Raw genomic sequence first — 144179 nt, forward strand, 5'->3', positions numbered from 1 at the left:
ACAACTCAGAGCAGAGGCAGAGTGAGAGAATATTTGCACTAGTTCACAAGCTTTTCAAAAATGCTAAAGGCAGCTTGAAGAATTCTTCAGTTATATTCTAAAATGTCGGCATAAAAAGCAAAAACTTGTGGCTCCTTGCAGGAGTCATGGTTGCAATGTGCTACAAGTAACTTTTTTGACGTGATAAAGTCTTATAAATCGATGAACCATGGCAGCCACCACGAAAAAGTGATGCCATTTCCTCCGGCAAAAATTTCAATTCAAAATTAAAAATAAACTATTAGAGATACAAAAATTTTCTGTAGCTTATTTGAAAGATAATAATCTAAAGTCAAATTCATTTGAAGGATTTTAAAAAATTCCATCTTTCAATAGGGTAAATAGGGGTAAAACAAAATTTCAAAAAATTGGCTATTTTCTAAACGCGACAAACGCAAGACTAACAATAGTATTGAAAAAAATTCTAAAAAATTTCAAAACCAAGCTATTAATAGTTTCCTAAAACTAAAACATGAGGTTACCTTTGACAAAGTAGTGATTATAGGTAGGGGAATTTTTTTTTTGACAATGTAAAAAACGTCATTCGAAAGATCATAAAAAAAAAGTTAGGGTTCTGATACGGATTTTTTTTTAAGTCTCTTCGAAATACGAATTTTTGAAAAACACCTACTTATTTTGGGTGAGTTTTTATTTTTTTAAATTTTTTGTAGCATTCAAAAATCTCAAACTTATAGAACATGTAGTCTATGACTGTGCGCATACATGTGCAAAAAATTGGTTTTTCAAAATAGTTTTTGACCGAATAACGGGGAAAACAAGATTTTTTGTCACAAGTTTTTTTGACCTTTTTTAACCGTTTTTTATTTTTATCTTTTTTTCTTCAACAGAAAAATAAATAAAATTTATATTGTAGATGGATAATAGAAAGGGCTATACCTGTGCAAGTTTTATTATTCAACAGGTTCTATCTTTTGATCTAAAGCAAATACAAATTTTATTTATTGAGCATCCTGATGAAGATGATGTTACCTTTCATTTGGTATATCACACATAACTGTACATTCACTACAAGCTACACAATTTTAAATTAAAAAACTTGCGAAATACCTCAAAACACCTGTGGAGATCTGTTGATCATGAACAGCCACCAGTGTGGGAAGTATCGTAATCTCAGTTTGGAATTTTGACATGGTTGGCTTTAAAAAAGTCAAACTTTTTTTCAAGGCATCGCATAAATAAGATTCACATATGAAAGGTGAAACTAAAAACTTTTACATGATAGAAAATTTTTTATAGGTTGTCTAAAAAAAATTTATACAATAGCGTGAGAACATAAAATTATATGTTTTTTTTTTTTGCTTTTTTGATGAAAATTGATCGAGTTCAAAAAATTCTAGCTCCTTTTGTAGATGCCTAATAGACATATATTTTGAGCTGAAGCAATAAGCTTTCAGGTGGTATAAAATTTATTATAGGTTGTTATATCAAAAAAATTAATTTTTGGGTAATGGAAATGATTTTTTCACTTTTTTCATAAGAAATGATTGTTTTTAATAAATTATTTTAATACTTTTTGGGCATTGTAAAAATTTAAAAATGGTTTTATTATTTAGAAGAAATATTTGGCTTTTTAATAGTATAATTTTTTTTAAAGCTTTTAAAATAAAAAAAAATATTATAATGAGAAAAGAAAAAAGGTAATTTTTTTTAGCTCTTTCTTGTAAATTATGATTGTTTGAAATAAATAAACGCTTCTATTGACTCATTTTAAAAGCATACAACCTGTTTTCTTACGACGTTATTACGTAAAATCATCGTCCGTAAACCGGCCTTACAGACAACCTCTTTTTTGAAAAATCCTCAAAACCCTAGTACATCCCCATTACTCTTACCTGAATCTCATATACCAGCAACACAAAATACAAATAAAAAACTAAACTAAATCCTAACTACAACAATATCATTGAATAAAACCACTAACAGAAAAAAAATATAGTCCGCAATCCCCTAAAATCCTTTTTTATCTTCCGTTTAGAGAAAGACTACAGAGAAAGAGAGAAAAAGATCTTAATCGGAATGAATTGTCTGTCTGTTGACAGAAGAATTTCAAACAATAATAACCCACCCTTAAAAATAAAGGGAAAGCTAACTTTCATTAACTTCTTCCGGCATTTTGGATGTGTTTTGTCATTTTGTAGACAGACTTATTGTTTTATTTTGACAGCCAGCCAAGAGAGTGGATAAAAACTTGAATGGACTTTTATATCCATTTTCTAACCGACAACAAAAAAAAAAAAACATTTTATCCCTGCTGTGTTTTGTGTATTGTGTGTGGATGTGGATGCCTGGAAGTCCAATTCGGATGCGATTATAATCGGGTTGACAAATGTTGTCAAGTTGGCGTCTAGTTGATTGAAATCTGATTGAATGGCAATTCGTTGGTTGACTTTTTGGAAGAAATGGTAGTTGATACAGTCTTGATTGCAAATTTAAACCTAGTAGGGTTTCGGTTGTATCCTTTGGAAAGTCAAGGGACACTAGAGTTGACTTCTACTGTATATGGGCTTTCATTGTCAATATTCTGTTAACGTTATTATCCTGCATTTTTAAGTTAAAAGGGAAGTTTCAAAATCAACTTAGGGCAACGCAAACACTCTTAGTGAAATAATGACAACTAAAGGCTCGGGCATATTACAGAAAAAAAAATTTAGACCATGGTGAAATTCTGAACGTCAACCGCCTGGTTATACAAGGCACAGTTGTGAACAAAAAAGTAAGTTAAACATAAACTTTTGGACAGAAAGATTTGATCTTTTTTTAAGCGGTTTTTTATATGAAAAACTTTTAACATTTCGACACCACGAGGATTAAATAATTTCTTTCTCTAAGAAAAACAGCAAAATTGAAAAAAAAAATACCTTATTCACTACAAAGTCTTAAACATACACATCATAATAAGGCAGCCGCTTTGGTATCTTGTCAACTTAAAGTGGTTTTCAGTGTAGGTTATAATTTTATGACAGTCCGCAAAAAGTAAACAAACACCAGAAAAAAGAAAACAAAAAATTAACACACCCCAGGACAGTCTATCAACACACAACTTTATGACCAAAGCCTCTTAAGGTTTTTTTTTTTTTTGATAACAAAAAGCAAACCATATTTTGTGGACCAAGAAAAAAAAATTTGCATTTTTATTCTAAAAGGGAAATGGATTCTTTGAAAGTTAGGCCCTGTGTTGACGATTGACAATCGTCTTATCTTTTTTTGGAAGTTTTCGTGTTTCTCGTATAAAAATGGGAAGAAAAAAAAAATGTTGTTTGTTTTCGTCAAAAAACAGTTTATAACTTTAACAATGGGTGACAATGGCTGTGGCAATCACATGCATATATATTTTACTTTTCTGTTAAAATTACTTATGGAAATCTGAATGAAGTTTGAAGTTAAGGCAATATTTGTTAATTAAATTGAAAAGTTAACTTAAATTTCATAAAGGAAATTATTTCGAACGTTTAACTGAAAATTATATCGACAACATCTTATCAAAATGTTTGTAGCCGCGGAGGGATTGAATAAGCAACCTAACTTACAGTAGATTTTCTAATTTAGCGTCTAAGCCGACAAACATTTTTACAAACCCAGCAAATCTGTTGTTGCTTATTCTGTATATGAAGATTTTTCTCTAAACTATCCCCCGTATTTGTAAGTAACCAAGTAATTTGAACTAACTTTAACTCTAGCTTATGAACTTGGTGTTAAAACACATATCTAAGTTCTTTGTTTTCAATTAAAATATTTAGTATAAATCGATTACACAATACACAGGCAGCATCTTTGCAAGTATTAAAAAGACACACAAAACAACCTTTGAAAAAAAAAACTTTAAAACATGCTGAAACTGCAAAATTTCAGTTGAAACTGCTTAGCATCAAGCAAAACTGATGAAGCTGACATTTAAAACTTAATCCGAAATTAATAAATGTTAGCTGAACTCGAAAGTTTTAGTGGATGTTATTAGATCGTAACTCAAACTAGTACCTTTCTGCATACTATTACACAGTACTTGAAGTAAAGAAACTGGTTACTCAACCAAATCAGCTAAATTTCACCTAAAACTTAAAACTGCTTAAGATATTGAACTTTAGAGGAAATTGGTAAATATCTGTAAAAAGTAGTAGATTTCGGTGGAAAATGGAAGATTTCGACAAAAACTGGTAACTATTAGCAGAAACTTATAGCTTTCAGCAGAAAATGGTAAATATCAACAGAAACTTGTAGATTTCAACAAGAAACTGGTAAACGTCATCCGAAACTGGTAAAGTTACAGAAACTGAAACAAGTTGATTTCAGCAAAAAGTTAAAGAAACTTGTAGACTCGCAGAAAAAACTGGTAAATACACAGAGAAAAATATGACCCGCTAAAAACTAACAGATTGCCATATTGTTTTACCGTCCATACATTTCATAAGGAAATCTTATTAAAATCAACGATTAATAAGGTTTTTTTAAGGAGATTTCTTATTATTTTTATAGAGAAAATCTTATTAAAATTTGACTGAAAAGTTGATTTTTTTTTGCAACTTAGCACCAGAACAAAAATCGCGATCAATATTTTCATGGCAGGTTGGTTCAGGTGGTAAGGTGGGCGACCAATGATTTGAAGTCTCCAGTTCGATTCCCAGCCTGGTCATGGTTTTTTTTATTTTTTTGCAGATTTTAAAACAATAAGGAAAACCCGATTGTTTTAATAAGGTTTCCTTCTTGGATGAAAACCATAGAGAAATCTTATTGTTTTTGTTCTATTTTATGTGGTCTATTTTTCTCTGTGTAGGACACTGAAAAATATCAGCAGAAACTTGTAGATTTCATTAGAAAATAGAAGATATGTGCAGTGTGCAGATGGCAGCATATATTTTCAAGAAACTGGTAAATTTTCTACAAAACTGGTAGATTCCACCAGTATCTGATAACTATCAATAGAAACTAGTAAATATCTAATATCTAAAAATTAGGTTAAAAAAGAGGTTGTCTGTAAAGCCGGTTTAAGGACGATGATTTTACGTGATAACGTCGTAAGAAAACAGGTTGTGTGCTTTTAAAATGAGTTAATTGAAGCGTTTATTTATTTCAAACAATCATAATTTACAAGAAAAAGCTTAAAAAAATACCTTTTTTCTTTTCTCATTATATTAATTTTTTTATTTTAAAAGCTTACAAAAAAAATTATACCATTTAAAAGCCAAATATTTCTTCTAAATAATAAAACCATTTTTAAATTTTACAATGCGCAAAAAGTATTAAAATAATTTATTAAAAACAATCATTTCTTATGAAAAAAGTGAAAAAATCATTTCCATCACCCAAAAATTCATTTTTTTTTTGATATAACAACCTATAATAAATTTTATACCACTTGAAAGCTTATTGTTTCAGCTCATAATATATATATCTATCATGTCTATAAGGCTTCCCAAAAAGATCTAGAATTTTTTGAACTCGATCAATTTTCATCAAAAAAAGCAAAAAAAACATAGAATTTTATGTTCTCACGCTATTGAATCAATTTTTTTTAGACAACCTATAAACAATTTTGTATCATGTAAAAGCTTATAATTTCACCTTTCATATGACTTTTCAATCTTATTTCTGCGAAACCTATAAAAAAGTACCTAAGAATTTTTTAAAGCCAACCATGTCGAAATTCCAAACTGAGATTACGGTACTTCCCACACTGGTGGCTGTTCATAATCAACAAATCTCCACAGGTGTTTTGAGGTATTTCGCAAGTTTTTTAATTTAACATTGTGTAGCTTGTAGTGCATGTACAGTTATGTGTGATATACCAAATGAAAGGTAACATCATCAGGATGCTCGATAAAGTTAAATCAAATTTGTATTTACTTTAGATCAAAAGATAGAACCTGTTGAATAATAAAACTTTATTTTACTGTTATCTCAAAATTGTGACTACAAAATTGATTGAAATGCACAGATATAGTCCTATTTTTTCTGTTGAAGAAAAAAAAGATTAAAATAAAAAAACGGTTAAAAAGGTAAAAAAAACTTGGGTCAAAAAAACTTGTTTTTCCCGTTATTCGGTCAAAAACCATTTGGAAATACCAATTTTTTGCACATGTATGCGCACAGTCATAGACTACATGTTCTATAAGCTTGAGATTTTTTAAATGGTACAAAAAATTTAAAAAAATAAGAAACTCACTTAAAAATACCCCAAAATAAGTAGGTGTTCTTCAAAAATTCATTTTTCAAAACGCAGAGACTTAAAAAAAATCAGTATCAGACCCCAAACTTTTTTTTTATTATCTTTCGAATGACGTTTTTCAAATTGTCAAAAAAATTCCCCTACGTATAATCACTACTTTGTCAAAGGTCTACCTCATGTTTTAGTTTTAGAAAACTATTAATAGCTTGGTTTTTAAATTTTTTAGATATTTCTCGACTGAAAAGGTAAAGTATCTTATGTCAATTTTGATGATTTTTCAGGAGAGCAAAAACAAACTTCAAAGCTGCCTCCCAAAAATTCTTTCAAGTGTAGACTTAATTGTATAAAACATTTAGATGTCAAATTTTATGATCTTTTTTTTTAAATTTATTTCAAAAAGATATTTTTAATATTTTTTCCGTTATAAGGAAAATTGTGACTTAAGATAATTTGGTTTTTTTTTAAATTTTATTTTATAATAATTTCCAAAATCTTAAGTTGAGATAAGATATTTTGCCTCGTGTTTTCAAAGGACGTTTTCAATTCTTATGTCCATTTAAGATGATTCGCGTGTGCAAAAGTGGAAAAAAAGCGACTTAAGATGATATTTTCTGTTTTTTATTTGAAAAACTTAAAGCCCTTAAAATTAAATAATCACATTTCTTGTTGAGATAAACTTTAAATAATGAAAACAAAAAACAAAAAAAAAACTAAATAAAATTAATAGAAATTAAATACTTAAACCAAATTATAAATTCATTAGAAAAAAACAAAGAATATAAAAAAAACTGAAACAAAAAACTTAATTTGATTTCATATAGCATTGTTAACGTGGTCTTAAAATTAAGAAAAAAATAATATTTAATGCAAAAATTAGGTCCCGTATTCTGATTCATCCGGTTCCTCTGATTCATCTGATATGTCTGGGTGAACATCTGGTTGATCATCGGAACGCAGGTTAAGATAAAAGTCGTGAAAATTAGAATTAATTAAGTCGAGCATATCAAGAAGATCTTTTTTTTGCAGAGCTTATTTGAGGAGGTTCATCGTATGCAATTTTAACCATACTTGTAGTTACTTTGTTCATTCCTTTTTTTTAATGTTCAAGATTTTAAAATCCTCGGATTTATCTAAACTAGTCTTATAATCTATTTGGCCAAACGTTTTTGTGTATCTAAGCCATCTTATGGAGCTCCATTTAAAAGCTTCTCAGAGATTGTTTTTTTTTGCGCCACATAAATTTTTCTTTTAAGACCGCTGAAAAATTTAAGAACATCGATTGTTTCATTTCTAGGACTTTGAAAGTGTTTTTTAAAGTTTAAGTAAATTTGAAACAAGAAAGATTTTCTTGTAATTTTAAATTAATTTAACAATAAGTATGTACATACCTTTTTTTGTTGTATGTCTTTAATTTGTTATAGTTAATTAGTCAATCCTGGTATAAAAAACACTATTTCAAACACTAAATGAAAAAAACTGAGTTATTAACTCGCTTCACTAAAATAAAAACGTGCGCACAAATGAAAATTCAAACTACGCAGAAAAACATCTTATGTTCTTGTTCTTACGAGAATTTTTGTTGGTTTGCAAACGGTAAAATATCCTATGACTACTTAGGGAGAGAAAAATTTCAGTTTGAAATTCAAAAAATCATCTTATGCTGACATAAGATGATTTGCCTTTTCACACTTTTTTTCGATTTTTTCAAAGTATTTTATCTTATGTCAACTTATGGATGAATTTTGTTTTTGCTTGCACGCGTGAAAATATCTTAAGTTAACATAAGATAATTTAAGATTTCACTATAATGAAAAAGTCTTAACCCAATATAATCTTAAGTCTACACAACACAAAATCTTATGTGGACTTAAGATATTTTACCGCGTGTAGAGATGTGTCTTTTGAACATAAGATGAAATTGTTTTTGTGCATAAAAAAGCAAGGGAGTGAGATAGAAAGATGCTGATAAGACAGAACTGTAGGCCTTTAGAATGGCAATGAGGTTCAACAAAAAAACGGGAAACATCTTAAGTCGACTTAAGATACTTTACCTTTTCAGTCGAGATTTGTATCTATAATTTCAATTAAAAATTAAAAATAAACTATATAGATTCTATATAGTTTATTTTTAATTTTTAATTGAAATTTTTGCCGCACTGCGAAAGTGCGAGAGTGGAACGGGAGGAAATGGAGTCACTTTTTTGTGGTGGCTGCCATGGTTAATCGATTTATAAGACGTTATCACGTCAAAAAAAAAAAACAACTATGCATAAAATTTTTGAAAATTCTTTGTTTTATATGTATAAATTCAATGTCATACTTTGTTTTGAAGTCAAAACCATTTAAGGAAAAGTTATTGCTATTTTTTGTTATTGTTAAATTTCTTAAGAAAATCTCTTAGGAATTTTTGAGAAGCTTTTATATACTTTTAGGCTGTATCAAAATATTAGGAACCACCATTAGAATCTGGTCTCAGTAAGCCGAATGTTACCCCTTTTCTTATGAGCATTCAGATGACTGCTTCTAAAATTTTGCCTAATCGGCCATTAAAATGTTACGGAGACTCTTGTTTCCAGCTTATCTCTTTGGAGAATCAATTTATTTTCTTAAAACTAAGTAAGACTCATCATAAAGTTGATATTGTTAAAGTTTCACGAAAAAACTAATTAAACGTAACCAAATTATTCCCATTTAAAGACAGTAACGGGGAACACGCGTACTCGTACGAGATAAATTGGATAACAAGTCTCATAATTTCCTGAAAGTTACTATGGAAGGGCCGTAATTTCGAAGTGAGTTAGTGTACTGATACGTCTTGTGCTCAAATAAAGTGCCACCAATCACAAAACGATTAGCGTTACAAAAAATCTTCGAATCGGTCACCGTTGTCATAGCAACTGCCAACATCATGTTTTCCCATAACATTCACGAGCCCTTAAAATTCTTGTCTCCTCTTAATATCATACTGATGTCCCCGCGTGCTGTAATGTTATTGGTCGTACTTTTCCAACTCTAAAAGGCATCCTTCTTTACGTCAGTAGCGAGCTCCGTTAGGGCGTTACAGTGTATGATAATCCTCATTCATTATTGCATCAGTTACAGAGAATGTTTTTTTTCTCCAAATTCAACCTTATTTAGTAAAAAAGGGATATATGAATAAATATCCTGAGGATCAACGCGAGGTGATCTGCAAATTGAGACCTCAGATTTGAAACTTTAAATTTATTCCAAACTTGAGTGAATTTTTGATTATTTTTTTTAACGTCACTCAAAACTTTTCTTTCGTTTCCCTGTTTTTTAAGTACAGCTACCATAAAAGCATTAACTTTTATTTTGTCCTAGAGAATATTGATTTTTAATAAACTCTTTGGAACTCGTAAAAAGTAGTCATACGTCACTCTGTTTTCCGAAATGTCCGTAAATTTCTTAAAATCAATATCAAGCTTTTCATTCGACTGTATACATTACAGAACTCACTTCTCACAACTGCCAGCAATCCAATGACGAAAAGCTAGTTCTTTTGAAATATCAAAAAGGTACTAGAACAATCCAATTGCTGTGTTTTCATTTACATTTTCAATATTTCCAAGAAACTGTTTGTTTGACTTTCAAATCAACTGAAACTGAAATTCAACCTGGTTTCGAGAATTGATTCCTTGTAAACTTGCAACCTGAGTTAATTCCTTAGAACTACCACCTTTCTTTTTGCATAGCTGCTGGAATTTTTATTACATTTCGTCCAATATCCTGGATCTGGATCCCTAAATAGAAAACTGAAAGACACTTGTATTGTCAATTATTGAAACAAAAAATTGACAAAGGTTTTCCATAGATACAAACTCAAAAAAGTGATTCTTTGAATGGAAATTGAAATAAAGTTAAATGACCGCAAGTGGCGAACTAACAACCAAAAATTTCTTTTGAAATTTTCTATTTCCATTCAAACAATTATTATTCTTTTCCTTTTTTCGAAATGAGACCGAATACTTTTTTTTTAATAGTTTTATTTTTCTTTAATATTTTTTCACGAATATTCAAACGAACCAAAAAAAAAATGAAAATGACCAACTTCTAACAAAGGACTTTTATTATAACGTTTCGGAATAAAACACTGTGAATGGTGAATGTTTGATTCATAAAATGCATGCACTGTAGCAACAGTCCAGGCAAAAACGACCAGAGTTGTAATAATGAAAGTTTTCCTTTTCTTCCGTTTTTTTTTTTCATTCTTCTGCGGGTATAAACTGCACACCCCGATTCCTCTGATTTCTGATTCATACAGAGTTCTACTCTGGTAAAGTATCTTCTATAGTTATATGCGAAAAGTTGGAAAAAAGAAAATTGAAACTATGCGGGAGCTTATTAAGAACTAAACGGGGAATAGTAGTTATAGTTGGCTGGGTGGCAAAAGCCGGTCGGTGATGGTGAGAATATTACTCATGGGTGTATTTTTAATTAAAGAATCAAAGAGCAATGACTTATGGATTGAGATTAGTTTCCGATTGAAATGAGTATAGCAAAAGGATATACCTACAAAGCTCAGATTTTTTCAATTAAAAAGGCTACTCGCCGCCGTATCGTTTCAAGCTTTATGAGTTTTTAATAAAAGTCCGACAAAGCGATTATAATATTTTGCAGACGGGGGAAGTAATATTGAGAAATTATTATTATTAGATTAAAAACTGAGAATGGTTTTCTGATTTTTATCCAGAGATTAAAAATAGTAAAATGAAAGAAGTTTGATAATTTTAAAGTTTAGGTAGGAATTTTCAAAAACGGTTAAGGAAAACAATTATATTTGATTAAAAGAATTAATGTGCGTACGTTAGGGTGCTTCTTAAAAATCAATTTTCGAAATTTTAATGGGACACCCTTTCATTTTGTTCTTCCTGCCTTAAATATAAATTGGGTAAAATTTGGTCCAGTTTAAATACGTTCTAGGGGTCGCTACCACAATTCAAAGTTTTGAAAAATACACCAAATTTTGTTTTTTTTTTTCTCGGAAAATTTTAAAATTTGTAATTAGAATTAATTACTTTTAATACAGTAAAATAAGGAGAAAAAAGGGGTAAATCTCGGAATGAATGTTAGTAGAAATTTTTTTTGCTCAATATCTTCCTTTTGCCATTCTATAACATAACTCAAAAGTCTAGAAAAATCTCATGTCCGCTTGTCGCGATTTCAAGGTCAAATCGCGAAATGGAGATTTTTAAAATTAGCAAAAATAGGCTATGGTATTATATACACATATGATACATGATTTCAAGGTATTTTTTAATGCTGATTCCAAAAAATCTAAAATCAAGACAATCTGACGTCTCTGGAAAAAGTTATACCTGTTTTTCATCTGTCAACTCATATTATTATAACAGTTGCAAACTTACTGCCGAAAAACCCTTAAAAGTTATGGTAGATGAACCAAATTTTGCATGAAGATTTAAGAATCCATCATTATTAAAAATCAAAACAATCCATTACAAAAAATATATATACCTACGAAATAATGGTATTTTTTGATGGAGGGGCAAATTTTAGGATATGCACCAAAGAAGATTCTTGTTCATCTTAGGAATAAGTGCAAATAGGATAATTTTTTCATTTTAATCTTTGTTTGGATATTCTTTAACTACCCTCAAAAATCTAAAAAAAATCTCATGTCCGCAAGTCCTAATTTTCTTGGTTTGAAGATAAGGTGCAGATTTGAAAAAATTTAAAAACTACTCTTCAGATATTTGTGTCAGATCAACATGAATAAGGTACATTACTTTTCAGGGATGGTTATATTGATTTGTTTGTGGGTTTTGTTGGAATCAGCGTTAAAAAATACCTTGAAATGATATGGGTTATGTTGGTATCTATGTTGGAATCTAAAATTTTCTTATTATTTTTTTTAAATCTGCACCTAACTTAGTTTAACCTGGAAAATAAGAACTTGCGGTCATGAGATTTTTTTAGATTTTTGACATAAGTTATAGAATATCCAAACAAAGATAAAAACAAAAAAATTAGCCTATTAGCACTAATTCCAAGATTGTACCAGGATGTTTTTTAGTGCACATCCCAAAATTTCCCCTTTTCTCAAAAAATACCATTTTGTCATAGATATAAATGTTTTTTTACATTGCATTGTTTTGATTCTTAATGATAATGGATATGAAAACCCTCATGCAAAATATGATTCCGCTACCATTACTTTTAAGGGTTTTTCGGTAGTAAGTTAGCAACTGTTATAATAATATGGATTGAAAGATGAAAAACAGGTATAACTTTTTTCAGAGACGTCAGATTGCCTTGATTTTAGATTTTTTGGAATCAGCATTAAAAAATACCTTGAAATCATGTATCATATGTGTAATACCATAGCCTATTTTTGCTAATTTTGAAAATCTCCATTTCGCGATTTGACCTTGAAATCGCGACAAGCGGACATGAGATTTTTCTAGACTTTTGAGTTATGTTATAGAATGGCAAAAGGAAGATATTGAGCAAAAAAAATTTCTACTAACATTCATTCCGAGGTTAAATCCTTATTTGACTGGATTATTTATATTAAATCTTTAACTGTTTTGAAAGAAATTTTGATAAAAATACAGCGGAATAAAAATAAAGTTTAATTTTGAATATTTTTGAATTTGACATTTTTTTTTGTGTTATTCTGTAGAATAGCTAACTGAGTGATCTTTCTTAATTGAAAAATTCAATGATTTTATCTGATTTCTTATGAGCCTAATATCTTTGTTCGACAGACAGTTAACTGACTGTTTATTAGAAGATTGAAAAATCGGGTCTTAAGCGTACTTTGTATTGTAACAAAAAAAAATGTTGTTGAAATTGATCTTTTTTTTTTACTTAAATCTTTAGTGAATGGTAGCGACCCCTAAATTTTAATATTAAAATCGGAAAAAAATACCATATACTATGCTTATATGGTAGAACATATTGCAGGGGTGTCCCATTAAAAAATCGAAAAAAAGATTTTTTCGACCATATAAGAAGCACCCTAGCGTACGTACATATTAGGGTGTGTCACTTTTGTATGGGGAAAAAAAGTACTCTAATTTTCAAATGTAGGTAATAGTGGTCAAAAGTTGTATTAGGATCTGAGATTTAATAATATGTAAAACAAAATTATAATATCGTTCGTCTTTGGCTCGCTCAAATCGGTTGAAGTGCTTAAGCAAAAAACGATTTTATATATAGGTAAAAAAAACGGTATTATATGAAAAAATGATTTTTTTTCCTTCACTTATTATTTCGCAGCAGTTTTTTCTTTTAATTATCTTTCACGTGAAAGCCTAAAAATATTTAATATATTTTTTTTTTGTATCCAAACGGTGCACACTGGGGCAAAACGATTGAATTCATGGCATCAAATCAGTCGGTACAGCTAGTAACTTGAAATTTTACATGTAGGCCCATAAGACTCTTGCAAAGTGATGTCATGTCAAATTATTGCCACGCCCCCTTAAACGCCCACTTTTTAGCTCATCATTTTTGAATTGATGAACAATTTCTCCTATTTATCAACACGAAAGTATATTAAAAGGCTAAAAAGGCGTAAGAGGATATTTTTTTTGGGTTCATAGGGTAAAACTATACAATACGCCCCACTTTTTTTGAATCTTTAATAAAACTTAAAAAAAATAAATTGCACGACTGGGGTCGCACGTACTTGCTCTTATGCTTAAAGTAACTATAATGTTAAAGCTTTTTATTCAAGAAATTTAAAATTCGATATTTTGAAGAAATTTCATAAGTAGTATAAAAAAATTAAATCTGTTTTTATAATTAATAAAACTCCGTTTTAAAATATCTTAAAAAAAAAAAAAAACAAATATGCCATTTTATTTCTCGTATAAAAAGGTATTTTTAGAAAAAAAATTTTGAAAATTGTAGGAGCCGTTTTTTAAAAAAATAATTTTTTATATATAAAATTTTTTTAACATTTTTCAAAAAAAAAGTTGGTATGCCATTTTGAAGAAATAATTAATTTACACATAAAAACTAAATTTAAAAATTTTTCATTGATCCGTTTTCAAAAAATTGATTTTTCAAAAAAAAATTTTGAAATATTTTTTAAAAAACCAAAAATGCGTTTTTTGAAAATTTTCTAAAATTTTAATATTATCTTTACTAACACACTTTTGTATAAAAATTTTCATTTAAATCGGGTTAATTTGTACGAGATATTCAGAAACGAAAAAAACCGTTCTATGACAGGTACCGTTAATAACGGTACAAAAAATATTTTTTTTATTTAAAAAGTTGGCCCTTATGTGTAGTATTACACACAAAAATTTTAATCAAAATCGTTAGAGCCGTTTTTGAAAAAAATTAACTTTTCTATTTCCGTTATATGGCAGGTACCGTTAGTTTTGGTCATAAAAAAAAAATTTCAATTTCCCCTCTAGGGAATCACCAAAAACTGCTAACTACCAAGTTTGAAGAAAATCACTTCACTCGTTTAGGCTGCAGCTCTAGATAGAGACAGACGGACAGACAGACAGACAGACAGACAGACAGACAGACAGACAGACAGACAGACAGACAGACAGACAGACAGACAGACAGACAGACAGACAGACAGAATTGCCGGACCCATTTTTTTGGCATTCTCTATCATCGTAATGCCATGTAAAATTGTTATCTCGAGTTCGATTTTTTTTACGAATCCTAAACTTGCCCTATAGTACCTATATCGTAAGTAAAAATAAAGGAAATTAATAGTTTTTTTTTGGTAAATATAAAAAGTATAGTCTTTCTTACTTTTGGCATATTCATATGTACTAAAATATGTGAGCATAATATGCTATATATTATATTATATATAAATCGTTTAAAAAAAGTTCAAGTGGGGCGTTTTGTAACTCATTTGCTGGGTAAAACGCCCCACACCAGTGACAAAACGCCCCTAAGGAAAAAGTAGGTACAAATGTATTAAATTAGAAAAATTAAATTATTTGATTTTGGAATATAGAATTTTGGGATGCTTTGCGGCCGCAAATTTTGCAATCTTTGGTATACATGGTAAAAAAAAACTCGTGCAACGCCATATTACAAGATTATGCGCTGAAAACTAAACTTCTTTAAAAACGGTACTGTAATAATTTTCGTTTTTGACCATAATGGCCGCAGTGCCGTCCTTTTGTAATTTAATGCAATTCTTAAGCATATAGCAAATAAAAAAAAAATGTTGATGAGTATTTTACTTCATAATTTACTGCGTATTACACTTACTGTACTGGGGCGTTTTGTAAATTTCGAAGTGCAATACGCGCATGCAAAAATATAGCAATCCAAACTGATTTCAAGGAATTGTCAAAAAAAGACTAAGAAACCCAATTTTTGAACTTTCTAAATATATATATCAATTTGATATGGTCTTTATACTTTTTGAAAAAATGAAATTTTGTCTGCGCTCTCCGCAATATGTTTTGGTGCCAAATTTTTTGTTTTGCAGTTTTTTTCTTTTCAGGGCACACAGAATACTATAACTCAATAACACAATTGACGAGCAACTTAAATTAGTTTGAACAGTTTTCGTTTTGTTTGCTTAACAACACCTGTGTGCGTACGAGAATGGTGGGGCGTTTTGTAAACTGGGGCGTATTGTATAGTTTTTACCCTATAACTACTTCTTACCTACACTCTTTAATGCATTCTTCATAAATACCTACCTATAGAAAAAATAAATTTCTTAAAAACGATGTGGCACAATTAAAAAAAAAAAACATATTTTTCAAAAACCTCTAAAAATCCAAATTTCTTCGTTTTCTTCCTATATTTTGAGCGGGCCAAAGATATTAATTAAAATGAAAATTGTAAACGCAGGATTAAATTTTGATAAGCAATGCAACATTTAAAATCTATTACATTTGAAAATTCCATACTTTTGCATTTTGACACACCCTAATACACATACATACACACCCCTAACGTTTCTGGTATGGTAGAACCATAAAAGCACTGTTGGAAGGAATTTGACTGAAGAAACTCTTGCCATAATGAAATTCTTCTACTCCTTAAAACTGCTTTTGGCATCGAGTCCCCCATTATTATGTCAAAATTTCCGTGATTTTCATGAAATTTTTCGTTTATATTTTTTCTATAAAAGATTTAGTTGGCTTTCAAGGCATTCTGGTAAAATGAAATTCTGATACCCTGCTTGAAATAAACAAGTTCCAATTTTTAGTGGCTTAATGCAATTGTAATGTGATATCTTAACAATCTTTAGCTTTTTAAACAGCTATTTAGTTATTGCATTACATCGTTCATTGTGACAAAAAATAAGAGTTTATTTTTAATAATTTATAAGCTGAGATAAGCTGTCTGTGATGAGTTGTCTCATGATAATCTGTCCCGTGATAACATCTTAACCCCTTTACGAGTTATATAGGTAGTTATTTTGTGTTGATGACTTAACGACGAATGTATACCTAGTATCAATTTCCTTAGTTTGAACCTACTAATCTTCAGAGTTTGGTTTTCATACTTCAATAGCCCCGAATTGACTATGTTAATCATAGTTCACATAGGTAATAAAAGCTAAGCGAGTTTTTGTCAGATGTCAAATTTCCTATACCATTCAATTCTAAATGCCTGGTTATAACGTCTATTAAAAAGAAGCAAATTTGCAAAACTTCATTCAAATACCCTCAATGCTCCATATTATAGTCTGTTATTGCAACAATCATTGCTTAATTAAAAGCAATATCAGAATCAAATACCATTTAGCATGTTTCTTAGCACTGTAATTCCCATGTTTTCTCAACAATTACTGTCGTCATCATGTATACAATTTGTGTTAAACCAGTGTTTTCATTCAACTTCAACCTCATTTCTCCACTTTCTCCACAAAGCCACACAAAGCATACAAAATTGTGTACCAAAAAATGTACACAATTTCCCACCCTAAAACACAAATGATGAGGAGCCAAAGGCGTCAAAAGGGATATAGACTCCTTCTCCGCGATGATTATACACCCCTTTAACATAGATTCCAACAAAAACCAACGTAGTCTCTTCGTCGTCCTCGTCGCTTATGTTTAAATTAGCTTTTGTGGCGTATTGTATACACTACTTTGCTTTGGGGTTGTTCCCAAAGCTAATCCTTTACATCTTTAGCCAAAAAAGACCCCCCCAATTCCCTCTCAACCCACCATCACCAAACACCGCGTGTCGCCACCAAGGAAAGCAAGTCTATTAATTTGAATTTGGTTTTCCCTAATTCGTTTATCTTTGCGGGTTTGTTTTTGAAGAAGAAAATATCTTTTGCTATCAACACTTTAGAAAGAACATTTTAATCATTAAAACCACACGTTCATTATTCCTTACAGAGATTTTTGTTCATAAAATAAGGAGATATAATAATTTTATTCGTTCTCGTGTGATATCTCGTTAAGTACATAGGTATCTTTTAATATTTTGTAATGGAATGTAATCCTTGTGAACATGGATTGTGTATTGCGTTATATGACAAAGATAAGCTTTTTGCACATAAATATATTCCACCCGCAAGCTGCCAATAAACAATATTCAATTAAAATTACACACGAAAAATGTGTTGCCAAATGTCAATTATTAAAAAGGATTGTTGTTATTTGATAGACAAAATAAAATGAGAACCAGGGACGTACCATTGTACACTGAGGGAAAAAATAAATTGAAGTTGAAACGTTGTTCATTCAAAGTTAAAGTACTTTGATTTATGTGACTTTAAGATACGAAACCATCAAAAATTATTCTATTTTCCACGTTGATTTTAAAATGTTCATCTTCAACGCAAAATCATTCCGAAAAATAGTTAAATCAATGTGGTTTTCATTGATTTTACGTTGTTTTATGGTGGATTTTCCCTCAGTGTAAGAGTAAAATGATCAGATTAAAAAAAAACAAAAAGAATTTTTTGGGAATAAGTCGGATGAAAGGGTGTTTTTTCTTTTTTATTATGTGCACAAAATTGTTGATAGGCAACCCTTGTATAAAAAAAAAGGATCCTAAAAACGCCTTCGTTGAAATTTGACTGCATACCTGCCTTGCTGTAAGCTTCACAGCATTGAAAGCTGAGTGGGAGTCCAGCACTAAAACCAATAATTCAATATCTAAAGATGACAATTTAAAAGATTTTACCTCAATCTGTAACACCAAACAATCCAAACACAAGAAACTACCAAAGAACATTAACAACAAAGTTCCACTAAAAAACTTTTATTAAATTCTCTCCCAAATTTATGTTAGGCGTGACTGGATACTTCCAGTGACCAAAACTTACAAGTGGATACTTATAAACTAAACGCCCTTTATAAATAAAATGCACGACTGGGGTCGCACGAACTTGCTCTTAGAGTTAAAGTTGCTTAAATTTTTAAGACTTTTTATATAGAAATTTGGAAAAAAAAAATAAAATTCGTTTAAGAAAAAAAATAAAATAAAATCTGAAATCAAATTGCCCTCCAAAACAAGTATGCAGTTTTGATTGATATATTAACATGCAATTTTAGAAAAAAAAATTTCAAAATCGTTAGAGCCGTTTTTTAAAAAACTAATTTTTTATAAATAATTTTTTGGAAAAAAAGTTTAAAAATAGAGTTGGTATGCCATTTTATAGAAATCACTAATCAACATCTAAAAACAAAATTTCAAAAAAATTCAATGTCCCGTTTTCGAAAATTTGATTTTTCAAAAAAAAATTTTCAAAATTTTTTTAAAAATCCAAAAATTATTTTTTTCAAAATTTTATTTTTGGCTTATATTTAGATTATATAAATGCTTCTTCACAAAAAGTTTCGTTAAAATCGAAAAAGCAGTTTTGGAGATAATCAGATTTGAAAAAAACGGTTCTATGGCAGGTACCGTTAATAATGATTTTCAAAAAAAAATTTTTTCATTGAAAGATAAACCTTAGCTTAAAACTAATATTTGAATTTTTTAAACAAAATCGTTAGAGCCGTTTTCGAGAAATTTCAATTTTACTAAAATCGGTATATGACAAGTACCGTTATTTTTGGTCCAAAAAAATTAATTCCAAAAACCCCTCTGGAGAGTCGCCAAATAACGCTACATACCAAGTTTGACATCAATCGGCCCATCCGTTTAGGCTGTAGCTCCTTATACAGACAGACAGACAGACAGACTGACAGACTGACAGACTGACAGACTGACAGACAGACAGACAGACAGACGGACTTCCGGGACCCACTTTTTTGGCATTGTCTAGCATCGTAATGTCATGGAAAAATGTTATCTCAACTTTTTTTTTTGTACGAATGCATAACTTGATATACAGGGTGTCCCAAAAGTAATGGTTCAAACGAAATATGCTGATAGGCCAACTTTAGGGCTCTCAGAATTTGGTAACTTGTTCATCCCAAATCTTTACGGTTTTCGATTTAATGCAGTTTTTGTTAACTTTCGATAAATCCCGACTTTGCAACGGTATTTTGCTTCCTCCGCTCATAATTGATTTTTGTTTTTTACAATTCTTTCACTAACACATTGCCTAATAATAAGATATAATTAATTAATCAAAATATTTTTTATTTCATTCGCCATTTTGCTGCAAATGAATTAACAGTTCCATGTTTTATGAAAACTCAATTTCTCACATTTATTTCAGAGCAACACCCTGAAAAAAATTTGTATGGTGTGACCCTGGTTTATTATTTTGAAAAATTGTCGTGTTATTGCAGATTTCAAAAATGTATAAAAGTTTCCAAAGATGAAATTAGAACGAAAGATATTACAATTTGAATGCAAAAAAACAGAGGTTTTCAGAGCAAAATAACAAACAAAAATCGAGGCTTTTATTCAAAAAGAAATAAACAAACAACAGTCGACAAAATTTGTTTATTTTTCTTTGTTATTTTTCTCTGATAGACCCTGTTTTGTTGCTTTTAAATTGTTATATCTTTAGTTCTAACTTTAACTTTGGAAACTTTTATACATTTTTGAAAACTGCAATAACACGGCAATTTTTCAAAATAATAAACCATGGTCACACCATACAAATTTTTTTCAGGGTGTTGCTCTGAAATAAATGTCAGAAATTGAGTTTTCATAAAACATGGAACTGTTAATTCATTTGCAGCAAAATGGCGAATGAAATGAAAAATATTTGGATTAATTAATTATTTCTTATTATTAGGCAATGTTTTAGTGAAAGAATTGTAAAAAACAAAAATCAATTATGAGCGGAGGAAGCAAAATACCGTTGCAAAGTCGGGATTTATCGAAAGTTAACAAAAACTGCATTAAATCGAAAACCGTAAAGATTTGGGATGAACAAGTTACCAAATTCTGAGAGCCCTAAAGTTGGCCTATCAGCATATTTCGTTTGAACCATTACTTTTGGGACACCCTGTATAGTACCTATATCGCAAGTAAAAAAGTGTTTTATGTAAAATTTATAAAAAAATATTATTAGTTTAATTTTATAAGAAATTAAGTAAAAACTTACATAAGTAATATTCTTAAACTGTTTATAAAATTACAAATACCTACATCTTTTCAAAATATATGACTATTAAATTAAATTTCTTGTATGACAAAGAATTTTTTAAAAACAAATTTTAATTTTTAAGTAATTTTTTTTTTTAAGTTCTTTCTATGAAATGTTGTGATTTATAAACGGTGCATGATACAAGAAAACTTTGTAGGACAATTTTGTGTAAAATAACCTCAGCTAACATTTTGTGGAACATAATTTTTGTCTTAAACCTTCTGTTTTTAAATGGAAAAATGTGACCTTTGAACCGTTATAAAGGGACTAGCGGATAGAGAAAACTTCAGGACCTTTCACAGATTGTAAACTACCCTAATAATAAAATGTATACCAAAATTTGGCATGTTACAATTTTTTTCCTCTCTATTCTTACTGGATTAAAATAAATCAACAGAGAAGTGAGTTGTTTCCTTTTAACTTTTTTGATTGAAAAATAGGCTTTTTTTAAATTAAATTAGTCAAAAATCCAAAAATTAACTTTTTGCCCAAAATCATTTAAAATAGGTAGGTAAAATACATAACAAAGACATTTTTAAACAAGTTTTGTTAAAATCCAAATATTTTTGTAAAAGATAAAAATAAAAAAAATAAAAAATCGTATTTTCGAATTTTTCTCAATATTATTGAGGTAGTAGGTATAAAAAACTGGTTTGAGTAAAAGCTGTAGACATTTTTAGTATCCACAACTTTTTTTTCATTTTTTTTTTTGCGATAGGAGGTCTAGTTTTGATAGAAAACGTAAAAAAAACACAATTTTTGACACCCATCCCACTTTTTCGCCCACCCACCCCCTTTCTCCCAATTTGTTTGTGGGAAATTTATTTTTCCCTTTCACATACCATTTATCCTAAATTTTCCCTTCACCTTTATGCTGCTTACCTATTATTATTACTATTTTTTTTTTTTTTTTCAAAAACTATTGGCACTGGTCTAGAGTCAGTACACAGAGAAAAATATGACCACCTAGAAACTAACAGATTGCCATATTGTTTTACTGCCCATATGTTTTATGAGGAAATCTTATTAAAAGCAACGATTAAAGGCTTGGCCACACCGGAGGGTATGCGGTATAGCGGTAACGATATTTGTACTAAAAAAATTCCACACCTGAACGTTGATGTGTCAGTTTGGAATTTTTTTCATACAAGTACCCTCACCGCTACCCGTACCGCTACAGCATACCCTCCAGTGTGGCCAAGCCTTAATATGGTTTTTTTTATAAAGATTTCTTATTATTCTTATAGAGAAAATCTTATTAAAATTTGAGTGAAAAGTTCATTTTTTTTTTGCAACTTGGCACTAGAACAAAAATCGCGATCGATATTTTCATAGCGGGTTGGTTCAGGTGGTAAGGTGGGCGACTAATGATTTGAAGTCTCCAGTTCGATTCCCGGCCTGGTCGTCGTTTTTTTTTTTAAACCCTACAAGTGCAGAGTTTAAAACAATAAGGAAAACCCGATTGTTTTAATAAGGTTTCCTTCTTGGATGAAACTATAGAGAAATCTTATTGTTTTTGTTCTATTTTATGTGGTCTTTTTTTCTCTGTGTAGCCCACGCCACGGTTTAAATCTGTTGAACGATTTATCTTTTGCACCAGAGGGCTAGGGTTCGAGCCCCAACTTCGAGTGTCAACTCCACCTTCTATTTAACATTTTTCTAATTTCTGGGTTCCCCTTGTACTTGTAAATAAAAAAAATACATTTAAATTTTTATAGAAAAATTATTTTTTTTAAAATCGGATGTACTCAAAAATTTATTTATCATCATTTCTTAAAAGTAATTTATGAAGACTTTTCTTTTTTTTTATTTTATTTTATTAAAAAATGTTAGTTTCAAGTGAGTTTAAAATATTTTATTTAAAACTTTATAAATTAAGAGAAAACAAATGGGATCCTTTGCTTTAAACTTATGTAAATCAATTTAAAAATTTGTTTTCGTCATTTACTTAACTTTCTTTTGTATAATAAAAAACAACCGATTTCCGTTTATGTAACTTTTATTTACCAACAAATTTAGAACCCCTTTGGCTTCTTTGAAGATACGCTTCTGCTAAAAAAAAAACAGTCTGTCACAATGTTTTTTTTCGTGTTAATTTTACAAAAGGCACCGCAAGCTTATTTAATTCTTTCTTCTTTCCTTTTCCCATTTTACGAAACATTCAAGAAAAAACAATAAAATGATAAATAATTGAGCAATGCTTTTCATACATACAAGATACAACAACATGCGACATGTGTGCTTTGTGTGAGTTTTATTGTTTCGTGTCGCCATCATTGATCGTTATATATTTTTCGTATTTAATTTAACATTAAAGTCGCAAAGAAAAAGAGATAAAATGAGAATGGGGATACACAAAGAAGATGGGTTTTATTTTTGGCATAGAGAATATCTATACCATCCAATTTTGGTTTATGGTCTATATAGATACTTTCTATGTCATAGACATCTGGTCTTGTGTGTGTATGGTCCCGCCAAACGAGGATAACAGGTTGTAGAAGAAAAAATGAAGAAAAAAAAAAACGAGATAATCCGGTGGAATTTCATGTGGGATTATGTGACACATTGACTTGAAAAAAAAAAAAGTATAAAGGATTCCCAAAAGAAGAACACGATGTGATGGCGAAAAATCCTTAATATTTTATACTAAGTCCCATGTATTGATATCAGCTTAAACTTCTACATGTGCTGAGTCGAAAGTTATTTTTTTTTCTTCTTTTTGGTATTTGGCTTAAGCAAATTAGAGCAAATCGTTTAATAGGGTTTTACTTTCGGTCGATTTGGCTTGAATTTCAATGACTTGGGAGGTTTAGATACAATTTTCTTTTTATAATGTAGTCACTGAGGCACTAATCTCAGAGTAGGCCAGTTGTTTGCATTCCATATTGGCAAATTTAAAATATGGGTCACTATGGCGTATGTGTAATATTTTTTTTTTTTTCAAAAGTAAAAATTTTAATTTTTTCTCCTCAACTATTTTCAATAAAACTATTCCAACCGTCATTGGAACTACTCACTGAGATAAAGTTTTCCCAACAATTATTACAACAAATTGGTACAAAGTTATGCTCCAATAACAGTACTAATTTGTTGTTAAATTATATATCTATCTACTCTCGCCTCAAGCCAAATACAAATTGTGGTCAAAACCAATTCCAATACACACCTAATCATTACGCAACCTCCAGGTAAAATATTCAGTCATCCAATCGTCGGTCGTCCGTCATTGCAAACAATACACACAATTCAAATAGTAATATAATTTTATCACACTCCAACTCAATTAAATAGTCCTTTGTATGCCTGGTACACATGCAGAACGGAGGTATGTAAATTTCCCGCAAGGGTCTCATCACAACAGGCGGCATCCGGAAGGATAATGCTTCATCACCGAATCCACTTGTTAAACAAACATCAACAATCACTTCAATTAATGCACCGTGAGAAATAATGCATTGTACTTACAAATACACATACAAATACATATAAACTGAATCCGGTAAAACCCATAAACCCAACTTATACACACACATACAAACAAACTCATTCATACCCACAACCGAGGACCTCAAACAACATCGCATTGTTCCTTTGTGTATATATATGTAAAATGGTTTTCATTTCCATTTCCGATGCTTTATGACGAAGCAGCAGCTTCCTCAAATATTTTCCTTGTTTTTTTTTTATTTTTTTTTATATCAGCAGATATTCACTCCAACTTTTATATTTAACTGAGAGAGAGGATAATAATGGTCCAGGATAGTTCGTTTCGTGGGGAACAACTTTGTATGAACATTTTTGAGGTTACGTTTATAAAGTCCCCTGCGTAGAGAGCATCAGATGGATGGGGCTGCTTTTTTGTTCATAGAGCTCAGTTTTTCGGTGGAAAATTTTATGCTTTTTGGGTATTAATAATATTTGTAGTATTTTCAGCAGAAGTTGCATTCTTTAAAGCTGCCAATTCTCTGCTAGTCTTTTGGTCGTTTGTCCCAAATATAGGAAAATAAAATAAACAAAAAAAAACACCGTTCGAGAATGTATGGGCAATTCGGTTTTTTTTTACTTTGGAATCTGGTTTATGTTGGGGAACAAAAACGAACTGTGCCATAGTTTTACCCAAGGGGGTAATTTGAATGGTCGCGGATGTGAGTGTCTGCTCGTATCAATGGAAGTTTTTTTTTTTTTTTGTATATCTGTCACCCTAACTGAAAAGTACTGTGTGTTATGGTTTCACTTTGTAATTAATAAAAAAAATACACAATTTTTTCAATAACTATTATAAATCAGACAAAAAAAAAGGATATAGATGACAAGGGAACTGGGCTATAAATTACAATTTCATTGGACAAACAATGCGGGACATGGCATAGTGGTCAACAGAGTTTTGGCAATGATGATTTGTGTGATGGTTTAACTGTCCCAATGGGAGAAGGATACTTAGAGTTAATGCGTGCTCTGGTTATAAATATATGTATGTATCTAGGCTTTATAGCTAATGAATTGTGGCATCATGATTAACAGGTTTAGGCTACATTAGAGAAGAGAGCTCAAAAAATAGAGAAAGTAAAAGAATACCCTTAAAATATTGGTTGAATGATTTTTTTTTCGAGAAATTGAGGTTTTTAAAGTGTTCCTTTTTAAAAAGGCCAATATTTTAGGGATTCTTTTCTTATAAAAAATTAATTTTAATAGCATCTTTTACAGTATATTATTATTATAATTGATAAAAATGATAAAACAAAAAGCGGTTTAGTTAATTATGGTTCTTTTTGTAAAGAAAAAACGTCTTCTTAAACTAATTGACACCAACTCCATTGATTGATTTTGTTTGAACTCAAAGTCAAAGCATAACCTTGAACTATTATCAGAATGTGTGGCTGCCTATTCTACCTATTCATTGATTCATTTAATTTTAACAACATTGATATGTCAACTAATATCTCAAAGTATTTCGTTTATTAAATTTCAATATATTGCAATCACTTTGATAAATTGTATGTTTTCTTTATGTATAAATTTATATTTCACATGAATGATTTCCATAAAAGCCAAAACAAATGAAGCATTTATAAATCAGTGAGATGCAAATCATGAGCCATGAAAAGCAGAGTGATTTTTTTCCTTTTTAAATTTTTCTTTCAAAATTAATTGCAAAATTATGATGCAAGTGCTATTTTGCTCCAAAACTTAATTATTTTGATTATTAAAAAGCTGGGGTTTACCTGAATTCTTAGAGTTTTTATTTTTTTTTAGAAATAACAAGTTAAATCCATTCTTTAAATAAATCACATTGTAAAAAATATGAAACTAGAAAAATATTCTTATATAATATTTTGTTTAAATTATTTTGGGCTATTATTTCGTAATAAAGCATTTCATAGTCTGTGCACATAAAAAAAATCTAAAATAGTTCATTATTTTTCCCTTTAGAGGGCGCTAAAATCAATTTCATGCAACGTCACATAGCCTATAACCAGCGGCAACGCTAGATGCTTTTAATGACCACTCATTTGTCAAAGTATAATAAGTAGCTTTGAAGCTGTAATGCCACAACTGAAAAAAATTCTGTTAAAGAGTTTGACCGTTTGAAACAAAGGAGTTTGTAAGATTTTTGTGTTTCTATTAAGCTTTAAATGTGACAGTCAACATTCATTTTCATTTTTAAAGGGATAGCGGTAATTTAACCGTTATTTGTTTAATGGTTCGTAAATATCATATTTTTGATTTTTTTTTTTCAAAATTACGACAGTTTTCAAAAGAAACTATGTTCTTATTTCTAAAACTGCTGTTTTATTTCCAGAGATTTCGAAGTTTCAAGGTAGGTAAAAAATTCGTATACAATTTGTTTCTAAATAAGTAGTATAGTGGAGTAACTAAAGCTCAAAAATTGGCAATATTAGGGAACCCGGCCGAACAGCTTAGATTTTGATGATCTTTTTTTTCAAACGTCGGTAATTAAAAATACTTTAAAGTCTATAGATTAAAAATTGCCCGTGTTGCCGTTTTGATTTTTTAAATTTTGTTGAAGATTTTTGTGAACAACAAATTTTTTTTTTCAAAAATTTTTCTTAAATTTCATAAATTAATTGATGCCAAAAGATTGTCTAGAAAATTCAAGGAAAAAAATATATGGAAGTGAGGGACAATCTTTCATCGTTCAAGCGATAGATGCAATTTTCTTATTAATTGACTTCAAACACAAAAAAAATATTTGAAGACAACGGCAACACCTACAATATTTAAATGTACATTTTTAAAAAGCTAGAGGCTTAGTCATATTTGTAAAATTAAAATTAAGTTAATTGAATTAAGGAATTTTGAAAGAATGGTAACTCAACTCAGATTTTTGAAAAAAAAAAAAAATTATTGAAAAAATTTTAACATGTGGTTTTTAAAACTTTTTCGTAATATAAAATGCATTTTATTTTTCAATTTTTTTTGGCCACATTTATTATGATTTGAAACTATAAAAGAAAATGTCAATAATGTATTACGGTTTATGAAAAATATTAAAAAGTATTTCATTTTCGAAGAACTTTTTTGAATAGAAGTTTTGGAAAAAAATTTAACTTAGTTTTTTTTTTTAAAGTTCAACTTCTAAATATAAAATTATTTTTTATTAATTTAATAACCCTTACTGTTGAAAGTTAAATAGCAAAAATTTAAAGTTCTTATTTACCAAAGTCTTTGAGAAAATCAATTATTTCAATGCAAAAATTCAGTTTTTATCAAAAAAAACCCATTGAAATTGAAGTAATTTTTAATTTTTTTTTTTTTAACTGTAATATATATTACCTTTTCCTCTCTATTTTTTTAAAATAAAATCATATTTTATTAGAAAAAGTTTGGAAAAAAGTCATTAAAATTTTTTTTTTTAAACATTTTTTTTTAAATTCTGAGTTTGAGGACCATTTTTTCAAAAACTCTTCATTAAATTTAGTGGATTTAAATTTAAGAGATTAGAATGACCTTCTGGTTTTTTAAAAATGTATTTTAAAATATTGTAGGTGTTGCCGTTGTTTTCAAAATATTTTTTTTTGTGTTTGAAGTCAGATTGTGAGAAAATTGCATTTATCGCTTAAACGATGGAAGATTGTCCCTTACTTCTTTATACTTTTTTTCCTTAAGTTACCTAGAGAATGTTTTGCTATCATTTGTTTTATGAAATTTAAGCAAAATGATCATTTTTAGCAAAAAAAAAACAAAACCGACTTCCATGGATCAAAACTGGGTTTTATGGTTTTTAAAATAGTTCCTATGGCTAAAAGTGAAATGGGACCACACTGCAGCTACCAGCTTTCCAATACAAAAAGAATTATCAAAATTGGTTCACTCAGTCCAAAGTTAAAAAAAAAAAACAGACGAATTGAATACCTCCTCCTTTTTGGAAGTCGGTAAAAAATGGTTTTGTTCAAAAAAAATTTAATTTTTATTTTAAAAAACAATACGGCAACATCGGCAATTTTTAATCTATAGACTTTTAAGTATTTTTAATAACCTACGTTTGAAAACAAAAATCGTCAAAATCAGAGCTGTTCGGCCGGGTTCCCTAATAATTTGCTTTAGTTACTCTACTAGTAATTAAAGATGAATCTTAACAATAACTATTAAAAACTTTCTGAAAACAAGAACAATGAAGCTTTAAAATTATATTCACGTATTTACAATAAGATGATATTTTCACGTATGTGCTCTCAAAAAGTATTTGACCCTTACATTTTTACGACTAGTGTATATTGTATATCCACTTAATCCAGTCAAACACATTACCTCACTTTTTGCTATTCCATAGTAAGGTAAGAAATACTAAACTGCAACACTCGCGTGTCTAGGGTAATCAATTGAGCTGCAATCGAACATTATCTTAAAGTACACTGAATAAATATATTATTTGTTAAATATTATTCTTTAGTATGTATTATTAAAAGGTACTATCGCAATCTCCAACTCTTCTGTTTTGAGCACACCATTCTAATTGCAACTTTAATCAGTACCTTAAAGTCTGTACTCAAGGTTATAACAGTCTTTAACGTGGATTTAAAAATCTGTACTCATTAGTTTTGTAATCAGTACATTTAAATCTGTACTCAGAACATACATTTACGCACTGAGTACAGATACGTTTGTATTAAATACTGAGTACCTACATAGAAAATATATTTCTCTTATATACACACATCCATCATTTAAACAATAAACGCGCTGAGATGAACACTTAGGTACAGTATAAATGTGCTGGTTTTCATTACATGTCTAAATTATTATTTATTTACCTATGGATATTGGATATATTATGTTAAGTGAGTTCTTAAATAATTTACTGTATACTTTACTGAAATTTTCTTTTCTCCAAATTTTGCAAGATAAAAATAACTAAGATAAGTTGCAGTTTCTAATTATACTGGCAAATAATTGTACAAAGAAATGTACAGAAAAGCATAAAGTAATTTATTTATGAACAAACTATAAAATTAGGTATCCAAAAACCAAAAAATAATTTAGACTTTGTGCACGAATATAATGTTTATTTTAACAATTGTACAGGTAGTTTATGTACTCACTACTCAGTATGAACTGTAAATATTCATTAAAAACTTAATGTCCATATACCTTATAGAAACTTTCATATATGTACTTGGTACATACTCAGTATACACTCTTGAAGAGTTTTTTTTATATTCCTTGGAAAAAGTTCGTATAAGATAAATATAATTTCGTACCTCTGAGTTATCAGTACATTGCACTAACCATCGTGTAATGCGGTATTAAAAGACAAAATTTTGTGGAACACTACCAAAAACATTTGCTTCGAAAATTGTTTTACATCCAGTAAAATTATTTTTGTTTGCATACCTAATTCTTTTAGTCTCGCTTTTATATCATTATATCATTCCAATGCATAAGTCCAATAATAAGTTAACGTACCTACTTCTCCAAGAAAAAAATTGAGTACTTCGTCCCTTCTAATTGCAAATTGCATCCAATCGGCTGCACAAAGAGTGGTTATAAGTTGAAATGAGCTTACTTTCTTTGGTTTTTTCGCAAAAATAAAACTTCATCCTTTGTCGGTAGAATCCTTTTTCCACAAGAAATACCTACCTTTACATAAAATTCTACCATAGAACGATTAGTGGCTACTATTTGCATATAAAACTGCTTCGTCTCCTGCTTCAACTTGAACTTTTTCTATTTTGCTTTATCCTACTCTAACGCAAAATTAATTTCTTTGCTTCTTTCTTAAGCTCATTTAATTTATTGCCTCCGTAGATCAAAACAGAAGAAAAACTTTTCAAACCATTTTTTTTTTTCTACTTTATCTCAACACAGTATCCTCATCACACAAAATCTATAAGTATACAAAAGGACGACGACGTTTTGATGAAGAAAATTTAGGTTTTTGTTTGTATATTTGCTTTAACAAACACTGACAGCTAACTTCAATTTATTGCTTCCGTCCGCGTGGGTACACATCAACATTTACAAGCAAAATGCCTCAATCTTGATTATCGCACTTATACTTTCTTGCCTACCTCACCTATGCTGGTAAAACATTGTGTTCGTCTCATTTCTTGTCAACACAAATACAGCCAATCAACAAATAAATATCACCTAGAAGTCCTCCTTATTTGCCGTCGTCGTCGTCCTGTCCTTCAGCAGGCCTCAAACTTCTACTTATTGCTCGGTGCTCGGCCAGTGACACCTTTGAACCTTAAAGGTTAGGCAATCAATGTCAATGATATTGTTGTGCCGTTATAATGTTTTTGTCATCATATATAGCCATGTCGGTTGGTTGGTTGGTTGGTTAGTCTGACTCTCTGTGAAATGACTTGGCTTACTTTACTATGAACATAACAACAGGCAGCCAGGCAGACACAATCACTCTTGAGGCTAATATGTGAAATGAAAGGAACATAAATGGTATTTTGTTGTTTTTGATGTTGTTCGTAATGTCCTGGCTCCTAGATTCTATAATACGTGTTCGAAATATGTCTTCATTTGTTATTTTGAGTTTAACTTTGGATGGGGAGACATTATAAATGCTTGTTTTTTCTGGCTCATTGACATTGGAAAATACCAATTTATTGACAATGTCAGAGAAGTCCTGGTCAGGATGGGGGGGAGAAAAGGTGTTTAAGGTAATAGAGAGTGGTGAAGAGGCTTATTATAATGAATATGTTGTTTTCGTTGAGATGTTGATGGACAATCAAATTCTTGAACTTTACTTAAAGTTATAATTTTATTTAAAAGTATTTAGAAATTGACCTGGCAACATTGGTACATACAGCATTGTAGAGCAAAAGTCACGATAACCAATCAAAGTTGTAAAAATATAAATTGAAAATAAAATGCATTTGAAATTAAAAAAAAAAATTATTGCAAATAACAAAATTTTGCATTAATAATCATTTTTATCAAAAAAACAAAACCAACTTCCATGGATCAAAACAAGGTTTTATGTTTTTTCTAATAGTTCGTATGGCCAAAACTGAACGAAATTGAAATGGGACCACATTGCAGCCACCAGCTTTACAATACAAAAAGAATTACCAAAATTGGTTCAATTGGTCCAAAGTTATGAGGTAACAAACACAACGGTATCCCGATTTTCATAATCCTGGTTTTTAAATGCCTTATATTAAAATCTCGTTTTTTAAATACTGTTTTTTAACCCTTTCGAACCCAAGCTATGAAAATCAATATTAAAAAATGTTTTTTTCGGTATTATCGGGTCAAAAACATCACAACTAAGAAATATGAATAGCAAAAAGTTATTTTCCAAAATAATAAATAGCAAAACTAATGTGTTTTTCTCATGTTGCATGTAAGTAACCTGCACTGCCTATGACCAACAAAAAAAGTCGGTGAACTGAGAAAATAACTTTTTATGAAACTATAATGTATGCTAATAATTCTTCTGAGCAAAAAAACAAAACACTTTCTGCATTAACATTTTTTATATCTTTTTTTCAAAATTATGACCATATTATAAAAAAAAAAAATTTTCCAAAAAAAATGTGAATTTCAGTCCCTTTCTCGATAAAAAAAAATTAAAGGTATGATATTTGACTAACTTTTTGTAATAATCTGGTAACAAGGCATTATTATCTTTCAATTAAGCCATCGTTACCTAAAAAATTGTTTAATTTAATATTTTTTACGAATTTTTAAAAAAATGTTACATGAGAGTAACGCTGGGTCCGAAAGGGTTAAGAAATTGCTTTTTTAAAATCCCGCTTTTAAAATTCTGTTTTTTACCATCCCGTCTATTAAATTCCCGTTTTTATAACCCCGCTTTTGGAGAACACACAAGGTGTTGGTGTTGATTCCAAAATCGTTATAAAAACGGGAGTTTAATAAACTTGTAGGAACTTGCACATGAACATTCGACACTTAATCATAATTATAAATATTTCTCTTACTCAAACAACCAGTTTTTCCAAAAATCCAACGTAAAAAAGAGTTAGCCGTTATCTATTCACAAATATATGTCAGCTTTGAATAACAAATGGTTGAGACTATTAAATATTTTTTGTTTAATGTTCGACGATTTTCTTATAGTTTTTGCTATTTGACCTTACATTAGCCTTATTATTATAGTTGAAATAGCTTATTTTAGGTCCAACAAATATTTATCACATTTTCCGTAGATTTTTTTATTTCAATGCAATTTTTTTTTTATTTACCTACAAAAAAAAAATTATTTTAAAAAGCGGTCTTTCCAGAGACGGGATTTTGCTTAAACAGGATTAATTTAAGTGGGATTTCGAAATAACAGTACTTTAGAAACGGAATTTTAAACATTTCAGAACACGGGATATTGAAAATAGCTCCCATAAAAAACATTTTGCATGAAAAAAAATAATGAATGCAAATATTTTTTTTTAACATTCGTCGAATTTCTTACAATTTGTTTATAATATTGAACATTAGAAATAGTCAAATAGCCAAATTTAAAAAAAATTCGACGAATATCAAAAAAAAATTGATTTTTTTTTATGAAGGAAAATATTTTTATTTGCATTAAAAATTTTATTTTAATGTACAATTTTTTTATTTGCAATAAATTTCTTTTCAGTTGCTATACCTAAATATTTTTTCTTTAATCAAAGTGCGACTGGGTCGCACGAACTTGCACTTAGAGTTCAAGTTGCTTAAATTTTTAAGACTTTTTATGGAGACAGAAAAAAAAATAAAATTTGTTTTTTTAAAAAATAATATAAAATCTGAAATCAAATTGCCCCCCAAGCCAAGTATGCAGTTTTGATTGATATATTAAGATGCATTTTTATAAAAAAAATTTCAAAATCGTTAGAACCGTTTTTTAAAAACTAATTTTTTGGAAAAAAAAGTTTTAAAATAAAATTGGTATGCCATTTTGTAGAAATCACTGATCAACATTTAAATACAAAATTTCAAAAAAATTTAATATCCCGTTTTCGAAAATTTGATTTTTCAAAAAAATTCAAAATTTTTTTAAAAATCCAAAAATTATTTTTTTTTCAAAATTTTATTTTTGGCTTATATTCAAATTATATTAATGGGTTTTCACAAAAAGTTTCGTTGAAATCGAATAAGCAGTTTCGGAGATAATAGGATTTGAAAAAAAAAAAACGGTTCTATGGCAGGTACCGTTAATAATGATTTTCAAACAAAATTTTTTCATTAGAATATAGACCTTGTCTTAAAACTAAGATTTAAGACTTACTTGATATTATAGTACCTATATCGCAAGTAAAAATTACTTTTTACAACCCTCCTACTGATACGGTAAAGGTTAAAGAAGTATTTCTTATGCCATACCGCAGTTTAAATTCAGCATTTTTTGAGCCCCAAGCAGGTTGGGCCTGCTTGTGTTGATATTTGTTAGGGAGAGCCAAATGCCAACCAGCAGCTGTGTCATTACATCCTTAGTTGGGATTGGGATTTCCCAGTGATTTCTATTTTTGTTTGTTCAAACGACTTTGATGGCTCCCTCCTCCTCACAATGAGTGTGCACAACTAAGTTTTTGGGGTCAATTATTCCTCCGACTTTAGTCAGCTATACACAGTTCTATTTCAGTATTTATGACGAGGCTACGAATACAAATTTGTATATTTTAAAAATCGGGTCACTGTGGCGTATACGTATTATTTTTCTTTTTTTATTTGACAAGCAAACAAATTAAAAAAGATGATATTTATCGTTGAAAATAACGTTTTATTGGCTATATAAATATATTTTAGATAAGAAATTTAAAAATTTACATGATTCAAGGGAATATTTGAGGCCCTCAAAGAAGAATATAGGCTTTAAATTCTTGATACTTTGAAATTTGAGGTTTCTCTAAGCCTCGTTTGGGTTTTTGACAATGTTGGATTTGATTCTCGAGATCTTATTCTTAAGATATACATTTTTTCCACTAAAAACTACCTTGTTTAAAATTGTTTTCAGTAGATTTAAAAGTAAAGGTAGTTAAGAGGAACTAACCTATTTTATAAGCCAAGATATTGTCAACATTGCTTTAAAAATAAGCCAAATCCGCAATTACATTAAAGAAACTGTAGGTTTGAAGCTGTCAAAATTTTTTTCAAGCAATTTAAATTAATTTATGTAAAATAGTTTAAGATTTAAAGAAGGATACAATTTCCTCTAGCAACACATTTTATATTGTTTTAAAGGTGTTAAGCATTTTATTTGAAGCTTCCTGCACCAATTTATCAATAATTCCTCCTTTTTATTTTCTATTGACTAACAACAAAAAAAAAGTTGAACCTAATTCAAAAATCACATGGGGCCAAACAAGTAAACTTCAATCAAAGTAAATTAAATCAATATCCTTCGTCAAATATTACAACATGAAATTACCTGCTTTTTTTTCTCGCACCAGTACCAGAGTAAGCCAGTAATAGCAACAGCACCTAGCACAAGAAACGAACAAACACACATGAACATTGAAAACAGCATGTGTTTATGAAAAAGAATTTTCACTCAATCGAGTGGAAAATCCACGTTCTTTTACTCTCAGTGAAAGAACATTATGAAGAATGAACGTACACCTTTTCCACCTACGTTATATTATGAAGACGATGCCAGGACGAGGTGCTGCTAGCAACAACACAACATTATAAGCCCTTAATAGACCTTGAAAAAAAAGTAAACGAACTCCTTGAGAAAATATTTATCCTTGTAAAAAAAAAAAAAATAAAAACCGATGACGAGACACAGTGTGAGTGTAAGTTGACTTTGCTTTCTTATTTTTCACCGGCATCAGAGAGTGTTTGGTGTCGTACACGCGTGTGTTTACATTTTTTTTACTTCTTTCAAAAAAAGTACCTAGATGTACTCCGATTTCCGGCTTCATGTATAAATTTAAACCATCCAGTAGAAGGGAGGTTTTATATATAAGGAAAGACGAAAAAAACACAACCTTGCAAATTCAATAACCTAAAAGGTACAACAGTAATTGGCTTTATCGAATTTCTTATTAAAAGGAAACACACACCCGATTTCCGTATAAAGTCAATTTTTAAAGAATGAAATCACACTTGACTTGAATGTTGTTTTAAAGTAATAAAAATGATAAAAGAAGAAAATATCATGTAACGGAACGAGGAAATGGATGGTTAGAAATTCGAAGAAAGTTTCAACAAATTGAGTAAAGATTTAGAAAAAAATGTTTATCGAGATTTTGAAAGGATTGTCAATCGAATAAAAGTGTTTGATTGAAAAAAATATTTATAGAACTTGTTGACTTTTAACCCTTATTGACTAAAAATAAATTATTTCTGGTTCCCATTTGAATCGGGCTGAATAAGAGTGGTGTCATTTAAAAAATACAAATTTTCTTAAAAAATTTTGATCTAGTGTTTCAGTGCAACATTTCATTTATATGAGCTTGTACTATAATTAACCCCTACCTTGCCAATTAATCTATTATCAAGGACAGCAAAATCCAACAGAAAACAAAATTTTGTAAATTGACAATGTGAAACTAATGGCTTAATTACATTTTCTGTCAGTTTTTGTCACTTTATTGAATAAAAATGTCGAAATGTTTAAAAAAAAAAACTTAGTTTTTATAAATAATTTTTTTGAAAAACAAAAAAAAATATCAAAATAAAGTTGGTATTACATTTTGTAAATTACCTTAAACTGAAATTTCAAAAAAAATTCAATGTCCAGTTTTCGAAAATACGATTTTTCAAAAAAAATTTTTTATTTTTTTTATAAATCCAAACAAATTTTTTTTTTTCAAAATTTTATTTCAGACTTGACTGAGGATACAACAAAGTGACACCCTGAATTGATCAACTTTTTCCATTGCTAATTGACCTGAGACAAATAATTGTCTTACTATGCCTGGGGAGCCCGCAACCAATAGATTTTAGCTATAAGGGCCTTAAGTCAATAAATCCGAAATTTTATAATGAAAAACGAACAAAAAACAATAATGTAGATCCCAAAGTTAAATCAACGACAAAAACAAAATTAATACGAAGGAAGAAAATGGTATCTAGGAAAAAATAATTCTCTTGAAATCTTAAAAAATCAAAGAATATGATGTAACAGAACCTTTCGTTTTTATGAACTGCTTGCGCACATATAATTTTATTGTTTTGCATTGAAATAAAATAATTTTCTTGCCTTGAGGCCCTTACAGCTAGAATCCTTTGGCGGCGCTGCGGGCACCCCTGACACCAAAAATAAAAGTAGTTTCGGTTTTTTTTAATTTCTCGAAAAACACAATATATTTTTGCATACAGTTTTCTGTTTTTGTTTAAGAAAAAATAAAAAAAAAGCATCGAATTTTAAAAGCAAAATTAGTACTTAATTACATAAAATTATGAATTCCAATTTTTTTTTTTTTTATTTTGAGAATTAATTTTTCAAAAACTGTGGAATAAAAAGGCTTTTATTGAAATCATATAAAAATACGAGGTTCTTAGCTTTACAAAAAAGTTTAGTACGTTATTGTAGGTGTGACCGCTGCTTTTAAATATTTTTTTCCAAATTAAGTCATTTTTTTTTTTTATTAATAGAACAACCACTCATATACCAATTAACATACACGCTGTAGCTTTGGTGTTTGGTACAACTCTTTCATTCATTATAATAATTTGATGGTAAATGTTGCATTTTTTTTTCATTTTGGCAATAGACATAAATATTACGTATACACCACAGTGACTTCTTCTTCTTCCTTTTTCTCGGCGCTGTTATGATCTCGATGTCGAGGGGATCATAACTATCCCACGTAACTGCTTCACACTAGTGATCCGCCTGTGGGGTTCGCCGGGTTGACCTCAGAAATCGGCGGCAAGCCTCCCGGTTTTGTATTGTTCCATTTCTAAGGCCAACTGAATGCTGGTGGTTTTGCATTTGCTTGTACCAGGAGTTTTTAGGCCTACCTTTCTTTCTATTTCGTGTTGGAACGTTGTATGATATTGCTTTTTTGACGGGGTTCTCAGGATCTCTCCTTTGAACATGGCAATAGCAACTGAGTCGGTCGTGACCACAGTGACTCATTTCAATAATAAAGTGTGGTTCGGTAGGATTGTGCAAAAAAGCTCTTTTGTCTCAGTAACGAGGGATAATTTTCCAATAAATTGAATTATAAAAAAAATATTAAAAATCAACAGTTAGACTCACAGTGTTTTACCATATTATGTTTTTGCAAAGCCAGAAACTTCTTCTTTTATTTTGCTTTTAAATAAAGGTGTTTAAGACCCGTTTGCTGAACCGAAACTTAAGCATTTAAGTTCTACATAAATACTTATGTGATAGTTTACGCAGAGGAAAAGAGCTTATGTTCAACATAAATTATTTTAGTTTCGTTTCAGCAAATGGCCCTAAGTAGTTGCTGATAAATTCAATTTCAAACTCAAAATTTTGAAAAAAAAAATTTTTTTTTATGTATTTAAGTACTAATAATTCAGTCAAAAACTTAAAACTAGAAGCAAAAGTGTTTTCAACAAATTTTATTTTATTCTTACGTGGCTGAAATTAACTTTGAATTAAGAAATCATAGACGGCGGTTGCACTAGATATAAAAAGAAAAATTCAGAGATTATTCAGAGGTTAAAACATAGAGCCGTTAGCATTGATCATAAAAAGGATAAATTCAAGGTTAATTCAATACTTTATTGTATCCTCATAAAATTCTGAAATCTTAAATAATAATGGACAATGGTTCATAAATTAGTTTACCTACAAGGCTACAAGTCCACCCACGAAAAAATTTCTTTACCTAAATTTCTTTGTTCATACTTATGTCACTTTTTAAACCTTATGTCGACGACGACGAGGCGTCTCAAAATGCACAACTTTAATGACAACATATCTGAACGAAAACATTGTTGTTGAAAATTTCTCATAATTTCTCATCAAGAATAACTCGACTCCACCACCTAAGAAAAACAAATATTATTTCGATGCTAACTATCATCTCTTTCTCGATTTAAAATGGCTTATAGCATGTATATAAGGACACGGCATACATAACTCTGTCACACTTTGCAATCTTTATCAAATTCCTTCGCTTGTTTAGTAAAATAGTACAGCTATAAAAAGAAAGCCCTGTGTTAAGTTTTAATTTTTTTAATATTAAAAGTAGTCCAGTAATTTTAGGTTTTATCTTGAAATCGCTCTATTGCAAAAACGGTTGATTTTACAGAAAAATGCATAAGGTAATATTTGTAAATAATTTTATTACGAACAATTTTTCCACAGACTACTATTGACCTTCGAGCAACAGGTCACGATATAAATGCAAATAACTGATTTTCGTGACCTTTTGGCCTCTATAACTTCTAACGCCGCGGCGCGCCGCCGGGACGATATCAATGTCGATTTTTCACATCTTCATTACAACGCCGTATCAAAGGTGTATACCAAAATTCAGCCCAATAGGAATTTTTCCACAGATTGGGGTTAAAAATGCCTAAAATTACTGGGCTTAAGTGGATTATTTTTTTCAACTTTATGAGTCTTCAAATATTAAAGCAACTTAGAGCTTACTTTTTTAGTTGATTCTGCTTTCAACAAGACTAAGGGATTTTTTCAAACTGAAACAACGATTATGGAGTATTAACTTTCAAATAAATAGTTTATTTGAAACTTTTAATGTAAGATGCTTAAATTTACCTTCTATAGAATTCGGATTACATTTTTAACTATAACAACTTCCCTAAAAACTCGTTCTACGCTCAAAATTTTTAAACTAGTACACACAATTTTCTTTTTCTTTAACTCCAATAAAATGAATTCCACTGCCTATAAACTTTATTTTAATGAGCTCTGTAGTGCTGTCCTAGTTTTCATATAAAATATATATATAAATAAATATATCCTTAAGTAGAAAAAGTCCTCTTCATCCATCGTCAAAAGTCCTCAATCTTTAAAAAATATTAATTTGAAGTAAAAAAATGCGTGCGTTCTTTCACTCTTGACATAAAAAAAAAAAAAAAAAAAATGCAAACAAATCTCCTTCCTTCCATCATTCTACCAACAAAAAAAAACCGTCTGTCAGCTGTCTCGATTGCTCTGTGTTGTGTTTACACTCGAAATTGTTTACCCACGTGTTGCTTTCAATATGAAAATGAGAGAGAGAGCGAGAGATAGTTCCTTATTCTACAACTTCTCTGAAATAATGTACTACCCCTGAATTTTTGTACTAAAATTCATTCCCTAGTTCTAAAAGTCATACTGATTCATAACAAAGTTCGTTTTTCACCAAAATAAACTTCGAAATGAATTTTCTTCAAACTTTTTGACCTGCGCAAAAAAACAAAGTCCTGAATTATTCCCACCAAAGTCCTCTTTCTCTGCTAGAATTCAACTAAGAGGTAAACAATTTGCAATGTTCCGTAAAATATCAGTAGTATTTCACTGTTGGTCGTGTACGGGCAAAGGATATACGCGGTCCCTGCAATTCATAGTGAAAACCTTCATTACTTATTCAGCCATATGAATTTGTGTTTTCATTAAGTGTTTTTTTTTTTTTGTATCTTAATTTTTTCAGTTAAGAGTGAATATTCTGAGTTTTCCCAAGAAATCATCAAGAAGAAAATAAGTCCATTTATCGATTTTGGTCCGAGCCATAATATCCTTTTTTAGTCATTCCTCATGGGTCGTTTTCAAAAAAAAAAAAAACCAACAGTGTATCCTTTTTTGTCTAACGCGGTCTTTTCGTAACGTCTGATACTTCAAGCCAGTGTCATTCACTTCGAATACTCTCGTGCATATCTCTCCACAAACCCACACACAAAAGAAAACTCTTTTAATGAATTTGAAGTTCACTCTATCGTTATTGTTTTCAACCCGAATGGCACTCCAAAGAACCATATCATCATCGCCGAGTCGCGTTTGATAACGTCACACTGTCACTAGTCTTTTTCTCAAAAGCAAAGTGGAATATAATTCCCCACGCTAGAATACCTCGTTGTGTGTATTTCAAAACACACAGTACCGTTATACGAGAGCATCATACAGCAACTATATAAAAAGAAAAAAAAAAAAATCAGAAAAAATATTGTTAAACCAACAACCGGATATCCTGTGAGTTGCATTTTGTGTTCAACAAAGATGCGCCTTTGCTGCTGTTTTGTTGCTAGTGTTGTTGTTGTTGTTGCATTGCACACCCTCTTGGGGATAATGGCAACAGCAGTAGTATTCCCCGATAGCAGTGGAGTGCATCATCATAGCACAGCAAGCAGCAAATGAAAAGTCAAAAGTGAGTGTACTGAACGCGAAAGCAAGCTTTTTGGGGTCACGTTACTCCAAAATTGAAAGTTGTCGAGTGTGTATATTTTTTTTTTTTTTTTTGAGCGCAAAAAAAAATAGATAACAAGTTGAAAAAGGAATTTCGGCTTCAAATTGCATGCAGATTTATAGAACGAGGTATATTATGAGCTTTAATTTATGCAAACAGCTTATATTCTAACATCGTCGTTGTCGGCAAAGTGAAAAAATTTTCAAGTCAAAATGTCCATAATATAGCTTGATTTCGTGATGAGAATTTATTAGTGAGTTTTTTACTTAGTACAAAATATATTAAGTAGAATCTCTATCGTCTGGGTTTTTTTTTTTTGAGATTTTGGTTTTTAATAAATAACACTGAAAGGATCCTTTGAATTTTAAATTGAAATTTAATTTTTTAAGTATGATACAATTTTGGGAAAACTTTTTTTAAAATTCTTGAAATTTGTCAACTTATCGACATTGATCAGAATATTAAACACAAAGTAGATTTTTCAATTAGGTTTTAAGCCTTTATTAGCCTATATTCCACACAGAACCGATTTTTTTTAAATATAATTGCAATGAAATGAAAATTAAGTTAAAGCAAATAAACTAAACTACCTTTTTTTTTTTGAAAAGTAAATTTTTCGAAAATAGAAGAACGAAGTTTTGAAATTCTGTTTTAAGATATTATTTACTAAACTGCCCACTATAAAAAGAGTAATTTTTAATATGGGGCCAAGAGAAAAGAAAATATTAGCTTAGAATAATAGCTTAATTATGAAAAAAATTGTTAAATACATTGGAGGTTATACATTGAAGTTTTTAAACTGTTTTAACTTTTATTTTTGGATTCTTAAATCGAAATCGAAACATTAATCAGGTGGCATTACGATGGTACACTGAGGGAAAAAATAAATTTAAGTTGAAAAGTCTTTGTTTCAAAAATGAACTACTTTGAATTATGTGACTTTAAGATACGAAACCATCAAAAATTAACATATTTTCCACGTTGATTTTAAAATTTTCATCTTCAACGCAAAATCATTCCGAATAACAGTAAAATCAATTTGGTTTTCATTGATTTAACGTTTTTTTATGGTGGCTTTTCCCTCAGTGTAGAGGATATAATTTTTTTATAAATTTTGTTCTTTCGCGTGTGTAAATAATATTCAAAATAAAAAAATATAGGTAATAAAATTTTTTTTGTTATACAAAAAACCGCGGAAGACCGTGTTTTAAATCTATTAGTTCTGTTTTTTACAAGAATGTCCAAAGCATCACTAATGGAATACCTAACTAAAGCTAAAAAAATTACAATATTAGGAAACTGTGTTAAATTTTATCCGATTTTTATGATTATTTTCTTCAATTGTCTGTGATTGAAAATACTTCAATTTTCCATTGTCTTTTGGAAAAGTAGTTGTTTTTCTTTTTATATTTAATTTCAGGCAATTCTTATTTCTGAAAATGTGAATTTCTTCCATTTTTTTAAATAAAATAGTGTAAATGATAGTCTAACTGACAAATCAGGGCTAAATTTTGTTAATTTTAAGAATAAAAAAAAAATTTGCAAGCTCTCCTGGGTACTGCAATTATCCAAATTTCGTATAATTATTTTTATTAAAAAAAGAAACAAAACCGACTTCCATGGATTGAAACAAGGTTTAATGATTTTTCTCATAGTTTCTGTGATCAGAGCTGAACGAAAATTAAAGTGCAGGCACCAGCTTTCCAATACAAAAAGAATTATCAAAATTGGTTCACAGTCCAAAGTTATGAGGTAACAAACATAACAAAAAAAAAATACAGACGAAATGAATAACTCCTCCTTTTTGGAAGTCGGTAAAAACTCGGTCAGAATACTTTCAATAAAATTCTACAAATGTGTTTTTAAAATTCGGTCTAGAACTTTTGGCCACTGATAAGAATCTTGAAAATGATTTTTTTTTTTTGCAAAAATTAAAAAAAATAGTATTTAGATTTCTCAAATATCTACATGTATTATGTAATTTTTAAAGTTTTCGTTTTTATACATCTTTCGTTTTAAACTTGAAAATTTTGAATTTTTGAAAATCTTTGGTCAAGGCTACCAAGTGTAAAATATTCCTAGATTGATTTCAAATATTTTTAAAGATTCTCAGAATGTGAAACGATTATCGTCTCTTCGATTGTCATTTTAAAGATTACGGAATGACCTATGACCCCCCTGGACAAATTTTTATTTATTTTTTTGGTATTCATCATGAGCAGATAACGTTTCTTGAACAATGTTTTAATTTTTTTTAATGTCAATCGACCCGCCTTTAACTATAATTAATACGAGTATTTTTTAAAAATTCAATATTTTCATTATTTATTAGTTATTTCGAATTTTACGGAGTAAAAAAATAAGTTAAAATAATTTAATTTTGTACATAAATGCAAAAATTCAAACAAAAAACTATCTAATATTTATTTTTAGGCACTTTCCTAAAATCCAAAAATAAAACCCTGCTCGTTTATGCAGGAAAATAATTTTTTTCTAAATTTCGTAGTTTTTACACAAATTTGCGTAATTATCTCAAGATCTAAAAGTAAACAAAAAATTATTTTCTCAAAAATAAATTTTTACAACCTTAACCTTGCCCATGTTTTTAAAACTTGTTGAAAATTGTCTGGATTATTAAAAAATATCAAATTGGAAATAAAACCAAATTTTTCTTTTTGGGGCATCTGTCTCAATGTGGTGGAAATTTAGTGTCAAATTTTGTTTGCGTCAAGTGGGACATAAGTTCCAAAAAAAGGACATAAATAAAAATAGGGTATTATGTCCTTGCTCACATTTAACATGCACGAATTAGTGATACTTTAAAATCTATTTTATAGCCAACAATTTGGAATTTTTGTTTACACTATTTGAATTTCTGACACTGTCCAGAATATAAATTCGAAAATATATAAGATATTTTTTTTACTACCAACAACTACGTTCATAGTAAACGAAGGGTCCAGGGAAAAAAACAGCACAAGTACATTCCAACTCATTTCGAGAAAAACGCATTTTAAAATTTTGTCCTCCATACAATTTGTTTATTTTTTCAGCAAGGCTTAAATTTGTTTTATAAAAGTAAGGATTCCATCAGATAGTGTTCAGTAAATACTACAAGACCTCTTCATTAGTTAATTTTTTGACAAAAAGTGGACATGTGCCGTTTTTTTCCTAGACCCTTAAAGTGGATTTTATATTTTGTATTTAAATATCGAGGATTGATATTTTTAAAATGAATACTTTTTTGACGAAAAAAGCATTCAAAATTTGTTAGTGCTTTAAATTTGTAACAACTGCTCTAAGACGTTTCGTAATTTTAAAAAATAACGAAAATCAAGTCTTTTTAGTTTTACTTTCTTAAAGGTGCTGATAATACTCTAAAGCATTGGCGAGTTCCTTTTTTGACGTGATAACGTCTTATAAATCGATAAACCATGGCAGCCACCACAAAAAACTGACGCCATTTTCTAACGTTACACTGTCACACTTTCGCAGTGCGGCAAAAAATTTAAATTAAAAATTAAAAATAAACTATTAGACAAAATTCTTCTATAGCTTACTTGAAAGATAATAACCTGAAGCTTAATCTAAATGAAGGATTTTTAAAAATTCCGTCATTTAATAGGGTAAACAGGGGTAAAACGGAAAGATGAAATTTGGGATAAAATCTAAACGCGTGGTCGTAGAGAGTTGATTCTTTTTGCCATAGATAGAGGAGACTGATTTAAGGATAACTGCACTTAAGAAAAAATTTTGGAACTCCGCTATAACGTTTTGTTTGAACGTTGTTCAGGTGTTGTGGGTAAAACAAAATGTTGATTATAGGTAGGGGACATTTTTTTTGACAATTCTAAAGGTGCCAGGTGAAAGATGAAGGAAAAAAAAATTAGGCGTCTGATACGGACACTCTGCGTTTCGAAATATGAATTTTTGAAAAATACCTACTTTTTTAGGGGTATTTTTGGGTAGTTTATGATTTTTAGCATGTAAAACAAATTGGAATCGTTAAAAGAGTTTTGACTGAATACGGAGAAAAATAAGTTTTTAAAAAACAGTTTTTTTTGCCGTTTTGAACCGATTTTCATCGTTTTTTATTTTTATCTTTTTTTTTAATAGAAAGAGGAATATTATATATGGAGTTATGATAGACCATGACTACGACTATATGTGAGCGAAGTTTCAATCATTTTCGTAAACACAATTTTGAGATAACGGTAATATAAAGTTTTAGAATTCAACAGGTTATAACTTTTGACCAAGAGCAGATAGAAATTTTATTAAACTTTTATGAGCACCCTGATACGATTACCTTTCATTTGGTATATCACACATAACGGTAGACTAACTACAAGCTACACAATGTTAAATCAAGAAACTTGCGAAAAACCTCAAAACACCAGTGCAGATCTGTTGCCCCCCGAACAGCCACCAGTGTAAGAAGTACTGTAATCTCAGTCTGGAAATTCGACATGGTTGACTTTAAAAAATTCTAAATGCTCTTGTAGGCAACTTTGAAATGAGATTGATATGTCATTTGAAAGGTGAAACAATAAGCTTTCACATGGTATAAAATTTTTTATAGGTTGTTGGGGAAAAAATTCATTTAATAGCATGAGAACATAAAAATAAATGTTTTTTTTTTGCTTTTTTTGATAAAATTTCATCGAGTTCAAAAAATTCTAACTCTTTTTGTAGATGTCTCATAGACTTGATCTATTTATTTATTTTTAGCTAAGACAATAATCTTACAGATGGTGAAAAAAATTTTATAGATTGTTAAAAAAAAAATGGATTTAATAGCGTGAGAAGATAAATTTACATGTTTTTTTTTGCTTTTTTTAATGAAATTTGATCGAGTTAAAAAAATTCTAGCTCTCTTTGTAGATGTCAAATAGACATGATCTATATATATATTTTGAGCTGAAGCAATAAGCGTTTAGGTGGTATAAAATTTATTATAGGTTGTTGTATCAAAAAAAGTGAGTTTTTGGGTGAAGTGATTTTTTCACTTTTTTCATAAGAAATGATTGTTTTCAATAAATTATTTTCATACTTTTTGCTCATTGTAAAAATTTAAAAATGGTTTTATTATTTATATTTGGCTTTTAACCGGTATAATTTTTTTTGTGAGCTTTTAAAATAAAAAACTTAATATAATGAGAAAAGAAAAAAGGTATTTTTTTTAGCTTTTTCTTGTAAATTATGATTGTTTGAAATAAATAAACGTTTCAATTGACTCATTTTAAACAAAAACACACAACCTTTTTTACGACGTTATCACGTAAAATCATCGTCCTTAAACAGACTTTACAGACAACCTCTTTTTTCAAAAAAATTACAAAACTTTCTCTTAAATGATAGTTTTTCTGAAAATTCTTTTATCTCATACAAAATGAATTATTATTTGAAAATTACTTCCTACAACGCAAAAATATTGATGTGTTTTAAAAGTCAATTTATTCAATGGATTAAAAAACGAAATGATTTCCTAAAACTATAAACACTTTATTTTCAAGGTATTTAAAATATCATTTTTCAAAAATATATGTAGGTCACCGAAAAAACTAAGAAATCTTCCTTATTAAAAGTTTAGCATTAAATTTCCACTGAAAAATAAAAAAAAAAAATTATCTACTGACTAATAGCTACCTGTCTTTTTCTCGCTTTAAAAAAATTATTTCAGCAAGACGGCAATTTAATTAAAATTTAATATCGAAACTACCATCAACAACGAGAGCTTTTTCCGCCTATGCGCCCGCCCAATGAATCCCCTCGATGATGATGATGATGGTAGTAAAAATGATTTTAATTAGGGTCTACGATGACAATTTTAAAGTCATTACTCGTCCTTGCTGATGATGGTTTTAACAGCAGCCAGCACCAGTAGCAGTGTGGCACAGTAGTAGAATTACCCAGGAAAAGCAGCAACAGTGAAGAGGCTTTACGCTTTACTCTCTCGTTGTTTTGCTTTAATTTTTTTATTTTTAATTTTTTTTGTGAATGGCTCGTTAATACTGTGAAAATAAGTGATTATTTGTTCCTGTTTGTCGGAATATAAACGGGCACTTAAAATGAATTTAAATGGCAAGGACCTCTGAATGAACTCGATTTTCTTTTGTTTTTATGGCTAAATTTAATGCCTTTTTATGCACAGAACATTGGATAGGCATGGGATCACCATTGTTGTTGTTGTTTTATACAAAAATATATATATTTTCCCCCCCTTTAATATTGTTCATCGACCCTTTGGTGGTACTTTCTGTTGTACTGTGACTGTAGTATATTGTATAATGATTTATTAAGAGTTACAGGGAATATTGTATTTATTTAATGGACACAAAAAAAAAAGAGGTAGGCCATAGCTTACAACATTATTTATATACGAGGCCAAGAAAAGGTCATAATATGAATACATAATTATCTCAGAAAAAGACTCTTTGCTCACGACTCGACTGAGCTTTGTGTATGTGATATGTCAAGGATATTATGCAATTTGTAAATAGGATTTTGATTGCGATGGCATGCGAAGCTAAAAATGTTTACACATAACATTCATTTGTGTTGTCTGTTGTTGTTATTAACTTTTATAGGATTTAATAATTGAAAATGAAATTTTAATGATGCGTGTATTGTTATATGGTTGTGTTAATGGTTATATTTTAATCAGATACAAAAGAAAGGATTAAATAGTTTTTTTTTTACTGTAATGAGTGTGGTAATGTTTTAAAATGTTTTAATCTCTTAAGCAAATCTTAACCAATTATTATCAATTTATTTGAGGTTTAATTTAATGATAATAGCCAGGCAAGTTTTTGGGTACTGATGATGGGCTCATAGAGAATAATATAATAATCGTTGTTTTAATTTGGAAAATCAATAATCGAAGTATTATTTTGTTTGAAAAAAATCATAGTTTTTGTGATCAAGATAGAGATTCTGAAAACTCAAGTTTTTTTTAAATAAGTGGCACAAAGCCCAGTTTTGAATCACATCGAAAACGTATGGGCTTTCTTTTTGGAAAAAGGAAAATGGCTCAGTATCTGATTCTCTAAAGAGAGTTAAAAGCAGGTTACGACATTAAAGTGATTTTCTTAAAACTAAGAAATAAAGAGTTTTTGTCGGTTCCTTATAGACGTGAAATTGAAATTTATTTTGGGAACAAATATAAACTCTTAACTGATTTGAATGAAAAACGTTCAAGTAATCGTATTGATAACACTGGTCGGCAAAAAAAACAAAAAAAAAGTCGGGAGCAAGAACTCTGTAAGATGATTTTAATTAACTTGAGTGTGATGAATTCAAAACTGTTTACAGATTTATTCCATCAGGTCTAGTTTTTGAGCTCTGCTCATCACAATTTTAGCTATAAAGTCCGAAAAACTAATTTTAAATGAATTGTTTTTTGACCTTTGATCTAAAAATATAATTTTTCCGTAATATTTTGTTATTTTTTTATCCGAATCAGGAGTCGAAAACTGTAATTTACGGAAAATCTGCTTCAAAAACCAAAAATTACTTCAACCACCAATATTGAGATATTATATATTTCTATATACCAAATATCTTTAAGAAAAAAATAATTTTGAAAAAAAAAATAAACATATTTAAGACGATAAAATATGGCTTTTGAAGATTGCATAAGTAGTTTTGTAAAAAAAAAATTAACGGTGATGAAATTTTTTGGTACATTTGGCGTTGACCAAATGTACCAAAAAACGCGTTTTAGACCTGTTAATATTCAAATATTTCGAAAACTTGACGTGCCAGTGAAATTTTGACTTCGGATTCGGAATCAGCTAGAAAAGCAAGGTTTTTGGTTCAAGCTCCATTTTCGTTGCCGACCAGTGTAATCTAAGAAAAACTTTTAAACAAAAATTTGGATAAAAAAAAATGAAAATAATTTTTTTGAAATAAAGTTTTTGGAAGTTTTGTTTTTAAGTGTCGATTAATATTTTCTATTTGAGTTCAACGTTAAAAACTTTTATTCTTTTATGAAAATTAAAATAACAGGACACGTTTTAAAATAATAAACTAATTAAAATAAGTTTTAAAATTTTAAAATAAAAGTGGGAATTTAGGTTTTATTAAAACTTCGTACTGTTATTTAATTTGTAGCAAAAAAATCTCCGAAATAAGAAATGTTAAGAAAAAATTTATCTTTTGTAAAAAAAAAACGGACTGTGAAGAAAATTACCAATTCAAAGTAGGTTTTTTTTTTTAATTTCACATGAACTGGATTTTATCAAAAACCAGTAGGATTTGGGATAAACAAAGTAATCCACCAAGTTCTGACAGCCTTTAAGTTGGGCTTTCAGCATATTTCTTTTGAAACACCCTGTATATAAAAATGCTTTGATATTATGGAAATTAAATGTAATTCTTAATTTGGAGGTCAAAACCGGGAGCAGATATCAAACTCTGACTTCCACATTTTTGTTTTGCAATACTTTGCACATTTAAAATTAAAAATTCTTTCTTAAATTTATTAATTAAAAAAAAACATGAATAGTAAAAATTGTCAAATTACCTAAGATAAAAATAAAATCTCATTTTTTTTAATAAATTTTGATGATGATTTTATAAAATTCTGCAAGAATGGTTTGTCAAATTTTAATCATTTATTTTTTCCGACATAAGAAAATATAGGTGTTTGGTTAGATTAGGGAATGTGTGCACTGCATTAAGCTGATGCGTACACGGAGGCATATTTGCCCAGTATACCTATGTTCCCCATGTTTAAAATTTTGACCTGAGCTAGATCGTGGAGTTCTCCCACGAACCTCTTTCCGAAGCCCGTCTAATTGTCTGTTTTTGGAATCAATTTTTTTGAACCGAAAATGCCTTTCGTGAATGTTCGAAATTTTAAAAAACTTGTAGGAGCGCTCTAAAAACACGATCTATATTTCAGAGAAAACAGTTGTTTTTTTTTATTCAAAAACCGCACAAATGAGCAATATTTTTTACTATGAACTTTCTATTAAGCTAATGAACCAATAGTAGTTTCCAACAAGGCTTTTGTCTCATAATATATACTTTGTGCTCTAAACGCCAATTCCCACAATTTTGTTTACTTTTTTTCAAAAAAAAATTGTTCGAGGTTATCAAAACCAACATAACTATGACGGAGATTTCCAATGAAGTGAAAAGTCCTTGCGTCTGTTCATCAATCTGTACACATTTCCTGTGCCTATATGGGTGGACATTCTTTCTTAAAATTTGGTAGGTACAGATGATTTTAATAGAGTTCTAAAAGTTGTATTTTTTGTATACCCCGCCTAAAATGTGTGTCTCCACGAAAAATTTTAAAACTTTCAATTTTCCCAACACAATAACCAGAGCAATTGCAATAAAACTGCATTTTTAGTTTTTCTCTAAAACTCAAATTTCTCACTGGAAATATTCAAAAAATAATTAATTCGCATATTTTGCGACATTTTACGCATTTTTAAGAATGATTGTTCACACTTTTGTCTGAAAACTGAGAATGTTCATTTTTTTCACTTTTTACTTGCGATATATGTAGGTACTATATATCAAGTTATGCATTCGTACAAAAAGAAAAAAAGTTGAGATAACATTTTTCCATGACATTACGATGGTAGAGAATGCCAAAAAAGTGGGCCCCAAAAGTCCGTCTGTCTGTCAGTCTGTCTATATAATTACCTACATCCTAAACGAATTAACTGATTAATGTCAAAATTGGCATGTAGCGTTATTTGGCGACTGCCCAGAGGAATTTTTGGAATAAATTTTTTTGGACCAAAAATAACGGTACTTGTCATATATCGATTTTAGTAAAATTAAAATATATCGAAAAAGGCTCCAACGATTTTGTTTAAAAAATTCAAGTGTTAGTTTGAAGCTAAGGTCTATCTTTTAATGAAAAATTTTTTTTTTTTTGAAAATCATTATTAACTGTACCTGTCATAGAACCGTTTTTTTAAAATCCGATTATCTCCGAAAATGCTCATTCGATTTCAACGAAACTTTTTGTGAAAAAGCATTTACATGATCTTAATATAAACCAAAAATAAAATTTGGAAAAAAAATAATTTTTGGATTTTTTTTTTTTGAAAAATCAAATTTTCGAAAACGGGATATTGAATTTTTTTGAAATTTTGTTTTTAGATGCTGATTAGTAATTTCTACAAAGTGGCATACCAATTTTATTTTAAAACTTGTTTTCCAAAAAATTATTTATAAAAAAATTTTAAAAAACGGCTCTAACGATTTTGAACATTTTTTATATCAATCAAAACTGCATGCTTGTTTTGGAGGGCAATTTGATTTCAGATTTTATTTTATTTTTTTTTTAAACGAATTTTATTTTTTTTTTCCAAATTTCTATATAAAATGTCTAAACAATTTAAGCAACTTTAACTCTAAGAGCAAGTTCGTGCGACCCAGTCGTGCATTTTATTTTTTTCAATGTAGATAGGTAACACTTATTAATTTATTATTTTCTTCCTAAAAACTTGGACGAAAAAAAAGCTTCTACGCATTTTGTAGACTACGCTGATACATTTCACAAAGCAGCTTACTTCATAAAATGCATTGCTACAAACTTGAGTATTCAAAAGTTTGCATAAAATATCTATCGAGTTTTTCTGTATTGGAATCCGAACCGTTTTCATTTTTGCATCCATCACATCTGCTTTAGACATCTGTTTTTGAATTGCATACTTATTTCAATGAGGAATAAAAACCGAATGACAATTTATACTTCTTAATCTCAATTAATAATATAATGACCCATGCATAAAAACACTATTCTCGAGTGCCACTTAAGTAGCATGTTTAAAAGAAAACACAAACTTTTTTTTCCTGCCATTTTAATGTTCAAAATAACTTTCAAACGAATAACTTTGAAAACTTTTTCTAAACGCTCCTACTGTTTTAATCGTAGGTACTTAAAGTATTCAAAAACCCTTTAACTGCAAATTAACCAAAAAAGTACAATCTTAGTTTTTTTTTTCAACAAATACATATGTGTTAAGAAAAAACATAAAGTTACTAAACATATCATTATTTTCTACCTAAACCAATCCATTTGATTTGTATTGTATATTTGTACATGTTTACATATCCGATATTCTATTACTTCTTGACATAACATAAATAACCACATGCAACAACATGATTAAGCCAATTAAACATCATGCTCCATAAAGCTGTAAGCATATTAAAACTTCTTATACCTCAAGAATATTTCCGATCAAAATAATTTGAATTCACAAAAAAAAAAAAAAAATATATTACTCATACGCCCCATTAAACCGTCAGCAACCTGAGAAAATAACATTCTCAAATATAATATGAAAACTTTTCAAATTGTCATATCTATCATTATGAAACCTATGAATCTCTTCTCAACACACAAGCCAAGGCAAGCCAAGGCAGCACGAGCATGAGAAGAAGTCTGAAATGTGAATTAGTTGAAGGAGAATATTATATCCGTACTAATGATTCTTGAGATAATTTCAAAACTCAGTAAACAAAACTTTGTCCTTGCAGATTGTGAAATGTCCCTTGTGTTCTTTATGTCCTATACGTACGTAACTGTATTTCCATTGGGCTCTGTGTACTGTGACTGAAAGTTTTAAATTAAGGTGAAAAGTATACGATTCAAATTCAAATGAAAATCCACACTGAATATTAATTCACATAGAAATGTTTCTATCTTTCTCTCTTATAGCTACTCTCTTTGTCGTACATTTTATTCTATACGGGTTGTATTTTTGATTGCTGTGTTTTTTCTTGTATTTTTTTTTTTTTTTGAAAAATATTTCTCAGATGAATATTAAAATCTGTATGTTTTGTATGCATTTTGTGGTCTTCAAAGACATGTCAATATAAAATGACATAATTTGAGGCTGAGTTGGTGGTCTTTTCTCTTTGCTTTGTGTTGTGGTGGTCGTTTGTGGTAATTGAAATAAAAAATGCACTTTTCAAAGCGAACAAAATTATTCTACTCATCGACATCATATCATCAACTACATTAAACAGTTTGAATTATTTATTGTGCATTTCAATGCAAAGTTAGTTGGTGGTAAATACATAAATAAATTTCGCTCATAAAACAAATCACCAGTTTCAATGATTAATAACATGCACTGTTCAGTAATTAAAAATGCAAATTGAAACAAAGATAATGTTTAATTCATGTGGGCTGGGGTTGTGGTTTTGTGATTTTGCATTGGAATTGGAATTATAGTATAAATGGTTAAGATGAGTTAAATGTTGTTTAGGAAAAATCGCATTCTATATCATCTTTTTAGAAGCAAATCATACAATCAATCAAGTCGAATTGTTTTTTTTTTTTTTTTTTAACGAAAAAAAAAAGCAGCAAACTTCGATAAAAGGAAGCGTTTGGAACATTATACACGACTTTGAGAAGCTCTTTTTTTAGAAACCAAAGGAATTTTTGGAAAAAGAAAATATTTTTCAATTTTTATATTTTGAATGTGAAACTGTGAATTTATTTAGTAAGTATATATTGCTAAGACACTGCGTACTTAAATTTTACTTATACTATTCCACTCTAAATATTGGCTGTCCGCTCTCGGCCTAAATAAGCTGTTGTTGTTATTTATAAAAAGCTCACAAACTTTAATCTCCCATAATATTAATTTGTTTTGTTTTTAATTTAAATGAATTTGTTGCTTTATTTTCTTTGAAAATTGGAACATTCCATTTTTCTTTGTTTTAAATTATTTTAAGAGAATGAATAAATTTTTAATAATCAAAAATAAAAATGCTACTCAGTAAAGCATTTTAAAAATTAAATAATGTCAAGTAATAAAAATCACTTGAAAATTTATTAAATTCTGAATTCTGAGGAAACCATATGAAACACTCTGTTAAAGTTAAAAAGGAGAAAAAAAATTTCTCTGTAAAAGAAAAGTTATTAGTGATTTTTTGCATTTTTATAGGGTCGCCAAGTACTCGGCTGTTTTTAAGAGTAGTTGATACCCGACATTAAAAAAAAAAAAAGAAGAGAGTACATATGAGCCTAAAATCCTGGATGTATTCAAACTTATAAAATTTTTCAGGACAAATTTTTCGGAAAAAAGCGGACTTAATCTGTTCTTACAAATTCAATTATCTTTGTCTTTTTTTAATTTTTGTAAAATGCTTTCCGTAACGGTTTTAACAAAAATCATTCAAATAGGTTGAATTTCTTGCGAGAAGTTCAGAAATAAAAAAAAGTCGGTTTTAATGAAAATAAAGTTAGTAAAACAGTTGAAAATATTGTTTTTATTTAAAAACGACTGCTTCGCACGTACCTACTTGCTCGTGGAGTTCAAAACACTTTTATGTAAGTTTACTTGTAGATTTAAAGAGCTACCTCTATATTAATATTAAAAAATTTTGTTGATGTTGGGGAAGAGTCGACATTTAGGACAAAATTTTGTTAAGTGAATATTTTTTGTTTTTTAATTTTTAAAAAAAAACTAAGTTTTATTGCAATTGCTTTGAATATTACATCTGCAAAGTTTAATCAAAATCTTTAGAGCCGTTTTCGAGTAATTTGGTATAAATTGAAAATTTCTATGGGAAGTACAGCTTTTAAGTGAGATATACAATAAAAAAACAAAAAACTTCAAACTTCAGAATTGTATTAAAAATCATCTGTACCAAAATTTTAAGAAAATCCGTACGCGGATTGTGGAAATGTGTACAAATAGATGTTTTGGACTTCTCCATCATCGTAATGTTGGTTTTGATTAAAATTTTTGTTTCAACACGAAACCAAGTAAAAAACGACGATATTTGTGACACTTTGAACAAAATTGGTCGCTCAATTTTATTTTTATAAGCATAAAGTTAATTTTATCTTTATTAATTTCGTAAAAACAAATAAACATCTTTGTCTTAAAATTTGCAGCTCTATAGAATTTTTAAAAAATGTCTTTAAAAATAAATAAACCTAAATGGACAATTATACATAGGTACATCTTGCTCTTATATCAAAAAGTCCTTAGAAAGTAAAAGCTTCAAGTAAAAATTCATAAAATATTAATTTTAATTTTATTTGAATGGAAATTTTAATAGATATAAAAAAAACTACACTTCTTTTTAAATAACAAAATAAAAAACTTCTTCTTGAACGGTTTTTACAACCAGAAGAGGTCGACCATTTAATTAGGTGTACGCACAACAAAGAATTTTTAAGTTTAAGTTATTAGTAAGTTTTTTGAGATTAAAAAAATTATGCCAAACAAATAAATAATCTATACCTACCTTAAAACAATATTGCGAAAAAACTCAGTGATCAGTAAAAAAAAATTGTGAAAAAATTGGTGAAATGTTAAACTTCTGAACTTTTTCTTTTCTTTTTTTTTTACCAAAACCTTACAGTTTTTTTTTATTGAAATCAGTCTTTTTTATAGTGGCCATTATAACAGGTATCAGAAATTTTGATTCTAAATATCAAGTTTGAATATCTTTCCTTAATACGGAGAGTAAAATAAATGGAATCCCGTATTAAATTAAGTGTATTTATGGATGTTTTTTCTTAAATACTTGCACATAATCAAACAAAGCATCTATCATCATGAAAAGATTCCTTTTAAGTTAAAGCAAACATTCCCAATTTTTGTTGAATTTTTTAATTTCAATGTGCACATACAATTAAAGAGAAAAGTCATTTTTATTTTTAATGGATGGACTCGGTATTTTTTTTTTTTAGGATTATCATATCTGCATATGTATATGAAGTTCATTTTAACAGAATTTCATTTCTTTAATTAGAAATCTTATCATTTTAAGTAGATGGATATAACCTTGAACCCTTAACAACCATGTTTGAATCAAATCGTTTCATTGATTTCGAATGTAATTTGAGACAAAGGTAGACAGATAGAATTGTGGGATTTATTATTTTCGTATTCTCTATCATCGTAATGTCATGTCTGATTGTTATATATCGATTTTGATTTCACTCTGTAAAAAAAAGTACATATTTAATAAATGCTTTTGGCTGTTTTTTTTTTTTTTTTGATAAAAAAAATCTAAATAGATTTTATGACTGTGTCTAAGGTATTACATCAAATTATGAACGTGCAAAAGGATAAGCCTCGAAATGAATGCTCATAGCAAACATTTTTTGCTCAAAATCTTGGTTTTGGCATTCTGTAACTTACCTAAAATTAAAAAATCATGTGTGCAATTCACACGTGGTAGAAGTGAAACCTTAAAAAATCATTTTTCTTGCAAAAAAAAAATAGAAAAAATTTACCTTTTTTTTATTCTATGACCCTTTAAATCCATGTTTTTTATATGACAGCCTATATAAATTTTATATCATCTGAAACCTTATTGTTTCAGCTCAAAATATTTACATCGACCATGTCTATACAACATCTACAAAAAGAGCTAAATTTTTTTGAACCAAATCACTTTTCAACAAAAAAGCAAAAAAATCAATCTTTTTTCTCTTCTAACACCATTAAATATATTTTTTTAAACTACAACCAATGATAAATTTTATATCATCTGAAAGCTTATTTCACCTTTTATATGACGTATCAATCCTATTTCCATCATGCCTACAAAAAAAATAAGATTTTTTTAAAGCCAACTATGTCGAAATTTAGAACTGAGATTACGGTACTTTCTATACTGACTAATAGCTGGTCATTGGCAACAGATATCCACAGGTGTTTTGAGGTATTTTGTAAGTTTTTCAATTTAAGATTGTGTAACTTGTAGAACACTTACCGTTAAGTGTGATATATGAAATGCAAGGTAATATAAACATCATGCGTATTAAAGTCAAATAAAATGTTTGTGTGCTCTAGATCAAAAGATATAACGTGTTTTGAAAAAGAACATCTTTATATAGTTATGTCAGGATATTGAATATGAAATTAATTGAAATTTTGCACAATTATAGGTTATTTAACTACCTATCTTCAGTATAAATTTCATTTATCTGTCTATTAAAACAAAAAGTTATAATCAATTGATTTTTCGTGTCGCTTTTTTGTTTCATCTTGTTTCAAATCACTAAAGAAGTTTTCACTTCAAAAATCACAGGTTAGTTGCAGATTTTAAAAATAAAAAAAAATAACACCTAGGTACTTTAAAGTTAGTAACATTTATTTAATTAAACGTTAAATTTATAAAATGTTCCTATATACGAATAGGTATTTAAGTAAAAGAATTTATTCAAATTACGCAATATTATTTTTTAATTGAACAATATCTATGCAAGTCAAGTAATGCAATATGATGCGATTATCACTAAGAATTTATTCCCCTTTGCATCTCAAATAGCATTCTCTAAATTCAATTCTACGAAAGGGGTTTAAAAAAAGGAACTAAAGACATTTTTGCATATTTCATATTGATTTGTATTTCTGTGTTCCTGTTTATTTATTTTTCTTTCTTTCTTTTTTTTTGTTTTCTTTTCAGCTTACCGCCTGCATAAAGACATTGTTCGAGCAGCATCAATCGATCGGAAAAACCACCATACATAACCTGCAAAGGAAAACCACAATGAAAATAAATATGAAATTGAATTTTTTTTAAAGAATAAAAAAAAACACAAAAAAAAAAACAACAGAAAAAAAAAGGAATCCCCTACGGCTCCTTTTACATACATATATAACTCTGCCCTTCCATCTGCTCCGCTCTGCCATCATTGTGATGCATCATCTTTGTTCGGGATTTTGACAGCTTGCAATCGAGACTTTTACGGAACATATCGAACATCACAGTTTTCAACCATTTTTTTTATATAGATAAATTTTTGAATCCGAATGCAAAGCCACGTTGAAAGAACGACAACGACGACAGCGGTAGCTTTATTGTGAGCCAAGCTGAGGGTGCAGCAGCTTTAACTGAAGCTAAAAAGACACAAACACAATTTCAAAGATAAGGACCGCCACGAAGAAACGGAAGAAGAAGAAAAAAAAGGAAGAAAAAACATGGAAGTTCTGCAAATACTGGGATTCTCCTTTCTTATTCTTATGCTGAGGACACAAGGTAAGTAAAAAAATGACATCCGTACCTGGTCATATATTTTTTTTTCTTTCTTTCGAATTCGCTTTTACTCTTTGAGAGAGATTAAAGGACGCTTATCCAATAGTGGTTTTCTCTCGTACAACTCCTCGGGCTGATTTATGTTTGCGAGTTGAATTTATGGGAATTTTAATTTAAAGAAATTTTCGGTGTTGGTTTTATGTTTTTTTTTTTTTTTCTAGTTTTCCATCCACTCGCTGAGCTGAGGGGCATAGCGTTTTTCGCATCGTGTAGTTGTCGTCTGTCTGGCTATAACGAAATTGGTAGTCTTCTGTTATCCTTCTCGTTTTTAACGAATAATTTGTCTGAAAGGACAACGACTGAAAAAAGGGTTTGTTTGGAGTTGTTGAAGTGCATTTTTAAAAGGATTCGAATTAAAAATTAAAAGGAAATAAAGAACACGACGATGTTGTTTGTTCTTGCTTTGGGGGAAAAAATGTGGTGGTCGTAATTTAAAATATTTACATTTTGGTGTTGACCCTAACAAAGTAAAAAACTCCAAATTAATAAGAGTATTGTGTCTTCATGAAAATTCGACAGATAAAAATATTTCGAGGCTTACCAACATTGTCTATCCATAATGCTCAAATCTGCTATCCATTGTTCAACGTGAGAATAATACAACTTATCATTTTGACACCTTCAAGTCTAATGAAAATATACATACCTACGTTACGTTACTATACAAAGAAAGGTTATAAGAGCATTTATTACACTTGAAGCAAAAAATTTAATCTACCTATCTTTTTACCTTGCCGTTGTATATTTGTATAAGTTGAGGTTTTTATGAGAAAAATAAATAAGATTTAATGTTTTACATGAGGTTAAAAATTCCAACACAAAACAACATTAAAATGATATGTTGTCCAAACAGCTGCATACCTTTGCCTTACTTATGCATATAGGAATAAATCAAGGACATTATAATTCATTTTAAATGTTCTTGTTGGTTGACAAGATAAGATACTTAAATTTTGGCGATTTTTTTTTTTTTTCTTTTTAGGAGTTTTAAGAGAAGCATCTTAATATGCTACAAATTTTTGTGTGTGAAATCTTAAAAAAAAAAAAAATTAAGTCTTTAAGGAATATATCTTATCTTACATTATTTTAATAAATGGAAAATTTAAGAAACCTTATAAATTTCTATTTCGAAGTATTTTTTAAGAATTTGTGGTGGTTCAGGTTTTTTTTTTTTTTATTTGGCATTTTTATTTTAGATGTAGGTAATGGCTATTAGTAGACAAAGTGGATTTTCAATTTTAGTCCCAAATTTTGGTGTCAAATGAAAGATCGCGTTGAGATTGTTAACTGATTGCAATATTTTAAAAATCTATTTTTGAAAATTCGAGTTATTTGAGTTTCGAGTTGCTACATATATTGCAAATTAAAGATTTTTAGATATGTATGTTTTCACGTAATAACTTATTATTTTTGTGAACTGAATTACATAAAATTATATCAATATCAAGTATTTTTTGTGGAATTTCTAGCCGGAAAAATCTAATTTTTGACGAATTTGCTAAATAAAACAGCTAATACATATGTATGTACATTAGGGTAGGTCAAAAAAAATCGAAATTAGTTTTTTTTCGATTTTGTACTCCAAAAACTCGACTGCTACACGGAGAAAAAATACGGCACACACCACCTTATTTCTGGTGTATTTAACTATAATGTAAGGTGAATATAGGGATGACTCCCCAATAAAATGAAATTTACCTTACTGTTCTAGTAAATTCTTAGCTTGTGATTAACTTTACGGTAAGGTTTTTTTTGTATGAATTTCTAACACAAATTACTAGAAGTAAGGTACTAATATCAAGAATTACTAGCATAAGTTACTAGAAATAAGGTACATATAAAATAAATTACAAGCATCAGTTGCCAGAAGTAAGGTACGTATAACATTACGATAAAGACGTTGAATCGAAATGCATAAGGTCAGTCAAATGGAACATAAAAAGATATTTGTCTTACGGTAAGAATAAAACACAAACATTTTTGAGATTATTTTACCTTACTGTAAGGTTGAAAATACTGTTTTTTAAAGTAAATTTAACTCTTGTGGGAGGTAAATAATTCATGATAAAATAAAGTCAATTTCATATTATTAATTATATTTTCCTGCAGAAAATTTTTGAAAAAAGTTGCATTTTAATTTCTAAAGTCTAGTACGAACATGTTAACGAAAAAATACCATCGGGTAAATATGTCAAGGTCAAAATAATAAAAATCCAAATGAAAAATTTAATAAAAAACATAAGAAAATAAGTTTTAAAACAAAAACCATGAAAATTAATTTAAGTTCAAGATTTCTTAAAATAGTGAGCCGGCTTAGCAACAAAATCGTGCACTTTGTGATAAAAGCATTAAATTTATATCATTGGTAGTACTCAATATAAGAGTTATTATGAGATGTTGGGCCACCTTGTATTCCATCCAGGAAAGTGGATACAAGAGCTTTTCTGTGTTGCACCCGCATTGTTGCATATCATAGTATAGCTAATGAAACCTTAATTTATTAATATAATACATGATTTCGAGGTAATTTTTAACCCCGGATCGAATAAAACCAATAGCCTGGACCGTCCTGTAAAAAGTTATTGCACTCTTTATAAATAGTAGTGTGGTCGTTATTTTCCAAAAATTGGAATTTCTATGCTCCCAAGGGCTTATATGGTTGGAAATAAATAAAAAAAAATATTCCCCAAGTTTCAAGTCTCTAAATTAATTTTAACCCGTGCCGAAAAGCGGTTGAAGTTTCTTATGGGAATAACATGGGGTTTTTGACCTTGTCCCATCAAATTTAAATTCCAGCCAAACTATTCGTTCTAAAAATCTGAATCTTGGCAGACTTCTACCTTATAGTTGTAGCAATCATGTGGATTTTTTTCAGATTTTTAACTATTATAGTTTCGGATATTGAGCTCGGTAAAGAAAACCATTTTTTTCAGACTTTTTTCATTAAAAAAAAAAAAAAAAAAAAAAAAAAAATGATAAATTCCTTATTCGTTTATGAGTAATTCCATGTGAAAAGAATATAGGAAAAATACCTATGTCATAAAATCTTGTATAACTGTAAGTGTTGCCGTTGATTTTTAATAATTTTTTTAGTGTTTTACGTCATATTTTAGAAAAATGCCCCTGTCGCCTAAACGAATTGAGATAGACCCCCTCTCCCATAGTAAAAAATTATTGTATTGAACTCTTCTACAAAATACCGTTATCAATTCTTGTCGCCTAAGTTATCGTACTCGTGCCGTTTTATGTAAAAATTTGAATCATCAAAACAAAAAATTGCAAAAAAACAACTTAAAAGTGAAAAAATCATTACGAAACTATTTTTATTGAAAAGATCATAATTTTTTACTTCAAAAATAGTTTTGAAAAAAAAAAAATTAAAAAATGTTTTTTTTGGAAAAAAAAATTAAATGTGTTTTTCACCTTTTTTGTCATAGATCAGCTTAAAATGAACTAATTTCATTTTTAATAACGGTTTTGGAAAGGTCTAAATATCACCCTACAAATGCAAAAAAAACATTAATTCAATTATGTATAAAGTCGCAAGAAATATGCAAAAAAGTAATTAAAGATCATGTTTTTTTTACTCTCAAAAATTGAGTGACTTAGGGAATTAATTCATTCTACTCACTTGCTAATTTTTTTGGGGGATTATTTATATACAGAAGTTCATATTTTGAGCTAAGAAACCGTTAAAAATGACACAACAAGATTTTATGACATACTTATTTTTCCTATATTCTTTTCACATGGAATTACTCATAAACGAATAAGGAATTTATCATTTTTTTTTTTTTTTTTTTTTTTTTTAATGAAAAAAGTCTGAAAAAATGGTTTTCTTTACCGAGCTCAATATCCGAAACTATAATAGTTAAAAATCTGAAAAAAATCCACATGATTGCTACAACTATAAGGTAAAAGTCTGCCAAGATTCAGATTTTTAGAACGAATAGTTTGGCTGGAATTTAAATTTGATGGGACAAGGTCAAAAACCCCATGTTATTCCCATAAGAAACTTCAACCGCTTTTCGGCACGGGTTAAAATTAATTTAGAGACTTGAAACTTGGGGAATATTTTTTTTTATTTATTTCCAACCATATAAGTCCTTGGGAGCATAGAAATTCCAATTTTTGGAAAATAGCGACCACCCTAATAAATAGTCATTTACTTAAAGAACAAGAGTCAAAATATTACCAAGTACTCCTTGAAAATAAGTGGTAAGCTGGTCAAATTTTGTATGTTTATACCATAGAAAAAAAAAATAAAACAAGCTCATCAAAATATTTCGGGTTGAAGGGTGTTTTTTTTAGCGGGAAAGAACACATTTCAAATGGTACCATTGCAACATATGGAAAGTTTTTGCATTTTTTTGAACCGCACATATATTTTATCCATAAACAGACTGAGTGAATAAAAAAAAAAATAATTTTTTAATACAAAAGAACTTAAATAAATAAAAACTTTTTTGGAGCTTTATCTATTTGTTCTTTTCTTAACCACAATAGCTCAGAAAAAGTTTTTACTTCATTTGAATTAATTTTGTATTAAAAAATTATTTTTTTTTTTAATTTGCTGTCTATTTTGTTTTTTATTTTTAATAACCTACTTTTAGTAATCTTTGTCATGAAAAAAGTTATTTTTTTAAGAAATAAACTGGGCTTTTATAATAAACGAACAAAATTAATACTCATTTACTTGTTTTTTTTTTTTTTAATAAAATGATATGGAAGTGAATAAAACAACTATAAAAAAACGAAGAAAATTGGCTTTGATGCAAAATTGCGGAGAAAAAAAAGTTTTGGAACAGACTTAAACTGTTATAAATTCTTGATTGGTTGTAAAAGAAATCTTTCAAATCAGACGTAGTTTGGCAAACATGACCCCAGTTAAGGAAAACAAAAAAAAAGCAAAAATCATAAGAACGGGGTGAAAACGAGAAAATTATCTCGTAATTCTTAAAACTCTTTCCTTTTTAGAATTTTTGCAAGCTTTAATGTGCAATGGTATTAACTTAATACAATTCTATGTAAATTTTTTTTTAATTTAATACCACTGCGCATTAAAGTTTGCAAAAATTCTAAAAAGGTGGTCAACACTAAGGATTTTTTAACGCTTACCTGATCTTTCATATTGGTCTGCAGCTCCAGTCTCCTGTTTTTTTTTTTTGTTTTTAGTTTTACAATTTTATTACGTTTTTAAAAGCAATTTATTTTTTTTTACAATTTTTGTTTTATTTGATATAATTTCAATTTTATAAAAATGAGAAATGATAGATTTTCGAATGAAATAAAATCACCAAAGACAAAGAGAAAGACAAAGAACTAACGGAATATTTTTATAACTGTTAATTTTGCGACGCCAAGCCATGGCAGTCACATCGCGTTGCTATGCAGTCGAATGACTATGTTTATATGGACGGATTGAAAGATCATTCAAACCGAGTCGATGTTCCGATCCACGCCGTATCTATATGATTATGCAAGATCGAAAAGTCGAATTCAAATAAAATAGCTGCGTTCCTTAAATTACTTAAATTGCTTTGAACTACTATTTCTCTATTGAAAAAGTATAGTTCAAAGCAGCTAGTAGATTTATTGTGTGGGAGTGTTTTAGATTTACCTTATGGTAAAGCAAAAACTCACTCATAGATTAGTAAAATTTGTTAGATTTTCACCGAAATCGTAAAAATATTTTTAACTAGAATCTTAAAGTAAGAACAATAATACATTTTTTCAGTTGGAAGTATATTTTACTTTACGTAAAGTAAATTTTGCTCTAGATAAAGTATATACTACTTTATTTTTGTCACTATAAATTTCTTGTTAAAATTACTTTACGGATCCAGAAAATACTCAAAACATAAGGTAAATTTAATTAGAAATCTAGTGCTTTTTACTTTAATAATCGTACTAGTCATATGGAGTAAAAATTACTAGATTCATTTTTCTCCGTGTAGACACCTCTAGAATATACACACCAAATATGAGCTTTTTATATTAATGGGAAGGTCCTCCGCTTCGCAATTTTCCATTTTTACATCAAGCTTCTACTAAAAAAAATCAGTTTTTTATATATTGACTTTTTAGCAAATTTTTTTTACATATTCTTGTAGAAAATTGAACGCTGTACAAAAAAGGCCTCGTATACTTTTTTCGTTTATCTAACCGTTTAGTAGATGTTTGAGGTCCAAAAATCTAGAAAATCTTTAAAAAATCGTTTTTTGTTCTTAATTTTGTTACAAATTGAAATATTATAATAATCAAACGCGCTTTTTTCTTTAATCTAACCATTCTAAAGATATTCGAGGTCAAAGCTAAAAAAAATTATAAAAACATTTTTTACTTTTAAAAATTGAAATTGAAAATTTATTATTTGTAAATTAGCAAGATGTATACTTGTAATGTAAATTTTAAAAAGTAAAAAACCTACTTAACGGTTAGATAATTGAAAAAAGTGTATAAGGCCTTTTTTTGTAGAGAGTTCAATTTTCTACAAGAATATGTAAAGAAATTTTCTAAAAAGTCTATTAATAAAAAGATAATTTTTTTTTTTGTAGAAGCTTGATGTAAAACTGGAAAACTGCGAAGCAGAGGACCTTCCCATTAATATAAAAAGCTCATATTTGGTGTGTATATTCTAGAGGTGTCTAGCAATCGATTTTTCGGAGTACAAAATCAAAAAAATCAATTTAGATTTTTTTGACCCACCCTAATGTACATTAGGGTGGTCCTTAGGAAAAAAAAAATTTGGGGACGACCCCTAGATTGGTTCCAAATCAGGAAAAAAAATGCCCTAATTTTTTCAAATTTTTATTCCTAACCCTTCCTGACACTATTTCATTAAGAAGTTTATACTTGTGAATGATCAAACATCCGCCATTTACCCAACACTGGACATAGAATATAGCCCCTGCTATAGTAACTTCTTATCAAAATAGGGCCTGGAAGGGTAAAAGGTACAAATATGAAAAAAAGGGTATTTTTTTTCTTAATTTGGAACCAATCTAGGTGGCGTCGCATTCAATTTTCGCAAAAGAGTAAAATAAGGACCACCATAATGTACTTTGTTTTGTATTTTAGGAATATGTTTATCATATGAATATTGAATATAAATAAAGGGTGTCCAACAGTCACTGCTACCTTACCTATGAAAATCATCTTTTCTTGATTCTTCGAATTTTGGTCGAACTTTTAAAGAAAACAAACATTTTAAAAACCGTTATTAACTATTACCTGTCAGTCGTTCAAAACTTAAAAAAAAAGAAAAAAACCTGCGTGCAGATAGAGGTACCTAGCGTACAACAGTTGTAGTACCTACATGCAATGAATACATGAGTAAAATATCATTTCGAATAACCTGAATTGAAATGAACTAAACATACATAATTTGAAACAAAAGAGCTGAGCAGCGAACTTTACATATTTTTTTTCTGTGGCAAAATTTATTTTATTGTTTACTATTTTGAATTTTACTTCAATATCCAAATTTGTATACGTTGTAGCTCGTTAAAAATTGTATTAATAAATTAAATCTTATAGCTCCGTATAAAATTGGAAAAGTTCGTTTTTTTTTTTTTATATTTTAATGATACTATATTTTTAATAGTCAATACCCTTACCTACATAGTTGCTGAAAACAAGGAACAAATTTCACACAATTCCTTTTTTACATCCATTAAAATCTATTTTCGATACTTATTCATATTATATCCTTCTACATAGTTCAACATTCAATTACAGATATAGTTTTGTTTGTGACATATCAGACAAATAATGTAAATTGTTCTCCAACCTCTTAGGTTAGCAAAATATTCCTAAGAATAGTTTAACCTTGAATAGTTGGAATTTGAACTACATAAATAAATCCAAATTTATTTTATGTATTTACAACTACGTTTAACCTCATTTTTTATAATTTAAAAGAGATGATTTTATTTTATTTCTTTTTATTTCTCTTTTTTTGGTATAAACTAAAAAATCTAAAAAAATCTTTAATCTCTTTACAGTTTTTTAATTTCAAATTAATAATACTGCTGCAAAAAATCTCTTTATTCCATAAATAAGTTTTATAAATAAAGTACATTTCTACTAGCTAAGGGTTAAAAAAAAAAAATCTGTCTGATTATGTTATTTATAGAAAGAATAACTCTTCAAATAAAAATTTAAAAATATTTCACAGACATATCTTCATTCAATACAAAAACCACTTTAATTAATAATTTTCTATCTCTCTCTTTCTTCAAAAAAAAAAATACATTAACTCCTAAAAAAGTAAAAGTATAAAACTTTATCCTTTTTCAATCGAATCAAAATTGCATTAATTACGTAAATCTCTTCTTTTTTTTTTTTTATTCTCTGCACAAGAATTCTGAATGTAGAAACTAAAAAATTTACATCCAACATAGTTTGTGGTACTATGTTACTTTTTTTCTTCTCTTTTTCTATTAAAAAAATATCCATATAAAATTTAAAAAAAAAGTGAAAAAAAAATTGAAAATATGAATCCCATTATAAGCTATATCGTAATAGGTAAGGCAAATGAGCATAGAAAATCCTTATACATATTCTGATTTCGATCGAGTGGAAAATGCATTTTAATCCTTTTTTGCTGCTCTTCTTCTTCATTGAATATCCATTATGTGCTCAAAAAAAAAAAAAAAACCGGCGCAAAAAAACCCACCAAGCACAGTAGATGATGGCCAGAGGGGAGAAAATTATAAGCGTATCTATCTAGGTATGTGTATTTTATATCTAAAACTTCATTGAGGTTGGTAGGAGTAGAATAGGATCTAAAACTCAGTCTTTTTAGATTTTATATTTTGTAGGATGAAGGTACCTATATCTACTCTCTGACACATAAACGTATATTGGGCTAGAGTAATGCTTGTACATAGAAAATAGAGATGTGGAATAAAATTTGACGGATATTTTTAAAAGTCAGGAGACTTTGAAATTTTGCTAAGCCAACGGCTTCTCTTCCTAAATCTTCAATTGTTTTTCCATTATACCAGTTTATACCAGTCATAGCATTCATCAATATAAATATGAGCTATTGAATGCAATTTGTAACTCTCCATGAAGTCCAACTAAGCCTTTCAAGTTGTAAAAAACGTAACGTTTAGCACTTTAGACCAGTTTATACCAATCAAAATTAAATCAAATCAATCAAAAATAAATAAAAGCATCAATAACTAAAGGTCATTAGTTTTTATGTGATATCTAATATTTGTGTGTGTCATCAAGACATTTTATTTAATTATACCAGTTAAGACTAATTTATACCATTCAATGCAATAGAATACAAAGAAAAACGTGTTTAATTAGAGTTAAAAAAAAAAATAGAGTCCTTGTTTTATACCAATTGCCCTGTTTCAACAAATTTTTTTCTTTGCACAGCAATGTAAGGCTTACGTCAATATCTAACCATGTTTTAGGACGGGGGAACTGAGGGTTTATATTTTCAATGTGGTTCTCTACTACTTTTTTTTTGTTCGTTGGTCTATATCTTTTTGAATCTAATACTTGAATGTTTTGTTTTATGTGAAATCAATTGTAATAGGGAAAAGACTGCTGCTACTGGTGCTGCTAGTGAGGTGATGAGGTAGGATTATAGCATAAGCTAGCAAACATTTGGTCAGAATTTGTGTGTGTGTTTTTTTTTTGTTCTATTTGCTTTTTTTTCCTTTGCACTGTTGGTAGATTGGTGTTATGGTAATGTTCTGCTGGCACATGCATCGGCCTTGCTATCCATTTTTAGATTGATTTTTAGTGATGATAGATTGCAAATAGAGTTTTGGAAAAGAAAAAGAAAAACGAAAATAAAATGCATCAAGATGAACTTCCACTTTTTTTTTTTATTATAATTTTTGTTGGATTTCCTGTTCTACTTGTGGGTTAAAATTTATGAGGCCACACTTCAAAAGCAGATATTTTCTTCAGCTTATAAAAAAAAAGAAAGTTTATAAATTGATTTGGAAAAAGTTCATGTGGAAATTTCAAATACGTTGATTAAAAACACGGGTAGGTATAGGATGCACTATATATTTGTTAATTTGTACAAACAACCAGTTTTATAGCATCTTCTTCTTTGCAATGGAGACACTTTTTCTCAGAGTTTCTTTAAAAAAAAATCATCAAATTTTATTTTACTTATCTACTCTAATTTTATAGGTACAACTTTAGTTTTTGAAAAATTTAATTTTAATCACGTTCTCTGAAACTTGAATTCAAAAATTCTCAAAAGCTAAGGTGCATAACACTATTTCTCAATTTATCTAAGCCGCGTTGTGTTCTAAAACTCAGTAGCTACTCATTTTATATTCAATTTGCAAAACAAAACCAAATTTGAAGACGGTATTAAGACCCAAGAAACAGTATTCTTGTAACATTTCTTTCGCATAGGACAAATTTTCGTTCTTTACGCGTAAATTCAGTCCTTTCTTGAATATTTGAAATAAAAATAAAAAGATTTTCGGAACTTTTATCAAAGGTACCCGTGATATAACCGTTTTATTGAATTCTGGCTTCTTTTAAACAACTAAACAGACTTCAACAAAAAAAATTTGTAAAATAAAATTTGTGGAACTCGGGAGTGACGCAGTAAAGCTTTTGTATAGCATTTAAAAAGCTATACAAAAAATTATTTATTTATTTTTTATCTATGCAGTATTTTTACTTGCGATATAGGTACTATAGGGCAAGTTTAGGATTCGTAAAAAAATCGAACTCGAGATAACAGTTTTACGTGACATTACGATGATGGAGAATGCCAAAAAAGTGGGTCCGGCAATTCTATCGGTTTTTTTGATTTATGAATATCTCGTACAAGACTAACCCGATTTCAACGAATATTTGTATGCCAAAGCGTATAGGTAAAAGTAATATTAAAGTTTTAGAAAGTTTTCAAAAAACGCGTTTTTCGATTTTTAAAAAATATTTAAAATTTTTTTTTTTGAAAAATCAATTTTTTGAAAACGGGTTGGTGAAAAATTTTGAAATTTTATTTTTATATGTAAATTAATTATTTCTTTAGAATGGCATACCAATTTTTTTTTTGAAAAATGTAAGAAAATTTTAATATATAAAAAATTATTTTTTAAAAAAACGGCTCTAACGATTTTCGAATTTTTTTTCTGAAAATTCTTTTTTATACAAGAAGTAAACCGGCATACTTGGTTTTTTGTAAAAGATCATTTAAACCGGTGTTTAATTAATTATAGAAACAGATTTAATTTTTTTTTTAACTTGAAAATATCAAATTTTAAATTTCCCCTAATTTCCTTGAATAAAAAGCTTTAACATTAAAGTGACTTTAAGCATAAGAGCAAGTACGTGCGACCCCAGTCGTGCATTTTATTTTATTTTTTTTCTTTGACATCAATTCAAGTTTTTTCATTAAGATTAATTCAAGTTACAATTAATATGAAAGAAAAAAAGATAAAATTGGTTGTCTGTAAAATTGGTTTATAGTATATAACGTCATAATTTAAAATTTTTGAAGCTCAATACATAAAGTACCTCTACCAATGTATATAAAAAAGCTAAATAAATTTACATTTCTCATCATGTCAATTTTTGTATGTGCTAAAGAATAAATTATTTAAAGAATTAAACCATAACTTTCTTTATACCTACATTATATTGTCAATATTTTTACATGACAACCTATTATAAATTTTATATCATCTGAAAGCTTATTATTTTAGCTTTAAATATTCACCTCAATCATGTTTATATGACATCTTGAATGCAATATAATAAAAAAAATTTTTTTTCTTACATCTCGAATCGGTCCATTTGTTAACGTGACAATTTTGAATAAATTTTTTATCATTGGGAAACTTATCATTTCACCTTTAAAAATATGCTTCCACCTACAAAAAAAGATACAATTTTTTAAAAACAACCATGTAAAAATTACAGAATTTCCCTCAATGGTGACTGGTGTCGGCAAACGATCTCCCACAGGAGTTTTATTCTCACTCGTATCGATCCGCGCAAGCTTCGTTCAGTCGTACCATACACACAAGTTAAACTAAGCATCCGAGTGGGTGGTGTTAGGTTTTTTTTTCGTTACGAAATTTCTTGATTCGCTCTCCACCTCAAAGAGTGCTATAAAATCTATGCAATAGCTTAAAAATCTACAACTACAGTTCTAAGAGAATGTGAGTTATCTCGAATCGGTCTTCTAGCTACTCTTCAGTACCTACTCTATCGACAAGCATAAGGGCGGTCGTATAAATACCCATAAAACCTACCGCAGAAGATACTTTCTTCAACCTTCGTACTTAAAGTTCCCTATAGTGGAGATAAAAAAAATTCTTCTTTTGACTGCTTTTTCTAAAGCCCTTTTTTTTTCAATAATAAATGAATAACTAATTGAATAACAAACTTTATAACTCAAGTGTAGTTTTGTAATTCTAAGTGATTCATAACTTTTCAACCAAATAATTAACCATTAATTTGAACTTATATGCAAACTAATTTCTCAGAATTTCCATTAATCATGCCTTCGAATCTCAAAAAAAAAAAAAGAAAAACATTATTAATAACCACAAGACTCCCTTCAACTCCATTCTCATTTTTAGTAATTATGTCACAGTTCGATTTAAGGACACATCACGTCAACCCTTATAAAGACTTGCTGCTGGGTTTGCCTCAATAATATTTTTTTTTTTTTTATTCACAGTCACAAAACTTTTTGTGGCAATAACTCTTACCAAACAAAGGTGTGCTATACTAAAATGACGACGACGACGACGACGACGGAGTAAAATTCTAGGGACATTTTTTAATTTGTTTGTACCGACATAGCGCAGAAGAAAAAAAAAAAATATAACCCCAATAAAAAGTTTTCTTCCATTGATGGTCACATGCCACAAGGACACAACACTAAAAAGGATAGAAAATGTATTGGCAAACTGTTGTCACTATTTCATGTCAATAGTAATATTCACTCTGTCCAACCCTAAAAAATATAAGCTCTATTATGACAGTTGGGGGACTATGGGGAATATATAAAATTGCTCCCCCATTTTTTTTTTTTTTTTTTGATTTTCATAGTTATCCCATTAAACATTCTTATTTTTTTTTTTATTGACACCGATCACTCAACCGTTTTGTGGTGGTGCACAAGACCAGTAGAGTCCTTGACTTGAATAATAAAAATTTTCGTCCTTTAATATCAGCCATCATCATAGTTCAAACAACAACAACAAAAAATAGCTGAAAACTACAAACATGCGGTTAGGTCAAACACTCCTTTGTGTGTAATGGCGAAAAGTGTAATCAAATTATCGACAAAGCTTTTTGCCATCGCTTTAATATTCCTCTGGGTGTGGATCGTTAAATAAAAGCAACCAAACCAAGCCAAGCCTTCAAGAATATAAATAAATATAAACTCTCTCTCATATCCTACCTCACCACACTCGTTTTTCTCTCTTTTTTGTGTTTGTATTTGTTCGTGAATATTAAACAAACAAACAAAGAACAAAAATAAAAAAACAAACAAATTTCAAAAAAATACTTGTTGGTGCTGGAAAAAGGGCATTTTTTATCGACTAAATGGTCCTTCAAAGGAAACTGTCAACCGGCAGGACATTAAAATAATATTTGTACTCTCTTCGGGCTCACCTCATTCAGAGCTCTTTGAACATTTTTAAATCCCGTTTATATGGGGGTTATATATATGACAACAATATGGCTCAGAGTATTGTTTAAAATTTCATTTTACCGTTTGTTTCCCCACAAAATGGATGTCATGTGGTAAAGGTTAATTAATACTATGCCACTCTTGCAGACCAAGAGTCCTCTCTCACAAAGTGGGTGAGATTTCATATTGTAAGGATAAAGGTTTTGTTGTGTATGTGCCATTTTACTCGTATTGTGATTATTTTCATCCCCTTAGCCCTTACCTAACCTATAACCAAAGTCCCAATTGGTCTAACATGAAAAATTTTGGTTAATGAAAGTTAATTTATTATAATGAACTGTTCCCTATAAATAGAATGGCAATGTTAATTTTTTCCCATAAACGAGAGTTACAGGGAAAAAGAGGAATATGTTGGTTGTGTGCTGTGTGTGTGTGGATGTGGATTGAAAAGGATTGAATGGTGCAATTATACGGGCTGATTGGAATACAAAGGGTCTTATCCCAAAATTACCAGAGGCTTGTTGTTGATGGTTTTCGTGGTTATTGTAATCGAGAATGATGTATATATATGTAGTATATTGATTAAGTTCTTTATTTGTATAATGTGGTAATGGATATATGAATGAATAATGCAATTCGATTAGGATTATTTTATTTTGTTGTATTTTTTTTTGTGATAAATCGAATAAATTAAATGACATGGAATTGCGTGATAATAATTAAAAATAACAAATTAATGAATTCTGAGAATTGATTTAGGATTTGCATTTTTCAAGTAGGTAAATTGGAAAAATATTTTACATGTAGAAACCATGTTTCACTCAAAAAAAAAAGATAGCTTTATTAATTTTGTCAATATATTATGATAAATTTATCCAGAATCAAAAATTTTTATAAAAATTCATATTGTGGTAAAAGGCTGTTTTTTTTTTGTCCGGTTCTATTTTTAATTTTCAACTGTTAGGTACATGACAAATTCAGCGATATCCACTAACACTATTACACTAGAACTGATTTGATTTATTGGTGTTTGAAAATGCATTTCCCTTCTAATATTGAAAAATTACTTTCTGAATTCACCTCCATAAAACTGATCGTTTGAATTTTGAAAAAATAATTTTTTGGTTTAGGTACTAACATAATATTAAAACTCAATATATTTACACTGCTCGTCACTTTAATAGAAGTAGATACCAATTTAAGTTAAAAAATCAATTGATCATAACTTTTTTGTTTTAATAGATATATGAATGAAATTTATACAGTAGATACCTAGGTAATTAAATATGATTGTGCAATATTTCAATTCATTTCATATTCAAAATTCTGAGATAACTGTGAAAAGATGTTCTTTTTCTAAACACGTTATATCTTTTGATCTAGAGCACATAACAAATTTATTTAACTTTAATACGCATGCTGATAATATTACCTTTCATTTAATATATCACACATAACGGTACGTACTCTACAAGTTATATAATCTTTAATTGAAAAACTTGAAAAATACCTCAAAACACCTGTGAAGATTTGTTGCCGATGATCAGCCAGACGAGTTTGAAATTTCTACATGGTTGGCTTTAAAAAAATTCTTCCTTTTTTGTAGGCATGGTAGAAATATGATTGAAGCCTCATATAAAAGGTGAAATAATAATGATATAAAATTTATTATAGGTTGTCTTTTAAAAAATGGATTTAATGGCGTTAGAAGAGAAAAGAGATTGATTGTTTTGCTTTTTTTATGAAAACTAATTGGGTTAAAAAAATTCTAGCTCTTTTTGTAGATGTTGTATAGACATGGTCGATATAAATGACCTGAAACAATACGCTTTCAGATGGTATAAAATTTATTGTAGGTTGTCATATAAAAAAAAAGTGATGGAATAAAAAAAAAGTTATAGTTTTTCGATTTTTTTTTAATGATTTTTAAGGTTTCACTTCAACCACGTGTGAATTGCACACATGATTTTTTTTTCATTTTTATGCAAATATTGCTGTTTTGAATTTAGTGTTTCCTTCTATAACTCAGAAGTATGAGAAATGTAGTAAGGGGCTTTACGAGATTATATGCAGAGTTGTCCTAGGATGTGTCTTAAGAAGAAACCTTGTAAACTCGGTTGATTTTTGTGTCCTCGCGGAGCTTTAGCTCCTTATACTACTTGGGCAAGTAGTAGCTGGGGATCGGGTTAAAATTCTGGCTTCAAAATTCTGCTTTTTAACGAAAATTCTGTTTTTCAAAATTCTGCTTTTTAAAATTCTGCTTTTCAAAATTCTGCCATCATTATACTTGAACAAAAAAATTCTGCCAATTCTGTTTTTTTTTTTTTTTTATAGCATATGCGCTGACTTAAGAAAAATACTCCTCATCAATGTAATTCAACATTGGGACTTTCCTAAATTTTTTGTTTACCTAAGTGTCGCAAATATTTTTTAAAATGCATAGACTGACTTTCTTTCAAATAACATCTATAACCTATTGGAACAGATGTTGTCATATTCCTTTTCTTATTAAAATTTTTGAATATTCATCTTTATTTGACAAATTAAAAAATTTTAAATTATTTTCGGAAATGTTTAGTATTAAAAACCTTTTCTTAATATTTTCAAATTTATTCATTTATAAAACAAAAAATGACAAATTACACGGTGTAACACTCAAAATATACGCGGGCGGAGACCTATCAGGTTTTGTAGAGCTAGTCGCACTGAATACAAAACGGTATTTGCAAATCCCCTAACACCCCCAAAATCTGGAGTTACGGGCAAAAAACGGTTTTTTGGACCTTCACCCATTGAAAAAATTCTAGCTTCGACAATTTTTTACCCATTTTCGATTTTTTTACAGTTTCTGATAGAAGATAAATATACCTTTTTAACAATGTATAAAACATGTAACTCAGTTAAACCACTTAGAATTTATAAAATGTCAAAGTTCAAAAATTCAGTTTTTTTTGTCATTTGCCCAACTTCGGCATCAATTTAAAGTATATGTTTTCAAAACAACATGCTATTTTAAAAATATATTCTAAAACTATATCTATTTCCCACGAGGTATTTTTTATGAAAATCACTGCAAAATTGACTTAGAAAAAAAAATTTTTCGATTTCAACCCAGATACAGAAATTCGAACTTTTAGGTATAGAACAAAAATGTTGTTTCGGCACGTAGTAGGGTAAATTGGGCGCCAGGATTTGATGAAAAGTTTTTGTAGAGGAGCTCAATACAAACATTTTTTTCTCTGGGAGGGGGGTCTATCTCACCCCGTTTAGGTGGGAGAGGCATTTTTCTAAAATAAAATTTTCAAAATAAAAACAAATTATTAAAAAACAACGGCAACACTTACAGAAATAAATGATACCATTTAGAAAAGGCAAAATTATGCATTTGATTCTAATTTTTTAATCAATATAATATTACCAATAGTTTTTGAAATAATCGATTTCAAAGTAAAAAATAGGGGAAACAAATTTTTTTTAAACTCATTTTATACTATTTTTGTCCAGACTGTGAATTTTAGTAAATAAATTACTTAGACAGAAAACTGCCTCAATTAATTCCTTATCGAACAACGGCAGAATTTTGACCCCAACCCTAGTAGCTGGCCTCCATGAAGAGGCCAAAGTGGGAGAGGGTCAAAATTATGTTTTCAAAATTCTGCTTTTTTAACGAAAATTCTGTTTTTCAAAATCCTGTTTTTTTTCTTTTGTCTTTCAAAATTCTGATTTTTAAAATCCTGCCCACATATTTTTTTTACTAATTCTGTTTTTTTTTTTCCATAATATATATACATACATATAGGCGCTAACATCTCATAATGTACTTAATTGAACTTTAATACAACTGGTTGTATTTGACTTTGAAAAAGAGGAATTTGAAAAGCAGAATTTTTCAAGCAGAATTTCGAAAAAATGAGACTTTTCGTTAACAAAACTTCATATTAACAATTAGTTGTCAGTTTACAATTGATCAATAAGAAGATTTTGGTCGTAGGTAATAGTGGGACCAACTTTACTTGTTGAAGGAGTCAACTAAACCTAATATCTTTTTCAAAATATGCCTTTTTGTCTATGAAGGCTATTTTTAAAACCAACTTTGCTAAGTTTTCTCTTTCGACACTACTACATTAGTTCATACGTCAAAGATCCTTTAATCAACTACTTTATATTTTCCACTGAATAACCCAAAAAAAAATCACCTCTTTATCTTATCTAACGAACAAATCAAACTGGCAAGATTTTTTCGATTCTCTCCAAATCGAAGACGAAGACGTAGACGAAGAAAAAAAAAATTCAATTCCAATTCGAAATAAAGTCAACTGCTTTTTCCAATTTTCCTTGAAATATCACACACAACCAACAAAACGTTAAATCACTTTAAACATTCTTCCATTTTAACATTTTATTTCCCCTCAAGACTCTCTCTCTCTCTCCAACAAAATGCCTTGAATTTGAACCTTTAGCTATGTACTACGAACGTATCAACTAGAAAAGCCAACATTTTTATTCACATTTCACATACAAATCAATGTCAAGTCTTACAGAGCTCTCTCTGGTGCGGTTCTTTTTTGGTTCACCTCAGCTTCCAATTGCCTGATGCGGGATATGTCTGAACAAAAAAAAAAAAAAAAAGGCTGTCAACCTAGCTTATGGCATGGGTGTAGGTATTTTTTTTTATCATCCCTGATGCCAAGCATGAATTCCCGAGTAAAAGTCATAGTTACAGTCAATCTGTGTAGCTAAGTCACTGGGTGCAATGATTTCTCCAGGGTGCTTCTAACCATGTTGTGTGTATGCTTTCAAATTGTGTATATTCCTCTATTCATGCTTTCCCTAACTGCCTGACTCTGACTATATATGACTCCAACCCACATCCTACTTCAGTCAAATACACACAATTCGCTCACCTTTTTTGGCCTTGCCATCTAAGGGATAGGGACAAGTCAGGGAGCCCTTCGTGCTGCTCAGCGTTCAACGCTATTCCAACAACGTTATGTGTATGCAATGTGTACACACAAACAATGAATGTACGTAAAAAAAAGGTCCTGTGACGAAAATAGCATCATATGCACGACGTATGTCCTCGGGGAAGGATGGTGGGAGGCACTCTCCCTCCATCATATATGACTTTTCCTTAATTGAGAACTCCACTTTTAGACTCGAACGAAGGTTGTTTGTTTTTTTTTTTTCCTTTCATTTTTTTCGGTTTTATTCTTTAGCAACTTTTCTTTTACCGTTATTATTGTTGATTCTATAAAAGAGTACATATATTAAATATGTATATTGTTTTAGTCCCCAAACCTTTTTTTTATATATACAGAAGTTTAGAGCTAAAGTCATTAACAGCTTTAACGTATCATTAATAACGTTACACACCGACTGACCTGACCAAGTCGGGGGCTAATAATAATGGTTTGTGGTCGGTTCTGTAAAAGGTAGAAGAGAGAGTATATAGGTAAGTGGCTTTTTGCCAAAAAACCTTACCACACTCGAGTTGTATTACGGGTCCATTGTTGTAATCATACCAAAACTTTCTTTCTTTGAAATCATCTTCCATTGGAAAAAAAGAAGGAAAGGTATATGTATAATGCTTAAGGCAAAGTCATAGTCCATGATTTAAATTAATGGTTGTTATATGTGTAAGGATGAAGGGGAAGGGAATGAAATTCAGAGTGGCTTCCACAGAACACGACATGGCGGCGATGGTAATAAATGAATATACCAAAATTTATACCGTTTGGGCTGTTTTTTTCTGGACTTTTCTAAAGGTACTTGAATTTGATTTTTACTCTTTAAGTGGAAAAATTGTCACAAAAGATTGGTTTTTGAATAGTTTAAACTAAAGTCTGCCATATTTGAATAAATTCAGACTTTCAAATGAAATGGAGTAATGCATGTTTGTCAATGTGTGCAGACTACGTTTTCGTCCGAATTTAATTGATGGAAATGGATGTTTCTAAAACATTGTAATTTTATATTATTTCAAGTTCTTTTTCATTATATCTGAATTAAGGCCTATAGGCTATTGATTATGTCGAAAAAAAACAGGGTAATAAGGAACTAAGACGTTCACGGGTTTTTATTGCAGGAATTGTTCAATGGGTTATAAAAGAACATAAAACCGCGGAGTGCTATTAAATGAGAGGGTGGAAACTGAAGATAGGGGTGTAAAAGCCCCCTTTTTGGTTTTTTCAATATATCTCGTAAACCGAGCAAAATTTTAATATATTGCTCTCAAAACTTTTAGTAGAGAATTGAATTTACTATTAGAATAATGTTTTTTAAAAATTGAAAAAAAAAATTTCCATACCAAAATAGTCGAAACAATCATAAAAAAAATATCAAAAAAATCGATTTTTTGAGTTTTTTTGCTTTTTTACTTGTACATTTTTTTTTTGGGTTGAGATAGACATAAACATTGCTCCAAAGAATAAAAGAAGATTAAATTTCCTTCAAAATGCTGTACTCACTAAATTTTTTCATTTAAAATTAACCGAAGTATGGCCATTTTAATATATCTTTTTTTCGCATTTTTAGTTTTACTCGAGTAGTTGATGATAAATTAAATAAGACCAGAATAATAGAAGCGCTCTTACGATTTATTTTTTTTTTTGTTCTTTGAGATTCCTATAGCACTCAATTATTGACTTTTCTTAAAATTATATACTAACAGTTATTTGGGTTGTAAGGCTTTTTTTAACATAGTTAATGGGTATTTAAATATTTTTTTCTTATTAATGTACACCGAAAAAAAAATTTGATAATAACAGCTATCAAATTAACATTTTTCAGTGACAAAAGTCGTCCAACAATTAAAATATGAATTTTGATATTTTATCATATCATTTTGACATTTTTTAATTTCAGGTGGGATAGTGAAAATTTCACTTTGACAATTAAAATATCAATGTTGACTAGATTTTACGTTTTAGTTTATTATAATGAAACCTTTTTGAAACTATTTCTTTAATTTTCATTTTTATTATTTTTATTATTTTAAGAATTTTCTTACTTTTTTCAAAACATTACTGAAAGGGAATATTCTTTACAAAATAATGGTAATATTATTTTTTCTATTATAGGTGATATAATTGTTTTGTTATTTTCTCCCAAACTATGTAAAGTAAAATCGCAGTGCCGATCAAATTTTCTCAGTAAATCATACATTTTACTTCGAAAAAACACAAAGCGCCTCTAAATTAGTACACATAAAGAATTTTTTATTTCATATTTTTCAATAATTTGGAATGAGAATTTGATATGAAAAAATGATAATAAAATATCAAAAAAAAAAATTCCAAAATGTGACATATAAATATCCTCCTGATAATAAAAATGTTGTTTTAACATTTTAAATATCATAAAACACATTTTATAGAGCAGTTTTGACTGATATTTAAAAAATGTTAAATTGATATTGGTTTATTTTTCGGTGTACCCACAAAATCAACTCAACCATTTTGAGTGTTTTTATATATTTTAGAAGAAGAAATATCTATCTTTTTTTAAAATGCATAAGACATGTGGGTTATGGTAAAAATCCTAGATCACAAGCTCAAGATTTTCAAAAATACGTTTTTTTTTTCTACATTTTTTTCCACTTTGACGACACGATTGACGATTTTTGAAAGAATCATTCTTGAAAAAACGTTTAAGATACTATTTCGTAACCACTTCGACAAACTTAAAAAAAAAAACCGATAAAAAATAAGTAAATAATTTGAAAAAAAATTTGTTTTCTTAAATATAAAATAAATACCTACCATGGACAAGGTTAAACGTCTTTCTATAAAAGTTAAATTACCTTTGAATCCTTAATCATTTTATATTATATGTAAACAAAATTTAAACGCAAATTAAATGTGTTAATCAAAAATATAAAATTCATAATTACCTAAATAAATTAAACAAAAAATGGTGAATGAGAAAAATTAAAAAATCAATAATAATATTTCATTTTAGTTTTGAGTTGTATCTATTAATCAATCCTATTTAACAGTTCAGTGGGCTTTTTTTTTGCATTTTTGTCCCCTGTTTTTAATGACAACCAGCGCAGCGGTGAAGTTGTTTGGCTACGTTTATTTAACATAATAAACATGTTTTTACGGTAGATGTATATATATTTACTTTGAAAAACAATTCAATTCCATATTTTTTTTTGCGCAGTTAATACACTGAGGGAAAAAACGCAACGTAAAATGTAATATGGTCAACGTTGATTTAACGTTGAAAAAACTAACATAAAACATCTTTAAATTAAATTTAAAACAACGTACAAAAATTTTCAATTTTTGTCGCACTTTAGCTTTTGTTGCATTTTATCACCCTAATTTTCAACAGTTAGATAGCACGTTGGTAAAGCATTCGCCTAGAGGATAGAGATACAAGAGTTGTAGGTTCAATCCCCAGTGGCTGCCAATTTTTTCTTTTTTTTTATTTAAACTGATACTTTTTTAAAAGTTGAAACAACTTTGATTTAAGTGTGTTTTGTAACTGTAAACCACTTTAAACTAACGATGTTCTACGTTGATTTTAAAATTTTCGTCTTCAACGCAAAATCATTCCGAAAAATAGTTGAATCAACGTGGTTTTCGTTGATTTTAGGTTGTTTTTCCCTCAGTGTAGGTATAGGTACTATAAATAAAGGAGTTGTTGTTTATAGTTAACAATAAGTTGTTACGGGCAAAAAACTTACTGTATTTTGCTATGCTGCTATGGATTTGCTAAATTAATTGTTGCAGATGATATTTAAATAATATCCAAGACTAATTTTTATAATTTCTAATATCTCCTTTTTTCTTCCTTTTAATGGAATTTATTACCAAGGAAAATTTTAATAATTTTTTGGTTTTTGTTTTTTCATTTTATTAAGAAAAACGTGTTGCCGAAGAACAATTTTTTTTAAGACAATGGTAAATAACTTTATTTTCTTAATTTGGTTAAAAAAAATTTCTTATAATAATAATAAAGAAACAAAAAATTAAATACGAGTAATGTTAGTTTTTTTTAATATTAGTTAGGTTTCTGAGAGGATTTTAAAATTTCCTTTAAACATAATTTCCTATTTTTGAACATAATATCATCATATTTATTGAGAAATTTTTTGTATTTTGGTATAGAAAAATAATTTATGTTTGTATAATGTTTTTAAAGTCATATTTTTACTATCCGCATTTTTTGAGAAAAATTAAAAACGCAGTTTTGTTAGAACTATACGTAAAAAGAAAAATTTATTTATTATTTTTATTATGAAAACTTTTGAAAAATGAATTTAAAAATTTGTGTACTAAATATCTTCTCAAAATTCCAGAGCCAGTTTTTCAAAATTACTATTGATTTTAAATAAAAGGAATAACTTCTGGCCAGTTTTGTGTGTTTTAGCGTTCTGTTCAAATAATTTTTTATGTTTGAAGTAAATTTGTGAGAAAATTGCTCTTAACAATGAAAAATTGTCTCTCAACACTATCTAAATAAATACGCAATCGTATGAAATTATTTATTTTATGAAAATAAAATAAATAGTCTGAAATACACACAAATAAATTCAATTAAAAAAAAAATTGTTTTCCTGCACTTCTATATTAAATGTCAAAGTTCTTTTATGTCAATTAGCAACAAAAAGCTACAAAAAAAATTGCTTTTACTTAAAGATAGATGCATACTTATGTACTTTAATTTAATAAACAAACAATCAATCAAAAGAAAGCTGAAGAATATGAATATCGAGCTTCCGGTTTAAATATTATTTTAATGTGATTCTGCGATATTTACACAAATAAACAAATATGAAGAAGCAACTGTAAACCATTCTTGTGTGCTTGCAATTATTCTGAATTTATCCTGAAAATCATTTTATTAGACTAAGTCAGCGATAGAAAATTTGTATTAATTGTTATAGATTTTCTATAGCAATAAATGGTACGTATACGCCACAGTAACCCAAAAATTGTTGCATTTGTCAATAATAGAACCAAGGAAAAATGTTTGTAGTTACCTAAATATTTTCAGTTTTTTATCCCGTTTATAAATAAGATGAAAATATTATTTACCTTATTTTTTATGGTGCTCTTTGTATAAGTCGAAAGTTAATGAGAGTAAAAATAATAAAATGTATAAAATACTTGCAAATCTGTTGAGATAAAAAAAACCTCTTGGTGTCATTACACTCTCTTATAAAGTCGTGGTATATGCGTTAGTAAAAGTCTGTTCAAAGTATGTTGTTCTAAATTATTATCATTTTTTTTTTTTCTAAAACAGAACTACTAAAATTTAAATATTTACTACCTATATATTTTCTATAATACCAATAAAAATCCTTTATAAAAAGAAAAAAAAAAAAAAAAGAAAAAAATACCCAAACACTTTAAATCCATTTTGTATTTTTGTTTCTTTTTCATCTCCGCTATTTGCAGTGTTGTTTGCCGTAAGCTGGGAGGAGTGGTGGACCTACGATGGAATATCAGGTGAGTAGTAGATACTAATATAACTCTTTTTTCTTTTAGAAATAGAATGCTTGTGCAAAAGCACACGAGTGTTAAATAAATCGCTCACTTGTCTTCCCCAAAAGAAATACACAAAATTGTTTCTTCTCAAAAAAATCTAGTAGTGTTGGAAGAAATAGAAGACTCAACGGGCGGTGTGGTATAGAAATAGCAAAGGAAGAAATGGCGAAATATAATCTTCCCAGATTCGCGTAAGGAATAAAATTTGATTTTTTTCTTTGTGCTCCAGACTGATCTTCCTGATGCTGCCGCCACCGTCGCCGTTTCTTCTTCTTCTTTCTTTCTGCTTATTCTTCTTACCTCTTGTCGGTTGTTTGAGGAAGGAAGTGCACCATAAAACAGTTCCAGTGTTCCACCTTTTGCGATTAGCCATATGCACCCATTTGCACACAATCTATTTGGAGTACGAGAGGGTCGTTTGTTATTGCCCTCCGTACTGAAGATGTATGTGTACAGGATGGAAGAGAAGATGCCGACGCTAAAGCAAAAGCATCAGAGGCACTATTCAAGGACCTTTGTGTACATGGAAGCACAACATTTCTCGAGAAAAACCGAACTACACTTAGCTATATATCCCTTCGAATAGCACATCACTCTTTAGGAGGCTATATCTATACCTCCCAAACTTGTACTCCATCGCATAGACCGTAAAAGAAGAGGAGGGTATAACGTATAAGTATCTTTTTATGCTGAGTGTTGTTCCTTGGTACAATGAATGAGTGTAGGAGTCATGATAGCATGAACTATTGCAACAACACGCTTAAGTGCATTTTTAAGGATAATCGAGAAGTATAGGGTGGTTATACCTTCTACCTATATAAAGTAGTATAGTTTCAGTCTTTCAACACACACAAACACACACAGTCTTATACACTTTAATGACTTTTATCGTGTATCTTGGAGTGATTATGCGTCGTCAACTATCAAATCCTCCCACGACGGCCACAATCCCACCCCCAGTCGTCCTTTTGTTTAGAGAACAGAGCACTATTTTGTTGAAGACTTCAATCCGATTTTTGTTTTATAGATTCTCTTAAGGATATCATGAGCAGCAGCAGCAGTATCAGAGTAGAGAGTGGGTAGGAGATTGAGTGTCAGTCAGGATACAAATAGTCGGTAATTGGGGTCGAGTGATGGCAAGGCGCTTCTACAATTCTTCGATTATCTCTTTTTGATGGGGCGGAGCACACTGGTTGGTTGTTTGGTGTTTGAGGTAGTTGGGGTGGGTAGGAAATTAGTTTGTTGCACGTGTCATATCAGTTTATCGTGGATAGAAAAATATATTAGTTCTTTTGTTTGCTGCTTTGTTCGTAGGAAATCAATAAAGAATAGGATTTTTTTTTTGTTTATTTATGGAACTTTGTAGTTTGGAGATAAAAGGAATGGTGTGAACTGACCGTTGAAGATAAAAGTACTTCTTTTTAACAAATTTGTATTTATGGCGAAAATGTGTTGTATTCAAAGAATATCAAAATTGTTTCCCGAAATTGAATCAGTTTCTAGTCCAATCAACTCCATTTATTTGAACTTTGCCATCGTGAAAAAAAATTTCAATGTATCCTAATAGAAACAAAAACAGATTTGTGCATGGTTAGAGTGATATTAAACTTTCAACTTTTTATGAAATTCAGTTTGATTTGACACACAGGGCTACTTACTTTTGACCAATATCCCATATAATTATACCAAATTTACTTTGTGGTAAAAATTCAAATTTTGAAGTGATTTTTTTAAGAAATTTTGAAACTAAAATACTTTGGTTTCGTTCAAATTACACTAAATTCTTTTTTCTTAAACTGGTTACTGTTGATTTTTTTTTTTAATTTGCATTTTTTATAAAATATTAGACAAAAACTGATAAATGTTCAATGATTTCGCGGTTTTGCAGTAGTTAGAATAAGTCTTTCGAATCTGTAAACTTTATTTTAGACTTCAGGCATCTTGCCTTACAGCATCCCAAAATATTAGTACCATGTAATTTTTAAAGCAACCTTTTCAAACTCTTAGTGTACTACTGTTCTCTCTTACTTATCAGTTATCACCAGAGGCGGGTTTACAAGAAAACTGAGTAGGCTGGAGCCTAGGGCGACAGATTTTAGGGTTGGCAAATTTCTGTTCACCTCATAGAAGTCAAAAAAATTTTTCCATGACGACTTTCTGATGTCTTGCAGATAGAATTCTGTAAAAAAATTTTCCAATGACTTTTTTCTCCCATTAGTCATTGCACATGCACATTCCATATTCTATACTAAAACAGCAAGTTCGACGCCATTCGACTAGTAATCGGCATCTGCGCCTTTTGCCCATACTTTGCATGAGAAAATCCCCCATTGCCTTAAATAAGAAATTTATCTTGGCAGCCCCCTTCGCTCTTCGTCGTTTTTTGTGTCGTTTTATAACAAACGGCTTACGTAATAGGTGTGAATGTATTCCCTTATTCTCACTAACAACCCATATATGTCAGTCCAACTACTAGTTTGATGCTACGAACTGGCTAGTTTATACATATGTATAATTTTGTGATTTTTTTTTGTAATTTTAAACCGTGAATTCAATTGTTTTTGTTTTTTTTTTTTTTTATGAAAATCTAAACAAAAATACGCTAAAAAAATTGAACAATTACACGTAACAAATCATATTTTAACCTTCGTGTGGTTATAATCACGTTCCTGAGAAGTTTTCACGTGAGAATGAGAAGGACTAATGAAGCTATCATATATGTACATATTTGAAAAAGTTGAGGTTATTTTACTTGGGAAAAACATGGTTGTACAAAAAAACCAGCGATTTGCCAAAGGTATCAGTGATTTACTCGCGAAAATACAGCAAAGATTCGGGTGAAAACCGTGACTTTTAAAGAGGAACCACGTGATTTTAAGGGGGCAACCAAATCATTAATTTAACCGAACTAACCCTACCATTGGTTTAAGTGGCCAACCCGTGCTTTAAACGACACGTTCCATGATTTATTTTTTTCCCGGCTACCGAAGATTTTGCCAAAGCAATACGTGATTAGAAGATGATTTTAGCAAAAAAAAAATCACAATCGTATAGCAGCGACCTATTCTTTAAGTGTAGAAATTATGTAATTTTTCCAAAGTAATTCGTTATGTTTTTATAGTGATCCGTTTATCACGGAAACCCGTGATTTTACTGACGCGACATTGTGACTTTACCCAAGATTTTCATGATGTTAAGAACAAACCTGTTGTTTAACCGAAGTGACTCCCGGTTTTCGGGCAACTCATCATTTTAATGCGGAACTCGAACTCATTGAAATAAAATGCACGAAATAAAGCACTTTTATATGTTAGTTTACTTGTAGATTTTAAGAGCTGGCTCTATAGAAATTTAAAAAAAATTTGATGTGGAGGAAGAGCCGACATTTAGGGTAAAATTTATAAAATGAAAATTTTTTTTTTATTTCACTTTTTTGAGATTGCTTTGAGTATTACGTCTGCAAAGTTAAATCAAAATCGTTAGAGCCGTTTTCGAATAATTTGCTATAACGTGAAAAATTTTAAAAATTTCTAACATTAAAAAAAAAAAGTTGGTATGCCATTTTGAAGAATCAATTAATTTACACAAAAAACGAAATTTAAAAATTTTTCACCAACAGGTTTTCAAAAACTTGATTTTTCAACAAAAAAATTTGAAATATTTTTTAAAAATCCAAAAATGCGTTTTTGAAAATTTTCTCAAATTTTAATATTATTTTTATCTAAACAAACAAAAAAACCGTTCTATAAAAGGTACCGTTAATAACGGTACAAAAAGTATTTTTATTATTTAAAAAGTTTGCTCTTATGTATAATACTTAACAAAAAAATTTAATCAAAATCGTTAGAGCCGTTTTTGAAAAAAAAATTACTTTTCTATTTTTGTTGTACGGCAGGTACCGTTAGTTTTGGTCATAAAAAAAAATTTCAACTTCCTCTTTAGGGAATCACCGAAAACTGCTAACAACCAAGTTTGAAGAAAATCACTTCACTCGTTTAGGCTGTAGCTCGAGGTATATAGGTACAGACAGACAGAATTGCGGGCACTTTTTTTGCATTCTCCATCATCGTAATGTCATGCAAAATTGTTATCTCGAGTTCGATTTTTTTTACGAATCCTAGGCAAGGGCGGGCGGCAAAAACTGAAAAGCCTATACCTTGAAAATTTGTAAATCCGCCTATGGTTATCACCATACAGTTTTATGGACATACAAAATTGTTTTTGATTCCAGCTTAATATATGAAAATCACTTATACTTAATTTTGTACTTTTACTGTCGATATTATTAATACGAAAGCTTCTTAGGTTAAGTTAGAAAATGATGGTTAAATTAAAGTAGGTTTGTAGCCACCAGGCGTTGAAGACTCCTTGTAACTTTGTTTTTATTACTAAATCTTCATTTGGATAATGTGTTTTACAATGAAAACATAAATATTATGTTGAAATATTGATTTTTTACTTGGCTAGTTTTTAAACATTCTTAAGAAGTTATTTTAGCTTAAAAGAAAAATTAGAAAACCTTAAGTTTCAAATTTTGTTCCCCTTAACAATTACCAGCAATACCATTCTACCAAGTTTCAAGATTTTAAAATAATCAGAATTAGATGAAATTTCAGCGGAACTGAGCGATCATCACACTCCCTCAATGGTAATAAATCTTAAAATGGGCTCTCCATATTTTTGATAAATCGGTCACTTAGTCAGTTAGCTACGGTTTCTGTGATTTTTTAATTCCTGTTCCTAACTCAGAAACTAATCATCCTGAATAGCTGAAATAGCGAAAGGTTGATGAAATGTTATATACACTAGCCATTCAAAGGATTTTTGAGGATGATCATTGACTTGGTATTAGATATAGATTTCTAGAATCAGCTAAGGAAAAGAATTTTCAAAATTCCAAATTATTAATATATTGGTTTTCACACTCGCAAAGAGTGTATCCATCTTTTTGAAGAGAAATATATATATTAGGGTGGTTCTTATCCGGGACATGCAGTTTGTACCCACCATCCAGCTCTCGGTGGAGGGATATTTTATTCTCTGAAAATAAATTGGTCGTGTTCAAAAAGAAAAAGACATGTGCGTCTCTTCTTATCAATGAAGACTGTTTATGCAAATAAAAAGTATATTTTAATGAAAAGTTAAATCCTTTACATTAGTGAAGATTCGCTCAACATCATTGTTTTTAGATATAGCCTGAAAATGAAAATGTATGCTCTGACTAAACCCCTGGTCATCAAAAAATAGTTCTAACCTTTTATAAAAAGTCGTTTAATGCAGACAAGAACTTCTTCAAACATTTTTATTTTCTCTATATCTAACAAAAATGGCGTAATAAATCAACATAAGCTATTTCAAATGAGAAAAAAACTTAAACCCTTTTGGGCCGCCGTCAAGCGTCAAAATAAAAATCTGAAAAATCGGGCGTTTTTTTAAATTTTGAAAACGTTTTTCCACTTATCAACTTTAAAACCCTTTAAATAACGAATGTATACACACTTTGAGTTCTTAAACACTTTTAGACATAGATTTCATCTCTGTAGGACCTAATATAGCCAACATTGGCTAACTGATAAGTTTTTCGTAGGCTCTTCCACTCCGCACTTGATTTTGAAGGTTTCGACTTCCATTGAGTCGATCTTATGAGACACAATGTAAGCCTACAAAAAAAAAAAAAACGATTAGAATCAATCAATTAAAAAATAACAATGCTTTTAAAAGTTATTCAATAAAAAACATGAACTAACATTAACTAACACCTTTTTCTTACAAATTTCAGGTCCAGCTTTTTGGGGTCTTATCAATCCAGAATGGTCACTCTGTAATAAAGGACGCAGACAATCTCCAGTTAATTTAGAACCCCAACGCTTACTCTTTGATCCTAATTTAAGACCTTTACACGTCGATAAACATAGAGTGAGTATACACACAGCATAATTATGTTCAATATTCTGCATCCATCCATCTTTTCTGAGTTAACACTAACAAACACACACACAATTTTAACCTTTTCCATCACACAGATAAGTGGTTTAATTTCCAACACCGGGCACAGTGTCATCTTTACTGCGGGCAATGAAACCGTTGCGAATTACGATGGTTCCCAAATTCCAGTTAACATCACAGGTGGACCGCTATCCTATCGATATCGATTTCATGAAATCCACATACACTTTGGCCTGCATGACCAATTTGGATCTGAACATAGTGTCGAAGGATACACTTTTCCAGCCGAGGTAAGTTGTGGTGCTATGTTGGTTAAAAAAAAAAAAATGAAAGAAAAAACACGTAACAAAAATCAAAATGAAAAAAATATTTAAACCATGTTTTGAATTTCTTTTTTTTTTTATATTTTTTTTTTCGGATTTATCCCCCCTCAAAGCGGCACATGACTCTCGGTTTTTTTTGTGTGTCCTTTGAATACAAAAACATTTCTCGTAGAATATTAAGTCATTCGTGATGGTGTCTCTCTCTCTCTCTGATGTATAACTAAAATGTATATGTTTGACATGATGGACATGTCAAATTGAAAATCTCCTCTTGTCCGTGTGGACGGATTACGGAGACTTAACTTACTCTCCTAATCGATAACCAATGAGAGACAAGAATCGATTTATCCCTTTTCTCGAATGGAGGCGAGGGCACAAATTAATTCGCTTTGTGTGTTCACTTAATTAATCATGAGGCCAAATTCAAGGGACAACAACGGACGACGATAGCACCAAGAAGTTAGTCCTCTAACCTCATTTAGGATTCATTGGTGCTCGTCGAGAAATTTGTCTTATTCCAATCAGTCTTTGGCAGTTTGGAATTTAGGTCTTCTTCGTTTGCATCATCAACGACACACAGAAAGAAGGACATTGAAAGTTGGACGGTGGCCATTAGGACAAATTGCTTTGGGAACTCCCATGGGTGTCAGTTTTTTGAACACGAGAATAATTGTCTGCGGCAGACCGAAATCTGTTTGAAGATTTTAATTAATTTCCGCTTAAAAAAAAGTGAAGGTCACATTGGAAAAAAAGTGATTATAAGGAAGTTTGTCCTTTGAAAAATATAAGAACTTCCAAGGACATCTCCATTGAAGAAGTCAGAAACGAATTTCCAAATAAAAAAAAAATGGTCCTTCGAGCCGGATTCAAACATTCACAACAAGTAGAATGATACCGATATCAATACATTAAAATGTTTTTCTAATCAGCCTATTTGGATGTGACATCTTCACTATCCTCAAAACTCACCACCACCCACCCACACACTCTAATACCTTGTCACAAATGACACACAAATTGTATGAAGTTTAATAGTACTTCGTCAATTCAAATGCCTAACATGCAGTCAATCTATAATTATTGCATCGTGTCGTGTCGTTGTATATAATTTCTATGCAATCGGATATCGAAATCCACTCATGCACTTCTAATTGTCTCTCATTTTGGGAGACGAAATTGGAATCAAACGATATATTGCAGGATCAGGAATAGCTATATCACTTCTGTGGCAGCAATCAATTTATTCCCCAAAATTGGCTATATATATAAGTTTTTGTATGTGTGTGCGTTGTAAACTTATCCGTAATAATTTAGCCGAAAATTCAATACAAAATGTAGGGAGGTAGAGATGATGGTTGAACGCCCTCTCAAATCCTTTCTTCTCTACTTGTCGATTGAACAAGCTTCAAAAAAGGACTGATTTCATTTAACTTAGTAAAAGTATAGTGAGGTGTTAAAAAAATTTTAAGAATTGATAAGTATTGGCGATCGTCATCTTAATTCTGTAACTTACATATCCTATGGCTTAATTTCTCTTGCATTAAATCTAATATTTAATTCAATTTCATAATTCAAAGTTTTGCATAAGTTATAATATAATTTAAAAGATAAAAAAATGATGATAGAGGATTTTTAAAATATAAATATAAATAAATATAAATATTACTCATACACCACAGTGACCCACATCTATAACAGTATCTTAAATAGTTTACAACGCACACACATACAAAAACTTATATACATTGTATATAAGTTTTTGTATGTGTGTGCGTTGTAAACTTATCCGTGATAATTTAGCCGAAAATTCAATACAAAATATAGGGAGGTAGAGATGATGGTTGAACGCCCTCTCAAATCCTTTCTTCTCTACTTGTCGATTGAACAAGCTTCAAAAAGGACTGATTTCATTTAACTTAGTAAAAGTATAGTGAGGTGTTCAAAAAAATTTAAGAATTTATATCAGTGAATTGATAAGTATTGGCGATCGTCATCTTAATTCTGTAACTTACATATCCTATGGCTTAATTCCTATTGCATTAAATCTAATATTTAATTCAATTTCAATTTCATAATTCAAAGTTTTGCATAACTAATAATATGTTTTAAAAGATAAAAAAATGATGATAGAGGATTTTTAAAATATAAATATAAATAAATATAAATATTACTCATACACCACAGTGACCCACATCTATAACAGTTTCTTAAATAGTTTCTCTAATACAACTCGGTACATCTCTAAAACAGAGACGTCAAATAAAAGACAATACATTTGCTTAAGCTCCAAATTTCTGAGCGTACATAGAAAAAAAAAACATATTTATATAGTTTTGCTAAAATAAGTTTTTTTGTAAAAAGCATGCTTAAGCTCTTGTTAGTTAAGTAAAAAAATAAAAAACAAGTCAAGTTTGAATTTCTCTTTTACTCGTCTTAAGGTTCTAAATGGCTATAAAGTACCATAAAGAATATTTTTGGTGTGATCTTGCCATAAGGGCAATCAAAAATGTTACAAATCAGTTCAAATGTCCACCACTAAAAGAATTCATTTCATTAATCTTTTTAATTTAGAATAATTTTAACTATGGCGCAAAGGATTGATAAAAAAAAACAGTACGCATTTGCATTGTATCCTGCCATGTTTAAATAAAGTTCTGAGTCAACAAATCATATGTTTTTTCCACTTCAGTATCTCATAAACTATGCAAGAAAAAAGTTGTTTTGGACTATTTTGCAAAAACTGCTACTGAAATATTAAAATATGGTGTGAACAAAATTAAAAAAAAAAAAATGTGACTAGACCATATTTTAGATTAAATGTCAATCTTTCATTAGCAAATTAGTTTTTCGCAATCAGTGTTCTGTTGACCTCACAAACTGTGCAGAAAATTTCCAAATTTCTCGTTTTTCTCAAAATTTTGTCCGGAGGCCTTTTAAGACATATCGTGCAAATCGATATTTTTACGAGATGTTTACTCATTTTTTAAAATACTGATTGACAAAAAAAGCAGACATTTCGAAATCCTTCACTTTTTAGTAAATCCTACATGAACAAAAGCACCTTAATTAAGGAAAATGTAAAATATCAGTGCCCATTATATTTAAAAAGTTAAATATGTAAAGAAAACCAAAATGAAAAATATTAAACAAAATTTTTACGTGTTTTGTAATTGTATATACTATTTTTTCTATTTAGAAATATCTTATTTGTAATAAACCATTCGATAAACTGCCTTGTAAAGCTTTAGAAAGTATACTTTTCTTATAGTTTTTGATGTGCTGAGTTAGAATCCGAAGTCAAAAAAACTCTATCACGTCAGGATTTTAAGATATTCGCATTAAAGTATCAAAAAATCAAGTCACTTTTTTTTTGAAAATCTAAAAAAAAACTACTATATCTCAAAAACCAGAGCTGACCGAAATTTTTTGAGTTCGGAATTCAAAATCAGCACACTAAAGTCCATTAGAAAAGAATACTTTTTTTCTAGGGATAAAGATATATTAATTTTTAGAGGTCAGTTTCTTTATGGTAATATATTCCAAACCTAGTAAACTTACTTAAATTAAGATATCTCGGAAAAGAAACGAGATATTGAGAAGATTGAAACCGAATTTGAAAGAAAAAAATAAGTTCTTTCATAAACCGTAACAATTTTTATTGAAAAGATTACATATGCAAAAATATTTCTTCGAAAACAGCAAAAAAATGGGTTTTTGAGATTTTCTAACGGGAAAACGTGACGTGCTAGGTCAATTCTGACTTCGGATTCGGAATCAGCATACAAAAATCCATTAGAAAAATATAGTTTTATTTAAAGGAGGATTTCCTTGCAGACCAGTGTAATTTTAGATGATTGGTCTTCTATGAACTCTTCGAATTTAAAAATTTAAAAAATGTATATTGGTTTCAAGTATTTTAAAATAGTTAACTGTTACAAATACATTGATTTTTCGCCTTCTATAGGCTTGTTCGGTATTACGCTTGTTCTAAAGTTTAAAGACGTCGAAACAATATTCTGCAATATTTTTCCCGATGTGCCATAAATTAGGGCCAAAATGAGCCAATAAAATGTGTTACTTTAAACAAACAGGCCAATAAAAACCTAAATCAATGGTAAAAAAACAAATGTCAACTGAGCAAATGTAAATTTCATTGTTTCAAATTAACAGTTTAATATGCAGATTAATAAAATGTCGATTGGAAGTTGTCATGAAAAAATGTTGACGATTATCTAATATACAGTGAATTTACCAATGATTTTAAAACCGCCAATTCGAAACATCGAAGGTATTTTGATTCCTTGGAAGTAAAAATCACTGGGAACTGACCAAAATTGAGGAAAGGAGAAGTTATATATATAATTTGGTGAGAATATTTTTTTAAATACATTTATTACTTTTTATATAAAAAAATGTTCCACATACGCCGTAGTGACCCAATTCCATTATGGATTTTCTTAATATTCTAAATTTTTGAGAACACAATTTCCATCTAAATGGAAGGTGTATGAAATGAAATTTTTCATAAGTGTTACGTCTGAGTCGTAGCGGCCATGAACGGAAATAGGTTTCGGTTGATACCAACTTAATTCTTCATTCGAACTTAGCATTTATATCATACGATATCTCAGAGTTATGGATATTCTCTAATTTCCAAGCCTGGAATTTAAACTGATGAATAGACCAAAAGAATCACTGAACCCAGTTAGGTAGAACATGGTGTTTGTATTGGACTATTATAATCCGACTTTTCTTGAATCAATGCTATTTTATGGTTTAATTTAAAAAAAAACAAATTTTTTTTGCACAGCACTGTCTAGTGTCTATACAAATATTCGCCCACCTAACCTAAAACACGTAATGTTGAAGTCGTTCTAGTCGTCGCCTTCGTTTAGTCGTAGTCGTCGTCATCATCGTCGTCGTTGTCGTAACAAATCGCTGCCAATTTGCTGGACAATTAATTTGTGTTTTGTCCTGGCCATTTATCTGTATGTGTGTTTGTGTGAACTAGTGTTTCTTTGTTTGTGTGACTTTGTTTGATTGTGCGTGATGTGTGAGTATCTGGGGAGCAGTTTAGTAGAGTAGATACTAGATACACCAACGACCAACGAACGCCAGCAGCAGCTGGCTATATAGTGCCTATTCACCCGAGAGTGTTACAATTGCTATTTGCTGCTGAGACATAAAGCCTTTAATCCTTTGCAAATACGAACATTGCTGTTTGCATTTGCTTCATGTTTCATCATTATAGCAAGCAAGGGTGTATTACACGTATATACGATTTGAAGCAAGTTTGATATGTTTGTATGAGTGTTGTGTATAGAGGTTAGCAGGATTGAAGAAGATAGAGGTGTGTTGTGTGTTTAAATAGACTGCAGCGTAATTGATCGGATTAGAGAATGTATGTTTTGCTTAGAGATCTTTTGGCTGTAAGAGAAGACGCTTTTGTGGTGTGGTTTATTCTGAAATTTGATGCTTGTTAAATTTTATCAACCTTTTATCAATCTGCTTACCTAATTAAGGGCTTGTGTGTTTGTGTATATTTAAAGTCAACATTGAAAACTAGACTAGGAAACTTTTCTTATCTTGAAAATTGGAGCTTATTTAAGAAAATATATGTAGTTTGGTTGGAATTTTAACTTAAGTGGGATTTTTAGTTGTTTTTTTTTTTTTTACTACTGGAACGATTTAAAAAAAAAGCTGAAATGACTAAAAATAAGACTGTTCATTGTACAATCCGGTCCTGGATTTTATTTTTCGTCACTTCAATAAAAGCTCTGATGGTGTCAACAAAACAAAAAAAATGTTTTTTTTAATCTCAAAGGGAAATATTTACAAATAATTACTTAATTTCTTGGAATAATTAAGTCAAGAACTTAAAAGATGACAGACAGCCCGCAGTATTTATGATTGAAAAGCTTTTAAAGATAAGAACTTTGTTTCATTTAAGCGTGTGAAACTTCAGTCAAAAAATGAAATTGACAATATTCGGGTGTGGTGTGTTATTTTTTCTTATCACTTTTTGTATGGGATTCATTTGTAATGCTGCCGAAATAAGAATTTTTCAAAAATTTAACAGAACTATTGGAGGCAAAAGTATTTTATTTGTACCACCTAGATGTAAGCTTGATGCTGGAGGCCGGTGCCGTGAGGTATATTTGATTTACTTGAAAGAATAGTACAAATACTTTGAGATCGTTGACTTTTCTTTTACAGAAACTTGGATGAGAGGAATAGATAAGGAAACGTTATAAGTTGATTTGACTTCAAAAAACAAAAACAGTATAAATCGGAATTAATATGGATGTACAATGTACATAATGTGAGGAGTAAAATACGATGCTAGTTTTGTAGTTTATAAAAATAAAAATAAAAATGTTAAAATTTTTTAATAAAAAAATTAGTTCTTAATATTTTTGTACACGCTGAGAAAGTCTGCATAGCTACGTTGTTGCAACAATATTAGGCTTTGGGCTTCAATACAAATACTCGTAACATGATTTTTAATTTTTTCCTTGGGATATAAGTAGGTTCGCAAAAAATAAATTAAACTCGATACAAAAATGCAGCATTACTTGACGATGATGGAGAATGCAAAAAAAGTGGTCCGTCTGTCTGTCTGTCTGACTCTATCTCGAACCATTTGCTTTGGATGATTTCCCAGAGATAAAATTGATTTTTTTAGGATCAGGATTAATGGTTGCTACTTGCCATATGCTAAAAACGGAAAAGATGGTTTTTCTCAAAAACAAATGCAACGATTTTCACTAAAACAAAATCGTGTACTGTCGCAAAAACGGACCTACTTTTGAAATTGAAAAAATATTTTTTGAACACTTACAAACTGTACCTGCCTTGATTTCTAACTTTCTCGTGAACCACTTTACGGATTTCTAAGAAAATTGTTTGTTAAAAGAAATTTTGTACGAAGAATTTATTTATTTATTTTTTTTTTAATCCATTTTTTTGGAAAATGGTTGAATTTTCTTAAAACTTTGTTTTTAGGTTTCAATTGATATTTTCTTCTAAAAGGCATATCAATTTCAATTTTTTTTTTTTTTATTTTCTTGTTTAAAACGGCTAGCCACGGCTCCAACAGTATATTTGTTTTTTCTTGAAATACTTCGTTGTACAAGAAATTTAATGGCATATTTGGTTTGGAGATTAAAACCATTTAAAAGATGTTTTTAGAATAATAAAAAAAAAAACAAAAACAAATTTTATATGTACTATTTTTCACTTAAAATTATAATAAAAATAAACCTTTATGAGTTTTACTATTTCTAAAAAAAATTATTATATTATATATAATAATATAATCAAAATACGCATTCGTAACAAAATTGATATTACGATGATTGATAATACGAAAAAAAATGAGCCTGGTAAGTCTTTCATTCTGTCCCCATGTCTGTCGGTCGATCCCCTTCAAACTCAGTATGAAGCTGTTTTTGGAAACTCTCAGAAGGATTTTTGAAAGAAATTTTTTTGGACCTAGTATCGCAAAATTGAGTTTTACATGTATTTTGATAAAGATGTATTTGTTTTCAAAAATTGTTACTAACGATAATGTTTTTTTTTTTTTTTTTGAAAAATCAAATTTGTGAAAATAGGACATTGATTTTTTTTTAAGTTTTGGTTTAAGATGCTGATAACACTATTCGGCAAAAATAAAAAAAAGTCGGGAGCAATAACTTTGTAAGTTGATTTTAATTGACTTTAGGCTAGGCGCACACATGCGATTTTAGTAGCGCGATTATTCAGTCGCAAAAATGGATCACAAGGATTTCAATGACTGTGAACACACGTGCTTCTCGCGATTAAAAATTTTAAAATTGTGTCTACAGTCATTGAAATTCTTGTCATCTAATTTGCGACTGAATAATCGCGCGATCAAAAACGCATGTGTGCGCCAAGCCTTAGTGTGCTGAATTCAAAACTGTTTGCAGTTTTGTTCTATCACGTCTGGTTTTTGAGCTATACTCATCTGTATTTTCACTATATTAAAGGTTCAAAAACTAATTTTCAATGAAGTTCTTTTTGATGTTTAATCGAAAAAATACATTTTTCCCTAAAAAGTTGCTTTTTAAAATCCAAATCAGAAGTAGCAAACTGGAATTTGGATAAAAAAAACCATTCATTATGATATGTACTAAGGTTTTGAGATATCATAAATTTCTTTTTGCAATATCTTTGAGAAAAAAATTAATTTTGAAAATATGTAAAATATATTTAGGACAATAAAATATCGCGTTTTGAAATTGCATAAGAATATATGCAAACAAATTTTTTACAGTGGTGTAATTTGACGTCAAATGTACCCAAAAACGCATTTTTGACCTGTTTATATTCAAGTATTTTGACTTCGGATTCGGACTCAGCATAAAAAAGTCCTTTAGAAAAGTATGGTTTGGTTCTAGCTCTATTTTCGTTGCCGATCAGTGTAATTGCCACAAAATCTAAATTGAAACAAAAATTAAACAATGAAACCGAAAAAAGAGGCTCTTCTCTTTTGTTGTCTGCCTTTCTGTGGTGCTACAGCCTAAGAGGAGGGGGTGATTCCTTTCAACTATTGTTTTCAATGGAAAATCTCCAGCTCTCTACCTGCCATGTATAAATTTTGAAAAAGAAAATGATCTCGAATTTAAAAAAAAAAAAAAACATGTTCAAGCCTTTGGATAAATTATGTTTAAAAGTTCTTATGTTAATGGTATACCTTCCAAAGAACGTTTTCTAAGTTTCTTTAAATTAAGGTTTTGATGGTGATCGATAATAATAAGCAAAAAATGGCGTAGGTACAAATTTTGTTTCAATAAAGTTGTAATAAATAATTTATTATTCGACTCTACCGAATTAAAAATTTTCCAAAATCCAGGGAATTCATTTTGGAGAAAAAGGAATTTTGTATTTAACGCAGGCAACTTACTCAAAATATCTTCATGAAATCGCATTTTTTGTGGGACAATTTTTTTTTTTTTTTCATTTAATGTGTTCGGGTATTTGTCCTAATCATAAAGTATCTAGTAGTAGTTTTTGGTGATTGTCTAAAATTTTTTTTTAGGGAGCGGAATTTGCCATACCAAAATGGTAAAATATTGTAAAAGTTGTTTTTCCCAAAAACGACTCTAACGATTTTGTTAAAAAAAAAATAAACGCAATATGGCATACTTATGAAATAAAAAAAAATAGACCGTTAAAAACAGTAGGTACTTGCAATAGAACCGTTTTCATGGTACCTTAACTTCTCAAAAACGCCATGACTGATCTCAATGAAAATCTAGTAACTCTAATAATAAAATAAGGAAAAATTTTCAAAAAAAAAAAACATTTTTATATTTTAAATTTTAATTTATACAATTTTCTTTTATTTCTATTCTCTCATTTTAGATTCAAATATTCGGCTACAACTCTCAGCTGTACACAAACTTCTCAGAAGCTTTAAATCGTGCTCAGGGAATTGTTGGTGTTGCAGTTCTTCTGCAGGTAAATTTAAACAAAACAAAAAAAAAATCATCCGTTCTAAAAAAAAAGTATTTATTTTTTATTTTTTAAAGCTGGGTGACCTGTCAAACGCTGAACTTCGAATGCTTACCGATCAACTGGAAAGAATTCGATTTGGTGGCGATGAAGTGATAATAAAACGCCTATCAATACGAGGATTGCTTCCAGATACCGACCACTACATGACGTACGATGGTTCAACGACGGCTCCAGCCTGTCATGAAACAGTCACGTGGATAGTTCTCAATAAACCTATTTATATAACAAAACAGCAGGTAAGTTTTATTAAAATGAATGATTTTCCACAAGGTTGAATTTTTGCCTCTTTTTTCATCCCCTATAAATTCATAGACAGTAGTTTCACATATAAACTTCATTTCTCAACAAGGCTTATTTTATCTCTTCTCTCTATTAAATCCAAGTAGTAGGTACAATTGTGCGGGACTGTAGTTGTATCTACGAGATTGTAGTTGTTTTTGTTGTCCTAATGTCGCCGGTTTGTCTAGTGGAACATCACTAACATAATGATACGCGGCGCTGAGTAGGTCTACAACCCCTAGTGGGCTTTTTGTTTGTGTTCAGGAAATGTTTCCACTACAATGGCTAGATGAGCTATGAATACATTTTCTCGCTGTTGTTGTCGTTCACTCGTGTAGTTGTGTCGTCATAGTCACCATGTCGAATGTACTTCCGTGGACTTAAAGTAGTTTCATTTTTTTAGATAATAATGTTTCTTTAATAAGAGCAAGATGAGATAGAGGATAAGGATAATGACTTTTCATAATAATTTAGTGTCATTTCGTTAAGAAAAAATTTATCTAGCCTTAAAAAGTGGTATTTTTTCAGCAATATTTTAAAGGGTTATGTTTTCAATAAAAATAAATTAATTTTCAAAAGTTAAATTAATTGATTCATATAAATCATATACATACATTATATTTATTAACCAATGTCTTTAGGTGGCTTTTCAATCCAGCCAGAACCGACAAGCTTCTCCAGCCAGCTCTAACCTAAGACAGTGGCTTCCAGTTTATCACTCCATGTTGATTGAGGTCCCCTTCCGCTAGCATGCCATACCTTAGACTAGGTCTTCCTCTACTGAACCGTCTTTCTGTGTTGGAGTCGGATACTTTTCGGCTGAAACATTTCTGTCAAGGATGATATTAAATAAATTGCATGATTCTTATCTTAAAGCTTTTTTGAAAAAAATTAGGGAAAATTATAATACCTACGATTATTTAAGCATTTTTGATAATGCAAAAAAATACCTAAAACCTGTTTTAATAATAATTAATGAAACACTGTTTTTCTTTGATTTTGATAAAAAAAAACAAAGTATGCAATCCGATTTCTTGTATAAAAGGAATTTTTAGAAAAAAAAATTGAAAATCGTTAGAGCCGTTAAATACAAAAAAAAAATTAAAAAAAATAAAGTTGGTATGTCATTTCAAAATATTTCACTAACTTTTACCAAAAAAAAAAAAAATGTTTTGAAATATTTTTTTAAAATCCAAAAATATCTTTTTGAAAATTTTCTAAAATGTCAATATTACAATTACCTAGGTACTTTGATGCTTTTGCATTAACATTTTCATTGAAATCGGGTTAGTCATATACATATGTACGAGACATTCAGAAAAAAAAAAAAAAAAACGTTCTATGGCAGATACCGTTAATAACGGTGCAAACAATCAGCCTCATTGTGATTTACAACTATCAATCGATAGGGAGTTGATAAATACTAAAGTTTGGGATTTTTAAACCTAATTTATAGGAAAACTGGTCAACTTTTTAATGGAATTTTGTAATTAGATTTCATTTTATAACGGTTACGAGCATTCTCTGCTTTCAAAACTTTTCTTAATTAAATAAGATTTCGAAATTGAATTTTTATCAACTATCGATTGATAGTTTCCAATCGCAATAAGGCTGAATTTTTTTTTAATTTAAAAAGTTGAGTCTTCGTTTGACAGTGACAGAGTCATTTCGGGTAAGATCGCTCAGTGGGTAAGAGCGCGCAGTGCTTATTTCTCGAGTTGTGTCCAAAAAAAAACTAAAACGAAAAATGAGGAAATCAGCGCTTAGTCAGACGTCAATAAGTGATGACCTTCGCAATTTTGTGCTCAGCTCCATTTTATTTTAAAAGCGGGTTGAAAAAACCCGGCTCAAAACAAAAAAAAAAGTGTGCAGCGTCGGCGTGGGAGCATTATATACCGAGAGTAGTACATAATTTGGAATTGTGCATATTTAAATTTGATTAAAGTCAAAAATTTGTTAGATTTTGTTGTATTTTATTATAAATTTGGTAAATAGAAAAAAAAGTACCTTTGTGGGAAAAATCGCGCAGTCCATTTGTGGGTAAGAACGCGCACTTCTACCCATATTAAACTTTTCTTTTTTCAACATTTGAAACTTAAATTTTGAAAAACGAAGGCTATTATTCATGAATTCCAAAAAAGAAAGGCCGTAATCTTCTAATTTAATTCGAAATATTTTTTTGTTTGTTTTGTTTTTTAAATAAAGTTTAAGTTTTTGTATTTCAACTTAATTTGTTTTTTTCATTAACATTTTCATTTATTTTAGTGAAAACTTGAAAGTTTTGAAATAAAGTTTTGTTTAACTAAGTATAACATTAACTTTTTAGACATTTAGCTGCCGTAAACTGTCAAGATTCCTATTAAAATTATGAGCGCGCTCTTACCCAAGATTTTGCGCGATCTTACCCTGACTTTGGGGCAAGAGTGCGCACTTCGACTTCATTTGGTTTTTGTTTTTAATCATATGAAATATTTAAACTACAAAAATTTTTTTTCAGTGTTTTCTTGTTCCCAAAGTATAGGTTTATCAAATCTAAAAAAAATTATGCTGATATCTCTTACAGAATCTTCACAATTTCGCCTTAAGGGGTAATAACACCTTGTAAACCATGAAATCGACCGTCATATTCATCAGCGTATAAAACAAAGAAGAAATATTATTTTCTTTTGGTGTTTATTTAGTTTAATTAAGTACATATATTAGTAGGTAACAGAATAGGCTAATGTTAAAATTTTTAATGATGTGAAATTTTTTAAATGGAGGTGTAGTTCAGGATGATAGTAAAATCCTGTGCTCCCATCGGGCGACCAACTAAGTCCTACAGTTTTTAACCGATTGGGCTGAAATTTTGTGCGGTGCTTAAAAATACTATTCTCTAGTGAAGTACGTAGGATTTTTTTGAAATATTAAAATTTAACGATTTTATGGTCTTTTTTTCAACGAATTTTGTTTTTGGAATGAAATAATTTTTTCAAACTAATGTTATTTCTTTAAAAATTAATATTCCAAAAAAATTCTACGTACTTCACTAGAGAATAGTATTTTTAAGCACCACACAAAATTTCAGCCCAATCGGTTAAAAACTGTAGGACTTAGTTGGTCGCCCGATGGGAGCACAGGATTTTACTATCATCCTGAACTACACCTCCATTTAAAAAATTTCACATCATTAAAAATTTTAACATTAGCCTATTCTGTTACCTACTAATATATGTACTTAATTAAACTAAATAAACACCAAAAGAAAATAATATTTCTTCTTTGTTTTATACGCTGATGAATATGACGGTCGATTTCATGGTTTACAAGGTGTTATTACCCCTTGAAGTGAAAAGTGCGCGCACTTACCCCAACTGACTCTAGATGAGTTAGTGCAAACTCCCATCAAGCTCAACGTTTTCTTCAATCAGCTCGGTAGTAAGGCCTTCAGCTCCAAAACATTTTTTGGACTCTGCCTTGGATATGACTTTCATGACTTCGGCCAGGTCGGGAATATGGAAATGTTGGCCTTAATCGTTAACGTTGAATGGTGCAATCTGCCTATCGGCGGAGCTTGTAACTCTTCTACGATGCGTTTCGTTGTTCGTCTTTTCAGGCATCAGTTCTTTCGGGTAGTTATCCCGTCGGATATCCGCTACTGTCATTTGTTAGAAGTGCCTTGGTGGGAACAATCCAACAAATTATCAGTTCTGTAGTTTTTAAGGAAAAATTCCTCGTATTCCTAAAAGTCAAATTAACAAAAATCAAACATGGTATTACAATTATACTCTTTTTCCATTAAACAACCTTCACAAAAAATTAATTAAAAATATTGATATGTACCTAGTTCTCATCAGCTATCATCCGACTGATCCATAATTCATTTGTTTAAATGACCTCTCATATTTAGTTCGTTTTTCGTGTGTTTATACACAAAATGTAAAAAATATAAAGCACTTTGTCGTAAATAACAATATTCATCCATTGAACTTAAAAGGACTCATTTTTACAACAATTTACAGCAACAAAAATTAAACAATAAAAAAAAACATTTTAATTAGTTGTCGTCATCTACCTGCTCCTGCATGTTACATAAATATTTCCAAAGGACACTAAACTAACAACAAATGACATCACAACCCCTTTTAGAGAATCCTTTTTTTTTTTTTTTTGTATCACAGCAGAACACAATATAGCCAATATACGAGTAATAGTATAAAATCCATCTCTGATATCCTTCAAAGTACACCACCTGTCACACAAAAAACACAAAACACTATCTCTGATCTGGTTGTAAAACAAAACCACCCATTTTCTAGGCTAAAAAAAATATTGCAAGCATCATAATATGGTCAGTTAACCATATCTTGTGATTGTTCCCACAACAATGCATCCAAAAGCGCCATGTAGCATACATCCACTTACATGGACAGGTGAACAACCAACTTTAAATGGCCCACCCACCAGAACCGTAATACCGTTATACACCCATCTACCCTTACCACCGCACACAAGCTAGCTGGCTGGCTAGGATGAATGAATGGATTGATGGCGATGCAACACTGCATGGCACGTTGCACATTTTATGTCATTACAGTGCACTTTTAATTACAATTGTAAATTACATGCTACATTTCACCATCATCAGGCAGCACGACTCGACTTCATCATTTTCCCAAAACACAAATACATACAAACATTTTTATTTATATACTAGCAACGTGACCTTTAATTAATGAAGAACTGAAGCAGTCATCGTTGTTGTTTTTGTTGTTGTTGTTGGTTTTGTTTGGTGTGAGGAATTGAGAAAAGTAAAAATTAAAAAAAAAAAATAAAGTAAATAAATACTTCATTATGCAACAACGTCAACGCGGGTGGGCACTTATTTTGCTCCACCTTGCGTAAAATGTATGCAACTATGCAACATCATCCTAGGAACAGCAGCAGCTGCATCCTTGCATAATGAACGATTAAATATTCAACCAGGAAAATGCAAAAACCCTTCTTTCCAAAAAAGTGTACCACAAGAAAAAGTACACAAAAAAAAAAGAAAAATTAATAATAAACACAACACCAACGTCTTCTTCGAGGATCTTACAGCATCAAGGCATTAATTAGGCACGGCCAACACTATTTGCTTCAATTTATTTATTTAAATATTCATAACCTAGCAAAAGACACTGTACTTTAAACCTTTTGCCAGGTGCGGAATAAAGAGGGAAAAGGTGAGAAGTTCTGATGGTACCCAATTTGAAAAAATTTTCCCCTTTCAACCAAAGCTCAGCTTCAATTATTCTTTTACGATTAATGTCAAAATTCAAATCGAAAGGAAATGAATTTCCAGCTCAATCAGAGATCAGAAATAAATCTCAATCTTTTGAAAAGTTCCTAATAACTCTTATTTGTCCCCATTTTCAATAAAGGTCATAAAATAACCTATATTTTTAAAAAAGAAAAATTTCGGTCAAGGTCTGAGAGAAACCTTTATTTTGTATTTTTTTTATGTTTCGGTCAACCAGTGAGATTTATCGTTGAGAGAAAAAAATTAATCTCATCTGCAAATGTATCAATTCCTAGAGACATGGGAGTGGTGCCATATGACAGCTTATATTCTCAGCTACCCGATAGTGGTATAATCGGGTTTTTGGGTTTTTTTTCAAAATTCTGAGAAAATCGTGTTTGAAAGTTGGGGTAAAATTTTTTTTTTTCGAAAAATCCCCGAATCTTTGAATGCTCCTGGAAGCTAAACCGCTTGAGAGCAATTTTTGGGAGTAATGCCAAATGATAGCTTGTGTCAAGGGCCTACGCTTTACACATTGTCAGATTTTTAAAAAATCATGTTCCATGTTAAACCGCTTTGACTTTTTTTTTTACCTTTAAGTTCTCCCAGTTTGAGAACGCGTGCACCTACAGGGATAGGAGTTGTACCCAAATGTTGGTAAGAGTCCCCGCTACCTTTTGGCATCAACAAATTTTTTTTCATTTTTGTCAAAATTTCTAGATATAGCCGTTTGAAGTTTGGAAGTTTTTAAGCTGAACGCTTTGACCTATTAATGTCTCTTGTACGAGTTTCCATAAGTTTGCATGAAATTTTGAAGCCGTTATTCTCAAAACTACAATTTTGCAGATTCGTGGTTTTGGCTTTGTGCCCATCATATTATAGTGATTGTTGAGAGATAAGTGAAAAATTCTCGAATAAAAGCTCTATTATTCTTGTTTTCAGATAAATTAAAGAAAAAAGGGTTTTAGTTGTCTGTGAAGTTAGTTTACCGACGATAGTTTTACATGATAACAACATACCTAACTCAGAAGTTAACAGTTTATCACTCCAAATTTGACATCATTCTGCATGTGAAACCTGAAATTTGAATCCATAATAACTTTAGTTTGATACTTGATAAACTTTGTTTAAAATGCTATAAAAAGCTATAAATTTTTGAAATAAAAAAAAAATTTTTTGAGACGTTTTTAATGGTACCATCAATAGAACCGTCTTTTTATAACTAAATTTCTTGTTAAGGAAAATGCCCATTTCAATGTAGATTTTAAGATAAAGCCATTAAATGAATCGTTATATAAAAACTTTCACAAAATTTCCAAAAAAAAAAAAAATAATAAATTTTTGGATTATTAGAATGCAAATATTTCAACTTTTTTTTAAATGATGAATTATTTCGAAATTTAGTTTTTGAGTGTTGTTAAATTATTTCTTGAAAATGGTAATAGTCCAGTAATTTTAGGTTTTATCTGCGGAAAAATTCCTACTGGGCTGAATTTTAGTATACAGCTTAATGACGGCTTTGTTATGAAGATGTGAAAAATCGACATTGATATCGTGTCCGCGTTAAGAGTTATAGGGGTCAAAAGGTCACAAAAACTGGTTTTTCACGATTTTCAGCAAAACGGTAAGTCTTATCAAAAAATTTTCAATGCAAGAATTGTAGACCAGATTATTATATATAAAAAGTGTCATGACACTTTTTTTCCTAAGACCCACCGTTTCTTAGGTATAACGATTCAAAAAGTTGAAGTTTAGTTGTAATCGTCATAATCCTATTCCTGAAAAAAAACTCCTAACTGAAAAGTTCCTGAAATTTCATTATTTTTGAAGTTATACTTCTTATGGGAGGGTGGGTATGAAAATTTACTTTTTGACAAGAATGTCAAAGGGATTATGACGCGATCACCCTGGGTAGCAGGGCTGTCGTTTCACCTTTAGAGTAGGCAGTACTTTAGTATTTAAAAATGCAGTACGCCGCAGTACGGCAAACATAAAACACACAACACGTTGCAAGTTACATGTTTCATGTGGCAAGTTGCATGTGGCAAGTCGTATGTGGCAAGTTGCATGTGGCAAGTTGTATGTGGCAAGTTGCGTGTGGCAAGTTGCATGTGGCAAGTTGCGTGTGGCAAGTTGCATGTGGTAATTTCCATGTGGCAAGTTGCCAGGGTTGCAAAAAGCTCACATTTCAGCTCAGCTCACAGCTCAGCTCAAATTTGAGCTAGGTACCATAGCTTAGCTCATTTGAGCTGAGCTGAAAGTGAGCTGAGCTGAAAGTGAGCGCCCCAACTTCCAACGCATATATCTCGGAATTTTGAAAAAAATGAAAAAAAAATTTTTGATGCCAAAAGGTAGCGAGGACTCTAACCTACATTTGGGTACAACTCCCATCCCTGTAGGTGCACGCGTTCTCAAACCGGGTGAACTTAAAGGTAAAAAAAAAGTTAAGCCCGATTCTGAAAAAATAGGTATGATGTGGCGGTTTAACATGGAAGATGATTTTTTAAAAATCTGAGAATGTGCAGAGCGTAGGCCCATGACACAAGCTATCATTGGGTATCACTCCCAAAAATTGCTCTCAAGCGGCTTAGCTTCCAGGAGCATTCAAAGATTCGGGGATTTTTCGAAAAAAAATTTTACCCCAACTTTCAAACGCGATTTTCTCGGAATTTTGAAAAAAATCGAAAAACCGGATTATACCACTATCGGCTAGCTGAGAATATAAGCTTTCATATGGCACCACTCCCCTGTCTCTAGATCAAAGCGTTCCAACGCGGAATTTTGAAGAAAATGAAAATAAAATTTTTTGATGCCAAAAGGTAGCGGGGACTTTAACCTACATTTGGGTACAATTCCCATCCCTGTAGGTCCACGCGCTCTCAAACCGGGAGAACTTAAAAGTAAAAAAAAAAAATAGGCACGATTCTGAAAAAATAGGCATGATGTGGCGGTTTAACATGGAAGATGATTTTTTAAAAATCTGAGAATGTGCAGAGCGTAGGCCCATGACACAAGCTATCATTGGGTATCACTCCCAAAAATTGCTCTCAAGCGGCTTAGCTTCCAGGAGCATTCAAAGATTCGGGGATTTTTCGAAAAAAAATTTTACCCCAACTTTCAAACGCGATTTTCTCGGAATTTTGAAAAAAATCGAAAAACCGGATTATACCACTATCGGCTAGCTGAGAATATAAGCTTTCATATGGCACCACTCCCCTGTCTCTAGATCAAAGCGTTCCAACGCGGAATTTTGAAGAAAATGAAAATAAAATTTTTTGATGCCAAAAGGTAGCGGGGACTTTAACCTACATTTGGGTACAATTCCCATCCCTGTAGGTCCACGCGCTCTCAAACCGGGAGAACTTAAAAGTAAAAAAAAAAAATAGGCACGATTCTGAAAAAATAGGCATGATGTGGCGGTTTAACATGGAAGGCGATTTTTTAAAAATCTGACAATGTGCAAAGCGTAGGCCCATGACACAAGCTATCATTTGGCATCACTCCCAAAAATTGCTCTCAAGCGGTTTAGCTTCCAGGACCGTTCAAAGATTCGGGGATTTTTCGAAAAAAAAATTTACCCCAACTTTCAAACGCGATTTTCTCGGAATATTGAAAAAAGTCGAAAAACCGGATTGTACCGGAATTTTTTTTTATGATAAAAAAAGAAATATTTTACTAAAAAAAATAGAAATATATTTACTATCAAAAACACCAAGAGAAAAGATCACGAAAAATTATCTGTCTTATTTATAAAAATATCTATGTGTTAAAATAATTCCATTAATAACTAGAACCAAACATCTTAAGCTATGGTGTTATATAAAAGTTTAAAATATCTTCATATTTCATTATACTTTCCAAATAAAAATCAATGTATCCTCTCACCCATCACAGCTCAGCTCAGCTCACTTTACCTTAGCTCACCCAACAGCTCAGCTCAACCATCAGCTCAGCTCACTTTCAGCTCAGCTCAAATGAGCTGAGCTATGGTACATATCTCAAAAGTGAGCTAGCTCAAAATTTGAGCTGAGCTGCGAGCTGAGCTCAGCTCACTTTTGAGCTTTGTAGCAACCCTGCAAGTTCCATATTGCTACTACTAGTGCTGAAGCACACACAATTCTCATAAAATTACCATATCGCACATTTTATGCGCAATCATTTACTTTCGTTAACCATATATAGTACGTTCTGAACCGCACAACATGAGTAAAGTTCACAGATTAAATTGAAAACTACATGGACGCAAGGAGGATGAAAGAATTAATTTATTGTTCACTTGATAAAAATGTAAAAAACGAAGTGTGGATTAATTAATTTAATAATAGAAATTAAAAATATCAAATGAAATTCATTTACATATACTGAATGAGAAGTATAACTTCAGTCGAGTGTACATGTGTACACACACTCTTTTTTTTAGCTTGAATTTCGTTCTTCAACTGTTAAGAATATGGGGAAACCAAAAAAAAAATGGAAATTTTCGCCATTTTTCCGATTGGGGCCCTTCTCCCGAAACCATTTCCCTGGGAATTTTTGTTTAGAATATGTCTGAAAATATACAGGGTGTGCAATAGAGAATGAACAACCCTAAAACGGCTTAAAGCTACACTTATGATTGTTCTAAAAACAGATAGAAAAAAGTTCTATCGCAACCAGTTCATAAAATATGGACTTTTTTTCGTTCAGTGTATTTTAAATTTTATCATCTTATGTTTTCGTTCACTACAACCACGAATGAATGAATTTTATTTATTTCTTTTTTTTATAATTTTCTACAGTAATTGGATGAGTACATAAACGCTTTAGAAACTGCAAAGCTATTGCACATTTTCGTAAAAAAAATTTTGAAATCTGTTTTTTGATGCAAAATGTAAAAAAAGTATTTTATGAAAAATTCTAAACACCTGTGGTATAAAATAAATCTATAGAAACCTAGGTGGCCATCTTTCTTAAAAATATTCTCCTTATACCAGAATATTTTTAAGAAAGTTGGCCACCTAGGTTTCTATAGATTTATTTTATACCACAGGTGTTTAAAATTTTTCATAAAATACTTTTTTTACATTTTGCATCAAAAAACAGATTTCAAAATTTTTTTTACGAAAATGTGCAATAGCTTTGCAGTTTCTAAAGCGTTTATGTAATCATCCAATTATTGTAGAAAATTATAAAAAAAAGAAATAAATAAAATTCATTCATTCGTGGTTGTAGTGAACGAAAACATAAGATGATAAAATTTAAAATACACTGAACGAAAAAAAGTCCATATTTTATGAACTGGTTGCGATAGAACTTTTTTCTATCTGTTTTTAGAACAATCATAAGTGTAGCTATAAGCCGTTTTAGGGTTGTTCATTCTCTATTGCACACCCTGTATATTTTCAGACATATTCTAAACAAAAATTCCCAGGGAAATGGTTTCGGGAGAAGGGCCCCAATCGGAAAAATGGCGAAAATTTCCATTTTTTTTTTGGTTTCCCCATATTCTTAACAGTTGAGGAACGAAATTCAAGCTAAAAAAATAATGAAATTTCAGGAACTTTTCAGTTAGGAGTTTTTTTTTCAGGAATAGGATTATGACGATTACAACTAAACTTCAACTTTTTGAATCGTTATACCTAAGAAACGGTGGGTCTTAGGAAAAAAAGTGTCATGACACTTTTTATATATAATAATCTGGTCTACAATTCTTGCATTGAAAATTTTTTGATAAGACTTACCGTTTTGCTGAAAATCGTGAAAAACCAGTTTTTGTGACCTTTTGACCCCTATAACTCTTAACGCGGACACGATATCAATGTCGATTTTTCACATCTTCATAACAAAGCCGTCATTAAGCTGTATACCAAAATTCAGCCCAGTAGGAATTTTTCCGCAGATTGGGCTTAAAAATGACTAAAATGACTGGGCTATAACAAAAAAAAACTTTTTTTTAATGTTTTGATTTTTTAAATTTAATTGAAGATTTTTGTGAAGAAAAAATTTTGTTTTCAAAATTTTTTTTTTTTAACTTTTTCGTAATATAAAATGCATTTATTTTTCAAATTTTTTAGGCCACATTTATTATGATTTCAAATTATAAAAGGAAATGACAATATGTATTGCAGTTTATGAAAAAAAAAAAAAAATAAATAAAAAGTATTTCGTTTTCGAAGAACTTTTTTTAATAGAAGTTTTGAAAAAAAATTAAGTTATTTTTGTTTTAAAGTTCAACATTTAAATATAAAGTTATTTTTTATTCATTCAAGATTCAATAGCCTTTATTGTTGAAAGTTAAATAGCAAAAGTTTATAGTTCTTATTTGCCAAAATCTTTGAGAAAATCAATGCAATAATTAAGTAATTCTTATTTTTTTTCAAAAGTGTGATATATATTACCTTTTCTGCTTCGGAATTCAACTGATAATATTTATGGCCAATTTTTTTTTAAAATAAATTCATATTTTATTAGAAAAAGTTTGGAAAAAAGTCATTTTAAATTTTTTTAATAACATTTTTTTTTGTTAATTTTGAGTTTGAGGACTATTTTTTCAAAAACTCTTAATTAAATTTAGTGGATTTAAATTTAAGAGATAAGAATGAGCTTCTGGTTTTTTAAAAATGTAATTTAAAATATTGTAGGTGTTGCCGTTGTTTTTTTTGTGTTTGAAGTCAGATTGTGAGAAAATTGCATTTATCGCTTTAACGATTGAAGATTGTCCCTAACTCCCTTATATTTGTTTTCCTTAAATTACCTAGAGAATTTTTTGCTATCGTTTGTTTTATGAAATTTAATGATTTTGTTCAAAAAAAACATTAATTTTAATTTAAAAAAGCAATATGGCAACATCGGCAGTTTTTAATATATAGACGGGTTCCCTAATAATTTGCTTTAGTTACTCTACTATTCAGGGTCAAAATCTTTTAAAGTTTGAAAAAAAAAACAGATTTTTTATTACCTTACTTTACTGATAAAATTCCTTAAAAATCAATGTCTCTTCCATAAAAAAAAATTTTCACTTCCATAATTTAAGCATTTACATATATTATCAGTACTCAAGTTCAATTGTTTTTTTTTTTGTATTGGCAAAATATTATCAAAAGGTCAAATAAATAATAAAATTTATATTATTTACAGAAATAAAAATATTTCCATATTCCCAAATTAAATTTGACATCCTTCGAGTCCACTAAAAAAAAAAAAAAAGAAACCCCCGTCAGAAAACATGTACCTTTTGCAAAATAAAACCATAAAAAATGTTCCTCTTCTTACCCAAAGGTGATTAAATTTCACTTATATGCCATACAGAAACTAGAACACTTGTGTCTCTATTTTTAGTCTACAAAATATTCAGGAACCTGGGAATGGAATATACACATATCCTGTACCATATGTTTTATATTTTTTTTTTCATATCATATTTTAAATATCTAAAATTTTTCCTAGAAAATTTGTTGAGAATATGTGGCACGACACTTTTAGAGTTCCCCAGTTGAGAGTTTCGATGGCGCGTTGCCTCTTCAGTTGAACAACTTTCGTCTGGATTGTGTTTCTATATTTTTTTTCAGGACGACGACGTTGAACGGCGACGACTACTATGACGAAGGCGACACATTTGTGTATCCTGAATAGATAATTTTTTTTTACTTTTTTTTTAATTTTTTATTTTTTTTGGAGGAAATTACGAAGCCCAAGTCGCGTGAGTAGTTTTGCAAGCTGCTGCCGTCTCGCGCTTCATTTTTACTCCTATCCTAGTGCATATAGAGAAAAAAAATCAGGAAATATATATAAAAAAAAAAAACTTCTTAGCAAGAATTTGAGGACCAAGGGAATTGTCATCCCATGTCCCTGCATGGAATTATTTTAATTAAAATGGCTACGTTATATGCATTTATACATATATATTTATTTTTTTCTGTTTCGGTTTATTTTTTTAATTTTCCACGGCAATGCCATTGCTTTCCTTTTGCAATTCGAAATGTCCCGCTTGTATGATGATGGCTGATGGTTATGTTGAGCTTTACTAGACCATGTACAAAAAAAAATGCATTTCCATCATCCGGTAGAGCATGTAACCACAATCATACCTATACATACCAAAAAATACACACACATACCACACCATCACGGAGAGTGAAAGCTCTAGGAAATAGTAAAAATCCGTCTTTTCACTGGCGAAATAACTGAACAGATAAGTGTCCTTTGGCGTTCGCAATAAGGGCAAGGATAAGTAAGAAATGGAAACACACACAAAAAAAAGTGTATATCAAAAAATAAAACCATCAGCTGTTGTTGCAAAAAAAAAAAAATAAAATAATCTTAGTCCCATAGGAAATTGCACACCAGGACCTGAGTGAATCTGGGTATATAACGATAACTATGTACTTTCTCTCGTAAAGATATGAATCCGTTTTTAATCGGCTTGAAAGTAAATTATAAAAAGAGTTTTTCGTGGAAATTTGTTACAAACAAAAAAGGATAATGCAGCAGACTAAGAAAATTTAACTGGAAATGCAGCCAGCAGGTTTTGAACTCATATAATTAAAAAATAGATTCATTAAAAAGGTTATTTCTTCAGAAATATGATATTAAATATTTTTTTCCTACTGGTTTGAGATGTTTTGCATTTTAAAATTTGATTAATAAAAAAAGGTCACTATGGCGTATACGTACTATTTTTTTTTTCTTAATTTATAAAAAGACGATGCCATAGTTTTTTGGAACAGAATTTTTAACTATAAAGGTTTTATTTACATGAAAAAAAGTTGAGGATAACCCACAATAGTAACTAAGGACCTCCTTTCAAGGGTTAATTTTTTAAATACCTACTATTTAACTCCTATTCAAACAATTTCAAAAAAATTATCTCAATTAATTTCTTTCTCTTTCTTTTTTTTTTAGCTACACGCCCTAAGGCGCTTAATGCAAGGTACCCCAGATCATCCGAAAGCACCATTGGGCAATAACTATAGACCGCCGCAACCTCTTTTACATCGACCGGTTCGGACAAATATTGATTTTAAAACATCGAAAGTGAACGGCAAAGCGTGTCCTACTATGTACAGAGAGGTTCACTATAAAGGTAAATTTTAATAATTTTATTTATTTAACAAAAATATTTATTAAATATTAATTATTTTATTTAAAAATTTTAGCAACAAGTTGGAAACAACACTGAATGCTTAAAACTGTAACTGGAGCTTCCTCTATATAAATCATTATATACATATAAATTTAAATAAAATAGAAGAAAATAAAAAAAAAAAACAATAACCTACCTTTACATATATAACAAAAAAAAAAATTATATATACAATATTTGCATTACGTAAAAAAAAAAAACAAAAAAACTATTATATTATATTAAAAAAAGCTTTAGTTAATAAGTTTAAACAAAAAAATATGGCCAGGTAATTTAAAAAGTTGTACAGATTCTTAAATGTATTAATTTTAAATTAAATTTTAAAAAAATGTATAACATTGAAAAGTAAAACAAAAAATAATATTTATATAAATCCCACCCGAATTGTTCCGGGAGGAACACAATCAACTATAAAATTGAGTATATGAGTATATCAAAAAAAAAAGATGAAGAAGAATAAATTGTAACTAAGACAAAAAAAAAAATGGCTAAAAATCAATTTAAGTATAAATTATATAATGTAAACTGTTTATATTTGATATCATATAAAAGAGACAAAAAATAAATAAAATACAAAAAAAAAAATAATAATCGACTGTTATATAATATGTAAACATAGGTATTTAATTAATTAGACATTAATATTTAGATGCAACATATCCCTAAACAAAAATAATAATAAAAAATAAAATAAAACTCATATTAGACAACATATCCTTGGACTGTATAACAAATTATTTCTTACAAAACAAAATTATTTCAAACTAAATTCGTAGTTAAAATATTGCTTGAAAACATTTGTAAATATTAATTAAATAAAAAAAAAAATCTTGCTTGGCTTGTAATTTTTTTTTTTGATAAGAATTGAAAGGATTCTAAACTATTTAGTTTTTAATGGTCAATGTTTTAAAATACACATTTGAAATAAATGTTAAACCAAATATTTATTTAATATTATTTTATTGATTTCTTAGAAAAAAATAAAGATTGAAAGAAGAGAAATATTTTTTTTTTAGTAAAAGATTGGTTGATTGGTGGCTATTTTTGTGATCTTAAGCATTCCACCTGTCCAAAGAGATATGCTTCGGTCCAGCGCGTATTGTCAATTGCTCAGGAGTTTAAAATTCTCTTCATTTGATTAAATCGATAAAAATCTTTGTTAATTATATGTACAAGCACATTCTACTGAAAAGATTTTTTTTGGCTGACACCTAAGCAATAGTTTTCGGCGCCATAGATGAATCGATAATTTTCAAAACATAAATATTAAATTTTGAATGATTGTTTTTAAACCCATAAAAAGGATGGTTTTATTAATTCTTATAAATTCTAATTTTAATTAATAGATACTTTGATATAGACATAGGTACCAGTATGCTCTTTTGTGATTTTCATAATTTTCAACATGTTTTTTAATGTCTCATTATTATAAGAATTCCCTTAGTCTCCTGAGAATAGTTTACGGAATTCTTCTAGATTTTTCATTATTAGGTGCAGGTTTTAGAGGGTCTGTTCGGAATGGGATCGGGTCAAAATTCTGGCTTGAAAATTCTGTTTTTCAAAATTCTTCTTTTTTCTTTTCTGTTTTTCAAAATTTTGCTGTTTAAAATTCTGCCTTTCAAAATTCTGCCAGCATATTTTTGAACAAAAAAATTTTGCTAATTCTTTTTTAAAAATGGTTTGGAAAATGCTTAAAAGCGGGCGCTTTTAAAGATTTTCCAAATAATTTTTAATTTTTTGCAGAATTTTGTAAAGAAGAATTATGAAAAGCAGAATTTTGAAAAGCAGAATTTTGACAAACAGAATTTTGAAAAGCAGAATTTTGAAAAACAGAATTTTGAAAAGCAGAATTTCGAAATCAGAATTTTGAAAGCAGAATTTTGAAAAAAAAAAAGAATTTTGAAAAAAAGAATTTTGACCCCGGCAGAATTTTGACAAAAACCCGTTCAGAATTGAAATTACGTCATAAGAATCCTGTCACCTAAAAACTTAATTAATAAATAACCATTAAATTAACCTTTATAAAGTTTACCCACTACAAATTATTCTCATCAGATCGAGAAAGGTTCTTCAGTGAAAATAATTATGCTGACTTAAATGAAACAGATGGTTATTTCACAGACTTGAGAATCAATAAATCCGTATGGAAATGTTCGATTGCTTTAAAGACTATATTGAATTAGTACGTATATTAATTTAATATTATCAAATAGTTATGATGATCTCTAAGAAGTGTAAAGTCTCCTGGTCACAAAAATAAATTTCGATTCTCAAAAATAATGCAATTAACTCTGGTGCAATGTTCAAGGATTTAGATAAACAGAAAATATTAAGGCAGCTATAAAATCTTTTTGAATTTTTCAGACAATTTTAAAAATTTAAGTTAGATCAAGGAAAGGAAATTTTAGCCGTTAAAAAGAGCAGGTCTTTAGCTGTGTGAATTGGGATAAATTTTAGACGTGGCTAAATATTTTGCTTAAGCCGCAAAACAAAAGAATTAATGGTGTTAAACATTTATATTAATCTATACAATATACAAACATCCAACACGAGTTGTTCTGTGAATTGTATTTTTGATTCTTAGGCCTTGGAACTTCTTTTCGAATAAAACTTCTTCGGGGTCAAAAATATAACCAGATTTTGTTTAGGTCTTTAAAATTATATAATTATATAAGTTTAAGCTGTTATCCAAAGACTCGTTTCGATGCATTTTTTGTTTATCTGTAGATAAACATGGCATTTCCCCAATTATAAATTATAAACCAGCAAATCTTTAAAATGCCAAAAAGAGGAAAGAAAAAAGACAGGAAGAAGAAAGCTACATTTAGGACCCTATTATGACTCGCGAGTCGAACGTTCGACTGAAATCGAACGATTTGGGAAACACTCATATCGTGGTATTCCGATTAGAAAACTACGACAATCTACCCGCAATGCAGTCAAAATAATGAATACAAACAATGTTAAAGTATAATTTTTAAAACACTAAATGGCTTATTAAAGTATCAATAACTTCAATTCGCCAAATTTTTCTAGCAACTCGCGAGTCATAATAGGGCCCTTAAACTTCGGTAAAGTTTCAATAAATAAATGTTACCGATATTGTTGAAAAATCTAACTGTAAATGCGATTTTTTTTTATACTTTGAGCTAAAATGATACATAAATGTGTCATACCTTTTTAATGCAAGCATTTAAAAAGCCTTAAAGAAGCTAAAAGCTAAGCTTTTTAATTAAATCTTAAACGTGTCTTTTTGCTCTTTTAGAGCAGTGACAGGTTACCATCCTTTTATATGTCTTCAACTTCGGGAGTGAATCCAAGCAATCTTGGTAGTGAGAAACTTGTTATTTATTTATTCTGAGATTATTGCCAACAGGATCTCGATTAATTTTTTTATTTTCTGCCTAAGATTTGTTTTAATTTTTGAAGTGAAAACTTCTTTAGTATAGTAGTGATTTGAAACAAGATGAAGAAATAGCGACACGAAAAATCAATCGATCATAACTTTTTTGTTTTAATAGATAGATGAATGTTATTTAAACAGTACATAGGTAATTAAATAAATTGTAATCCTGAGATAACGTTGAAAAGATGTTCTTTTTTAAACACGTTATATCTTTTGATCTAGAGCACATAAGAAATTATTTTAACTTTAATACGCATGCTGATAATATTACCTTTCATTTAATATATCACACATAACGGTACGTGCTCTACAAGTTATATTATCTTTAATTGAAATACTTGAAAAATACACTTGTGAAGATTTGTTGCCGATGACCAGCAAGACCAGCTGGAAATTTCGACATGGTTGGCTTTAAAAAATTCTTACTTTTTTTGTAGGCATGGTAGAAATATGATTGAAGTGTCATATAAAAGGTGAAATAATATTGATATGAAATTTATTATAGGTTGTCTTTTAAAAAATGGATTTAATGGCGTTAGAAGAGAAAAGAGATTGATTGGTTTGCTTTTTTTATGAAAACTAATTGGGTTAAAAAAAATTCTAGCTCTTTTTGTAGATGTTGTTAAGACATGGTCAATATAAATATTTTGAGCTGAAACAATAAGCTTTCGGATGGTATAAAATTAATTGTAGGTAGTCATATAAAAAAAAGTGATGGAATAAAAAAAAGTTATATTTTTTTCGATTTTTTTAAATGATTTTTAAGGTTTCACTTCAACCACGTGAGAATTGCACACATAATTTTTTTTGTCTATCCATGAAACTAACAAATTCTTTCAAGAAATTCAGCTCTTAAGGCCAATTAGATGAATTAAGTATTAAAACAGCAAGTGAGTAAATGATTTAAAAATGACGAACATCATTATCATATCGATTAATTAAATTATTGAAACCAGCAAAAATAAAAGATTTCACCACAAAAAAAAAAGGACTTTAGCATACAAACAATCGAATCAAATTTCAAGCATATCTTGTCCATTTTAATGACTGCTAAATTAAATATAAATAATTAACACAACAAAAATGAGAGAAAGTGTGAAAAAGTAATAATAATTGTTAATGCCAGACGTCATGAGGGCTTTCAAGTTTTTTTTTTTTTTTTTTTTTTAATTATTTTCTTTTTTACTGATATTTATTATTATTTCTGTTTCTCTATTTAAATTAATGATAATAATAAATAATAATAATCCTCTTGAAAAATGAGCAAACAACAACGAGTGAAAAAAAAATATAATTATTCTCATACCCTTAGGATGTATTCATTTCGGTTTTGTGTGTATTTTTTTTTTTTTTTTTTTTTTTTTATTTTTACTCATTAAATATTTTCTCCATTAATTTTGCAGAGTTCACTTTCAGAAAATTCCAATCACTTCATGCATGAATTTGTACCCAAAGCCAAGCTCTGCCCTCTCGGCCACAACATTATCATCAAAATCCAATTTCATCGCCCCAGCGCAGGTAAATTAAATAAAATGAAAGTATAGTAAAAAAAAAAAAAATAACACTCATACGCCCTAGTGACTATGCAATATAGTATAATTTGGCAAAAAAGGTGCTACCGTCACCGACGCCACCGCTGTTGGGCTGGCTGGAATTTATATGTACACAAAATACACTGCAAATACCGCAAATCAGAGTCAAATTGCTTCTCATCCGATCGACCTTAATCAACCGCATAATTCGAGCCGAATGAATATTGTATAAATAAAAATAATTACAATCACTGCAATAATTATTCGCTGATGATCATTTAATCGCTGGAAAATTGTTATCTGCATTTTATTTGATGTTCGCAAAAAGGCTTTACCCAAAACCCAACAAAACATACAAAAACGCCTCCAAAAAGTCTGACGCCACTGCTGGCTGTGGGCCCACCCAATCGCAATATGTGTGCTATGTGGCACTATAAAGTCCATAGACCAATGTTTCATCTATTTTTGTTTGATTATTTTTCCATAGAACAATTTAATTAATTTTCCTTTTTGCACATAGAAAAGTTGGTGTCTGGCAGATTTATACCATTGAATTGTTTGTAATTAACTTGATTGTAATTGCTAGGGCCAATAATTTTATATTGCAACCTAGAATTTTATATTGATTTCGGATTTTCAGGTGGGTTTTCGTTGTGGTGTTTCCTTAAAATAAAATACAAAATTAAAAATAGAATCCTTTCAATCAATTTAAAAAAAAAAACAATGTATTTGTGCAAAACTTCCTCAAGCTTAAAATTACCTACAAAATTTTATTTTGTAAAATAAAATGAAACTAAATTGAATTTAAATGATGTAATTAAAAAAAATTAGCTAAATATAAAAAAAAGGTAAAATCTCTAATTAGAAAGCGCGCAATAAAAAAAGGAAAATAACAAAAAATAAAATGCACTTTTGTATGTACCGAAATTCTAGTTAGGAATTAATATCATTTGAAATAAAATTAAAAATAAAGTATTGTAAAAAAACAAAATTTAAAAAAAAAATAATTTTAAGTAGTTGACTATTTAGAATTTAAGTTATAAATCTAATAAACAGTGTATATTATTACAAAACGAAGCAAAATATGGAAAATAATAAAAATATTAAACAAAAACAAAATGCTGATAAAATACAAAATATCAAAAGTTTTATTGAAATTTTGGAGACTTTAGATACTCTTATTGAACTGTATGGTAAGTAAAAAAATAAAAAGCACGACTGGGTCGCACGAACTTGCTTTTAGAGTTAAAGTTGCTTAAATTTTTAAAACTTTTTATATAGAAATTTGGAAAAACAAAATAAAATTCGTTTAAAAAAAAATTAAATAAAATCAGAAATCAAATATCCCTCCAAAACAAGTATGCAGTTTTGATTGATATATTAAGATGCATTTTTGGAAAAAAAAACTTTTCAAAATCGTTAGAGCCGTCTTTTAAAGAACTAATTTTTTATAAATAATTTTTTTGGAAAAAACGTTTCAAAATAAAATTAGTATGCCATTTTGTAGAAATCACTAATCAACATCTAAAAACAAAATTTCAAAAAAATTCAATGTCCCGTTTTCGAAAATTTGATTTTTCAAAAAAAAAAATTTCAAAATTTTTTTAAAAATCCAAAGATTATTTTTTAAAAAACTTTATTTTTGGTTTATATTTTAATTCATATAAATGCTTCTTCACAAAAAGTTTCGTTGAAATCGAATAAGCAGTTTCGGAGATAATCAGATTTGAAAAAATGGTTCTATGGCAGGTACCGCTAATAATGATTTTCAAAAAAAAAATTTTCATTGAAAGATAGACCTTAGCTTAAAACTAACATTTGAATTTTTTAAACAAAATCGTTGGAGCTGTTTTCGAGATATTTCAATTTTACTAAAATCGGTATATGACAAGTACCGTTATTTTTGGACAAAAAAATTAATTCCAAAAATAAAATTTTGATTGTTCCCTTGACAATTTTTTTTTAATATTACCGATTTTTAAAGTTATTTCAAAAATTGCCAAGTAAACAATCAAAATTTTATTGATACGAATTTGAACCCAAACTTTAGAACTTGGTACACTTTTACATCTCAGTACTTTTTGTGCTAGTTTGAAATTTCTGGCATCTTTGGTGTGGAAGTTAGAAGGGGGTCGAAAATGGCCTGAGTTGTTTCCTGTAAATACGGGTGTAGTGCCAAAGTTGCTAGAGAACTTGGCTGGGCACTACCGTGCCCCTTGATTTTTTAATTTTTTTAAATATCTCTCAATGGTTGAGATTTTTACAAAAAAATAAATGGAAAAGGTCAACCTTTAACCGTTTTCGCTGAAAATAAATCAAAAATGGTCAATTCAAAGGAAAATGTCGAATATTACAAGAATGTCTTTACATTGCAAAAATAAATATGAAAAGGATGTTTTTTTCTAAGTTTATGTATTAAATAATGTACGAACTAAATAGACTCTCAAAGTTCTTTAGACCCAATATTATATCTCTTTTCGTTTAAATAAAAATCTAAATGTGTTTTCCACTGTGATTTGAGTCGCTGGGACGACAAGCACAACCAATGCAATTTCGAATATTTCAGGAGACCGATGTGCTAATGTTTAGGATCTAGGTCAAAGCGTTCAGCTTCCAGAAGCATTTTTGCCCGCCCAACTTCAAACGGCTATAGGTATCTCGGAATTTTGAAAAAAAAAATGAAAAAAGTTTTTTGATGCCAAAAGGTAGCGGGGACTCTAACCTACATTTGGGTACAACTCCCATCCCTGTAGGTGCACGCGTTCTCAAACCGGGTGAACTTAAAGGTAAAAAAAAAGTTAAGCCCGATTCTGAAAAAAAAAAAAGGTATGATGTGGCGGTTTAGAAAGGAAGATGATTTTTTAAAAATCTGACAATGTGCAAAGCGTAGGCCCATGACACAAGCTATCATTTCGCACACTCCCAAAAATTGCTCTAAAGCGGTTTAGCTTCTAGGAGCGTTCAAAGATTCGGGGATTTGTCGAAAAAAAATTTTACCCCAACTTTCAAACGCGATTTTCTCGGAATTTTGAAAAAAATCCAAAACCCGATTATACCACTATCGGGTAGCTGAGAATATAAGCTTTCATATGGCACCACTCCCATGTCTCTAGGAATTGATACATTTGCAAATAAATTTAATTTTTTTCTCTCAGCGATAAATCTCACTGGTTGACCGAAACATAAAAAAATACAAAATAAAGGTTTCTCTCAGACCTTGACCGAAATTTTTCTTTTTTTTAAATAAAGGTTATTTTATGACCTTTATTGAAATTGGCAACAAATAAGAGTTGTTAAGAAACCTTTCAAAAGGTTGAGATTTATTTCTGATCTCTGTTATAAAGTTCTAAAAAATTGTTTAGGTTAAAGTGTTGTTTTTTTGAGGAGTTGAGTTACATATGTGGGAGAAAGGTACCACAAAAAATTAACTTATGTGACAAGTTAAATTTTTAAGGAAAAGATGAAATTAAAAAAAAAAAATATGACAAAAATTATACAACATTGAAAATTGTTAAAAATGTTCCATTTGTCACAAAAACCATGAATTAAAGAAGTCTATACATATTTGAGGATAAAGGTTTTCTTTAAGAAATATTCCCGATTTGTTGCAAAAAATTAACGATTGCAAATCACGGTAACATTATGGTTTATCTTGGTAACGCAGTGGTATTAAAAGTTTTAATGCTAATTTTTGATAATAAGCTATTAAGAATATTTAATTGAAATTAATTTTTCTGTGATTTAACTTCATGGGAGACTTACGTTGTTCCTATAGTTTCAAATAGAAATATCAGAGAGCTTAATTATATGATTTTACAAATATAACTGAAATTTGCGGTAAAGTAACGCAATTATTTGGTTTTGATCACTTTCTATTTATAATAGATTAAAGTATTCTATGTTAACTAAAAATGTCCATATTTTTTTTTTTTTCAAAATTAACTGCCTTAATTAGGCATCAAAAAATACGAATGTTGTCTTTGCCATGGAAATGACGAATAAATAAGTAGGTATATTTTTTCATGTGAAAAAAGGCGAAAAAAATTTACCTAGCTATATTGCAAAAACTAGATAAGAATAAAAATAAGGTACCCTATTGAAACCCAGCAAAAATGTTATAAATTTAATATTGAAACCAAGAATCTAAAATTTCTATAAAAATATCAGGGATGAAGAAAAGAATACAAAATTGTTGGATCTGTCTTTATGAAATTTGGTACCTAATAACGTTACATTTTAAATGGGAACCAAGAATTAATATACTTCATATACAATAATTATATTTTTTAAAAGAGTTTTTTTTTTCTAGTAGGAAGTAAATTCTGTAATAAAAATATTATTAGGTAGACACAAACGGTGCGGGGAACTAAGTCCACTGAGGTAGTTAGTTCCCACTCAGTGGGAACTGGGAACGAAACCCACTTTAGTAAAGTGGAGTAAATTCCCATGATAGGTGGGAATCCTAATTCCGGAAAAAAACGTGTGGTTTTCGTTCCCTCTGAATGTTAACTTAATTCACATTTCACCAAGAAGAAGTTAAATAAGAAGAAAAAGAGTCGCGAGTTTTTAATTTGACTTTTTACAGGATCTTGAAAATCAGCAGTTCATTTCGAAATTCAGTTTTCAAGAAACTGAAAAGAGTAAAACACCCACGGTACTAACCCCCGTGGATGTTAGTTCCATTTAATTTGAAATTAACATGCACGGGACAACGCACAGTTTAGTTAAAAAAAAGAGTGTGTGTACACATGTACACGCGACTGAAGTTATACTTCTCATTCAGTATATATAAATGAATTTCATTTGATATTTTTAATTTCTATTATTAAATTAATTAATCCACACTTCGTTTTTTACATTTTTATCAAGTAACAATAAATTAATTCTTTCATCCTTCTTGCGTCCATGTAGTTTTCAATTTAATCTGTGAAATTTACTCATGTTGTGCGGTTCAGAACGTACGGTATATGCTTAACGAAAGTAAACAAATTGCGCATAAAATATGCTATATGGTAATTTTATGAGGATTGTGTGTGCTTCAGCACTAGTAGTAGCAATATGCAACTTGTAGGGTTGCTACAAAGCTCAAAAGTGAGCTGAGCTCAGCTCGCAGCTCAGCTCAAATTTTGAGCTAGCTCACTTTTGAGCTATGTACCATAGCTCAGCTCATTTGAGCTAAGCTGAAAGTGAGCTGAGTTGATGGTTGAGCTGAGCTGTTGGGTGAGTTGAGCTGTCTTTTTTTATCATAAAAAAAAAATTCCGGTACAATCCGGTTTTTCGACTTTTTTCAAAATTCCGAGAAAATCGGTTTTGAAAGTTGGGGTAAATTTTTTTTTTCTAAAAATCCCCGAATCTTTAAACGCTCCTGGAAGCTACACCACTTTAGAGCAATTTTTGGGAGTGATGCCAAATGATAGCTTGTGTCATGGGCCTACGCTTTGCACATTGTCAGATTTTTAAAAAATCGCCTTCCATGTTAAACCGCCACATCATGCCTATTTTTTCAGAATTGTGCCTATTTTTTTTTTTACTTTTAAGTTCTCCCGGTTTGAGAACGCGTGGACCTACAGGGATGGGATTTGTACCCAAATGTATGTTAAAGTCCCCGCTACCTTTTGGCATCAAAAAATTTTATTTTCATTTTCTTCAAAATTCCGCGATATAGGCGTTGGAACGCTTTGATCTAGAGACAGGGGAGTGGTGCCATATGAAAGCTTATATTCTCAGCTAGCCGATAGTGGTATAATCCGGTTTTTCGATTTTTTTCAAAATTCCGAGAAAATCGCGTTTGAAAGTTGGGGTAAAATTTTTTTTTGAAAAATCCCCGAATCTTTGAACGCTCCTGGAAGCTAAACCGCTTGAGATCAATTTTTGGGAGTGATGCCAAATGATAGCTTGTGTAATGGGCCTGCGCTTTGCACATTGTCAGATTTTTAAAAAATCGCCTTCCATGTTAAACCGCCACATCATGCCTATTTTTTCAGAATCGTGCCTATTTTTTTTTTACATTTAAGTTCTCCCGGTTTGAGAACGCGTGGACCTACAGGAATGAGAGTTGTACCCAAATGTAGGTTAGAGTCCCCGTTACCTTTTGGCATCAAAAAATTTTTTTCATTTTTTTTCAAAATTTTGAGATATAGGCGTTGGAAGTTGGGGCGCTCACTTTCAGCTCAGCTCACTTTCAGCTCAGCTCAAATGAGCTAAGCTATGGTACCTAGCTCAAATTTGAGCTGAGCTGAAATGTGAGTTTTTTGCAACCCTGGCACCTTGCTACATGGAAATTAAAACATGCAACTTGCCACATGTAACTTGCCACATGCAACTTGCCACACTCAACTTGCCACATGCAACTTGCCACACGCAACTTGCCACATACAACTTGCCACATGCAACTTGCCACATGAAACATGTAACTTGCAACGTGTTGTGTGTTTTATGTTTGCCGTACTGCGGCGTACTGCATTTTTAAATACTAAATTACTGCCTACTCTAAAGGTGAAACGACAGCCCTGCTACCCAGGGTGATCGCGTCATAATCCCTTTGACATTCTTGTCAAAAAGTAAATTTTCATACCCACCCTCCCATAAGAAGTATAACTTCAAAAAGTGTTATTATTGATGATCCTGAACTTTGCAGACAATTTGTCTGCTGAGGTTTGGACAGCCACCAAAGTCGCAAAACTGGTCTGATTTTGAAAAATTAAACGGCATTCGCTTCGTTAAATAAAAATCTAGGGGCGATATTTTTTAACGAAGCGAATGGCGTTTATTTTATGAAGATAAGTCCATTATTACAGTGGTGACGAAAGTCCAAAAAATTTTAAATTAATTTTTTGGTGTTTTTTTCGTTTTTTGGCCATAACTTTTTTGTTAAGACAAATAAAAAAAAACTAAAAAATATCGCCCCTAGATTTTTATTTAACGAAGCGAATGGCGTTTATTTTATGAAAATGGGTCCATTATTACAGTGGTGACGAAAGTCCAAAAAATTTTAAATTAATTTTTTGGTGTTTTTTCGTTTTTTGGCCATAACTTTTTTGTTAAGACAAATAAAAAAAAAACTAAAAAATATCGCCCCTAGATTTTTATTTAACGAAGCGAATGGCGTTTATTTTATGAAAATGGGTCCATTATTACAGTGGTGACGAAAGTCCAAAAAATTTTAAATTAATTTTTTGGTGTTTTTTTCGTTTTTTGGCCATAACTTTTTTGTTAAGACAAATAAAAAAAACTAAAAAATATAGCCCCTAGATTTTTATTTAACAAAGCGAATGCCGTTTAATTTTTCAACATCAGACCAGTTTTGCGACTTTGGTGGCTGTCCAAACCTCAGCAGACAAATTGTCTGCAAAGTTCAGGATCATTATTATTGGCCCCTTCCTGGCGACTTTACATACATTAAGCGGAGCAACGAAGTTACGTTAGCGGGACAGAGAACCCAAAAAAGGATTTAAAATACTGAGAACCCGTGAAGCGAGCCAGGCAAGGTTTCAGTTAATTAAAAAGACGCGGACATTGGCGACTTTAAATATCCTAAGTGGACCGCTAACTCAAGTTCGTTCCTCTGCTTAGGTAATGTAAGATCGCCAGGCAGACGCAAATGTTTGTATGTTAGTGAAGTGTTATATTTTGGCAAACGGGAAGCGGAAACACATTTGCTAACGTGAGAATCTATTTAATTTGTACAACCCAAACGCTAAGCGGAAAAAAAATTTGCCCAGGGGAGAATCAATTTTGAGGTGTGAAAATAAAAATTCGCGCGAATTTTATTTTATAAGTTTCTGTATTCATTGAATACAGACACTTATAAAAATCAAAACATGAATAGACTGTGAATTTTAATATTTTAGGGGAACATGGTTACATTCTTGCATCTAAAAACAATTGCCCGTCAGGTCAGGCTAATAAATAAACAAAGTGAAAAAATAATGAAAATTATTTTTATTTTTAAGCGGAGTAATTGAATATAATTCAGTTGAGGTCACTTAAACTTTTTAATTCAATTATATTCAATCACTCCGCTTAAAAATAAAAATAGTTTCCATTATTTTTTTTCACTTTGTTTAGCAGCAATTTCAATTATTCTACTACCGTAAAAAAAATAATGTTGAATGTTAAGATTTATATTGCCTATTTTAACTTATGTTTTTAATAAAACTCCTAAAAAGGGACAAAACGAAACAAATACCTTAAACAATCCTTTTTACAAATAAAGTCTTTTTAAATTAAATTACAATAAGCCACTTCAATAAATTTGAAAAACCCTAAATGCTACCAATAAAGAAACATGACTTTCATTTATTCCAAACAAAAAAACAACTTCACTGTGATAAGGGTGGCATAGAGGAACACAATTCGGATTTAATAGGAAATTAGTTTCAACTTTATGTATTATTCTAAATAAAAAGCAAGTATTTTCTCTCTCCCCCAAGCTTGTTATAGGTAGTCTTAAAGTCCAAAAACAAGATAAGACTAAAAGCAGACAAAACTTACCTACACCAGTCATATCAATCAACTTGTCATTTTGGTTTCCCACCTTTTTTCGCCACGGAAACGTGGCAGGAATAAGTGGGTGTAAAATATAGGTAAGCAAACACGGAAAAAGTATAATCGTTAGTAGATGCGTGCTTGAACATAGTTATATACCTTAAAGACGCAGACACCATATTATATAGGTTTGGGATACCGCTATACCTACTCTACTCATTCCACATCTTTTAGCCCTCCGCCGCCGCCAAAAGACATCTGAAATAATAGGTCGTAAAATTGAGTGAGCTCCGGTATTGTTCCTTAGCACGGGTGAGTTTCGCAAGAGGAATTTTCGTAGTGACAGTGGAACAAAATTTATAAAAATGTTGAAGAAAAAATATAAAAATTTAAATAAATTAAAAAATATTTTTTACATATACATTTGGTAAAAAAGATTAAAAAAGAATTTAGAAGTGTCAAGAAATTTTTTAGCAATAAACTTTTTGCAGACTAATAATTTCTTTTTTGTATCTCCTTAAATTTTTTTTTGAAAAAAATACACTTTGGACCACTGTCTTTGATTTTGTTAAAAACTTCGATTTCTAAAGCGAATCACGTACGCAATATGCGAGTATTAGCTAAACGTTTAAAGAAAACCAGGAAGTAGCTCCTTAAACTCATGAACTCCGACTCCAACTCAGCTGGAATTCTTAGTAGGTTATGGCTAAAAGTAACCTCATTTCCCCATAACCATAAACATTTTTGTTTTCCTTTTGAGTTGAGAACCATTTAGACTAACAAAAAGTAAAAGCCCAGAATATTGGCGGGAAGAAGGATATACAAAAGTTTACTTAACGAGAATGCCTATAGCCTGTATAATGTACATTTATACCACCTTAACCGCCCTCGTGTTATAACACCAATCAATTGACAGAAGGACATTCATATGAGACAGTAATGAGAAGTGTTTGTCATGTAACCGTTACCGTTGCTGGTCTTATATTTGACAGTCATGCGAAAAGATGGAAAACGCAACGGAAAGACATTTGTCAAAAAATATCTTTGCACGTAGTTTGTTGTTGTTTTTTGTTGGACGCGTGTGTCATTGATTAAAATTGCTTCTTTAACACACACATTTTGCGAGTTCAAAAGGAATGCCGACTTGCTGATGCGTGTATAGAAGATATACTCGTACAAAAAGTATGGAAAGAATTAATATTGCGTGAGTGTTTGGTAAAACGATGTTTTTCTGCTCATTTTGTGTCATAATGGTGGAACGAGTAAGATAGTTATAAAGTGCTTTCAGACGACACTTTCTTTGCACGAAATTGTACGAAAAGTGTTGGTTAAACGCAAAAAGCAATAAGGTGACATTTGAAAAGCAATAAATATTTTAAAAGTACACAAAATTGTTTAATGACATGCGTACTATTAGATATATCCATTAAAAAGAAGAGGATCAATTGAAATAGAACCACAAGAGGTTTTACTTGAAGAATAAGAACGAATAACTCAAAACTTTATAAACAAATTTAGTAGCTGATATTTAAAATGTTTAAAAAACTAAAAATCAAAAATTATTATCAAATTGGAAAGGAAGAAGCCCAGATTGATTTGTTTGCTTGAAACATTAAGGTCCAATTTATTCACACTCCATTAAATTTAAAGTCGCCATTAAAAAAGGGAAATTTTAAAATTTGTATGCGATTTGACAGTTTTATAATTTTTAATGGAGCCTTTAAAAATAATGGAGAGTGAATAAATTGGGCCTAAAATATAATTATTTTGAAACGGACTTTTAAGATTTTTAATTATCCACCGTTTCTAACATCAGAAGTGGGATAAGACTCAATGCAATCATGTAAAAATAAATTTTAGTTATGTTTTGCATTTTTACTGGCCTTAGCATTCCAGAATAAACTGACGGAAGAATAAAAAAAAAAGAGCCTACAAATTAACAAAGGGATATTTTGCAACAAAAAAAGAATCCAAGAACTAAAAGACCTAAAAATTTAACAAGCCAAACATTTGGAATGATGATGTATCAACAGAAATAGAGTTATGAGAACCGAAGAATTTAAAAAATTTTTAATTCAAGCCCATCAAGAATCCCATCGATGAGTTTGTGATGAGGACTTATTTTTTTATTTATTCCTAAAAGTATTGAACTGGCTTTATGAGTGAGTGAAGTAAATTTTTAATGTGAATCGGTCCGATCAGGCGTGCAGACATTGGATAAAATTGGTAGATATTATTTTTTTAACGAATGCCGGTTATATTTTGCCGCCAGGGCATCAGATATAGATTTGATTACATTTTGTAAGCGATCTTGAAGACTCTTTTTGAGATATTGAGATTTTTAAGCTAGCACTAATGAAATATGTCAACATATGAAAATTACAATGCTCAGTAATGTTTGTGCTAACAAGTGTGAAGAAGAAATTTTGAAATTAGCTATTCATGGCAGTTCAAAGTTTGATTATTTTAATTAAGAAAAATTTTTTTTTAAATACATGACTATTTAAAACTATTAATTCATTTGACAACCCTTCATGTATGATTTCAATAATATTTAGAACCATCGTTAATGTTAAAAAAAAATCATGTGGGCAATTAACACGTGGTAGAAGTGAAATCCAACTTTTTTCCTTCTATCACCTTTAAATTCAAGTTTTTTTAATATGACAACATATAATAAAATTTATATCATCTGAAAGCTTAATATTTAAGTTTAAATATGAATTTTTTTAATCATGTTTGTATGACATCTAGAAAAAAGTTTCAATTTAAAGCCAACCATATCGAAATTTCAAACTGAGATTACAGTACTTCCTACACTGGTGGCTAGTCATCGACAACAGAGCTCCACAGGTGTTTTGAGATTTTTTTTTTTTTCTTTCAAGTTTTTCAGTTTAATTTATACGTATATCAAATGAAAGGTAATATTACCAGCATGCGTATTAAAGTTAAATCAAATTTGTATGTGTTCTAGAACAAAAGATATAACGTGTTTAGAAAAAGAACATCTTTTCACCGTTATCTCAGAATTTTGAATATGAAATTAATTGAAATTTTGATTGTACAAAAGTTGAAGGTTATAATCATTAGATTTTTCCTGTCGCTTTTTTGTTTCATCGTGTTTCAAATCACTACGATACTAAAGAAGTTTTCACTTCAAAAAGAAAATCGAAAGGTAGAAAATGTCACGATTCTACAGAGGGATAATTTGTTATTTTGTTAAAAGCAAGTGCAACTTATTTAGATGAAATTACTTTCGAGAATTTTAGAACGATTAAAGGGTGCAGATTTGATCCTTCAAAGTCAAAATTTTTCCCAAATATATGTACTTATGAAATGTAATATTTCCTTAAAAGATATAAATCTTTTGACTATCTATAATGCGACCACAAAGTTTCAAATACATTCAGGAAATTTTAAAGTTACAACTGAAGGATAATAAAAGATAATAGTCATTAGTATTAGTCTCAAATAACAAAAAGTTTTTTTTTTGCACTTTTTACCGAATTGGCATAGAGAAAGTTATAGTGAAATTTTACATAACTTATCTTAAATTTTGGTACACCTAACCTCAACTATCATCTTGAACACAACACTTTGAACACATTGTATAGTAAATTATTCAAAATAAAAACTTTAGTTAAAATAAGAATTGAATTGCTAGAACTGAACTAGATTTAAAGTTTGAATATTCGTAGAAAATTCGATTGGTCTGTGTTGATTTTTTATTGCTTATAAGTGCAGATGAAATAATAAAAATGAAATGAACTTTACTGTAATGAAAGAACTAGAATTAAATAACATTGACGCTTAAAAAAATATGTTGAAAATCCAAATTTTATATATTAATTCAAAAAAAAAAATTATTAAAATTTTTTTTTTTTTTTTATCGATGAGCACTATCACCTTAATACCGAAATACATAGGCATTAATTGCTTGTTAAATATTCTTGTTTTCCACGATAGGAAAATTTGCAAAGTCTGTGTTAAAATCTGTATAAGTAGCTTCAAAGTTAAAAAAAAAAAAAAACATGAAAAATTGAATCCACCATTAAAAACTATGCATATGGATATATTTGATCCATTTTTAATATCAAATGATATTATAAATTAAGAAAACGTATTTTCTGCATTTTTTTAAAATAAAAACAAAATTTAAATCAAAGTATTTGATTCAATGAAATAGGTATGAAAACGATAAGTTATTAATTTATTGAGGATAAAAACATGAATATTAACAGAATGGCCGAATGGTTTAAAAAAAACTAAAATACTAAATATTTATACTAAATATAAATTTTTAATACTATCTTCTTTAGCATGTTATCAATTCACCTCGAACAGGTTATGCTTTTACAAACCTTATCGATGATTAAACATTTTTTGGAGTTTTTGAAATCTGAATTAACTAATGAAAAGCAAAAAGTATATCAGAAAATTGTTTTGACACTAAACAAACATGATGATCCTCACAAATTTGACATAAAGAAAACGTTGGATTTTTGAAATTTGAAAATTGAACATTTGGTATTTGTGTTTTTTTTTTTTATATTTATGGTAAGATTCGGTGATAACTGAGGTAAGTTCACCAAATTTTGTGGTCTCCATACCGTTAGTGTTGGAGCCAGGTGTTGGTTGCGATCACACCAGTTTTGTGAATGATGATTGGTCTCTATACCGTTAGTGTTGGAGCCAGGTGTTGGTTGCGATCAAACCAGTTTTGTGAATGATGATTGGTCTCTATACCGTTAGTGTTGGAGCCAGGTGTTGGTTGCGATCACACCAGTTTTGTGAATGATGATTGGTCTCTATACCGTTAGTGTTGGAGCCAGGTGTTGGCTGCGGTCTCACCAAACTTATAATAACTTATTAATTTTTAGATCAGAAGACAGGATTGAAGGTGCCGAGAACGTCATCCTTGTCAGGTTGGCCGTATTAGATATATCCATTAAAAAGAAGAGGATCAATTGAAATAGAACCACAAGAGGTTTTACTTGAAGAATAAGAACGAATAACTCAAAACTTTATAAACAAATTTAGTAGCTGATATTTAAAATGTTTAAAAAACTAAAAATCAAAAATTATTATCAAATTGGAAAGGAAGAAGCCCAGATTGATTTGTTTGCTTGAAACATTAAAATATAATTATTTTGAAACGGACTTTTAAGATTTTTAATATCCACCGTTTCTAACAGTATATAAATTTGTTGGAATGATTTATGTCTTCATTTTTCATTTAAAAGGGCTCCAAGACTTTCCAAAGTTAATAACAACAGTTCGATTTTTTGTTTGTAGTTTGAAACTATTTAAGTAATATTATATTATTGTCCGTATATTCTAATAAGTGTTGAGAATTTGATGTAAAAAGTGCAAACCATTGTGTCTTTTCTAGATTCACAAGTAACGGATCTGCAGAGTCGTCAATGAAATTTTTCTTTAGACTCCTTGTACATTATTTTAAAACTGGATTGAATTTGAATTTATTTTATGTACCGCAAAATAAAGCTATCCAGCTTAACAGATAAATAACTTTTATTTCGAAAATCGAATTTTTAAAAGTTAGTCCGGGTCATAAAAATTGTTCCTAATAATGTTCCAAAATCTTAGACCGCTAAATGCAATATTTCGAAAATTCTAGTCCAAATTTTTTCGGTTTCTTCAAGTTTTTTCTATATTGTTTTTGGGCAACAAAATAGTAAGTACGATCTAACGTAAAACTTTTTATATTTTCAAAACTTTTGGAATATTGAACTAACAAGTCCAAACATTTGGAACAATCCGAAATAACCTAGTATGTTTAAATACATACCGTTCAAACACATACATATCCCCCTTTTTGGCTTTGCATGTACTTGTGTTATTTTCAGAAACTAAAAAAAAAAATGAAAAAAAACCCAAGATTGGGTCTCACAAAAGAAGCTTTAAAGTTTTTATTACAAAAATATCATTTTAAACGGTTCCAAATTAAGTATGGCATTCGATTTTCGTTATGTAAAAGAACTTTTTATTTATTTTTTTTTCAAAACTTCAATAATTTTTCAAAACTAAATTTGTAACGGCACTTTAATATGTATTATTTTTTAAGACAATAAAACAAAATTTCAAAAAAAATTCTTCGAACCCTTTTTAAAAAGTTGAAAAAGTTTTGAAAAATGTAAAAAATGTTATCATTTTTTATTTTTAAAAGTTTAAATAGGGTGGCTGCTTAGACACTTCTGTCTTAAAATGTTCGATTGGTGAAGTCTTTTGGAGACATTCAGAAAGCAAGGGAACAGTGGAATGCCTATGAAAGGTACCGTTAGTATAATGTCGAGCCGTTAGTTATACCCGTTTTTTATTAAAAACAATAGATACTTTCCACCTTTGATATGACAGGTACAAAAAAATAAAATTCCAAATTTCTCTCTAAAATTGTTTATACCTCGAAAAAAATAGAAATAAAACCTATAATCCAGTCAAATAAGGGTTTAACCTCGGAATGAATGTTAGTAGAAATTTTTTTTGCTCAATATCTTCCTTTTGCCATTCTATAACATATCTCAAAAGTCTAGAAAAATCCCATGTCCGCTTGTCGCGATTTCATGGTCAAATCGTGAAATGGAGATTTTCAAAATTAGCAAAAATAGGCTACGGTATTATATACACATATGATACATGATTTTGAGGTATTTTTTAATGCTGATTCCAAAAAATCTAAAATCAAGACAATTTGACGTCTCTGGAAAAAGTAAAACCTGTTTTTCATCTGTCAACTCATATTATTATAACAGTTGCAAACTTACTGCCGAAAAACCCTTAAAAGTTATGGTAGATGAACCAAATTTTGCATGAAGATTTTAGAATCCATCATTATTAAAAATCAAAACAATCCATTACAAAAAATATATATACCTACGAAATAATGGTATTTTTTGATCGAGGGGCAAATTTTAGGATATGCACTGAAGAAGATTCTTGTTCATCTTAGGAATAAGTGCTAATAGGCTAATTTTTTCATTTTAATCTTTGTTTGGATATTCTTTAACTACCCTCAAAAATTTAAAAAAATCTCATGTCCGCAAGTCCTAATTTTCTTGGTTTGAAAATAAGGTGCAGATTTAAAAAATTGAAAAACTACACTTCAGATATTTGTGTCAGATCAACATGAATAAGGTGCATTACTTTTCAGGGATGGTCAGGTTGACTTGTTTGTGAGTTTTGTTGGAATAAGTGTTAAAAAATACCTTTAAATCATGTCGCTTATGTTGGTATACATATAAAAATTTAAACTTTTCTTATTAATTTTTTAAAATCTGCACCTTATTTTCAAACCAAGAAAATTAGGACTTGCGGACATGAGATTTTTTTAAATTTTTGAGGGTAGTTAAAGAATATCCAAACAAAGATTAAAATGAAAAAATTAGCCTATTAGCACTTATTCCTAAGATGAACAAGAATCTTCTTTAACGCATATCCTAAAATTTGTCCCTCGATCAAAAAATACCAGTATTTCGTAGGTATATATATTTTTTGTAATGGATTGTTTTGATTTTTAATAATGATGGATTCTAAAATCTTCATGCAAAATTTGGTTCATCTACCATAACTTTTAAGGGTTTTTCGGCAGTAAGTTTGCAACTGTTATAATAATATGAGTTGACAGATGAAAAACAGGTATAACTTTTTCCAGAGACGTCAGATTGTCTTGATTTTAGATTTTTTGGAATCAGCATTAAAAAATACCTTGAAATCATGTATCATATGTGTATATAATACCATAGCCTATTTTTGCTAATTTTGAAAATCTCCATTTCGCGATTTGACCTTGAAATCGCGACAAGCGGACATGAGATTTTTCTAGACTTTTGAGATATGTTATAGAATGGCAAAAGGAAGATATTGAGCAAAAAAAATTTCTACTAACATTCATTCCGAGATTTACCCCTTTTTTCTCCTTATTTTACTGTATTACTACCAAAATATCAAATTTAATTTATTTCATAAAGTCTTCTTCTTCTTCTTCTTCTTCTTCTTCTTCTTCTTCTTCTTTTTCTTCTTTTTCTTCTTCTTCTTCTTCTTCTTCTTCTTCTTCTTCTTCTTCTTCTTCTTCTTCTTCTTCTTCTTCTTCTTCTTCTTCTTCTTCTTCTTCTTCTTCTTCTTCTTCTTCTTCTTCTTCTTCTTCTTCTTCTTCTTCTTCTTCTTCTTCTTCTTCCAATTCTCTAGGAACACGTGTGTATATTTTCTAGGGAATACCTATGATTTGAGGTTGATTCGAAAAAATATAACACAGTATAACACAATATAACACAAAGTAGATTTCTGTTAATAATTGATGGTCACTGTTAGTTTCCATTCAGTCAGCCTATTCTAATGCACAGTTTCGATTTGATAAGGATTTTTTGATTTTAAATTCTACATCAATTCATTAATTTTCCTTAGAAAAGTATGGTTAGGTTCCTTGCAAGAAAAGTATGTCAATTTGGTTAACCATTTTCTTTAACTCAATATAATGAGAATAATAAATTTCAAGTCTTTTATATTAATCTTTCAACTTTAAGCAAACCTTAAAAAAAAATCAGAAAAAATGAAACAATTAGTAACTTTTAAACCCATTCAATTCATTTTATAACCACAAACTAAAAAAATATAGCCTCTATCCAACTTCAAAAAGGCACACAAAAAATAGCCACCCTCTGGTCATCTATAAAAAAAAACAAAAAAAAAACCATCAACCTAAACAATAAAAGTTCATTTTTTACTCGGTTAGTTTGGTGATTGTTCATGCCTGCGGTTTAACCTAAGGGAAATATATATCTGCAGTCTGCAGTTGCAGCAGGTTTGAAAGTGTCAATCTCACCCTTTAAAACTATCTAGGTACCCTATTAAATAATAAATGACAAACTTTCAACCACAAACAAAAAAAAACTGAAGAGAAAATGATGCAAAGTTTCCTTCCAAACAGTTTAACTTTACTCTATTGTTAGGCAAAGAAAATGGAAGACGAACGATATCTCTATCAATGCAATGAGGCCATCATCATTATAACAATACCAACCAGATATCAAGACCACCTATCTGCAGAGCAATAGAGAGACTTTTCTCTTTGGACTACCATCAACACACACCTACACACGCAAAAAATCCTTAACCATTCTTCTATCATTGTTCACTAAGTAGACAATGATTCAGTTCCTGTCCCAATATTTTGCGCATCCTTTCGGCCAGATTGCTAGGAGTTAAGAATGAATGCTGCTGCTACTACATCACCATCACGAACAGACCACTAGTTGCTGCTGTTGCTTGCTTTTAGAACCTGGACCTGGGCTTGGGACCATGCGGAAAGTGTCAATGCACAACAACAATGACAAGGACGACGACGACGAGGATGCTGATGAGGACGATGATGATGATGGCGATGACGAGAAGGGCGACGACGCTGACGACGAAGACCAAAGATAGGAAAGACAACTCAACTTCCAGACAAAAGCAGGAAACTGGTGCCATCTGCTCTGAAGGACCTTCCCTTATGCATACAAAAATTGTTGCAATCGGTTTCTGGTGATGCTTCTGCTGCTATTGCTTGCTACTGTGCTGTTGCTCTGCATGGTTTGACTTTTAAAAGGAGACGATAGTATTTTGCGTTGATTTTTTGGGGGTGGTACGCGGTTAGAGACGCACGAATATATTTTTGACAGGAACGGACTTTGTTGCAAGTTTCAAAAATTTGAAAGATAAAATTTTTACTCTGATTTCGATCGAAAGAGTGAAAAAATGATGACAGAAATTTTGACACCGAATTTTTTCGCCAATTTATTGAAAATTACTGAACGAATATTTTCCACTAAAAACGGAACATTCTACACAGTGAAAAAGATATCCGTCTTAAACTAAGCGGAAATCCACTTAATTTAAGAAGAAATATTATCTTAACTTTATGATAAAAAAAGATTTTCATCTTAAGTTAAGTGGATTTCCGCTAAATTTTAGACGGAAATCAACTTGTAAAAAAACCATGCGGAATTCCGCTTAGTTTCAGGTAGTTTTTTTTTCTCCGTGTAGTATATCTTTGACACCGAATTTCTACTTCAATGTACTGAAAAGTACTGAAACAAATTTTCCACTAAAAACGGTACAGTATATGTATTCTACACAGAGAAAAAAAAAATCTAAAATTAAGCGGAATTCTGCATGGTTTTCTGGCAAGATGACTTACGTCTTAAATTAAGCGGAAATCTTCTTATTTTGATAATAATAAAAAAGATTTTTATTTTGAATTAAGTGGATTTCCGCTTAGTTTAAGACGAAAGTCAACTTGGCAAAAAACCATGCAGAGATCCGTTTAGAATTTTTTTGACACCGAATTTCTTCGTCGATGTGCTGAACAGTTCTGAAATGAATTTTCCACTAAAAACGGAACAGTATCCTACACAGCAAGAAAACACTGAATTTCTTCTTCAATGTTCTGAAAAGTACTGAAACAAATTTTCCACTAAAAACGGAAGAGTAGATATTCTACACAGAGAAAAAACCATCTTAAATTAAGCGGAATTCTGCATGGTTTTCTGCCAAGATGACTTCCGTGATGGTGATTTTCTTATTTTTAAGATAATTGTATATTAAGTGAATTTCCGCTTAATTTAAAACGAAAGTCAACTTTGTATAAAACCAAGCAGAAATCCGCTTAATTTAATTATTTTCTAAGTCTAGTATTCTTAAAAAATATTTTTCAAAAATTTTATCGTCAACAACAGTTTGAGGTAAAAAATGTGATAAGCTTTGAAAATAATGGAAATTAATGTTCTCAGAAGAACGATCTTGTTTGATGAAATCCACCCCTGTTGTCAGCACTTGAACTTCCACTTCCGGTTGCCTGTCAAAGTTGAAAACTTTAAATTATCCCATTTTGGTGATCACAATGACACAACGACAACGGAGACTATACAACAGTATCTTACTTCCAGAGGAAAAACGTGGATGACGGTTGACAGAGAAAAAAAAAGAAACTACATCCAAAACTACACAGGAGTGAGAAAGGAACTATAGAGTTTTGGTGTTGGTGAATGAATGGTGATGTTGCTGGTGGTCGTAATACTTCTACTGGTTCTAAAATTAATGAATAAAAAAATAAAAATAAAACAAGTAAAATGTTATAATAAGAATAGACCAAACCTGCATTTTATGTGCAGCATTCATTTTAAAGGTTCGGGTTTTGGTTAAAATGACAAGCACTGCGGCAGGAAACTGCAATGGACAAAGTTTGTCTACTGTCATTGTTACAATTGCTTGAATAGCTATGGGAAGCTGAAACTTTGTCTCTCTCTTGTCTATCGTTAGTGGCTGGTGAGTTATTATTTAAGGCAACTATGTAACTACTATTTTAAAGTAGGTGTTAGTGTAGATTGAGTTTGAAGATTGTAAAATTTGATAGTCTAGTTTTCTATAATATGTATAAGCACATGATTATATGAAAAGAATCTTTATAAAAAGGAAGTTAATAAGAGTTTTTTGAAATATTGCAAGTCAACAAAATCAAGGATAACGTTTTGAATAATGTAGTTTTTTTGTGATAAATTTCAAAACAAAACAAGAGCTTTTTTTTCTGGTGTGGTAACCAAAATGATGCCTTACACAATAAAATTATTTTTATAAGTAGATACCAGTAGACTACATCAAAATTTGTCTTAACTCTTTTGCTTGGTCGAGTTAGAAAATATTCTTTGTAATAAGGTAAATAAAACTCAAAAAAAGAATGTTTATACAAAAGATGTCAACTCTTTTTGTACACTCAGAAAAAAATGACATAAAACGACTAAAAACACTGGTCTGCAAGGAAATCCTCCTTTAAATAAAACTATACTTTTCTAAAGGATTGTATGCTGATTCCGAATCCGAAGTCAGAATTGATCTAGCACGTCACGTTTTTTAGATATTCCCGTTAGAAAATCTCAAAAACCCATTTTTTTTGCTGTTTTCGAAGAAATATTTTGGCATAATGTAATATTTTTCAATTAAAATTGTTACGGTTTATAAAAGACTTATTTTTTTCTTTCAAATTCAGTTCCAATCTTCTCAATATCTCTTTTCTTCTCCGAGATATCTTAATTTAAGTAAGTTTAGTAGGTTTGGCATTAAAAAAAACTGATCTATAAAAATTAATATATCTTTCTCCTTAGAACAAATATATACTTTTCTAATGGACTTTAGTGTGCTGATTTTGAATCCGAACTCAAAAAATTTCGGTCAGCTCTGGTTTGTGAGATATAGTAGTTTTTAATGAGATTTTCTAAGAAAAAACTTGATTTTGTGATACTTTAATTCGAATATCTTAAAATCCTCACGTGATAGAATTTTTTTGACTTCGTATTCTAACTCAGCACATCAAAAACTATAAGAAAAGTATACTTTTGTTTCTAGGAGAAACAAATCTGAAGCTTGACAAGGCAGTTTATCAAATGGTATATTACAAATAAGATATTTCTAAATAGATAAATAGTATATAAAATTACAAAACACCAAAAAATTTTGCTTTATGTATTTTATTATGGTTTGCTTTACATATTTGACTTTTTAAATATAATGGACGTTGATATTTTACATTTTCTATAATAAAGGTGTTTTTGTTCATGTTGGATTTATTAAAAAGTAAAGGATTTCGATATTTCTGCTTTTTTTTATAAATCAGTATTTTAAAATATGAGTAAACATTAATGTAAAAGGACATATTTTGGAATATTTTTCTTACGAGGAATAAGTTCTCCAATTTTGAGCTAAATGCTACAAATAGTTTAAATTTTATACAAGTTCAAATAAATCTAAAAGGTTGATTTTTTAGAAACTACCCACATTTTTCAAAAATCATTTTTACAAAAATGGTACCTGATAGAATTTTTCTGAAACCAGATTTAGATTCAGGAAAGTCTAATCTTTCATAATATCAAAAAATTATTTGAAGGAGAAAAAAGAAGTTAAATTTTGCAGACCAGTGAAATTAAAAAGAAGTAACGATATTTTTCTATGTATGCTTTGAAAAAGGTAGTTAAAATAATTCATCGTTGAAACAAATATTTTTAAACTTCAAAGCGTTTTTTTTCTTTCAGTATACTTAAAGAAAAAAAAAGTACTCAAAATACACATTTTTAGGAAATTTTATCTTTGTCATATTTTATGGCATTAAAGATTTAACTTTATATGATTATATTATTACAGAAAATCTATTCTATAGCAAAAAAAAACTGTGATCATCTATCCGGCTAAGTACATGACAGACTTATTTATTAGCAAAACAATGAATCTCATCATTTAAAATGAAAATGTTCTCGATACTGATCAAGTTTTTCTGAAACGAAAAAATAATTAAATTCTTTTAATGAATGAAGTCATAAACAGTTATTGATCACAAACTGAAGCAATTGAATCCATTATTGTGCCTGACTTTCAAAATACCTAATTGTTAAATTGTAAAACTTGTTACTGGCCTATTGAACTTTGAATGGCAATTATTAATGGGATTTCACAACTTAATGCTATTTTTTTTTTTTGGGATTAAATTGTTTTACCTTGTCATTTTTTTGATTTTGTTCAAAGAATTTTGATACCTCCGATCTAGGTACCCTACAGACATTTTATAGTGATTTGGCTTAGCAACACAATTATGTAGGTACTTTGAGTTGAATGCATGAACTTTTCATTGTTGGTCGCAATCATTACATGAGTAATTTTGAGAAATTGGGTCACCTTGGATTGCATCTTAAAAAGAGTTTTTCTTTATTGAACATACTTTTGCTCATTTCAAGGTATAAGTTATGAAATATTTTACCCATTTTATAGATTTTCTTAAACGCCAAATGTGATGTAACCAAAATTATTTGACCATCATGTACGGAGTAATTTAATGAGTACCAAACCTACTCTTTTTTGGGAAGAAAGAGTTAATACCATGTCAAAAATGTATCCATTTTGAAGCTTTAAAGACATTTTTTAAATTAAAAAAAAAAAATATACATATCTATCATGGAATATTTTTCTTTTGGGTAAACTTAATGAGATAGTTTTTAAAGTCATCGAAACTGCTATAGCCTGAAGCCGGTCATACATTCGTCGCGTTGACTGATTCATTAAAACAGTGTTTGTATTAAGAAGTTCTATAGACAAAATCACAATTATTGGACGAATTTTGAAAATGGCTATGATTTTACTTGTATGTTTTTACTTAAATAATCTTTTTTTATCAAAAAACAAAACCGACTTCCATGGATCAAAACTGGGTGTTATGGTTTTTCTAATAGTTCCTATGGCTATAACTGAACAAAATTGAAATGGGACCACATTGCAGCCACCAGCTTTCCAATACAAAAAGAATTATCAAAATTGGTTCACTCAGTCCAAAGTTATGCGGTAACAAACATAAAAAAAAAAAAAAAAAAAAAATACAGACGAATTGAATACCTCCTCCTTTTTGGAAGTCGGTAAAAAAAGGTATTTTTTTTTTAGCTTTTTCTTGTAAATTATGATTGTTTGAAATAAATAAACCCTTAAAATGGCTCATTCTAAAAGCACACAACCTGTTTTCTTACGACGTTATCACGTAAAATCATCGTCCGTAAACCGGCTTTACAGACAACCTCTTTTTTTTTTAAATAAAAGAGATCAATACAGGTGCATAGAAGATGTAGAACAGTTTAATCTTCTTCTTTGTCCTACAGAAGTAATTAAAAATCACTCATAGTTCTTTGGCGTGTCTTCCTAATAAACAGTGTCCTGTAAGAACATGCAGCGATAGGAGTTCCTTTCTCCTCATAAAACGGTATTTTAATTTTGAACCTTCTCGTAAAAAATTGTTTTATTTCGTTTGATATTGGTTTGACCAAGTTTTAAAAAGACTTAAGTTGAACCTTATGGTGATAAAATAAAATTAAGCAATACATTTTACTAGCAGATTTTTTAAAAAATTACGTTTTTCGAAAAAACAGCCATGATTTTTGACTTTGTCTGAAATAAATAAACCGATTTCACCGATTAATACAGTAAAATAAGGAGAAAAAAGGGGTAAATCTCGGAATGAATGTTTTGCTCAATATCTTCCTTTTACCATTCTATAACATATCTCAAAAGTCTAGAAAAGTCTCATGTCCGCTTGTCGCGATTTCAAGGTCAAATCGCGAAATGGAGATTTTCAAAATTAGCAAAAATAGGCTATGGTATTATATACACATATGATACATGATTTCAAGGTATTTTTTAATGCTGATTCCAAAAAATCTAAAATCAAGACAATCTGACGTCTCTGGAAGTTATACCTGTTTTTCATCTGTCAACTCATATTATTATAACAGTTGCAAACTTACTGCCGAAAAACCCTTAAAAGTTATGGTAGATGAACCAAATTTTGCATGAAGATTTTAGAATCCATCATTATTAAAAATCAAAACAATCCATTACAAAAAATATATATACATACCTACAAAATAATGGTATTTTTTGAAGGAGGGGCAAATTTTAGGATATGCACTAAAGAAGATTCTTGTTCATCTTAGGAATAAGTGCTAATAGGCTAATTTTTGCATTTTAATCTTTGTTTGGATATTCTTTAACTACCCTCAAAAATCTAAAAAAATCTCATGTCCGCAAGTCCTAATTTTCTTGGTTTGAAGATAAGGTGCAGATTTGAAAAAATTAAGGCTACTCTTCAGATATTTGTGTCAGATCAACATGAATATGAATAAGGTATATTACTTTTCAGGGATAGTCATATTGATTTGTTTGTGGGTTTTGTTGGAATCAGCGTTAAAAATTACCTTGAAATGATATGGGTTATGTTGGTATACATATAAGAATCTAAAATTTTCTTATTATTTTTTTTTAATCTGCACCTAACTTAGTTTAACCTGGAAAATAAGAACTTGCGGTCTTGAGATTTTTTTAGATTTTTGACATAAGTTATAGAATATCCAAACAAAGATAGAAACAAAAAAATTAGCCTATTAGCACTAATTCCAAGATTGTACCAGGATGTTTTTTAGTGCACATCCCAAAATTTCCCCTTTTCTCAAAAAATACCATTTTGTCATATATATAAATGTTTTTTTGCATTGCATTGTTTTGATTCTTAATGATAATGGATATGAAAACCCTCATGCAAAATATGATTCCGCTACCACACAGAGAAAAATAGACCACATAAAATAGAACAAAAACAATAAGATTTCTCTATGGTTTTCATCCAAGAAGGAAACCTTATTAAAACAATCGGGTTTTCCTTATTGTTTTAAAATCTGCAAAAAAATAAAAAAAAACATGACCAGGCTGGGAATCGAACTGGAGACTTCAAATCATTAGTCGCCCACCTTACCACCTGAACCAACCTGCCATGAAAATATTGATCGCGATTTTTGTTCTACTGCTAAGTTCCAAAAAAAATCAACTTTTCAGTCAAATTTTAATAAGATTTTCTCTATAAAAATAATAAGAAATCTCCTTAAAAAAACCTTATTAATCGTTGTTTTTAATAAGATTTCCTTATGAAATGTATGGACGGTAAAACAATATGGCAATCTTTTAGTTTTTAGCGGGTCATATTTTTCTCTGTGCATTACTTTTAAGGGTCGGTAGTAAGTTAGCAACTTTTATAATAATATGGGTTGAAAGATGAAAAACAGGTATAACTTTTTTCAGAGACGTCAGATTGCCTTGATTTTAGATTTTTTGGAATCAGCGTTAAAAAATACCTTGAAATCATGTATCATATGTGTCTGTATATAATACCATAGCCTATTTTTGCTAATTATGAAAATCTCCATTTCGCGATTTGACCTTGAAATCGCGACAAGCGGACATGAGATTAGAAAAATCTCATGTCCGCTTGTCGCGATTTCTGAGAAAGTTATAGAATGGCAAAAGGAAGATATTGAGCAAAAAAAATTTTTACTAACATTCATTCCGAGGTTAAATCCTTATTTGACTGGATTAGATATTTTCTATTAAAAGTGTTGTTTCTTTTTTTGTATTCTCATTTGTACCTAAACATTTTTATTCCAGAAAACAAAAACAAAAAGGCAAGGTTTACCAACTCAAAACTCAATTATTTGTTATCAAACATTCTTATTGTAACAGCTGGTTAAACACATGAAATTTCCCACCAAAACACAAGTTAATATATATTCTTTGAACAAATTTTTATTTTAAAACATGAAATTTTTGTTTTATTTGTTTTTTCTTAAAAAAAAAAGTCACTGCAGCTTAAAAATTTTATTTCTATCAAATAAAAAAAAATACTAAAAAACTAATCAATTTTAATTACGCATAGTATTCTGTCTTTGATAAGATTTCTTTGGAATTAAAGAAAACATGTGTGAAATTCACACTCACGGTTATAATAAATTAATTTCTTATCAGTAGGTAGGTACCGATATTTTACTTAATAACTCTATATGACTTATATTTCTAAGTATAAATAGTTCCTTAACGTAATAATTTTTGTTTGTTTCAATAAATTAATCACACATTACACACAATTTCACTATTTATAAACATTCACACCTCAGCTTAATTGCATTTGAGTTATAGAATTTAAACTTTCTTTTGCGGCACTTTGCGGGGATTACGTTCTGAAAACAAACAAATAAAAAAAACATTATTCTATGAGATACAAAAATAAATAACCACAATAAAAAAAAAGTCATACAAAAAAAGGTTACAAAACCTTTTGACTTGATTAAACTTACTTTTAAGGTAATTTACAACTCGCCGGCAACGATCATTATGATCTCGCTTCATTCCCATTGCACATGGTTTTGAACGTTCCACACTGATAAAGAGATTCCCCTCCTGAACTTTTTGTTCGCTGTTGTAGAAAATCACTCGTTTGCACTCGATTTCTGTGAAACTTATAGATAACACTACAATTAGGGCTAAAAGTACGTAACAATATTTCGGACTCATTTTCGGTTTTGTTTTTTTGTTATTTTTTGTTATTTTTTAAGGTGCTTTTTTGCTTTGACTTTTTGATCTAACTCTGTGTTGTCGGAGTGATTCGTTTAAACTGATCGTGTGGTAGAAAAGTTTTATTGGTTAAGTTACTTTTTTGAGGTGATATCGACGATATATTGTGATATCGATAACTTATATAGGAATGTAGTTATTATCAGACGGACGTATAAAAAAAAAGATAAGATATGATTATGACTTGGATGGATTTAACTGATTTGACGTTATATGGGCATTGGGCTTGTGGCAAAATTGCTAAAAATATGCGATCGATAAAGAAAAAAAAGCCACCCCAATACCAATTTTGAGGAATTCCTATCTCAAGTTGGCGACAGTGACGTAAGATCAAAAACTTTTAAGACAAATATTTGAGGAATGTCGTCTTAGTTTTTCAGTGGGACTACTTGACAAACGGATTCACTTCCGTTTAGACTTTGATCTTTGCATAGTCAGAAGTTTGACAAAAATTCTTTCATAGGAAATAATGGCGCTATCATGATTATGACTGTAAATGGTCATTATGACGAAAATGTATTGACAAATTCTTCAAATAGACACGCTGAACACGTAGAAGCTATCAAAATAAATGAAAAAAGAAATGCAAAAAATGAAAAAAGCTTAATTTCGAAAAAATTTTTTATCATTATTAACAATTTT

The 144179-nt window shown here is 29.7% G+C and overlaps 2 protein-coding genes and 1 long non-coding RNA gene across 3 annotated transcripts; 2 read left to right on the forward strand and 1 right to left on the reverse strand.

The window, feature by feature from the left end:
* Positions 1–57342: 57342 nt before the first annotated feature.
* LOC129911864 (carbonic anhydrase-related protein 10) lies at positions 57343–112880 on the forward strand. The gene is made up of 8 exons (XM_055989846.1): positions 57343–57460; positions 81578–81628; positions 87447–87583; positions 87691–87903; positions 97324–97419; positions 97491–97712; positions 111896–112076; positions 112150–112880. Exons 1-8 carry the CDS (start codon positions 57403–57405, stop codon positions 112170–112172), a joined length of 981 nt encoding a protein of 326 aa, XP_055845821.1. The 5' UTR covers positions 57343–57402; the 3' UTR covers positions 112173–112880.
* Positions 93768–94313, forward strand: LOC129911865 (uncharacterized). The gene is made up of 2 exons (XR_008771706.1): positions 93768–94088; positions 94153–94313. It is a non-coding gene; the product is annotated as an uncharacterized LOC129911865 (long non-coding RNA).
* A 29889-nt stretch (positions 112881–142769) lies between the features above and the next one.
* On the reverse strand, positions 142770–143528 carry LOC129911866 (uncharacterized). The gene is made up of 2 exons (XM_055989847.1): positions 143261–143528; positions 142770–143143 (listed from the first exon to the last, which is right to left on the reverse strand). Exons 1-2 carry the CDS (start codon positions 143475–143477, stop codon positions 143106–143108), a joined length of 255 nt encoding a protein of 84 aa, XP_055845822.1. The 5' UTR covers positions 143478–143528; the 3' UTR covers positions 142770–143105.
* Between the last annotated feature and the right edge of the window lie 651 nt (positions 143529–144179).

This window comes from Episyrphus balteatus, chromosome 2 (genome assembly GCF_945859705.1).
Source record: "Episyrphus balteatus chromosome 2, idEpiBalt1.1, whole genome shotgun sequence".
Taxonomy (NCBI): Eukaryota; Metazoa; Arthropoda; class Insecta; order Diptera; family Syrphidae; genus Episyrphus; species Episyrphus balteatus.

What these genes read in the sequence shown, in the direction of transcription:
- LOC129911864 (XM_055989846.1), top strand. Translation starts at nt 57,403, where the DNA reads ATGGAAGTTCTGCAAATACTGGGATTCTCCTTTCTTATTCTTATGCTG. An exon ending in GACCTACGATGGAATATCAG is followed by an intron (nt 81,629 to 87,446) that starts GTGAGTAGTAGA and finishes TACAAATTTCAG; the next exon opens with GTCCAGCTTTTTGGGGTCTT. An exon ending in CAGAGAGGTTCACTATAAAG is followed by an intron (nt 112,077 to 112,149) that starts GTAAATTTTAAT and finishes TAAAAATTTTAG; the next exon opens with CAACAAGTTGGAAACAACAC.
- LOC129911866 (XM_055989847.1), bottom strand. Translation starts at nt 143,477, where the DNA reads ATGAGTCCGAAATATTGTTACGTACTTTTAGCCCTAATTGTAGTGTTA. An exon ending in AGTTGTAAATTACCTTAAAA is followed by an intron (nt 143,144 to 143,260) that starts GTAAGTTTAATC and finishes GTTTGTTTTCAG; the next exon opens with AACGTAATCCCCGCAAAGTG.